This window comes from Mixophyes fleayi, chromosome 3 (genome assembly GCF_038048845.1).
Source record: "Mixophyes fleayi isolate aMixFle1 chromosome 3, aMixFle1.hap1, whole genome shotgun sequence".
In the NCBI taxonomy this organism is placed as follows: domain Eukaryota; kingdom Metazoa; phylum Chordata; class Amphibia; order Anura; family Limnodynastidae; genus Mixophyes; species Mixophyes fleayi.
This window is the reverse complement of record NC_134404.1, coordinates 327,713,233-327,838,618: the sequence shown is the minus strand read 5'-3', so window position 1 is coordinate 327,838,618 and position 125,386 is coordinate 327,713,233. Positions and strand designations below refer to the sequence as shown.

The following is a 125,386-nucleotide window of genomic DNA, read 5'->3' as shown; positions in this document are numbered from 1 at the left end:
ACAGAATTGCCAAACTTGGGTCATCACTCCTGTTGAGGAAGCAACACAATTGGTCTCTGCAATAGTGGTGGCTACAAAATAAGATGGCACGGTCAGAATCTGCATAGACCCAGGCCACCTCATCAAAGCCTTCCTTAGACCCCATCACCCCATAAAAACTATGGAGCAGGTAATTGCTGACATCCCAGATGCAAAAGTATTTAACTTTTGATGAGTCGTCCAAGCTCACAACCTTCAAAACTCCAATAGGAAGATCTGAAGTCCTCCATATGCCTTATGGAATATTTATAGGCAGTGAAGTATTTCAAATATGAATGGAGCAACGCTTCGCTGGCCAGCCATGTAAAATAGTTGTTGATGACCTCCTGATTAAGGGTTAGCTCAATGCAGGAGCACGATAAACGTCTCCACCACATCCTTGATAGGGTGCCGTTAAAGATTCACTAATGAATGTTGGGCACCTAAACATGGACAAGGGCATCAAGCCTGATCCCGAAAAAACAAGAGACATCTGCCAAATGCCGCCACCCGAGGACAAACTTCAGCTCCAGCATTTCCCTAACATGACTAAATACCTTGCAAAGTTCATACAATACTACAGCGAGGAAACAGCTCCGCTACGCCAACTCCTGGACCAAGTCATTGATTGTTGCTGGAGAGTGTCAGAGTACTCTGCTTTGTAAATCTAAAGGAGCTTATGACAAGCCCTCCCGTTCACCAGTATTTCAATGTACACCTTCTGGTAGCACTATCAGCTGATGCCTCCCATCATGGACTCATTACGGCCTCCAGAACAACAAGCTGATGACTTTTGCTTCCAGACCCTAAATGGAAACAGAGTCACGATACACAAAGATTGAAATAGAGGTCCTTTCCCTTGTGTTCGCCTGCCAAAGTTCCATGTCTACATTTTGATATGCAAGCAGGGCAAATAGCTTTACAGGGCTGACATGCTGAAGCTGGTGAGGACTTTGAGGTCATGAATCTCCAGGTGTTGTTGTCCACCCAACTTGATAAATTGAAATGTGAAACTCAGGTGCATTGCCAATGTCTCTTGGAAGTCATCATGCACGTTTTCTTTAATATTTACCTGCGGCCGCATCACAAAACAAGCGATGCGGCCGCGACAGCGCACAGGCGGCCGCATCACATGACAGGCGCCTGTCATGTGATGCGGCTGCCTGTGCGCCCCCCGGGCTGACATTCGCCAGCCTGCGCCTGTACATGGTGCAGACCAAGGAATTGTATTGAACAGGATGAGGAACTGTTCTGCTGGTCACTGTACGTTTCTACATCTCTCCCCTTCATCCAAATACATTAACCCCTCGCTTGCTTGCTTACAAAGAGCTGGAAAGCATTTAATCTTAAGTACATTCAGATTTTAGGATAAATCATGACAACAATAATATTTATTTTTACAAATTACAAATTATTAGGCTATAATCACGAAAGGAATAATCATTCGTATGGGTGGCCCTGCATCTTCTCACTCTCATCTTTCTCCTCTCTAACCAAATGTGCAATAACAAAATAAAGCAATTCTGCAGTATTGAAATATAATTGTACAGACAGAGATGAGCAATGGGTTTTTTTTAGCGCACATATAAGGAGACAACAAGAACAATAATGGTGATTCAATGTGAAGTGAGGCACATAAAGCCAAACGCCCTTAAACTTATCCACATGTTCAAAAGCATAGAACTTACCCATTGAGGGTTAAGTTGTTGGATATCTCCAGCCAATAGAATCCTGTGGGAGTGTTTAGGTTCATAGGCCCATATATTCTCAAGCAAAGCATGCTGGGATCTCTTCCATCGCAGAAATCCCTTCCCACCCGCCCTGTTATGGTTATGATTACAATATTTGTTTAGTCACACAGTGAGTAAGGTTAGGCGGGAGAGCCCTTGCAGTTGGCAACTAGGGCATGCGGTGCTATCGCTGATTGGCTAATGCCACCACATACTTCAAAGCACCCTGGCTCGTGGTTACCCGGTACGGGGACCCGGTGTTCTGCATGGTACGGCAATTCATTCGTGAGCCCTCAAGTGATGTGGTCACTATTACGCCAGATTTAGCACCGGCCAATCGTAAGGGACTAGGTCCCGGTACCAGTGGTAGGCCGGATGGTCGTACACTGTTTGGTTTAGCTTTTATTGGTTAGCTGAAGGCAAGTGCTCTCGCCCCCACCAGGTTTATACATATTAATAAACTGTGACCTATTTAGCCAAAGCTGAAGTTGTCGGTGTCTTTATTTATTAGTTGGTAAGGGATATGGTTATACCTGAGGAGAGGTTTGTGCGTGGAAGAATGAATCCGTGGTATGAAGTTTATTGAGCTGTTTAACTGCTGTTTGTAGCAGGCACTGAATAGAATGTACATAAACCTGTTTTACACAAATATGCCTTTATAAGTATATTAGGTAAATCATATAACTAAAGTTTACAAAATAGGAGCAAATTGCACTTAAACCTGTATCTGTGAAGGTATGGATCCTGCAATCCTTAGGACCAATAGTGCATTCATATATAGGAATCCTGTTGATTGAAGTGCAAGTTAGGTCTTTAAAGGCTAATGTAAGTTCCCAGTTTTCAGCTGTTTATGAGCATGATTCCCTGACTTTTCCAATCGGTGACAAGCAGTACAACAGCTGGAGAGCTACAAGCTCTGTCTCCCTGCAGAGGAGAAATAAGGGAGATTATGTGACAAGATAGCAGTAAGCCAACAACAACAACTCGGACACAGCATCAAAATAACAACAGCACCACTGAGCTGGTAATTTAGAACAGATTTGCAATTCAAGGGAAATATGGGAAAGGGCCACGAAAGTACATGAAAATAATTAATACTGTAATATAAAAGGAATGTTTAATATAAGTGGTATCAAGCTTAATCAAGATATGTTAAAATTGCTCAAATAAAGGATTCAACTGAGATGACCGCGGTCTCTCTGTGTAAGTTCAGACGTTATACATGGTAATACATGGTAATATAAAAAGAGGAAGGGAAAGTAACATATACATCTATCTATATCTATCTATATATATATATATATATATATATATATATATATATATATATAATACTTTCTTAAACTGTGTTTTTAACGTAAATATGTAACATATTTAAATTAATAATGTTTATTTATTTTAGTACTTGTTAATTATATGGATGCTAGTGTAATTCACCAACACGGCGCTGCTTCTTCCACTAGAACAGCTGTTTTCAAATCTGTCTGGCTGACGTGATGGCAGTAGCCGCGGTAACCCCATGCATATATATATATATATACGGCAACAAGAAAATACACATTTTCTCCACCAATAAGGCATTTGATAAAGCAGCCCAATTGTTCTATACCTCATATCTATCTATCTATCTATCTATCTATCTATCCCATATCTATCTATCTATCTATCTATCTATCTATCTATCTATCCCATATCTATCTATCTATCTATCTATCTATCTATCTATCCCATATATATCTATCTATCTAGCTATCTATCCCATATCTATCTATCTATCTATCTATCTATATATCTATCTATCTATCTATCCCATATCTATCTATCTATCTATCTATCTATCTATCTATCTATCTATCTCATATATATGTCTTATCTATCTATCTATCTATCTATTTATTTATTTATCTATCTCATATATATGTCTTATCTATCTATCTAGCTATCTATCTATCTATCTATCCCATATCTATCTATCTATTTAGCTATCTGACTCATATCTATCTATCTATCTATCTATCTATCCCATATCTATCTATCTATCTATCTATCTATCTATCTATCTATCTATCTATCTATCCCAGATCTATCTAGCTATCTAGCTATCTAGGTCATATCTATCTATCTATCTATCTATCTATCTATCTATCTATCTCATATCTATCTATCTATCTATCTATCTATCTATCTATCTATCTATCCCATATCTATCTATCTATCTATCTATCTATCTATCTATCTATCTATCTGTCTGTCTATCCCATATCTATCTATCTATTTATCTATCTCATATCTATCTATCTATCTATCTATCTATCTATCCCATATCTATCTATCTATCTATCTATCTATCTATCTATCTATCTATCTATCTATCCCATATCTATCTATCTATCTATTTATCTATCTATCTCATATCTATCTATCTATCTATCTATATATCTATCTATCTATCTATCTAGCTCATATCTATGTCTTATCTATCTATCTATCTATCTATCTATCTATCTATCTATCTATCTATCTATCTATCTATCTATCTATCTTTCTCATATCTCTCTATCTATCTATCTAGCTCATATATCTATCTATCTATCTAACTATCTATCTCATATCTATCTATCTATCTATCTATCTATCTATCTATCTATCTATCTATCTATCTATATATCTCATACCTATGTCTTATCTATCTATCTATCTATCTATCTATCTATCTATCTATCTATCCCATATCTATCTATCTATCTATCTATCTATTTATCTCATATCTATCTATCTATCTATCTCATATCTATCTATCTATCTATCTAGCTAGCTAGCTTATATCTATGTCTTATCTATCTATCTATCTATCTATCTATCTATCTATCTATCTATCTATCTATCCCATATCTATCTATCTATTTATCTATCTATCTCATATCTATCTATCTATCTATCTATCTATCTCAAATCTATCTATCTATCTATCCCATATCTATCTATCTATCTATCTATCTATCTATCTATCTATCTATCTATCTATCTCATATATATATGTCTTATCTATCTATCTATCTATCTATCTATCTATCTATCTATCTATCTATCTATCTGTCTATCTATCTATCTATCTATCTATCTATCTATCCCATATCTATCTATCTATCTATCTATCTATCTATCTATCTATCTATTTATCTCATATCTATCTATCTATCTATCTATCTATCTATCTATCTATCTATTTATCTCATATCTATCTATCTATCTATCTATCTATCTATCTATCTCATATCCATCTATTTATCTATCTAGCTTGCCAGCTTATATCTATGTCTTATCTATCTATCTATCTATCTATCTATCTATCTATCTATCTATCTATCTATCTATCTATCTATCCCATATCTATCTATCTCATATCTATCTATCTATCTCATATCTATCTATCTATCTATCTAGCTTGCTAGCTTATATCTGTGTCTTATCTATCTATCTATCTATCTATCTATCTATCTATCTATCTATCCCATATCTATCTATATATCTATTTATCTATCTGTCTCATATCTATCTATCTATCTATCTATCTATCTATCTATCTATCTATCTATCTATCTATCTATCTAGCTCATATCTATGTCTTAGCTATCTATCTATCTATCTAGCTAGCTAGCTCATATCTATGTCTTATCTATCTATCTATCTATCTATCTATCTATCTATCTATCTATCTATCTATCTATCTCATACCAATGTTCTATCTATCTATCTATCTATCTATCTATCTATCTATCTATCTATCTATCTATCTATCTATCTATCTCTCTATCTATCTGTCTATCTATCTATCTATCTATCTATCTATCTATCTATCTATCTATCTCATACCAATGTTCTATCTATCTATCTATCTATCTATCTATCTATCTATCTATCTATCTATCTATCTATCTCTCTATCTATCTGTCTATCCATCTATCTATCTATCTATCTATCTCATACCAATGTTCTATCTATCTAAGCTTGTTAGGTGTTTCCGGTGATATAATATATAATTACTATGATTCATTAATACAATGTACACATTTGATCAGCAAAACTGAAGAAGTTTGAAAACTTTAGATCACTCTTGTTCTATATGACTGTCTGTGCTGTTACAGCTTTTCCAATCTTACGTTCATTTCATGTCATTGTGCTATTTATAGAAGAGAATATTTGCCGGGAGACTTTTTTTTCTACTGGCCAGTGACCTGAATTTTTTCCTCGGTTGATTTAACTACAGAACTACATATTAATCTGGTGTCCTGTAAGCACACATTCACACATTACAGCAGAACATGGAAGGAATGTCAGCGGCCTGCAAGTTAACCTATCAAATCTAAGTACAATTTCACGATGGGTATTTTCAATTCAGCGCTCTTTAAAAGACAACTAAAGCCAAAATGTACATTTTCATATGAAGTATGAAGATAAAGTGCGTTGTTCTGTTTCACAATAGCGATAGCTATTTCTTAAAATGGTTCTGGTAGAAAGCAAAAATCCTACATGGCAAAGCATAGCATGCCAGTTATATTTGCTATGCATCCACAGATCTGCTGTCTGTGTGCAGCATCTCCGTTACCTAGAAGAAAGGATAATATGTGGACAGCAATTTTTGTTTAGCTGAAATGTGGCAATTTGGCAAACTTGACATTCATTCAATTCAGATCAAACTCCCATCGAAGGCTCACAGTATGTGATCCTGCATGCACGTACACCTATTATGTTGCGATTGAAGTGCGAGCAAAATTCAACGATGTGTTACTGACCTAACATCCCACCATTTTTGCACCTATATATATGCTTTACCCTATAAACTGCGCTTGTATGAGGCTGATATTGTCCCATGGAAAAGTGTCATTATCAGTACAAATTAAAACAAATAAGTAACAGAAAAGATGAAAGAAGCTATTATCTAGTTGTGTACTCATATGGATAAAAAATAATTTTAAAACCACCTAGTGCTGATTGGAGTAAAATCAGGAGGACTCCATGCGCCCCCCTTGCTCCGATCAGCACTAGGCAGGCAGCACAAGGGTTAATATAATTTGGAAGGGGGGATCCCACACTTTTATTTTTTACTATTTATTTTTTAATATTTAACATCTATTTTTTACAACTGTTTAGTGCTGCCGGATTCGGCGGCACTAATAACACCGGACACGGCGCAAACGCTTAGACTAGACCCCTTGCTGGTGCGGGAGAAATGGGCGAAATCAGTGCACCTTTCAGTGTGATGGAAGCTGACTTGGACGATCCCTGCACAGGATCGCCCTTACTGTACATTGCCTACGTCCATCAGTCCATTCCCCACCCTGCACGCCTCCCTAAAACATGGGCTGCGGTACGCCTTTTTATTTTTTTACACAAAATCAGGCGGTTCTGCGCATGCGCAGAACAATTTTACAGAGGATACACTCAAAACAGGTGGAGACGTGCCTTAATGACTCAGGCCTAGTGACCACTTTATTAGTTACACCTTTGTAGTATTGGGTAGGTCCTCCCTTAGCCCCCAGAACAGTCTGAATTCTTGTGGCATGGATTCAAAAAGGTGCTGGAAGCATTACTTAGAGATTGTCTATAATGACATGATAGTATCACGCAGTTGCTACAGGATTGTTGGCTGCACATTCATACTGCCAATGTCCCGTTCCATCACATCCCGATGTTGCTCTATTGGGTTGAGATCTGGTGACTGTGGAGGCCATTAGAGTGCACTGAACTCATTGGCATGTTCCTGGAATCGGATTGAGATGACGTGTGCTTTGTGTCAAGGTGCATTATCCTGCTGGAAGTAGCCATTAGAAGATGTGTAGCCATAAAGAGATGCATATGGTCAGCACCAATAATAGGATAGACTGTATCATTTAAATAATCCTCAATTGGTATTAAGGATCCTAGCGTATGCAGTGGCGGATTCAGGGGGGGGGGCGACAGTGGCGGATCCAGGGGGGGCAATCGGGGCGTTTGCCCCCCCTATCAGGGGCTTGCTGCCGACAGCTGCACACTGTGCAGGTCCGTTCAGCAGTGACAGTATGCTGCCCGGCTGCTCTGATTGTGTTTTAAACACAATCAGAGCAGCGGGACAGCACACTTTCACTGCTGAACGGACCTGCACATACTGTGCAGCCGACGGCAGCCTTAGAACACAGAAAGGGGGCGGGGCCTAAATCCCCCCCCCTAAAATCGCCTGGGGTAGGACAAATGTCTGGGTCCGCCCCTGGGTGTATGCCAAGAAACCATTTTATCACACCATTACACAACCACCGCCAGCCTGCTCTATTGACACAAGACAGGATTTTTTTTTTTATGTCCACAGATCTGCAGCTCACTGGATATTTTTTGTTTTTCGCACCATTCTCTATAAACTCTAAAGACTGTTGTGCATGAAAATCCCAGGAGATCAGCAGTTTCTGAGATACTCAAACCACTTCGCCTGGCACCACCCCTGTTAAAGTCACTTAGATCACATTTCTCCCCCATTCTGGTATTTGGTCTGAACAACAACTGAACCTCTTGACCATGTCTGCATGCTATCTGCATGCTAATATGCAGGTGTCCAGGTGCAGCTCATAAGGCGGCCACTTGACTGTATAATAAAAACATCTCCAAATTTATTTCTGCAAGATATATTCCTTGAAAATGAGGGAAATATTAAAATAAGAGAGATGTAAAAGGAAAGATTAGAAAAGTGTGGATAAAAACCATCATGCGGGTGTACCATCATCATCATCATTATCATTAACATTTATTTATATAGCGCCAGCAGATTCCGTAGTACTTTACAATTTGGAACAAACAGTATTAAAACAATACTGGGTAATACATACATACAGAGAGGTAAGAGGGCCCTGCTCGCAAGCTTACAATCTATAGGACAATGGTTTGATACACAAGGGTAAGTGCTAAATCATATTGAATATTTGTCCAGCTAGAATGCAAAGGTCACAAAGTATTTAGTGGGCTGTATGTTCAGTCACACAGCTATGTTGGTCAGAGGGTTGTTGTCTTGTGTTAGCTGTGTAGAGTGTGGTAATAGGGTAACCTAGGGAGATTAAGAGGGTGGTAGAGGAATATTATAAGCTTGTCTGAAGAGGTGGTTTTCAGAGAACGCTTGAACGTTTGAAGACTAGAGGAAAGTCTTGTAGTGCGAGGCAGTGAATTCCATAATGTGGGTGTATTACAATAATTTTAATAATATTGTATCCTAAAAAACCTTATGATATTCTAGGGAGAAGGATAATAACTCCAAAAATGCAATTTCCTCTGATCTCTTTTATTAATAAAACTGCAGTAATATGATTGCCAGCCGCAGTTATCAGACAGTGATACAGTGTTTCTAAAATGAAGCTGTATCACAGCGTATTCCAAACTACCACAAAGGATTCCAGTCGTCTGAGTTAAAACAATGTTTCACAGACCAGTTCATCTAGACCTGAGAATTAGGCAGACCGTTATGGTTTCTTTACATTGCTGATAATGCATTTGATAGCAGCTATATTTGGATCTGTCTACATAGATTATTTTTAAGGTTTAACTATTATAGCAGACAATATCATCAGAACCCTAGCTACTAAGCGGAATATTATAGAGATTTATCTCTTTCCATATTTATGTTTTACAAGTAATCTTTTCGCTGTACCGGGATCTGTCTGCATAAGTCACCTGTATTTTCACTCCGTTCCCCTTGTGTAAATCTCACTATGCTACACCTCATACAGACACAACTGACGGCTTCTGTCCTTCTGTCACTGGACTATTATCTAGTATAGATGAATCAGAGGTAAATGATATTGATCTGAGTAGATGTTATGCAGAGGAGGAATGCCCCTAAGTTTGCTCTCAGAGGGCAGCATGAATGACACGCGTTTTGCTACTGCTTTATCCAGGTAATATTTGAGAATTTTCTTTATTTACACTTTTCTAATCTTTCCTTTAAAGTCTTTTTATTTATTTTAATATTTAAATCATTTTCAAGGTATATATCTTGCAGACATAAATCGGGACCTGGTTTCATATAGGTAAATTCTTGCTGCTGTACCCCTTTGCTGGGCCCTTGGACTGGTACCCCTGACCTCTTGCCTTCAGATCAGGGTTGCTGTAAAGGGTTCCCCCTGGCCTCTCCCAATGGACCAGAGCTGCAGGGTACTGGGCAGAATGATGCTAATAGACACTGGGTCCCAAACCTCAGAACAGCCGGATAATAGATTAAAGTGGTTTAATCTGTAGGTCAGAGGAATTACATCAGATGAATAGGCGTCAAAGCAGGATCTTGAAGCAGTGATGTTTACTGCTCAGAAAGGGTCTTTATAAGGACTCTTACACACTAGTTAGAGGTACTAGTGACCATCCAGAAATTCAGATGGTATAACCAGGAAATAAAAAATATAGCTCTTTTTATACAGTTTCTGATACTGATGCGGGCAGGGGTTAATCCAGCCTCCTGCCCATACCTGTTACCACAAAGTCTGAGATATCACATTCAATGTTTAACATCAGGATGCAATATATTCTCTAAACTTGTATTTAACGCAATTTAAACTTAACAAATTGTACATCAATCTGTAATTTCCAAAACTACTTGCCGTTTCCTTATTCAGATAGGCTCCCTAACTCTCTAAAACACAGGATACACAGGATAATGACCCCCTGCTGTGCATTGAGGCTAGAAAAGATGTATTGGTCCCCCCCAGATGAAAAGGCTTAATTAGCATGGGATTTTCTTTCTTAAGAAAAGTTACAGAAACAAGTATCCTCTAAAATGTCATAATAAATCAACACATGAACAATATGAAAATAAATACATTTACACTCCCAGCGTCCAGCCCTGGGACTGAAACCTTTTGACGCTATGCGTCAGTTACTAACATTAGCGCCCATACTTAAGTATATACATTTAAATTAAAAAACATTCCCTTTAATACATTTTTACATCCCCTAGTGCTGGGGTTTAACCCATTCAGCACAGCAGCATCGGGTATTAACCCATTCGATGCTGCGGCAGCTATCTTGACTATGTGAGAGGTGAGGGGGGCCCGGCCACAGAAATCAGATTTTAGCATCTGCCCCCCGTCCGATGCCACAGTGGGCGACCTTGGGCTGGGTCACTGGGCCACCTGCACTATTTTCCTTAAAAATGTTCCTAATAGGCTGCTGAGTCGAATCTTGTCCCCAGGGCTAACATTAGCCAGCCCTCCCCTGCCTTCTATTAAAGGTCTTATTGGATCATTCACGATGTTGTAGACAAGAAGGTAAGGATGCTAAACTAAATTTGAAGTGTAAGGCTGGGAGAAAATGTGAATTTATCATACATTTTTTTACATTTGCATAATAAAGACTCACGCAAGCACTGTTTTCTGAGAGTAAAAATACCTTAATTTATGCCTGTGAATTCCCCAGCTAAGGACTGACTCATATATGGATTAAAATAGCTTTGTTGGAGAGCTATATATCTGCCTGGTAGATGAAGTACCTACGTGTGAGCAAACCAGTAACATCACAATACACAGCATCTTTTGTAGACAGGATATGGAGATTTTCCTGGGAACAAAATCAGTGCCAGTTAGTGACCTTTATACCAATTCCAAAGGGAAAAAAGAGACAGAAATAGAATTTCATCTGTGTTACAAATAAAATGTGCTACACTGTATGTTACCATTTTTCTGACAAGTCAATCAAGATGGCTTGAAAATATATACAAAATGAGCAGTAATAAATAAAATGTACAAAACAGTAGAGAAGAAAATAATATATTTATATATATCATCATCATCAACAGTTATTTATATAGCGCCAGCAAATTCCGTAGCGCTTTACAATTGCGAACAAACATTAATAAGACAATACTGGGTAGTACATACAGACAGAGAGGTAAGAGAACCCTGCTCGCAAGCTTACAATCTATAGAACAATGGGAGTTAGAAACACAAGGACACGTGCTACATCATATTGCACACTGGACCAGCTAGAATGCAAAGGTAAAAGTATTGAGTGGGCTGTGTGCGTAGCAATGTTGGTCAGAGGATTGTTGTCTTGTGTTAGCTGTGTAGAGGGTAGTAATAGGGTAACCTAGGGAGATTAAGATGATGGTTGAGGAATATTATAAGCTTGCCTGAAGAGGTGGATTTTCAGTGAACGTTTGAAGGTTTGGAGACTAGAGGAAAGTCTTACTGTGCGAGGGAGGGAATTCCACAAAGTGGGTGCAGCCCGGAAAAAGTCCTGTAACCGAGAATGGGAGGATGTGATGAAAGTGGAAGAGAGACGCAGATCTTGTGCAGAACGGAGGTGTTGAGTTGGGACATATTTTGAGACAAGTGAGGAAATGTATGTTGGTGCAATTTTGTTGATGGCCTTGTATGTTAGTAGAAGAATTTTATATTTGATTTGTTGAAATACAGGCAACCAATGTAGAGACTGACAGAGTGGCTCAGCAGAGGAAGAACGGTTTGCAAGGAAAATCAATCTAGCCGCTGCGTGCATAATAGATTATAGGGGTTCAAGACTGACTTTGGGAAGACCAGTAAGGAGGGAATTGCAATAGTCGATGCAGGAGATGATGAGTGAATGAATTAAGGTTTTTGCAGTGTCTTGTGCGTATTGTGGAAATGTTCTATAGATATATATATATATATATATATATATATATATCTATATATATATATATAAACAGAGATAGACATCTAAATAAATTCTCTTACGGGAACGGCCAACTTTTTTTTCCCAATTTTTGCCATATTTTTATTGTGACATTGACAATCACAAAAGGGGTGCACTACCGTAAGGCATGGTTAAATACAAAACAGAAATAGTTTCAGTAAAATAACAAATGTTTTCCGGTTAAATAGAGCACATAGGGAAAGTTTAAGTGCAGAATGGAATAGGATATACCGTATTTCCCTATGTATAAGACGCACCTTTTTCCCCCAAATTTTGGGTCTAAAAAAAGGGTGCGTCTTATACACTGCCAGCGCTACTTACCTGAATGAAGAAGATGATCCCTGGTGTGAGGGGATGAGAGAGGAGTCCCCGCTGAACAGATCTGCGCTTGCAGGACCTTCAGGCGCCTCCCACAGTCTCTGATGTCTCGGAGCTGTCAGTCATGTGACCGGCAGCTCCGCTGACCACCGATAATTGAGCCCAGATGACCCCTGTTGTGAGGGTATGAGAGAGGAGTCCCCGCTCAACAGATCTGCCAGTTTCAGGTAAAAAGACCATCAGGTCATTCAGGCGCCTCCCAGTCTCCGCTGACTGCCGATAATTTAGCCCAGCATGTAGTATGGTATGTACAGCGCTGTGCATCAGCACTGCCTTCCTGTAACTGAATGTGGGACTTTATTGTAAATTCTGCTCCTCTAGACCTGATGTGAGATCTCTCACTAAAATCACAACCAGACAAGCCTTCTGCTTCAGTAACTTATTGTAATACATCTTTATTTAAATTTTGGGGCCCAAAATTGAGGTGCGTCTTATACATGGGTGCGTCTTATACATGGGGAAATACGGTATACAATTAAAAAAAAATAAAAAAAAAATATTTAATTAATAAACTTTGACAAAAGGTTAAGGCAGCTGTAAATGGAGGCTGCCAAATTGTCTCCAAAACTTTGAAACCAAAAATTGACCAGAGAATACAGCGCTCTGAAAACTCTAATACAAGGTATCAAAATAACCAGACAGCAGAATGAGAAAGAGCTGCAGACATTACATTGTGATTAATATCAATCCATTAATAAGAATACATTCAACAATACATATAAACCTAAAATAATCAAATGCTATTTATAAAAAAAAAACTATAACTGAATAAAAAATCTAAATAGGATAGCCCAAAATCGATTAATATCGAAGTGCACCTCTTATTAGAAGACCAATATAAACAATAGTTATTGCCAAAAGAATAACTTAATCTCCTACAATAACTCAAATATTCAGGGCAGAACGTTTATCTCTCCCAAAGTGCAGGCAATCTCCTACATAAAGTAAGACTTTCTAATAAACATGATAGGAGATATGGACAGAAAAACAGGATAATATACTTGATGATTTAAAGTGCAGGGTCCGTCCGATTTCAACCATAGCTCTTCAATAATTGGAGAGTAAAACTTGATGATCAGCGATACTGCAGTATTTGTTAAAATAAGCAAACTTGCTGCTACTTATCTGGTTTAGTCCACGGCTTTTAAGTCCTTATGCAATGAATGGGAAAACATAGTACCAATAGAGAACAGCACTGTGGTCTTAAGACAGCACTTGGGACAGCACGGTGGCTCAGTGGTTAGCACTTCTGCCTCACAGCACTGGGGTCATGAGGTCTATTACCGACCATGGCCTTATCTGTGTGGAGTTTGTATGTTCTCCCCATGTTTGCGTGGGTTTCCTACGGGTGCTCCGGTTTCCTCCCACACTCCAAAAACATACTGGTAGGTTAATTGGCTGCCAACAAATTGACCCTAGTCTGTCTGTCTGTGTGTGTGTGTGTGTGTGTTAGGGAATTTAGACTGTAAGCCCCAATGTGGCAGGGACTGATGTGAGTGAGTTCTCTGTACAGCGCTGCGGAATTAGTGGTGCTATATAAATAAATGGTGATGATGACGATGATGATGATTCTTGAGCACCTGTAAAAAAACTGCACATTTCAAAGAGTGAAAGATATCTGCCGCTACCAACCCATTTTAATATATTGTTTTGCAAAATGGAATATCTATTTTTCGTGAGTGCACCCAATCCACGTTTAGCCAAGAATGCCGCAATCCACCCAGCTCTAATAATCAGAAGATACAAGCATTGCACCCCCACAGACACTGCCATTTGCATATGCATGAGCGTCCTTTATAAATGGACGCTGTTGCGCAAACATTAGGACATGACATCTTAAAATGTGCTGCCGGGGAGCATTAACCTATGTTGATAAATGACCCTTTTCTTACCACATACTGACCAACATGATCCATAACCCCACTGCCCCTCTCCCCTCGACCTCCAACACAACTCCCTGCTTCCTTTCATCCTACTTCTATTTGAGCCACAGTTGTCTATGATGATTATGATTGTACGCACTCTCACGCAGGGCGCTCTCTACCCTCTGTCTCACGCCTCCACTTCCTTTGTCTGTCTCATGTTTACGTGCGCTGTTTTTATGTGCGACTTGTATCAACTTTTAGCAGTCTGTTTAAATCAGTTTATTGGAAGCTAATCTCTAATTGCTTGCTATGGGATACAGTACTAATTTGTTAAGTAGTCCCTTATGTATTGCTGCTGAACGGGCAAATCAATACGTCCATAGTTTGCTGCATTTTATTGTTTATTTATATTAAAGATGGCTTGTCTGGTTTGTAAAACAAAAAGCACATATGCCATAGTGATATAAACATTATGTCTCTGATAAATAAAACAATAAAGGCTACCTTTCCTGTGCTTCATCAGCCTGGGCGAGAGCATAACGTACCAGTGTGATGTAAGGTCAGAGTCATATTCAATACTCCAGTGTCACAGCTCCATAGAGCCTAGAGGAACTGTACGAGCCGTCTGGAAATGAGCATGATTCTGACTTTAGCCAGTACACATTAGCCAATAGCGCGCACTCATATATAACGCTCTCTCCTAGGCGGAGTGAGCCAATCCTGGAATTGCAGTAGCTGCAGGGGGCCTGCTCTGCGATTTTCAGAGCAGAGCTGGGGGCCCGGGAGGCAAAATAGCATTGATGGGCCCCTACACAAATTTGGCGAAGCCAGATGCACTGTTCCACCCCTAGAGGAAGCACTGGATGTTTTCATTATTGCACCACTGAAGAGCCATCATCATCATCATCAGTTATTTATATAGCGTCACTAATTCCGCAGCGCTGTACAGAGAACTCATTCACATCAGTCCCTGCCCATTGGAGCTTGCAGTCTAAATCAGGGTTTCCCAAACCCAGTCCTCAGGGCTCCCCAACAGTGCAGGTTTTCTGGATCACATGTGACATAATTAGGACCACCTGTGGATCTGTTACAATGTGTCAGTCAGTAATGATTACACCTGTGCTCCAGCAAGGAGATATGGAAAACATGCCCTGTTGGGGAGCCCTGAGGACTGGGTTTGGGAAACCCTGGTCTAAATTCACTAACACACACACACACACACACACACACACACACACAGACTAGGGTTAATTTTGATAGCAGCCAATTAACCTACCAGTATGTTTTTGGAGTGTGTGAGGAAACCGAAGCACCTGGAGGAAACCTACACAAACACAGGGAGAACATACAAGCACCACACAGATAAGGCCACGGTTGGGAATTGAGCCATGACATAAATCTTACTTTCTGACAAATCTGACAAGTCCTCTTTAAATAAAAAGGAACACACACTGGCTGTATCATGGAGTTAACATCTAATACATGATCCAAACTGGCTGCTTGACCATAATCGACAGATGTCAAATCGGATTTGACCATATATCCGCCAAACAGCCAGATTATACAAGGAACAGTTATCTCAGTTACAGAATGACCACGACGTACAATATCAAATGTGGTCATGGTTCAAGGAAGTTTAACAGACTTCCCAGTTAAAAACGGAATTAAACCTTTTTGAGCCTCAGTTTGTGTCCAGGTGGATTTATAACAACCTAACTGTCTTCTAAAATAGCAGAGTCTACGGTGACCTTAACACTCCCCACTGTCCCTGCAAAAAATGTCAGTATCAAGTGTACAGGCTTGTTTATAAAGATAGGAAACCAATGTAACACTGTGTTATGGGGATACAGCTTAGAGGAGGTGGATAGAAGGTAACTCTAGATAATTAAGCTGATAATTGAGAAAAAGGTCTGGCATCTGTCTAAAGGCTCTTGACAAAGCTAATTAATTATCAACATTCAGTTCTTGTACTGTTAAATAATTCTCTTTCATTCTCTCCAACGTGAGCCTGTTCTTCATGATAGCCTAAATTTAGTATGTTCGACTGAGCCAATTATTTTTAAGTTGTTTTTTTTTTTTGTATTTTAAAGGGTCAGGGTGAATTGGTGGCATTGAATCAGCATTATGGGAGAATTAAGGCAATGCTACATATCAATTTGTTAGTTCATGTTAAATGATGGAAATGTTCACTTCTATTAATACATTGGCTGATCCGCATAGACATCAGAATGATTAATGCAGGAATTGTGTCTGCCAGAGCTGAGTTTGTTTGACTATGGTTTCTGAGCTGTGCAAGGATTTCTATTCTCCTGGAATCTGTCTGAAACGTTTTCTTCTGATAATTGCATAGTTCAACATAAGGGGCCTGATTCATTAAGGATCTTAACTTGAGAAACTTCTTATTTCAGTCTCCTGGACAAAACCATGTTACAATGCAAGGGGTGCAAATTACTATTCTGTTTTGCACATAAGTTAAATACTGCCTGTTTTTTCATGTAGCACACAAATACTTGATAGCTTATTTGTACACTGAAATTTAAAGTTGATATTTGTGTGCTAATGTGATTCATCAAGCCCCGCCCCCACATGCCCACCTCCCCTGGGATCTCCCTGAAGCCAATGAGGAAAAGTTGGCAAGTATGGGGTTGAGACACAAATCAAGGAAAGACAGCTGTATAGAGATCCCCCCCCCCCCCACTCCAGACAGGGAAGGGAACTAGTAAGCTCCAGGTAGTTGTGTAGCTTTAGTAAAAAATAAAAAACAAAGCAAATTGTGTGTACAACATCAGTCATTCTGGAAGTGCTGTTGGGTGCAATGCATTATGATAACTGTACATTTCTATAAATATTAGAGATGGGCGGGTCCGGTTCCCCGAGAACCGAACCCACCCGAACTTTGGGTATCCGAGTACCGAGCTGAGTAGCTCGGTACTCTCCCGCCCGCTCCGAATCCAAATCGAGGCCGAACGTCATTGTGACGTCATCGGATCTCGGGGCTCGGTTCTCACGATACTTCAAGATTATAAATACACGTCCCCACAGTAATCCATCGCCATTTGACAGAGGGAGAGAGCAGGGTGTAGTCACAGGCTGATTAGAGCAGGTACAGAAAATACAATATTCTGATTCCAATTGTTGTAACAAAAATCTTTTTTCAATATTTAGCACTCCCCAGTGCTTTTGGGGTGTCCCCCATAATTGTGCATAAATATTTCTGGCTGTCAAAATTACTATCTGTTAGCAGTATCTACTAAATAATTTTTAGCACTCCCCAGTGCTTTTGGGGTGTCCCCCATAATTGTGCATAAATATTTCTGGCTGTCAAAAGTCATATTTGTCAGCAGTATCTTACCAAATAATTTTTACCACTACAAGTGCTTTGCACTCAGAATGGATTCAAAGCAGTCCACATATGATCAGAATGAGCAACCAGGTTCTGTCACCAGTCCTGATGTTAGTGTTCCCAGTACGTCATCTGGGCAAGGCGATGTCAAACTACACAGTGTTTCGAAATCAGTCCAAAAAACAAAAACCCCCCAAAAATTGACTGTGTTGAAGCGAAAAAGAAGTGCTAATGAGCAAAAGTTAAGTGCCAATAAAAAAAAAATTGCCAACATGCCATTCTACACACGCAGTGGCAAAGAGAGAATGAGGCCATAGATAGCCACCTTTGGCTATTAGTGGCAGATCCCAAAAAGTTACAGAGCCTACAATTGGTGCACAACTACTGTTACGCGTCAAAGCCGAGCTGCAAGATAACAGTAAGGCATTAGAGGATAATGTTTGCTCTGATTCACAAATGACACCAATCCCTGTGGAGAGTCCATCCAACAGTGGTATGTCTAATCGTGAGCATTCTGTTAGTGTAGCCATAAAGAAGGGCCCTTTCAGCAGTTCTGCTGATGTGTACCTGAACAGCCCTAGTGTAGCTGCTGATACACAAATTGAGGATGCCACTTTGGAAATAGAAGAGGATGAGGGGGAGATTTGTGGAGGTGACGAGGGCGCTAATGAGGATGTTGATGATTATGATGCAGACAGATACCAAATTGCCTTTCTCAATTTCTATTTATATTCTAGATTATATAACGGCTGAATAGTTTTCTATTTTACTCCTAGTGGAGAGGGGATCTGATGCAGACAGATACCAAACTGCCTTTGTCCATTTCTTTGTATATTCGAATTTCTAGTTCTACAGTCTATGCAGGCTGCTTTTTTTTCTATTTTACTACAAGTGGATGGGGGGGGGGGTCTGATGCAGACAGATACCAAACTGCCTTTGTCCATTTCTTTGTATATTCGAATTTCTAGTTCCACAGTCTGTGCAGGCTGCTTTTTTTTATATTCAACTACAAGTGGAGGGCGGGGGGGCATAGATAGCCACCAAACTACCGTGGTCCATTTAATTTTACTTTCTAGTTCCACAGTCTGTGCAGGCTGCTTTTTTTATATTCAACTACAAGTGGAGGATGGGGGGAGGGGGGGGCATAGATAGCCACCAAACAACAGTGGTCCATTTAATTTTATCTACCTTTGGCTTGAAAAAGTCTCATGTCTGAGACGAAACGCGTCGCCTGGTTACTTATTCATCTGTTTTTAAACCTTATGATCTGACTACATACCGATCAGATAGTACAGATCTATTGGCGAGGAATTACTTCACACTGCTCTTTATTCCTGCCCGGGCAGGCTGTCTGCATGCACAGTTCTATGTCACATGTTGACAACTATCAAATCACGGGAGAACGGCAGTGAAACACCGCTAGGAGGACTTACGTGCAGGATATTTCCATTATCAGCAGCTGTGAGCTGTAGGAGATTCTGTCCCGGAGAGCCGTATCAAACACCGCATAGAAGAGGACCGTGAGTACTGCTGGTCTAAACTTCTTATACCTTATGCTGGATTGTATAATAGGCTTGTATACCCGGATACCATCGGATACCATCATTCTTACTACCTCCATACTTACTCCCGGAGACATTTGTGACTGTGGACATTTATTGCTAAGAGTCAGTGTGACGAGATATGCCATCTATCTGAAAACGTTATCCATCAACAGTATTACTAATTTTATTTGGTTTTAGGAGTCATATCTCCTTGTTTTACATTGAATGTGATTATATGGTTGTAATAAATTGTTGACTATTTAATCCTGCCTTGGTCTTTGTACCTCCTCCATTGGCTATACCTATATATATTTCTAGCGCTGTTTTTTGTCCTCCAGTATATCCATTTAATTTTACTTTCTAGTTCCACAGTCTGTGCAGGCTGCTTTTTTTATATTCAACTACAAGTGGAGGGCGGGGGGGGGAAGCATAGATAGCCACCAAACTACCTTGGTCCATTTAATTTTACTTTCTAGTTCCACAGTCTGTGCAGGCTGCTTTTTTTATATTCAACTACAAGTGGAGGGCAGGGGGGGGGGAGGAGGGGCATAGATAGCCACCAAACTACCGTGGTCCATTTAATTTTACTTTCTAGTTCCACAGTCTGTGCAGGCTGCTTTTTTTAATATTCAACTACAAGTGTAGGGTGTAATATACACCCAAAGACGATGGCTACCAGGGATTAAGCTGTTTTTTTCATAATTTATTAGCTTTAGAATTACCTCACTTATCTAAGAAACTGGTGGAGCACTAAATTAGATTATTTTAGACCAAAAAAATTGTATTTTTTTCAAAAATAGCAAAACAAAACCAAACAAAACCAAAACCAAAACCAAAACACGCAAGGGCGGTTTTGCAAAACCAAAACCAAAACCAAAACACAAAGGTAATCCAGATCCAAAACCGAATACAAAACCAAAACACGGGGGCCAGTGACCATCTCTAATAAATATTCAGAACGGCATATAAGCACGAATATAGCATGACTGCCCGCTTGTCCAAAGTAAAAAGCAATATCCTTAGGTCACAGTGGAATGGTAGAATACTTGCTTACTTTACACTTTATCCAGTAAGTTGATAGCCAAAGAGCATACATTATTTTCTATCTAATTTATATTTCAGAGTAACGTCCTTTTCAGCTTGTGTTAGTGCACTCTCTGTAGTATAGAAAAAATGGCACATGATAAGAGTAACATGAAATTAGAAATATTACCGTATAGATTTTACAACCCGTGTTAATATCCCTAGCTTAAAGCTTTTGCATTGTCAGATCGTGGTAAGCAGAGATTTTGCTGTTGCTGGGAAAAAAGTCCCCGTTTTCTGCATGTGGTGAAGCGCACTCAATATACTGGATCTATAGAAGCCTCATTAGTGCTTTGCAGTAATACTTCTTTAAACAAATTACAGAGTGCAGTAACATGCTAGCTATCAGTAAAGGTGAATGAGTAATCTCGCCTTGTGCAGACCAGCTGCCTTCCTTATCTAAATGTCAGCGGCCCCTAATTATTACTTAGAAGCTCGGTTTTTGTACTAAATCTCCACATATTTGAAAAATGGATATAGCACTAATTAAATAGCAGTTATAGCTAAAATATAGGTTGTTTCTCTATGAATTTTTTTTTATTGACTGTCACATGGTGAACTTAGGTGTCAAAGTCGTATAATTGAATGAAAGAAAATATATTGATTAATATTATTTTCCTGTGCGATTGCGATCAGTAAGCCACGTGTTACGTGTCATGGCGCAATTGCACGATAAAGCACGCACGAATACACTCACACTTTCACATTCATTTATATATATATATATATATTTCATATTTATCATGGTTCCATTCCACAGTAATTTATGAGCAGATGTTATTTGGTTTATAGTCATATATTATAAGGTTATATGTACACTTTAGTGATATTTTAAGTTCAGGTCACGGGAAGCATGTCATGTTTGGTATCATTCTAATCCCCTATTTATCCGCAGTTGTCCGGTTCATTCGCCAAAGGGATCGCACATTGCGTGCGCTAGTTATCAATGATAGGGTATAAATGTTTAGAATGATATTGTCTGTGTAGTGTAAATAGACTAGTTTAAACTGGATTCTTGGCAGGAAAATCGGAGTGCATCTCCTGGAGAGCTGACTCCCACCTTTGGATGTTTTCGTTTGCATTGGTCTATGACCTGCATTACACTGGACCCTTCTAAATCCTGGACCTATAGATGCAAGCCACATCATCTGTATTGTTTTCTCTGTATCACTAAGTGTATATATACAGCTCCCTGGGATCAGCTAAACAGTCACACTGACTACAGTCTTATGGACTGAAGGACTGTCTAGCTGGATCCAGCAGAGAGCGCTGCTGAGCGCAGCGTATATTTCAGGTATTGACTACTAAACTTTTGCTTTTGCTAAATAAATTGCTTGTGCTTTGGAACCACACAAATCGCATAGACAATACTTATTGGAAAACGATGAAATTACTTTAATATAGGTTTGACATAATAAAAAGCAGGGGTCAATTCAGACCTCCAAATAGGTCATCTTCATTGCTGCCTTATTTAAAGCTGCCATACCACCTAGTAAGAGGCAGTAGCGTAGAGGCAAAACCCTCCCAGCCAAAGCTCTGGGGGTTGCTACATGTAACGTTTCCCAGGGGGCTGTTGGATCTGCAATACAAAACCAGCAAATTAACGTTGGCAGTCATCAGTGGAGGGGTTGTGTGAGCAGGGGGGCCAATCACAAGCCACAATATCTTGATTGTGACTTGCGATTGGTCATTCCGCCCTTCCAACCCTCCTCTTGTTTTCTGGGCGAAGCTGTAAGTGTAACGCAGGGGCCCTGGTAAAAATGCTGCACAGAGCAGAACCCTGCACACCACTCTTTTATTAGATGCAGCTTTAAGGTCCCTGTGGAATGATATGATCCCACAACCTAATTCTGTGACCAGTTATATTTCCGAAGTGGAAAATGTCCACCAGGCAGTGCAAAAGCAGATTTGGACCCTCTGTGCACCTCAATTTGCAATAAGTACTCCTAGGTTTATGCCGCGGTATATGGGCTTACAGAGCTAGAAATTAACAGCAAAGTACGGAGCAGGCACATTGCTGCGCATTGTTCTGCAGTGCAGAGCACAAGTAAGAGATTACTGAGATAAAAGGTTGGAGAAAGTGCATTTTAGGGGTTTCCCTTGCTGTAAATTAACAGCCAGTACTTTGGTGTAGTCCTGGTGGAAGATATTCCTGTCTTAAAACTTATTATAAATCAACTGTGAAGTGGACCAATAGTCATAAGTTTTAATTTTGGTATTAACAATGCATGGATAGACTTTTGAACTTGATTCACAATACTGTAAAATGGATGTAGAAGGAAAGATAAAGATAATACCAAGTGAGCAGTCTCAGTGTGACCTAGTGTTGAGAGTAGAAGTTCTGTCTTCCAAGTAGTCTCCAGTAAGAAAGTCAAATAAATTTTCAGTAGGAACAAAAAAAAACTAGACAATATCTTTTATGATGTTCAAATGTTGATGGGGTGTCAGATGTCCAAACCGCTTCAGTATTTTAATGTAGTTCTGTAATCCCTTTAAATTTATTACGTGGTTCAAAGTGGAGTGGAGTGGTGTGATCACGGACAGGTGTCCCAGAATTTTTGGGAGACTACTGAATTCCGGTTAGTTCTCCCAGACTCCTGGCAGAGCAGGCAATTCTCCCGCTTACGGTCGAGGGTCAAGTCAATCTTGTCAAAATGATCCTGCAGCCGAAGTTCTTATATGTTCTGTAGCAGACACCAGTTTATGTCCCGCAATCTGTCTTTTAGATAAAAGATCATTACATTTCGTCACATCTCTGGGCAGACAAGCGGGTTTAGCACTTTAGGAAGATCTAGGAGAACAGGAGGACTTGCTCCGCCGAACATCCAGCTGTATTTTTATGCCTCACAGTTGGCGGGTATTAAAATACAAGTTAACCCGTGCATGATACTCATGCATTCTAGTCAAATCAAGCTACTTAAGGTGTTAAAAAGGTTCTTGTCATGCATTTGGGCCTAGCCCAGGCCTCCTCAGGGGAAGAGCGTTACTTCCCGACGTAAGCGCCCTTATTTAACGTGGTTTTGTCCACATGTCACCACCTCATCATTCTTCTCCATCACCTCATCCTTCATTTTCATCGCCACATCTATCCAGATGTCTATCCAAACACAGGGATCTCTCTCAGCGGTCCTGAGTATCACACTCCTCTCGCTCTGTCACCCCCGGCAACCACCAACCACTCCCCACTGTCACCCCCGGCAACCACCAACCACTCCCAACTGTCACTTCTCCTTCAAGAAATATACATTTATTTATTTTTTAAATCTTTATAAACACTTTTAACAATTAACAAATTAAATTAACAAATTAAAAACATCTTAGTATACCAAATATCAGCCCTTTCAGATTTTTTTTTCCCACGCACACTAAGAATTTAGTAGGTCAGTGTATAACTCCGCCCAGCAGGTGGCGCTGCAGCTTGGTTTTATTTTTTACACACACACACACAGACAGACTAACACACGCCACTAAGCATTTATATTATAGATGGTTGATGTCCCGGGATCGTATTGACCTTCATGAGTATTTGGTTACTGAGACGCACTCCCTGTACTCACGGGCACAATTTCTCCTGACTGGTAGACTTACCGTGTGGGATCCCCCTTTGATGTCCCAGGCAGTTAAAGTGTGGTATCTCTTATTTAAATTCACTGCTAACTTTTTTTTGCGGTCCTTTGAACAACTTAGAGCGCTCTATGGTGTTCCCAGGGGATATGCTCTGCATCTACTCGATGATCCCTTGAGATTCATGTTGATAAACCTCTGCCTTTGACATCATATCTCGTCCATTTACTCAATCCTTCTGGAGGGGCTGAGTGGTGGTGGCCTCACTGCACTGCAAGTCACCTGGGAATCTGATTTGGGTCCGGTTAAAGACTGGGGTTAGATACTTAACAGCACATATAAGGTCACTGCAACTGCAAGATTTAGTGAAATTCAAGTCTTTCTTCTTTAGGCAAATTCAAGTCTTTAGAGAGCTTTAATAACAACTATTATGTACTTTGTTTATGTTGGCCAGAAAGTGGATGGAGCCTGAGTAGGCAATTGTAAGTGACTGGATCAGCCTGGTTAATGACAATCTCAGCCATAAAAGATTCATGTATATGAGCCATAACTTGGATAAATATGAAAAAAATGGTACAGGTGGGAGCATCCCTTGTCCTGATTTGTACTGGGCGGAAAGTGCTGGTACTAAGAAGGAGAAGAGTGCTGGCAGTGGGGAGGAGAGTGCAGGTCCTGGGGAAGAGAGTGCAGGTACTGGGGTGGAGAGTACAGGTACAAGGTAGAAGAATTTAACTACTGGAGTGGAAAATGTAGTTACAAGGTAGAAGAGTACAGGTAGCGGGTAAGGAAAGTGCATGTAGTGTGAGTATGAATAGTATGAGCATGAGAGTGCAGGTACTGAGGAGGACAGTGTAGGTACTGGGGTAGAAAGTGCAGGTACTAGCAAGGAGAGTGCAGGTACTGGGGTGGAAAGAGCAGGTACTGGGATGGAAAGTGCTGGTACTAAGAAGGAGATTGTAGGTACTGGAGAGGAGAATGTAGGTACAAGGTAGAAGAGTGCAGGTAGCGGGAAGGAGAGTGAGGGTAGTGAGTATGAGAGTGCAGGTCCTGGAGAAGAGAGTGTTGGTACTGGGGTGGAGAGTGCATGTACTAGGAAGAAGAGTGCTGATAGTGGGGAGGAGAGTACAGGTACTGGGGTAGAAAGTGCAGGTACAAGGGAGAAGAGTGCAGGTACTGTAGAGGAGACTGTAGGTACAAGGTAGAAGAGTACAGGTAGCGGGAAGGAGAGTGCAGATCTTGGGGAAGACAGTGCAGGGAGTGCAGATCTTGGGGAAGACAGTGCAGGGAGTGCAGATCTTGGGGAAGACAGTGCAGGGAGTGCAGATCTTGGGGAAGACAGTGCAGGTCCTGGGGAAGACAGTGCAGGTCCTGGGGAAGCGAGTGCTGGTACTGGGAAGGAGAATGTGGGTACAAGGTAGAAAAGTACAGGTAGTGGAGAGTGCAGGTAGTGAAAATATGTATTTTGACAATAGTGGGTAAGGGGCCTTATTATTGTCTTCAAATAATCATCATTATCATTTATATGGCGCCAGCAAAATTCCGTAGCGCTATACAATTAGAAACAAGCACAGTTATAAAACAATTCTGGGTAATACAGACAGAGAAGTAAGAGGGTCCTGCTCACAAGCTTACAATCTATATTTGCAGGTACTGTTAGATGCCTTATCCTAGCAAACTGACATTATATCTTATGTGTGAACAGTAAAATGCAACAAATATAACTTCCTCTTTGTTATCATCATCCCTTTATGTTTTGTACTAAAGTCCTTTGGCAAAGTGAAATAAATGACATTAATTATGGCCTATTTTACTGCACTGAGTGTCTTGTTTATGACCCACCATGGTATTATCTTAACATATGTCTCTGTCATTCCATGGGGAAGGTTGTAAAGCTGATTTTCGGGTTTGGTGAGAATTTTTATTTTGTACTGATATGGAGAAGAGCGACACACTGGGCCTGATTCATTAAGGAAAGTAAGGCAAAATAATAATAAAAACAGTCAATTTAAAGTCCCGCCCACTGTCACTTAAGGACGTGTGGAGGACTTACCTGGCCGGGGCCGTCGTCGTCCCTCGGGCGGCGGTTCCCTCCGTTCAGCCGGGACGGTGAGCCAATCAGGGCTCACCTCCCGGCCATTTCAAAAAGAAAAATGGCGACGGACCAATCCGGGCCCGCCATGTCATCACGTGGCGTCGCGTCGACGCCACGTGATGACGTTAGCGCGGCGCCGACTATTTAAGTCAGCGCGCGCGCCGCCATGGGCAGTTCGTCGGCGGAGAGATCCAGAAGAGGACGTGTCGCGGAGAGCTGCGGGATCAAGACCAGAAGAGAAGCCAGCGGAGACCAGCAGCGGCGGCAGAGAGCCCTTGTTAGGGCTAAGAGCGCCTCTGCTGCCTGAAGACCGGCGGGATCAAGAACAGAAGCCGGCGGCAGAGCAGAGAAGCAGCGGCAGGCGGGGAAGGAGTCCATGAGAAGCTCCCCGAAGACAGCCCCAGGTAAGGCCTTGCCAGGCAACTCCTATCCCGGGCCCACGCCCGCAGTACACGGAATAAAGTCGGGCACAAGGCCCGTGGCACACTAAAGTAGGGGCACAAGGCCCAGGGACCTGGGCACTAGGCCCCAACGAGTTAGTGGGCCAGTAGGCCATATACATATGATAAAGGGGACAAGCCCCTGTTAGTTAGTGAGGGGGACTCTGAGCCCCAGGTATACAAGGGCACAAGGCCCTTAGGTAGTGAGTGGCCTAGAGGCCATAGGAAGGCCAGAGGGCCTGGTTAGAGGCTGGTAGCCTGTAGGCTATTAAGGGCACAAGGCCCTCAGTTAGTTAGGGAGGCCACAGGCCTCAGGTAGGGGCTAGGACCCCCTAGGTAGTAGGGCATAAGGCCCTAGTGAGTGGGCTCAGAGCCCTGAGGTAGAGAGGGGGCTGAGGCCCATTAATCAGAGCACAAGGCTCTGTGTGTAGCTGGGCAGAGACCCATGGTGTGTAGGGCATAAGGCCCTGGTGGTGTGTGGTAGAGGCGTGGGAGCCTCGTGAGAGTAGGCGCGGTCCTGTGTGAGGTGAGCACACGTGGTTAGGAGGTACGGTCGAGCGTAGGCTCCTGTGGTGCTGTAGCAACCTGCTGGTTGGCTAATAGCGGTGTGTTCGGGTAAGTAGCGGGCAAGGTACTGTATACTGTATTTATTTATTCTGTCTGTGTGGCGAGTGTAGTTTACATTACAGTATTTTGGTGTGCTATATAACTGTGTCCAGGGGCAAGACGTCAGGCCCCCATTAAAGGTAGGCTCTTGTTTCCTGTGGTCTTCCTGTGCTAACCCGTGCTGTGGGGACAAGTGTAAGTACCAGCATACACATAGTCAGGGGAGAACACACGTAGTTTTCCTGTCCCTTAGGTCCCCGGGGTCACACTGGTACCCAGAGGGGGTGGCTGAGTGAGTTGGTGGCAGTGCAGCACACCTTGAGGCAGTTCCAGGGGCGGCCGTGGTTCTGATCAAGGGTCCTCAAGGCCGGTTCCGTGCAGGTGGACCTGTGGTTCCGGACGTAGGGACACGTGTGAGATACCCGAGTACAGTCAGTCGGGCGGTTCAGTTCGATCGGCTGTTCCGTGCGGCAGTCGGCCCGCGGGTTAGTGTGCTGTTCTACTGAGCCTCAGCCGGGCTTAAAGAACCCGTACTTAGGGCCTGTGTGTGACTCCATAGCAAGAAGGCAGCTTCTTGGTGCGACCTGGGTGAGGGGGTTAGAAACCGCCCTCCGGTTTAGGCTGTGAACACCGGCTGGTGTTCCCCGTAGCGTGTAACTGAGTAGTTCCGTTAGTGCACCACACCTAGTTAGTCATAGTGGTTGACTTAGTTGCGTTGCCGACCATTAGAACGTTGTTAGGGTCGGGTCGCCGTTGTAGTTAGTCCAGTTTTGTGGGTGCCATCTTAGTTTCACGGAGAGCGTAGAGGGAGGCTGTGTGTTCTTGTCATCCGCAGGAGTCGGGAAGGTGCAGGAGAACCAGATCGGAAGTGGGAGTGTCCCGGTGAGTATCACGCTCGATTCCCCCTTTCGGTTAGGCCCTCACCGGCAGGTGTGTGAGGTACTTGAGGCGGGATTAGTCCTCGGATTAGTCTTGGCCTTCAGTGCCTGTAGTCCCCCGCGTCTTGGCAAGAACAAAGTGGGGAGGCGGCAAGGAGCTTGGACTGACCGTGTCCTTGTCCTTTGCCGTAGTCTCGGACAGCCCTTACTTGGTAGACTCGGTTTAATTGTGTTTTTCCCTCTTAGGTGTTACTTGCGGGCGTCCGGAGAAAACCCAATCCGGGACCGAGGTGGGATCCAGTCATCCACGCGGATCGTGGTAAATTCGGAGGTATTAGGAGTTAGTCGCCCTGTGAGGCACATCTCCGATAGGGACCTTACAGACGCCCCCTTCATTAATTTCAACTTTTTCATCTTTTCATCTTTCTCTTCAAATACTGCTTGTTCCGGTCTCATTTATTTGTTAAGAAGGGACATCTGGGCTATATGTATGACATGTGTTAGTGTTACTTTTTGTGTATTTGAGGATTTTTACCACCTGGGTATTATTTGGTGTGACAGGCCAAGCAAAATGGTCGCTGAACTCCATTTTATTGTAATTTTATTGTGTATGTTATGAAATGCTGAAGTAATCAAAGCATAGTCAGAACATGTCAAATTATATATATACAGTGCTTTTTTTGTAAGAAAAAAGGTGCTGGAACTCACCTCTTTCTGCCCCCCTCGTTTTTCTGTAGCCCTCTCTTTCTGTCCCCTCATTTTTCTGTAGCCCTCTCTTTCTGCCCCTTTGTTTTTCTGTAGCCCTCTCTTTCTGTCCCCTCATTTTTCTGTAGCCCTGTTTCTGCCCCCTTCGTTTTTCTGTAGCCCTCTCTTTCTGTTCCCTCATTTTTCTGTAGCCCTCTCTCTGCCCCCTTCGTTTTTCTGTAGCCCTCTCTTTCTGCCCCCTCATTTTTCTGTAGCCCTCTCTTTCTGCCCCCTTCATTTTTCTGTAGCCCTCTTTCTGCCCCTCATTTTTCTGTAGCCCTCTCTTTCTGCGCCCCTCCCCCACTTTCTGTAGTCTGTACTTACCTTCTATGCTTCTTTTCTCGCTTCTCTGCTTGATAGCGGCTCCTCTCACTGGCAGCGTCGTGACGTCACAACGCTGCCAGAGGCAGAAGTATGACACACACTAAGATGTGGTGCTGCACTGTAGCAGCACTACAGAAAAAAAAATGTTAAAAAGTTGATTAAAATTTGAAAACCCATGGTAAAAAGGTGCCGAAACGCCGTTCTGAGTGTTCTATGAGAAACAAGCCCTGTATATATATATATATATATATATATATATATATATATATATATATATATATATGTATATATATATATATATGTATATATATATGTATATATATATATATATATATATATATATATATATGTATATATATATGTATATATATATATGCTAGGCGTTGTCCCAGTGCTTACTGCGCATATGCAAAATATTGGAAAGTCCCGTATAACTTCAATGCTAAGCTAAATAGGCGTACATGTTAGTGTCAGAGTATATTATAATTATAGAGTATATTGTTATTATTATTATTATTATTATTATGAGCCTCAAACAATATTCCTGTAATAACACATGTAATGGTCGAAGAGGGCCGCTATACAACAGTTTGACATACCGAGCACTTCCTTCTCTTAAGTCTAACCCACCACTTGCTGACCAATCATATTTGTCTCCAATGCATAAGCCATAGTGGGAGAGCTATTTACATAGCTTTAAGTTCATTTTGGGCTACAGAAAAATGGCGGTAGCAGGTATAACTTAATCAATAATAAAGACAAAACTTTATTTATAAAATTCCCCTCAGTGGAATGATCAGACCAAGAGTTCTACTATTTTTTTTCCTCATCGTGCAGCATCTATGTCAGGACACAGGCAGGTCTATGTGTGTTTCTGTGTGTTCGTGTGTCCCATGTGTGTGTCTGTGTGTCCCATGTGTGGGAGGAGAGTACAGGTAGTGAGAAGGAGGGTGCATGTATGTAAGTATATATCCAAAAGATCAGGCAAAAGCAAAGATATTTAAGATGTAATTAAGATAAAACAGTAAAACTCATGGAGGTCTGCATAGAACATATGTGGTTACCCGCGCTCTGGCCATGTACGGAACTATTTCATGCAAGATACGTTATGCAAACTGACGTATGTCCCATTGTGTATAAGCCCCATAATGTCTTTTGTGCTGATGCTTTTTCACAGAGCACAGAACTCGTATTTTAACTGTTTCATCTATGACTAAGAACTGTGGCTCTATGAGAAAGCAGTTTAAGACTTTCACAAAATACATTATGGGTCTGATTCATTAAGGAATGTAAATGCCGATACGGGCCGTATTTTGTATTACTCTGCGCATGGCCAGAACAGGACCATACGCCAATGAACGCAGCAACATCCAATTGATCTTTGAGCGCAAAGACCCTCACAACGGTCTACAATTTCTTTGAATAAACATTTATTATTGAATTTTACAAGAGTAAATACAGCATAACTGGACACAGAGGGCTAGATTTACTAAACGGCGGGTTTGAAAAGATGTTGCCTATAACAACCAATCAGATTCTAGCTGTCATTTATTTAGTGCATTCTACAAAATGACAGCTAGAATCTGATTGGTTGCCATAGGCAACATCTCCACTTTTTGAAACCCGCAGTTTAGTAAATGTACCCCAGAGTGTTCGGTGCAGCCAGGCAGACAATAGAAAGTTACACTTAAGGAAATATAAATAAGAAAATATACATATATGCAAGGCATTGAGAGGTGCAAACCGTAGCTATGCATAAACAACATTATAAATGAAGAAAGTGATAGGGGGAGGGAAGAAAGAATAGAGAGATAAAGGGAAGAAAAGAAAAAAGGGAGCGGAAGTCACTGTTCATTGTGATGGGTACAGGTAGGAGTGAGCGGTATAAATGTTGCACTGGCCATGAAGCGGGCTAAAGATCAAAACGCCAAGGGGGGGGGGGGGTGATATTCGGTCCAGGGATTCCAGTCTCGAGTGAAGGGAACAGGAGTGTGTCGTAGGATGCTTGTGTTGTATTCCTTGTGGTATACCTGCCAGATGCAATTGATAATGGAGGGAAGAGAAGGGGGTTCAGGATTTTTCCAAAATAGGGCAAGCTGACATTTTACTGCACTGAGTGCATGTGCATGTGTGCTTTTGTGTATGTTTAGGAACATCGGGCAGGGAACGAGGTAGTAAGGAATAGGAGAGAGAAGCAGGAAGCGAAACTTGAGTAATGTTGGAGATAAAGCAATGGATAGATGCCCAAAAGGGGAGTAATTTTGGACAATGCCATCAGCCTACAATTTCATGGGCAGAACGGGGAGGGGAAAGAGCGTATGCACGTAGTCAATGTACAGTAAGGTCATGCCAAGATGGAGCACATATAGCAATGTCCGATTCAAGCTCTGGGCATCTCTAAGGTACGTGATTTTCTGCATGACCACTTGCACCAGTTATAGGTCAGGTGTAAGTGCTGAGTGAAGTCACTTGGAAAGGGTGTTATTGCTTGTTCTAAATAATTATATCCACCATTAATAATCAGGTAATATTATTATATATTCACATTTCCCCCATAACATAATGCTATAATAGTGTACCCCTTAAAAAATCTTTTACAAAAATCCCCCATAAGTCATTTTTAAATTAATTTTGCCCCTTAGTCGATAAATTATGATTGCCCCAATTATTTAAATGTGAATGGTGCTTCCTCTTATGTTCTGAATGGCAGAATAGCTCAAGCAGCAGCAGTTTGAGCAATCTCTCCACTCACAACCACCTCTTTTATTTTGTCCGTTTGGATGGCGGTTTTTGCTGCGGTTGCTTAGTAAATCCAGCGGTTTGTATGTTCATCATTGTTAAAATTGGGAATGGAGATTTGTAAAGTGGTGGTTATGTAAAATGTCAATTCTGGCTGTTTTAATGGTAGTTTGGGCTTCAGTAAATCCGCCAAAAACGTCAAAAACCTGCGGTTTCACCAAACCGGCCTTTAGCAATCTAGCCCCTAGTGCTTTCAGCATGGGGCTGGTTACACCTAGTGGAGAGGAGAGTCTGTATTTTTACATGCGGACCCGATCTCCCTAGGGAATCCAGCCTGGATCTGGTTTGGCATTATGGCAGATGGACCTCACACCGATAGTTTCCCTGCTATAGTACCATCAGCCCTGGCTGGCAAAGCCTAATGCTGGTTATAGTAAAACGCTGTATGTCCCCCCAAATTTGCTAGTACTTCAGTTTTTTGGGTTTTTACTGTATTGCCAGAGATATTGCTGGTTTAAATGTAATTCTTTATGTCGACAACGTAACTGTCGACTTTACAACCTGGCGACATTCACAATGTCGACATTTTAAACCTATCGACCAAATGAACATGTCGACATTCTGACTATGTCCTTGTTAAAGAGTTGCTTTTAACATAGATATGAGTAAACACTGAGTTTTGAATATACTGAAATGATTATCCCATAAGCAGGTTGAAGGTAGGGGGATAATTTCACCCCCATCTACTCTCCGCACCTTTAAAGATAGAAACCCCACAATCACACAATAAATAATGAGAGACCTTCATAATAAAATCCTTCAATTCTTGCAAGTTGTTGTCCGAATACAATGAACAAACATCTACCTTGACACAGGTAAAAATGTCATCCTAACTCAAATTATCTATATAAGAACATATTTATTGTCCCTAATAAATCCAGGTAATCTCACCACTAAAGATGATAAAAAAAATAGTCATTAGCTGATATGTTTGTCAAGTGAACTGATCCCAGACAGACTGGCACAGTCTTTAGGAGAAGTAATAGATTTATGTACCTTTGATCAATGACGAAATGTGTGTAACCCGGAGAAGTAACCTGAAAATACTTAACTTACTTATTTTAAAAATAACCCAGAGAACCCTCCCTTAGTGGTGGAAGTGCCACTAAGTTGGCACAAGGCTTCCTTTTTAAGTCTAAAACACAATCACTTTTATCAGACAATCATCATCATCATCATTTATTTATATAGCGCCACTAATTCCGCAGCGCTGTACAGAGAACTCATTCACATCAGTCCCTGCCCCATTGGAGCTTACAGTCTAAATTCCCTAATATAGACACACACTCACACACAGACAGGGAGAGACTAGGGTCAATTTTGATAGCAGCCAATTAATCTACCAGTATGTTTTTGGAGTGTGGGAGGAAACCAGAGCACCCGGAGGAAACCCACGCAAGCACAGGGAGAACATACAAACTCCACACAGATAAGACCATGGTCGGGAATCGAACTCATGACCCCAGTGCTGTGAGGCAGACGTGCTAACCACTAGGCCACTGTGCCATTTTCCCTCAACGTTAAGATAGCCATACACTCACTTGGGATTATGTTAGAAATGGATTTGACTTTGGTTAAATTCTTTTGGCCAAAGAAACCAATTCCTGTTTAATGAGATCCTGTAGAATTGCAGATTTTGTAACATTTCGGGGTAAATGTATTAACCTCCGATTTCTTCAACTCCTGCGAGTTCGGCGTCTTCCGCGCTTAAATTTAAAGCGGCGCTGCCTTGTAGAGGGAAAACTCGCGGGAGTTGAAGAAACCGGAGGTTAATACATTTACCCCTTGGAGACCTAAAGGATACACTTGGGACCATCATCATGGACTTCTGCTTTCTCCTATTTAGCAGATACTCAGGGGAGCCTATTGAAGAGATCCTTCATCCTGTTCTAATGTTAATTCTACGTTTCTCCCTTTTCAGGGACTTTTTATATTAATCCACACTACAGGTCCACACCTGGAATTGAAAACATTAAGACTGGAACTTCAGCCAACTATGCGCCTCGATTCTCGATTGACAATAATTTGTAGAAACAGACTAAGCCCGATTAATGTTGCATGTCCTACAATAAGGGGAGGGCTGACAAATTTTAGCCTGGGGGGCAAGACTTGACTCAGCAGCCTATTAGGAACATTTTAAAGGAAAAAATGCAGGTGGCCCAGTGACCCAGCCCAAGGTAGCTCACTATGGGACCGGCCTGGGAGGTAGATGCCCCCCCAGCCCATCCTTCCCCTGCCTACAATCATCTTTTTTGACATCCCTATTTGGTGCTTTATGGTATTCACTGGTATTTCATATAATCAATGTTTCTGATCTATTGTTACTTTTACTAACCTACAAGGCCATCAACAAAGCTGCACCAACAGACATCTCCTCTCTTGTCTCAAAATATCTCCTAACTCGGCAACTCCGTTCTGCACAAGATCTGCGTCTCTCATCCACCCTCATTACATCCGCCCATTCCCGATTACGGGACTTTTTCCGGGCTGCACCCACTCTATGGAATTCTCTCCCTCACACAATAAGACTCTCCTCTGTTCTACAAGCTTTCAAGCGTTCTCTGAAAACCCACCGCTTCAGACAAGCTTATAATATTCCTCAACCACCCTCTTAACCTCACTACATTATCCTATTACCACCCGTTATACAACTACCCCTTGACCAACATTGTTGTGTGACAGGATCATTTAGCTTATGAGTCACTTTTACCTTTGCAGTCTGGCTGGGCCGACTGCAAATGTAGACTTAACCTCATGTGTCAAACTTCCATTGTCCCATAGATTGTAAGCTTGTGAGCAGGGCCTTCTCACCTCTTTGTCTGTTTTATCCAGTTTGTTTATTAGTTTACTATGTTTGTCTCCAATTGTAAAGTGCTACGGAATATGTTGGCGCTATATAAATAAATGATTATCATGATGATCTATTGCTCCCTCATTCCCTGGCTTTTACCCCCTGTTGTTTCAGCCATCATTCCTTTGATTTGCTGTGGGTAAGATGCTCTCCCAAGTAAAGACACGTTCTGCCAACATAAATGTCTTCTAAACTGTACAAGATGTTTTTGCATCTTTGCCACTGATGCCCTATATGTAGGGTACTGACTGTCACATAATGTGAAATTTTTGAATTCAATAAGAAAAAGCTGCATGGTCCTTAATGGTTCTGAAAAATACACTCCTAAAATAATTTATTTTCAGGATATGCATTTCTTCACTTAATCAACACTGAAATACGTCCATAACAAAACTATTCTGTCACATCGCATCCACACCCATGATGTTATTATTCTTTCACAATTTACTTTGTGGGTACTGATGTGATATCTGAAAAACTGGACTGTTTCCTACTCCTGGCTGGTACATGGTACAGGCAACATTTAAGTGTCGTCAACTCTTATTAATCTATAGATACAAATGTTGGAATGCCGTTGTCTAGATATGTATCCTCACTCACCTTCTCCTACCTGGGGGTAAATGTATCAAGCTGAGAGTTTTCCGGTGGGTTTGAAAAACCATTTAGATTCTAGCTATAATTTATTTAGTACATTCTACAAAATGATAGCTACAATCTGGTTGCTATAGGCAACATCTCCACTTTTCAAACCCGCCAGAAAACGCTCAGCTTGATACATTTACCCCCTGATATAGTTTAGGGATTTAAATATGGTATTACATCCCAACTTTGCTATAGTTCACCCTTCAACCATGATGGGTATAACTAGCAATTCTGCTGCCTAAGGAGTCAATTTAAACGATACCACTCTTATACCATATACAATTTACCAAAAACATTTCCATAGAAGTTGTGTGCATTTTAAAAGAGAGATTCGGTAATTTTTAAGCATTTATAGACCTATTACCTAGCTCAATACTACCAATTTAACATCAAGAACATTGTAAGTTTGAAAATCATGGAGGGAAATTCAATTGGCCACGTTACTCTTGAAAGTAGTACAGCTTGCGCACTATTACCGTTACTACGGTGGATCACTCGGCTCACGCGGCGACGATGAACGCAGTTCACGATTAACGCGCAAAATTGAATTCCACCTATTGTGTTTATTTTGCTGTTCCTCCAATCTTGCTGTCCTGGTTGCCTCATTATGCGCACACCCTGGGGCACCGAGAGAGGGGCCCATTGGATGGTGGTGGCTCTTTTTGGGGTGGCTGTGGAACTGGTTATCCTCAGCACAATAGGGATTCTTCTGATTCCATCCTGGCAATCTGGACGCTCCTCCCCTCCTTCCACCAGTTCAACATTTGTGCGCATGCGTAGCCGAATTGGCACGCATGCGCAGAGAGTAGACCAGGACAGAACCCAGAAAAACACTCTTTTGCCGCTACGATCAGCAGCTAGAGAGTACATTTCACTGTTCGCAATAGACGCTTCAGTTAATTATTAAATTGCTCCATTACTTCATCTTTTATCACTGAATACCAGAGATAAGAGATTTTAGTTAAGGGGCAAAATTTTCAAAGGGTCTTAAATAGTAAATAAATAATCTACTTCTAAGATCTCATTTTATGGAGGTAGGTTTGTGATAACGTTCAATTAATATTTTGTCAATATTTGTCATCATGTCAGCTCTACAAACATCCTACTATGATTCCAAGCCTCATATTTGTAAAATGTCTCTGGGCTTTACTTTATTCAGTAATATTTTTGGGGGGCTTTTTAAAAATATTATTGGGATGCCCTTTATTTCCACAATTATTTAACTGAACCCATAATAGTCAATATCAGTCCTAACCCTGAAATTACTGGAGTCCATCTCAGTTGCCTGGATTTTAAATTGTGTTTTTTTTCTGATAAACTTTTCTCATCCCCTTACCAGCCTTCTATTCTATTTATGAATCGTATGTGCTCCTTGCATGAATTTGGGTGTTTCTCATCTAAAAGTCAATATCGGTAAATCTTATGATTTCAATGTCCCTTCACATTCCATTTTATCATATTTCCTACATTTTAGTTTTAGGAATTGGTTCTACCGCCTCCTATAATTCCCTATTCAAACGGATTTACCAGCCTCTGTCTGAATAGTTTTGGCAAATATCCACCACAGTGATGCCCAAAAACTTCTTGAGTAGGTCAATATAATATTTCTTTAAGGGTTTGGATTTATCAATAAATAACACATCATCAACAAGGAGATGTAAACATCACATATCGTTAGGGGAGGGCTGGAAAATTTTAGCCCGGGAGGCAAGACACCATTTAGTAGCCTGTGTTAAAGGTGAAAAAAATTCAGGTGGCCCGGTGACCCAGCCCCCTGGTCCGGTCCCATACTGGGCTGTCTTGGGCTGGGACTCTGGGCCATCCGCATTTTTTTCATAAATGACAATCAGATAAACTCCCTGGATCAATCACTCCCATACGCTCTAGCTTCTGCAAGCTATGAGCGTATTAGCCTAGGGCAGCCTGAACCCTAAATCAGGGCCTGCGAAAAAGCCTATGGCTGTACCAACTCTAAACACATCATCACCATCATCATTTATTTATATAGCGCCACTAATTGCGCAGCGCTGTACAGAGAACTCACTCACATCAGTCCCTGCCCCATTGGGGCTTACAGTTTAAATTCCCTAACATAGACAGAGACAGACATAAACAGACAGACACACTAGGGTCAATTTGTTAGCAGCCAATTAACCTACCAGTATGTTTTTGGAGTGTGGGAGGAAACCGGAGCATCCGGAGGAAACCCACGCAAACACAGGGAGAACATACAAACTCCACACAGATAAGGCCATGGTCGGGAATTGAACTCATGACCCCAGTGCTGTGAGGAAGAAGTGCTAACCACTAAGCCACTGTGGTGCCCTGATGGCAGAAGAATGGTATGGTCAGGGCCACCATCAGTGGTTGAATAGGGAGTACATCAGTATGGGGCCCAACAGCAGAGTGGGACCCCACGAGCCCTGGGCCCAAACAAATTTATTAGGGGATGGGGCCTCCACAATGGATTAAGGGAGGGCGCAGGCGCCATTTCTAGGCAGCAGCTTCTCCTGAGAGGTGGTGTGGGGAGAGATGAGGATGCGGCAGCGGGCCCCCTTGTAGGCAGCATGTCTCCCTCCACTCCCAAGATGTCGGGGCCCCACAGTTGCCACCATTTGCTCCACTCCCAGCCCCCCAGCTGCTTGGGCAGCGGGCTGCGACAAAGTACAAAGACTCCCTGTAGCATCGCTGAGGACATCTAATTAATAACGTCACAGCGCTGTCAATAGAAGGAAGCCAAAAGGAGACAGCAAGAAGACGCAGAGAGGTAAGTAAGCTACTGCGGGGATTAGATGGAACCGGGGATGGGGGGTGACTTTAGAGAATGGGGGGGGCAAACGTTGTGTTGAGAATAATTCAAAAATGAGGGTAGAGTGAGAGAAAGAAGAGGGGGCCCTGCCTGTTACAGTTATACCGGGCCCCACCATTTCTGGTGGCAGCCCTGAGTATGGTCCACCCCTGTCTGAACCATTCTACATTTACTACTGCATGAAACAATTGATAGGAAAATGTTACTGCTCATGTGTTCTGTTTTTCCCCTTTAACGTATCCGGAAATAACTTATTTGAAATATTCACTTAAGAAAGACACCCATAAAACAGCCAGTAGTTTATAATACTGTTTTAATGAATACATTTCTCTCTATATATTTATATAAACTTTCTCCAGGTCTCACATAATCAGAGAATGTCACTTGGCATTTATATGTCTGCTGAATGTCTGCACATGGCTTGTTAACCTGGAACTAAACACAAGGTCGGCAGATTTAATCTCCCCAGAGATGAGTAATAGAAGTCGGCGCTCAGAACAAACATTCAAACACGTTTCTCCACTATCCCCGGCCGTCAGAGATCTCATGGGAACAGGCTAGCAAATATCTCAGCTTTATCGCATTGTCATCTTCTAAGAGCTAACACAAGCGTTTACAGGACTGCGTTCCCGAGATAGGAAACATTTTCATCAGAATGTTAATCAAATAAATACAATGAGTATGTGGTTTCAAAATACTAAGATGATCTAAAAACTTCATAAGAAACATTATGAGCAGAAAAGGAATATTAGGACCAACCAAAATATACCCTTGAGCAGGGGGCGGTCAGGTGTAATATGAGGCTCTTTGAGTCTTGATTGCCACCTTACCTGCCGCTTCGCCAGAAGCCCTGCATAGGAGGGGTGTAAATGCAATATAATGTCTGTTTTGTTTGCATGCAATGAATATATTGGCAGCTTTTGTTTGTAGCACACAAATACTGGGCAGCGTTATTTATACTCTAACACTTAGAGGTGAGCTACTCCCAACTCTAAATCTGTCCGCATATTCGGCTTTGGGTTCAATGTTGCAAATGTGGACATTATCTTTGTCCATCATATTGACCAAGAGAAGTTATGTATACCAATGTGACCTGTGATTCAATCGCTTATTCTACACAAAACACAAAATTCAGCTTTGGGTGGAATTACATAAGTTAAACATTAAGGACCTCATTTAGAGTCGGACGCAAAGTCCGTTTTAGGCGCATCCAACAAAAAAACACTACCACGCATGTGCAGCAAGCACCAAATCCGCCTGCATCTTGGACGCAATTAACACTTGCGACAGCTTGCGCCTCGCTAAGAGAGAATGGGAGGAACACAGAATTGTGAAGGCGTGACCATGTAAATGCATCCTAGTCGCAGTGAGGCGCAGACGCAACAAATGTTAAAGCAGGGCTAAAGCTGTGCGGCAGGAATTAGGTGGCGGAAGCGTTAGCTAGCTGCAGGAACTGCTCGCAGCTCGATAGGGTATTAAGAGTGGGACGCAACTGGGGTTGCATGCCACTCGTAATACCCTACCAAGCTGCCGCACACTCCCACTCCTACACTTAATAAACGGACTTTGTGTCCGACTCTAAATGAGGTCCTAAATCTATAACATTAATTACCGGCGGTGCGGTGTTCCACCTGATCTAGGGGTCCGGTGATGCTCTCCCCAGTCTCACAGATACTGATATTTCTTTACTGACAGAAGCCAGGAGAGCATCACAGGGACGAAGCAGACATTGGGGGACGAGCTGTGTTGAGTGGCGTGCCGGACCTCAGATAAATGATATACTGGATTTTGTAATTAAAAATGAATCGTCAGTACTATCTATGTTTGACAACTGGAGTTTACATAAATAATGATTTATATAGTATGTAGAATAAGAACAGATATTGGTAATTGTAACCAAATGCTGCAATTCGCTGTCCTTGCTGCTATGCACCCCTAAAACATGAATGTCCGTCTCTAAAACACTAAATTCTGACACTAAGCTTTTTGGCTGCAAAAATCAGGACTGTCACATCTAAATCAGGACTGTTGGTGGGTATGAGATATGGGGGTATATTTACTAAACTGCGGGTTTGAAAAATTGAGATGTTGCCTATAGCAACCAATCAGATTATAGCTGCCATTTTGTAGAATGCACTAAATAAATGAAAGCTAGAATCTGATTGGTTGCCATAGGCAACATCTCCATTTTTTCAAACCCGCAGTTTAGTAAATCTAGCCCATTGTGTTGATAGCACACAGAAGTTGAGAAGCCATAAAAATGCAAATCTTACACCATTACAAATTGTGAGTTGTGTAATATAGGTCAGGCCTGTTTGTGGGCCCCGCGGTTCCAGACAACATTGTAGGACATAACTTTGTATCTGTCCATCAGCAGAGTTTACAGTTTACATTCCCTAACACACACAAACTAGTGTTAATTCTGTCCCCAGCCAATTAACCTATCGGTTTGTTTTTGGAGTGTGGGAGGAAACCAGAGCACCCAGAGGAAACCCTCGCAGACTCCACACAGATCAGGCCCTGGTTGGGAATCAAACTCATGACCCCAGCGCTGTAAATCAGGAGTGCTAACCACTGAGCCACCCACCGAATCTCAGAGTCTTGTGGATTACTTCTACATTGCTGGAGATTTCAGCCGTCTTATATGGAGAACTAGACAGAATTCCTAAAACTAAAACAGAAAACTTATAATAATAATAATAATAATAATAATAATAATAATAAAAGTCAAATTGTATCTAGTCCTTTCTGATAGACAAATTACTAAAATGTTTCCAGTAGGATCAATAAGAATGTTAATGATGGCAATAGAAGTTCTTGTTTTATAAATAACTGGGCATGTAATATAAATCATTGTTAGTTTATAAAAGTGATTTATAGACAGCCATAATTATTCTTTACAGTTCTCCTTTTCATGTACATTGATTGGTATGTGGAATACACAGCCCAGAACATGGTGACGGGAGGGTTTGGGTCAAATACGTGACAAGTTCAGACTTGCCCGTGGGTGTTAGCTTTTGTCCAGGGAACAGGAAGCATTGTTAGTAACCTCTGGCATCTCTGGTTGTGAAGGAGAAAAATCAGTGTTGTGGCAGTCATATAATAACCAATGTACATTATAGATGAGGAATGCAGACCTCTCAGGGGAGGACTGTCATGTAATCACTCAGTATCGCTGGGTTTGAGTCGCTGATATAATCTGTCACTAATGACATCTTTGTCGGGTTCCTTTTGTCATTTGTAGAATTGGCACCAGTCTAATTTGCACTCACGTGACTATAGAAATTATACTTTGTAGACAAGAGAGAAGATTCCCTGCAGCTCAATGGCTTATAGTTTCTTGTTGGTAGACATTCCCATGGAAATGCAGCACTGGCTTCCACAATGACATTGCTAAAAATTATGCAGCCATCTGTGTATAAGATCTAGTGACAATGAGGCCAGTGTTGACCATTAGACCATGCTGCATTGGCTGTTTTCAGATAGTTTGCTGAAAACGCTGCACTGCTAGTGGCGACATTGATTGGTGCATTGTTTCAGGTGCTGCATCAGGGGTGTAGTGCAGGGGGAAGTTAGTCTGATCTCTGTTCTTCAGCCGGGTGCAGTTGATATCACCAACATTGGTATCACCTCGGGACACAATAGGAAAGACAAAAAGTATTCTTGACGTTGGCAGGAGGCTCCAGTGCCATTACTTTCTTCTTGCAGCAGATTGCATGTCTCATGGTAAACAGAACAGCCATGTTTCCTGCAGCAAGCACATGGCACACAACCCCTCCCGCCAACACTAAAATGTGCTGTGCAAAACCAGAAGAGGGGGCACAACAAGAGGAGGAGGTGTAGCCAGCATGAGAGGTCATGTTGAACTGGAGGGTCTCTGCATGACCAGCTATTATCACCAGCCTCTAGGAAGACCTTTTTTTTTTCAATTCAGCTCATGGTTAGAGAAATTGTGGCCCTGTTGGGGGAACACATCTCCCAGCATACCCTACCAGCGTTACGGTGACGTCGTTCCACAACAGCTGAAGAGCCAAAGATTGGCGCTCTCTGCTTTAGCCCTATCAGCTGTATAGCTGACTGTTTTTTCTTCAACTTTTATTCAAAGGTTGTTAACTATGTGACCACTTGCAATTCAATCCAGCCTCTGAGAGTAACCTGCAGTGCCAGGCTGTGGGCAACACTGCTATGTACCACCACCCTCGTATATTCTATCAGTCCACTGGATTGTAGGTTCATCCTTTAGGCCCTGGAGCTCATCCAACACTACTGACTGTAGTCCTTCGTGGGGGCTCCCTACTCCTTAGAAGGCAATGCAGTTGGGTTTAAGCCTGGATGTGTTCGCTTTTCTGCCCCACAGATGAAGGGGTGACCCGGCTTTACAGCTGCAGCATCCACAGAACCCAGGGGTCCACCGTCCCACTGGAAGGGCGTGGATATTGCCACTAATCATTGACTAATCCACATAATCCACACAACCTCCATCGTTAACTCTTTCATCATCCGTCAGTGAGTAACCCCTCATTCTCCATCATCCACCATTAACCCCTCATTCTCCATTATTCATCATTAAAACCTCATCATCAGTTCCACTCTGAGTAAGCTTAAATTTGGCGCTCCTGAGTACCAGGCCATGCATTCAGTTAGATGCCAGTGTTTGTGGTTGAAGTCTATGCTGCTGGGTGCACCAAGCTTTGTCCTCCATTAGCTGCATGATACCGGCTCTCAATTTATTTAAAAACAAAGCTTAAGAGAAAGGCATTAAGCGTTTGAGAACCCTTAGTAGCTGGTCTTATGTGGAAGTGACAGAAGTTGAGGTGCTCTGGGTTTGTCCACCAACTCTGACACTCCTCGATGCCAGGCTCCCAGTTAGTTTGCTGTGATACCCCACAGGGCTTATGATGCCCGGGGCACAGGCTCCCCCGACTTCGCTCTTGCACACACCTGGGCATAACCCACCATACTTTTGCTCAATACTCAGATTCCTGTATTTAAGAAAAGACCCCTTACTGCCTGAAATGGACAAGCAGCGTGAACACACGATATGCGCTGCCACTTACCTGAGCTATAAGTCAGGGGCGAACGCAGGATTTAGAAGGGTGAGTTTACTCCCCCCCCCCCCGGGAAAAAAAATAATATTGCGAGAGGGAGCTGCTGCGCATGCGCAGCATCTCCATTTCGGTCAGTCTGAATTCTACAGCAGCCGCGGCGCTGTCAAGCAGCATCCGCGGCAGTGCTGTATTATACTACAATACAGCACTGCCGCGGACGCTTCTTTGACAGCGCCGCGGCTGCTGTACAGTACCATTGGTTCGGGGAGGGGTTTCTGGAGAACCATAAACCCCCCCTGCATGCGCCACTGTAAGTGGTTACTAGCCCATCATGCTCGTAGCCAAATACAGTGCAGGTGAGTGACAGCATTGCATATTTTGTCCAAGGTTTTATGACTATAATTGAGATGCAAACATGATACTGACTTCATCTTTGGCAGGTGTAATGAATGGGGCATTATATCCCAGTAGTGAACATTAATCCTATAAGCAGTGAATGGAGCAGATCTGTGTGCTGCTGCTTCTGTGTTGTGAAGAGTCTTTTCTGATCTTGGTTTACTGTGGCTTTTCCCAGGTCGAGGTGTGGTGCTGCAATTGAAACTGTTGTAAAGCCGCTCAGTGTGTGGTTACAGACATATACTTTTGGTTTATTAGGTGATAGAAAACAATCTTCAAACGTGGCTTGTTACTTTCTATCATTGTTCATTGGATTGTTAATCTTCTAGTGGTGAGAATCCACAATCTTTTATTTTTTTTTTAACAAAGTCTGTAACACATTGAATAGGCAATTAATCTTTTCATAATCCAGGGGACCTTCTAACATAGCGTAACACTATAGTCAGCTCATATCAGAGGAAGAACTCGGGGAACAATGACTGGGTGTCGGGGGGACAGGGGGAATGGAGGAGACTCTATTGACCTCCTTGCATTCATGCCTACTCCTGACCATAGATGTGAGTGGGTATGGGGTCATTGAAACCAGTAGTATACAGCCCCATGTATATGTGTACAGTCTTTAAAAACACTAGTAAAAGCTTGACTTTAACGCCAGCTGGTAATTGGCCTACGGATAAACTGTCTGCAGAAAGCACATGTCTGAATTTAGCTGGCTCTTGGTGGAATCTAGACAGAAAGGATAGCAGCGGCATTGGAGGATAGGGATGAAGGGTTTCCCTGTTACGAACTTGCCCATAGAATATCCCTCATTCAAGATGGCCGGGACTGTTTCATGAAGATTCCATCTTGGATCTCTGTTATGAACTTGCCCTTAGAATAAACCTTATCCAAGATGGCCAGGAGTGTGTCATGAATATTCTATCTTGGCTATCATTTCCTGCTTGGGCCTATAAAAGACACTTCCTGTTTGAAGTCTTTGCTTGTGTATTGTGTTTAAATCTGAACTAGATGCTTTCACAGAACCTTGCTCCCTTTGGTGATTTGGGTTGCAATTGCTTGATAATTCCACCAGACCTTTCTGTGCCTTGGGATTATTGTCTTTACTTGTTAGATACTTTAGATTTCTATATTAAAATAAATCTTGTTTACCTTAAATTTGTGTGGCTATTGGACTTTCATCTGTGATAACAGAAGTGTGACAGTCTCAGATCAGAGGACAGGAGAATAGGGTAAACCAGGAGGATATCAAAACAAGCCACAAGTCAGAATCAGGGACATAGAGGTAGGGGAAAGTCCACTAATGGGAAACCACAAGAATAGTGGATGAACCAATGTCAGGAACAAGGTCACAACAGGCCATGGTCAATAATCGGTGTCACATAGATGCTGACTGATGGTAAGCAGGAATGGATCCCAGTAGCTGGACGGAGAAGGACAATCCAAAAGCTTAACCGAAGATGTAGCCAATAAGTCAGACACGGATCGGTTAGTCGTATATGCTGGGGAAGCCAGAACTTGGAAGATTGTCATTCCAAAGCCCCAGGAGCTCAAGTAGACAGAAATTCGGGAACACTGGATTAAGCCACAATAATCTGGCAATTTGTGATTGGCTGCCAGATTCATATACCTCCAGACTGCAGGGGATTACAGACAGAAAGTAAGCAGAAACCTGAGCTGTACATGCATTGGGCACAAGGTATAAGTTCTCCGTAATAAGAGAAGAGATAAACAACTGTCACACTGCCTCACAAGAAAGCACCACGCTCTCCAATCCCGCAAGCCCTGGGATCAACTCCTGCTGAGTCTGTTTGTATTTTTCTTTTGCGCATGCACAATTTTTTTATTTACAGGTGTCTGCACCCGTATGGTGATTGTCTGAGAACATCTGGGAGACTTCTGAAATATGGGTAGGTCTTCCGGACTCCTGGGAGAGCGGGGCATTCTCCCGCATATGTCTATTTCCTAGTGGAGTGGGCATATTTGAAGCCTCAATGATCCGATTAGCCTGAAATCATTTTGGCCAGCCCCCCATGGTAAAATGACGTGTTTGCGTCATTGCATCACGTATTTGCCTAGCTCCGCCCCTGCATGCCCAACCTCCACCCAGATCTCCCGCAGACCAACTTTAAAAAGTTGGTAAGTATGGTCTGTTTGTTCTCAAGGAATAGGCCCAGCCCACTTGTGTCACATGACTCACTGTGAACATTTCCACAATGGATTGTGTGACTGATAGTGAAAACAACACACCTGGACTTATGGAACCCTTATAGTCACAGCTGATCTTGGTTTGATTTGTATTCAGCCATAACAGGAACTGCAGTGTCCTCCGAGCCATTTGATTAATTCAAAAGACAAAGCAGGGGCAGCATTATCACATAGTTTTATCAAGCTGCTGAAATAAATGTTATTCTAAGCAGCCCATTAATCCACATGTGTCATCACTTTGATAAGTGCGATCTGGAGAATAGCGAGATTTCGAGAGATGTTTAAAGTGTTCCTGGCCCATTTATCAACACAGTAACAACATACTTTTACTTAGTCTGCCTTGCAATGCGTGCACATAATTCATAAGTCACAGTCATATTTTGTCAGCAGTATATAATGCATATATTTTACTGGGGTAGGCGCACTTAGGATTTATTATCTTCCCCAACAATCATAATTATATCATAAATAATGTATTCTTTGTCTTTCTCTTTCCTGTTAGCTGTCTCATTTTTTACATAAAAATACATTCATTATCATTTATATTGCTAAAAAAAACTATTTTCTGTTCTAATAAAACAAAGTAATGTGACTTTGTGTTGTAATGTTCACATCTCATATTCTTATACCCGGTGGTTGAAGTGGGGGTGTATACAGTGGTATGCCATCCCGCCACTTCTCCTACTGACTTAATTGTAAAACTATAAAATTCCATTCACTTACATTCACATTACAATTTCATACCACCACTTCTAAATTTCCACTTCAACCACTGCTGTCTATTTATATGTCTATGTATATGTCTATCTCATATCCATGTATGTATCTCTATCTATCTATCTATCTATCTATCTATCTATCTATCTATCTATCTATCTATCTATCTATCTATCTATGTCCTATCTATCTATCTATCTATCTATCTATCTATGTCCTATATCTATCTATCTATCCATGTCCTATCTATCTATGTCCTATCTATCTATCTATCTATGTTCTATCTATCTATCTATCTATCTATCTATCTATCTATCTATGTTCTATCTATCTATCTATCTATCTATCTATATATCTATCTATCTATCTATCCATGTCCTATCTATCTATCTATCTATCTATCTATCTATCTATCTATCTATCTATGTCCTATATCTATCTATCTATCTATCTATCTATCTATCTATTTATCTATCTATCTATCTATCTATCTATGTCCTATCTATTTATCTATCTATCTATGTTCTATCTATCTATCTATCTATGTCCTATCTATCTATCTATCTATCTATCTATCTATCTATCTATCTATCTATCTATGTCCTATCTATCTATCTATCTATGTTCTTTCTATCTATCTATCTATCTATCTATCTATCTTTGTTCTATCTATCTATCTATCTATGTCCTATCTATCTATCTATCTATCTATCTATCTATCTATCTATCTATCTATCTATCTATCTATGTCCTATCTATCTATCGATCTATGTCCTATCTATCTATCTATTTATCTATCTTTGTTCTATCTATCTATCTCTCTATCTATCTATCTATCTATCTATCTATCTATCTATCTATCCATGTCCTATCTATCTATCTATCTATCTATGTCCTATCTATCTATCTATCTATCTATCTATCTATCTATCTATCTATCTATGTTCTATCTATCTATCTATCTATCTATCTATCTATCTATCTATCTATCTATTTTTCTTTGTACTAACTATCTATGTCCTATCTATCTATCTATCTATCTATCTATCTATCTATCTATCTATCTATCTTCGTCCTATCTATCTATCTATCTATCATTTTTTTTAAATTATTTAAAGGAACACTATTATGAAAACAGATTTCAATGTTTTAGACTTTTAAATATAGGGCACTGTAATTATAACATTACACCAATACATTTTCAAATGAATGTTTCTCATAGTGCAAAACAATAATAACACCATTGAAACAATATGAAAACAACATCTGCAGCTCTAACACTAAAACAGTATTCATCATTTATAAAAGAATGAGCAATACCAGAACTATTATATTAATACCACGACCAGAGATTTATAGGGAAATTCTTCTTGATAACATTTCCAAATTGTACCATGATGTAAGCTGGAAATCCTTTATAATGAGGTATTTTGTATGTCCACATAATGTATTTTTTTATGGTGAGTAAGTATTAAAGAATGTTCCTGTCAATGTTTCCTTGTAATTGCTTGTTTCTATCCAGTCCATATGGAATAAGTATGACAGTGGGCTGAGCATCAGAATTAGGGATGGATTTATCAAACCGTCTAAAAAGGAAAAGTAAGGTCTTGCCCATAGCAACCAATCAGATTCTAACTATCATTTATGTAGTACATGTAAGAAAAAGATAGCTTGAATATGATTGGTTGGTTTTTCTTTTTGAAGGTCTCATACATAGTAGTGGAGAGTCTAGCAAGAGCCACAGAGATAAAATCGACTTATTACCTTACTCTCCGGAGAATGGCCATTGCAGCTCTTGTTTAAATTTATTAGAGATTTCTCCTGCTTTACCCTATTTTATGCTGGTTACTGTTGTCTCCACTAGTCTTCTATGTAACATTTAGGGGGAGATTAAATTTAGCGCAAGGTGCCACCAAACATCGCCTCAATGTTCTTATGCTGCACCCACTCTATAGACTTCACTCCCTCGCACAATAAGACTCTCTTCTGGTCTACAAACTTTCAAGCGTTCTCTGAAAACCCACCTCTTCAGATAAGCTTATAATATTACTCAACCACCCTCTTAACCTCACTAGATTACCCTATTACCACCCATTACACAATTTCACACAAGACAACTACCCCCTGACCAACATTGTTGTGTGACAAGATGATTTAGCTTACGAATCACTTTTATCTTTGCAGTCTGGCTGAACCGAAATACAAAATGTAGATTTAACCTCATGTATCAAACTCCCATTGTCCCATAGATTGTAAGCTTGCAAGAAGGGTCTGTCCTCATTGGCCCGTCTGGATATAAATCCCCCTTCCTGCTGATCTCCTGTGCTGGTGATTCTGCATGAGCTAGTGAGCTGCTTGAATTCTGATCTGATTTTACTTGTTGTGAATTGTACCTTGGATTTTGCTGTTTTCTCCTACCTCTGGCCATTCCCCGTTTGTGGATCTATTAACCTCTTCCTGCTCTGACCTTGGCCTGCGCTACCAATTTATTCTATTGAACGCAGCCAACTGAGTACTTTGGAACAAATTACACTCCTTGGATAAGGGGGCTGCTATAGGCAAAGACCGCGTGAAGTGATTCTAGTCATGTATGTGCTCTTATGCATTATTGTAGTGTTCTATCTGTTATGTTAGCTTTTTGTTTTCTTGTATGTTTTATCTCAAAGATTACTGTCCTGCGTTATGGAATCTGTGGTGCTCTATTAATAAACGTTGATGATGATGATCCCTAGCCATCTCATCATTCACAATTTTTCACAAGTAGTATTCCACAATTTCAAAACTGGAAACATCTTGTATCATTCATGCGTAGATGCCACTTATACAATCGAAACTGAAGCTCCCCTCTCGCTACTCTTTGTCTCTACCTTTAATTGCTAATCTAGGTTCTCAACACATCCAGAATTTTTTTCAATTTTGGAAAGATGCAAATACATTTCAAACTTTTAATTATGAATTAAATTCCCCAACATATCAATACTATTTTTAATAGTATTATTAAACTAATATTATTTTCATACCTCCAGGCAACAGGTTAAATAAATAAAATCACATACAACCAGTTTATTTTAGATGGTGCACAGCAACCTTGAAATCTAAATATATCATTGGCCTCTCAATTATATTTACACACTAGGGCAGTGTTGGCTAACCTGTGGCACTCCAGGTGTTGTGAAACTACAAGTCCCAGCATACCCTTCCAGCAATAAGCTGCTATATATTGGCAAAGCATGCTGGGACTTGTAGTTTCACAACACCTGGAGTGTCACAGGTTAGCCAACACTGCACTAGGGGCCTGATTCATTAAGGATCTTAACTTGAGAAACTTCTTATTTCAGTCTCCTGGACAAAACCATGTTACAATGCAAGGGGTGCAAATTAGTATTCTGTTTTGCACATAAGTTAAATTCTGACTGTGAATAGGAATATATAGAGGATATATTATAGGTCGACACCTTGCACCTTCACATATATATATTTGTGGATGTTACTGGTGACTTTTTCATGTAACCATTTTTATAACATCTACTCGTCCTTTAAACACCTTAAGCCATGAGCTAACTCCTTAGTAATTGTATTACACTGTACAGTAGGTAATCGAGGAGACGGCTGTTAGTCTTGTATGGCGCAGTCGATGATGGAGTTAAAATGTGAGGACCTGAGATGATTTCATTCGAGGTTAGTCCCATCTGTGATCTGGGGAAGTAAATGAGTGTGCCACTGACCTGTCAAAAACAAGATGACAGATTGAATTAATCTCCCTTCCACTTGGTAAACTGAAGATAAAATTGTTTCTTTCTGTGTCAGGAGATAAGGGCACAACAGAGATAATTATGTTTACATAGATTGCTGACAATCATTGTAAAATAGCCGTAGCTAGAAGGTCATATAAATAGCTACATTCCTCATTGACGTTTCGTGTACACTAAATGTTCTATAGAAATAAGCTTGTGCACCGATATAATGATGTGTGGTGCCTTTTATTAGTTCTCTTGATGCACTATAAATCATTTATTCACATTGTTTTCAGTAGTCCGTTTGCTGCTGGGAAGGTGCATTTGGTGTTGGGGCTCCCATTTTTATGGTGTGCCAGTTTTGAAGTGGGCTGGGATAAAACAGCCTGTAGCCAATCAGAGCTCACAATAGCCTATAATATTTCAGGAGATGAATGCGCTGATCTTATGGGAGGCAGTCACCTCTCCACTCATGCGGTTATATAAGAAGGAGGAGGGTGGAAACCAATGGAAAGCCACAGACCGTGATTTTATATAGTAGAAGGAGCAGAGTCCTCCAACAGTACAAAGTAGTGAGATGAGGCTTCTATCAAATTGATGCTGGAAGATTATAGTTCAAACGCAGCTTTATATGGAACACTGCTCATAAATCTTTCTTGTTTTGATAGAAAACCTGGGACATCCCTGTGTTGTGACATGTTTTCACAGGCTATAAGTTTTCATTCTGATTGCAAAACACAATAAAATTCTTATCTGTATTGATTAACTGTCATTCTGTTAATATAGGTAGGTGTGCAAGGCATTCCGCTTTTGGGATATGCACAGAATTCAAGTAGAAAAACAAAACAGGGCGGGACACTGGCGCACTGCACCCAGCAGGGTCAAACAGGCTTGCACCAGACAACAAATTGAATGCGGCCACAGAGACCCCCTCCGCGATAATCTTCACTGCATTAAGTTACAGACGAACACATTAAAAACTCACAAAGCGGCCTAGACGCGGAGCAGAATCTTTTTTGCCTATGCGGTACACCCGAGTTGCACAAGTGTGCATCTAGTGCATCATTTTACAGAGGAAGATGAGCAGCAATTGCAGAGGAGTTTCACTTTGCACTGGCCAATGGCAGGGGTTATGCGGAGTGAGAGTGCTCCTTGCAAATTACAGCTGGTGGGCAACTGGAGGCCCTCCGGGGCTTCGCTTGCGGCCCCCCAGCTGGCTGTTCCCGATCTTGTCAAAATGGTGGCAGCCGACTTAAGGTCACATGACCTCCTCTGCACAGTGTGCAGGAAGGTCACATGGCATACCTGGAGGTTGCTGGAGTGCACTGTTCCTCAGTGTAGCCCCTTTGAAGGCTGAAGGGCCGTAAAGAGGAAGGAGGGAGAGCACAGTTGCCTATCACTGGCGTACTGTAGGTGCACAGTGTCAGTGTCGGACTGGGACATGAAGGGCCCACCGGGGGATACAATGGTAGGGGCCCACCAGAGGGGGTATGGCCAGCCACTAGATAGGCGTAACCAAACTACTAGAGGGGGTGTGGCAAGCACATGAAGGACAGCTAGCACCGTAGTGTAGTATATAAAGAGTGTATATATAAAGAGTACACAGTATTGGCCTGCCCCTTAGATTGTGCAGAACAGTCACCAAAAATCGGGATTGTCCCACTAGACTCAGAACAGTTGGCAGACTGCTCTCTCCTACTTGTTCTTGTCACTTTCAAAAAATGGGCACATTTAGAAAATGTGTGTGTGATGGCACATGGTGCTTGTGACAATGTAGTGTGAAGTAGGTGGTGGCTAATTACTTGGTGCTCTTTTGTTTGTGGGGTAATGGTGGGCAATTTAATTTTATAGTGGGGACTATTAATTTAAAATGGGGTGGTTTGGAGGCTATTAATTGAATATCGGGCATGACGTCATCACATCACGCCCGACATTCAATGCGAACGGAACAGGGAGGAGGAAGGAGGGGCCCCGGTGTCGCGATGAGGTAAATATTTTTTTTTTAAAGTACCTGCTCCCCCCAACTAAGGGGGCGGAGCCGTCAGACGTCATGGCCTAACGGGGAATACCCTGGCTCCCCGGTAGGCCAGTCCGACCCTGACAAGTGTTCTTAGTTTTGCAAAGCAAGAATATTCCAATGATATGAAGGGGTGTAGAGCATGCATTTATAGGGGTGTTCCTTGCTGTGTTGAGGGCTTGGCAATGATTTCTATTCCACAAATTTACTTGTTTCCCCGACTACGAAACAGTGGAGATCGTGTCTCGTCTTATATTGTTTATGGGACGCATATTGCATCTTCCAAATGGGCATTGCTGGGCCCACTTTGGCCAATGCAAAAAAAAACTTCAAACACACAAATGTGCCACATGTAGTAAAGAAAGTCCTGGGGGTGAATGTATCAAGCTGAGAGTTTTCCGGCGGGTTTGACAAGTGGAGATGTTTCCTATAGCAACCAAGCAAATTCTAGCTGTCATTTTGTAGAATATACTAAATAAATGTTAGCTAGAATCTGATTGGTTTTTCAAACTCACCAGAAAACTCTCAGCTTGATACATTTACCCCCTGATGTCCCCTTACACCTGTGTTTAATTTAATCCACAAATGAAACTAAATTGAGTAGTATTTTAGAATAAAAACATAAAAATGTTATTCAATGACAGGCGTGGTACTAAAGAGGTAGGAGGGTGGACTTTGATGGAAAGGTCAAACTTCTGCACAGTGCAGCTCTTTTCTCCATGTCTCCGCCAGGGGCGAACCTAGACTTAGCATATCCACGTCCCTCCTTCACTTTGATTGGTGGGCTCCGTCCCCTTATTCATTTTGATTGGACCTCTTTGACACATAGGGCTAGATTTACTAAGCTGCGGGTTTGAAAAAGTGGGGATGTTGCCTATAGCAACCAATCAGATTCTAGCTTTCAGTTATTTAGTACTTTCTACAAAATGACAGCTAGAATCTGATTGGTTGCTATAGGCAACATCCCCACTTTTTCAAACCCGCAGCTTAGTAAATCTAGCCCATAGTGTGCTGCTAGGGTCGCCTACAGCACAAACACTGGGCTGGGTCCACAACACACACTGGGACAGGTACACAGCACAAGTACTGGGAAGGGCGCACAGCACAAATACTGGGACAGGTACACAGCACAAACACTGGGACGGGCGCACAGCACAAGCACAGGGACAGGCGCACAGCACAAGCACAGGGACGTGCGCACAGCACAAACACTGGGATGGCCGCACAGTGCAAGCCCTGGGACAGGCGCACAGCACAACCACTGGGACAGGTACACTAAGCAGGACAAGAGCAGAGAAGTACTCTGCAGGGATGTCAGAGGTGCATTGACTTAAATATTTTTTGAAGATTTAAAGATTTGCTTTCCACTAAAAATGTATTCTCTCTTTATTACAGGGGCGGGGTGTGTATTACAGAGTGGTGTCGCTGTCTTTGATTAGATGTATTGTATTCATCTACTGAGATTAAGGAAAATGTGAGGCCCCTTTGAAGGTTAGGGGGTCCCACCTGAGGCCCTTGAATTCCATCAGATTGCCCATCAACCTATCTAGACGCAGCGGCGCAAATCCAAAGCAAGGTGCTCTGCACAGCCAGTGATGCCCAGACACAGCACTAGAACACAAACACGCGCAGATGACAATGGTTTATTCTTTGAATTACACAATAACATTGGCCCGACGACAAGTTGCTTTGGCTAGTAGCAAGAACATATTTGCCAATGCAGAACAATGAGAGTGAAAGTGCTCATTCATAGAGGCACATGGAGCCAGAATGGAACTGGAATACCAGCACAGGCGTAAGTTGTAAAAGTTGCACGCAGGTGTATTCATATGTACGCCGTATCCAGAGCGGAAGACGCGTCCAGGTCTGATCAAGTAGCAGATACTTCCGCTTAACAACACACAAAAAAACTTTTATTTTATATGATACAAACACAATAGCTATGCAGCATCATCTAAACTTGAATAACCTAGCTAATACAGCAGTAACAACCTCCCGACATGCGTACAACACTTTTTTCTTTGCTACATGGCCGAGCGACTACTAAAGTCTCAGTAAGAGGCTGAAAATCATTCTCCAAAGTAAAAAAAAAATAGATAGCTGCAGTTGCGTACCTTCACTTACTGAAACTGCGTAGTACAAAATAATATACGCTGCGCAAACGGGCGCACGCCTCTCTCTGAATCAGGCCCGTGGACTATGGACTTTATGCAGGGTGAAAAGGTCTCCGGGGAAATATGTCGGATACTGAGCTGCTGCGTGAGTCACCTGGCACTAGTGATAGACGTCTTCCCATACGGAGAATGCTGCCAGCTCCGACAAGTCACGACAGCTGTCACTGCAGTGCTGAAAACGAATAAAGTCATAGCAGGAATCCATTCATGTAAATTACATGTGTAGTAAGGACTCATTGTCCCTGCTGGTGCATTGTAGAGGACTACGGTGTGGGAAGGAATGCTTCAACGTCTCTACAACCTTTGAAAGGAAAATAAACATGAGACACAAATGGCTTCTAAAGGCTTTCTTAATTTCCATAAATAAGTTATTTTACAGCAATTTAGCTCACACAGCTGAACAGTAACGCATATGTGAATTAAAGCAGATCTCCAGTGGAGATAGGTATTCCAATAAATACTCTATTACTGCAATGTTCTTATTTATAAATCTGTACATATTCCTGATTTTAGATTTGCCACCGATTAAGTTCCCATTCTTAGACTTAGATTGGTGACTTGGAAAAGTTTTATGGAAAAGTATATACTGTTCCATCTTCACAGGTTTTCCTGTATCTGCAAATATTCCACATCACTATCCAGGCCTTCAGATTGGCTTTCTAAGTGGAAGAGATCTCTTTAGAAAATAAAGCAATGTCAAACCCTGCAGGTTAAGTGTTTAAACACTTAACCAAACATTGCCGCTTTAAACTAAAAGGGATACAAGTCGCGCTGACGTTAAACTCTCCTGCCGGACACCTCAGTAGTCGCCGTCACTTGCGGTCAGTATCCTGCGTCGATCGGACATCTCCATCGTCGATATGCAGGGAAGTCTGCTTCTCTGTACATGTTTTTTTTTACACAGTCGCATTTTTATTGGAGGAATCCTCGGTGTCGATATGGTGGTAATCGTAAAAACGATTTCCACCGTTTGATACGAGAGCATCAATATTGGGGCATTTTGATGTCAGAGCAATTTGAATAGAGTCTTCAGCGTCCAATCGGTTTCTCTGCTTTGTTTTTATATTCGTTAGGAGTGGAAAATCCTTATTTGCAAAGGTAGGTTGTTTCAAAAGGCAGCAACTTTTTGATTGCCTCCTCATGTGCAATTTTGATGCCTTTACAGCTGTTGACATCCAAAAATATGACAGCTCTGCTTTGTTTTCAAATGCAATACGTGCTTCATTATTGTATCGAAGCTCAAGAAGTGCCTCTGCCAACCCTTGAGGCTCTACAGGTACAACAGCAATTTCTCTTTAAAGGGGTCTACAATCCAACTGACAGCATGTGAATCAGCAGCATTACCCCCCAGGAATTTAATTTTTACCCCATTTGGGGTAATTTACTTTTGTTCCCTGACCACTGCAGTAGAGGAAGGAATTATATAAGATTGACCAATACTCATCCAACTTATCAACTCATTTAGATCCAGTAACATCACTCTGAATGCTGATACTGGCTTATAGTGAATCGATAGGCTGCCTTCACTGTATGTAAGTGCTAAGTACACTTTAAATATATATAACGTATATATAAAAATAACTAAATATTGGTATAACCATTAGCAGCCGGTAGTACAATATTGAGTGATAAATTGTCTAAACTTTATTGATTGCTAATGCCAAGGCAGCAGGTTGCTGTCCCAGTTTCAACTAGAACTCTGCAGTTAGAACTTATAGATATTTAGTTTTGTTATTAAACAGTTATCAGCATGACAGATCCCAGTAGTAGATTAACATATGCCAATAATTAAAGCCTCTGTATCGTGAGCAAACACCGTTTAAGAAACAATAAAAATGAACCATGCTTATGCATCTTATTACTAGGGTCTGTTTTGCCTTTTAGATATTTTTATTTATATATCAATGACAAAAATATGTGCTTTATGCAGAACACTTAATTATTTATATATTTGAAAAAAAGTTTAGTTAGAAATGAAAACACTTGCTATAAAGTCTGTCGCTGGATGGTGTTCACATTGCAAATTCACATTTTAGTACTATTAAAACCCCCTTCAGCCCTGAATATATGACATAGCAAAGTGTTTACTTCCAAGAAATAATTAGCTGCTTCTTGGAATTCATCACTGCCCACAGCAGAGCTTTCTATTGTATTGTCTAGATAGAACAACTTATTTAAATTAAATGCAAAGTAAAAATGCTCTGAAGATAACATTTTAATAATGCATACGTTACGGCCATGTATTTTAGTGGCAATGAGTTTTTTGATTTGGGAAGCGTCTATATAGTAAAGCGGCGATACCCAAACAGTGAGTCATGACACGCCACAGGACTAAGGTGGGTACACGCTACAGGTTTTCCAGCCAATTATTGTGCCAATCACACGATAAACGACTGTTAGGTCCCATATCGCATTAATGTGTACGCTCAGACTATCATGTTTTATCGTTCCAAAGCTCATCATATCGTTTCATCTGATTTTACAAACGGACTAAAAAGCTTTATAAACGATGTCGGGCAAATCCTGCAGTGTGTACGCACTCACGCCCGGCAGTGTCCATAGATCTCCATAGAGTTTACAGAGTCACGATCTTTTCAGCCAATGGTTATGACAGATGAAGAGCACAGATCTGAAGGTAAAATGTGTAGTGTGTGTACACATGAATCAGTACAGTTAAACTCCCTTTCCCTAAAGAGAATACAAACAAACTCCTTGACTTGTCCTTAAAATTTCCCTAATGTTAGATCTCAATAGTTTGTTCTCTGTATTGGCTACTGCAGATAGGTCTTTTAAATACCATTCCCAGTAGTCCAAGCTCGGTAGAATTTGTATGGAAGTTAAACTGATATCTTCCATTTCTTCAGGGCATGGTTTTATCCTCTGTCCAGTGATTGTCCCAAAAATCTCTATTTCCTCTTTATAGAGAACACACTAAACCTGTTCCATTTTAGACCAGAGTCCCTAATTATGGTGATTTTTGCAAGTGTGGCATTGTGATTTTCCAGTGTTCCTGAGATTAGGAGATTAACATCCCTGCAAACAATGAATTGCTTTTCGCTTAAAAACAAATTTCTAGAGCACTAAAGATTCCAAAAGGAGAATCTCCAATTAACAGATAATCTCCAATAACACAGTATCCCAAATGATGTAATAAATGTAGCGAGTTTGGAACTCTGCTTCATTGCAGGAATTCATCAGATCTACATGATGAATCCAGTTTTAAAAGTAGTTGCTTCTAGCACTGTAGGAGGAAAGTCCACCAATATTGCACGTGTGAACTTTTCCCTTACTACTGCTATAATTAACTTAATATTGATACATCTATGGATATCTTCAGCTATTTATATAGCGCCACTAATTCCGCAGCGCTGTAGAGGAACTCACATCAGTCCCTGCCCCATTGGAGCTTACAGTCTAAATTCCCTAACACACACAAAGACTAAGATAGACTAAGATGATGATGATATCTTCATTATTCCAGAGAGCAGAGGGACCAGTAATATACACCAAGTAGTTGACAGTATTGGACCAGAATGTAACTCTATTTTCACTCAAGTCTATTATGTGATCTCTGTGGCAAAATCTTACTATTGCCAATTAGGGTTCTTTGTGAAACCATGTTAACGTTTTTTGCTGTAGTGATTGTAGTTTCTCTGAAATGCAGACCCATTTCAGGTAAATGTTCTTCTGGTCAGGACATTACTGTAATGTTGGTAACTAGAGGTGAGCTCTATGTGTATTTTGTGTGTTTGGTACCACTTATACATGTTAGGCTAAGTTGTATTGGCGACGTGTCAGCTAGTTGGAGTCCGATCCATTAGACTTCCCTTTCGTGGGGAAGATGAACCGATTTGTTGATGACATCCTCTTTGGTGTGCTGACATTCACTGACACCGTTACTGTGGTTCCATTCTCTATCCTGCTCCGACCAACCAACACTCCTATTCTCTAAAGGGCTGGATAGGATGCTGGCGCTGTAGAAGTGTAAATTAATCGTGCGCTGAAAATGGTTATCGTTTACTTTGATAATTAGGATCCAGAATGTTTTATTAGGAAGATGGTTGCCATGGATTGTCACTCGCTGAGAGTTCCCATTCTCAACTCCACAACCAACCTCCACCTGGCCTTTAAGTCACCGTCCACAGCCATAAAATCTCCCCCACCCCCATCTAGGTACCACCACTAAATACTTTCCTGCATCTTCATTAACTACAGCACTTTCTTACACTCACCCTATGCTACTGCTAACTAAATCCTCCTTGTGTCCCCTCCTTCTGCACTCAGGTGTCTTCTGTATTATACAGGACAGGCTGCTGCACTGGGGGCTTGGAGGTGGAGGCTGTCTTGGGGTCATGCCCCTGCTACCCTGCTACAGCATCTACAATCTGGACCTCAGCACTACTGTAGGCTACACTCCATTAACGACACCTACCCATCACTGGAACTGGGCCTATTACTGCTGAAGCCTACTCTCCAACACATTGACCTTGCCGAGCGCGAGAGAGCACAATGACCAATTCACATCCACATGCTCTCGCACCCCTCTGCTCTTATTATTTGTTCTATATCATGCATGTCTTATTCTGTAGGTATAAAGTGGGGGGAACAAAAAGTAACATACTATAAGCTCTAGAGAGAAAAGTACTATATAAATATTATTTATCTGGTATTGTTCTTTCTTGACAGTAAATCATTGGTAATGGATTTATGAGAACCAGCTGGTTTTGCTTTTAGTACTTTTGAATTTCTCTCTGCACTTATTTTCTAATTAGCTCTGCTCCTTGATTTCTGTTTTAATCACTTACAAGGCAACTTACCAGTTGCATTAGTTAAAATCAGATAGCAGTGCTTCTTACAAAGCACTGTGTGGTTGATCCAGGCTGTGGAGACACGGGATCTCTGATAAAGCACATTCTTTTGGGTATGAAAAGTGTGCAAACATAACTACTTTAGTGAAGGACTTATAGCTATGATCGGCCTCTTGCCACATAACGGTGAACTTGTTTGCCCCAAAACTTCCTTTTTATGTAACTTAGCAGCCATATGAGACCAGCCAAATGTCTCCATTCCATTCATACAGAAGGGTTACAGACAATACAAGATTTCCTGTCCCAGAAATTGTGTCACTGTATTTGTGTTTGCTTGGTTCTGTGTCTATAAGTGACACCATCGCATATAGAGGCAGGACTCTTGACTGTTTTCATTAGGTAGACATGTTTATTAACACACCTAATAGAGCTATACATATGTAACAGCACCTTGCAAAGTCCTCTCACCACCAACGAAATAGACCTGGGAACAGGAGAGAAACAATGACATCTCTACTGAAAGGTGAGCTCTGCAGCAGATTTACGAAGCTTTATCATACAAACTGGGTTTACAACAACAAAAAAAACCTATAGCAATTATATTTGTATACATTAACTTAACATACAATAGACAAATACAAATAATGGGTTTTAGAGGGCCTTAAATGAAGCCCCTTTAAATAGTTATCCGTAGCACCGAAATGGAATATTGGAACCTCTGATGTGGCAGCGGAACCGGTTTTGTGGTTCAGATGTCAATGATGGCGGTCTCCTAGAGACAGTAGGATAAAGAATGGGTAATCCATGAACACGCCATCAGAAGAATTTCTTTTTTTTTTTTTAAAAAAAAACCCAAAAACAAACCAAAAACATTTTTAATATAATCAGCTGAATGTCTCGCTAGGTCAGGATCACAGGAATGATGAGTTCTTTATCTTGCAAACATCAGGCTAAACTGGTTTCTCATTGAAGCAATCAAACGATCAGCTTCTGTAATCACAATTCTAATCTCATTTCTATAGCAATGATTAACCCCTTCCCTGCCAACACCTAGCAGGAATTGTCCTGTTCACGCTCCTACTAAAGACTACGCGCAAGTAAGAAAAGTTTATAGCAGACACAAGTACAATGATGGCGCATATGAAATGCATATTTATAGAGTGCAAGAGTTTGTCCATTTACAACTTAATGTAAGAGAACGTCTGTCAGACATGTTCTATGATTGGTGTGTCCGGTGCCTGAACTATTTACAATAGCATTGGAGCAATAATTTGTTAAAATCTGCTCAGTGGTTACAAATACTGTTAATTAACTGGGCTCAGAAAAATTGACATTTCTGCCCTGCCCCCCCCCCCCCGGGACCTAATGACGTGAATACGTCACTTTACAGCGGGGCCAAATGCTGCGATCCTCAAGAAATCGCTGCATTTTGGATTTAATTCTGGCCACTGCGGGAGGATGCCAGGAGTCTGGGAGACCCACCCGGAAGTCGGGAGAGTTGGCAAGCATGATTTACTAAATGATGTTAAACTTATGGGCAAAGAATCACAATATATACAATGGCAGAATAAATATATGTTTCTGTGCCAAACATCTAAAATGTACTAAAACCTTTGTAACAAGTTTTGATGAAGACATTTATGATATTTCCATTCATGTAATCTGGAGAATTATTACGGCATTTAAAAACATAAATGCAAATACACTAAGAGGCTATTTTAGTGACAATTAACCTATGTGAAGGTGGTTAAGCAAGTCTTCAGTGGGGAACACACTAATAGGCTTCTTATAAATAGATTAAGCTCTCCACTTAAGCAATGGCTGCAGCCATTTTGTGGACAGACCCAATTTTCATTAGTAGCCAATCAAATTACTAGAAGCTACTGACAGGAAGGCATGTGATACTCACCTCAGTGATGTCACTAGCTCCTAATGACTTGATTGGCTGCATTCACACATTGGGTCTGTTCACAAAATGGCTGCCTCTAACATGCAATATATTAGCAAAAGGTGTCACAAATTAAAATCACCTAAAGAACGCCTTAAGCTCAAATTATCAACAAAACACAGTACATAACATTTTACAAGTTCATTCAATATGTGTATAACAATTGTATTTATAATCATTAATATATAACTGGGCAATAGAAAATATCTTGTATATCTACAGACTAATATAAACAATCTTAGCATACATGTAAAATTCAACAGTAAAAACAAGAACAGTTCTAAAAACAGGAAAACTATCCATGCATCAAACTTCATTTAGAAAACACAACAATACAATTGGGGTAAATGGAGATATTGCAACACTATGGAGGAGATTTAATTCAGCGCGATGTAGCTCCAGAACAGACGTGATGTTGAGAATGGAAATCTTTGCTGATTTTTTTCTCGTGCATATCGGTGCGCAGAGAATTAAACACAGATTTCTTGCCGCAATAGGCGAAAATGTGCGCATCTGAACATCAAGGCGATGTTCGGTGGCAACTTGCTCCTAACTGGCTCTCCCTCTATGTGTACTATTACTTGTAGCAGTGTTGGCTAACCTGTGACACTCCAGGTGTTGTGAAACTACAAGTCCCAGCATACCCTTCCAGCAATAAGCTGCTATATATTGGCAAAGCATGCTGGGACTTGTAGTTTCACAACACCTGGAGTGTCACAGGTTAGCCAACACTGACTTATAGCCTGGTTACAAAATGGCTGAACACAAGTCATTACTTCATATTAGTGTTCTATTTAAAAAGTGCTATATTTTAAAGGAAACTCCAGTTTAACGAGAATTATAAAAAGGGTTTCAAAATGGCTGCCATGTATTTTCTAACTTTATTACTGTGTTCTTGTAAGAAGGATAAATATGAAACTCGCGAGGTAAAATACAGAGGACCGATGTGTCTTGATAGATGTGTTCAACAATCAATTCTCGATACTTAAAATTTAAGTAAAATGATGCAAAAATATAGATCTGGCTCCAGAGAGGAATGGTGCATGGAGGATGCTGGGTAGATCTAACGGCACATTTTAAAAGGAGCAAATACATTCATCAACGTCCTAGGCTCCATGTGCCCAGACTTCAAATCAGGTAACTACCCTTATTACAAGCAACACCTACTGCCCATAACGAACAGCAAAACGTTGTTACAGGAAGAGAAATGCGTTGGGTTGGATTTATCTAGATGAGGGAAGAAAATTTTTGCTTCCATCTAGTTGGTTACACCGGAGACTTTTTGTGAAAGTACATGGAGATTTTCCTGGCAGAACTTGGCTTTGCTGCAACCTGTGGGGGGAAAAAAAGGAAATCATTGATATCGGATAACATAATGCGTTTAAGATTAGAACGTCAGTTCAGTAAACATAATCCCTGACCATTCATCAAGAAATGAAGATAATCAACAGATTCCATTAATGTCAAGATTGTGGACTGTGTGAGCAGGATATGCTTCAGTATAGTTTATATTTATTCTCCTTTGTTGTTACACTCATTGGGTAACATGACAAAACTTGAACGAGGTCAAAAGGCCACATCACTCAAACAAGCTCTACGAGGAAAATACTACACAAGTAAAGTTGCTCCGTTATGTCTGAAATATGTATTTGCAAATGTATGCAGCCAAGACTTCTGCTTTTATTGCTATTTTAGAAGCAGGTCTCAACATTAAATTTAGTCTTTTTTTGTTGCGTTTCTGCTAGGACAAGAGACCATGGGAGACAAACGTACAGCTAAATGCAAAGTTGAAAAGCAGACCAAATAAATAATAGGTTTGTAAAAATATGCCACACCACTTCTGCAGAACAAACGTTTGTGGCAGTCTTTTGAATTGCCTGCTGAGCTGTCAGAACATGTCATTGGTCAGTACCCAGACTGCTGAATGCTTGTAACTTACTGGAAGATTTAACAAAGGGTGATCAAAGGTTTTGTTTTCCCCCCCACTTCCCCTATATAGGGGGAAGCCTATTTATAAAGTATCAAGTATACATTTTTGCTGCCTTTATTTCATGGAACAGAAAGTCAACGTGCATATCCCAAGACTGAACGGAGAAGTGGAACCTTAATCCTTTGCGCTCCTTGACAGGATCGCTGTGGTAGCAGAGTATGATTCCGCAACCCGGTTAATCTTTTATCGATAAATTGCAGTAGTTATAACGGATTTTATCACTGCAATACAAATACCCTGATCACCAATTGCCACATTTACGGTAATAATTGGAAAAGTTGAGGCTTTAATGCAGCTCCCTGGGACAAATATGTAAATAAACCAGGTCATTTCTGAAGCGAGCTTCTGGGTATACCACCTATAGGTGCTCCAGAAATAGAGCTTACTTGTCCCTATGAAGTTTCTTTAAAGTGATTTTTTTTTTATTTCTTGTTTGTGGTGGAAAAAAAAAAAAGTTTTAAACTTTATAAACAAGTTAGGTGAGGAATAAACGTGCAGCTGTCCATGGAAAGAGCATTAGAAAGCTCAACTTTCCACAAAGGCAGAATAATCTAATAAAGGGTAGATTTTATTCAAAGAGGTTTCACTTGAGCTGAAATCAGACCAATTAGCAGATCTGGCAAGTATGGTCTTGCCTCTGTGTGGGCTTGTCTGATAGAAGAACCCAGCTGCACATTCCCCACAAGCATGGCTGGCTGTGACTGATTCCACGTGTTTCATACCGACTGTGCTCATAGTAAGCAACAGAGATATTACCACAATCAGAATAATTCCACAAAAATAGGTCAGATTAGCCGCACACCGAATACAAACGATAGCCGTAATTTTCAGGAATAGAAGAGATTTGTTTTTGAGACCCATAAAGCTTTGGTCTAGCGGCAGACTCAAAACCTAAGACTTAGGGGAAGGGGGGGGAAGACACCATTAGCCTTGACGTCCGGATGAGCACAGTGCCGACTAATGCGGTACAGAAATATCCGCTCAATTCCCCTCATCTCTATGGGACGAGAAGGAAAATGAGCCGAGATTTCTGTAAAAACCTGCAGAGTGTTACAGAGACACTCATATCTCCTCGTGCGGATTCTGTTTCTGTCCCCCAAGTCCGATGCCTTGGGGTCATCCTTGATTCCTCCCTCTCATTCAAGCCTCACATTCTGTCCCTCTCAAAATCCTGCTACTTCCACTTTTGGAATATATCTAAGATACATCTCTTTCTCACCACAGAAGCCACGAAAACCCTTGTTCACTCGCTTATTATCTCTCGCCTTGACTACTGTAACCTTCTCTCTGGCCTACCTGATTCTCGCCTTGACCCTCTTAAGTCTATCCTCAATGCTGCTGCCCGCCTCATTTTTCTCTCCCGCCGCTCTGTATCTTCTGTCTCCCTCCAACAGTCACTACATTGGCTCCCGATACCCTACAGAATTAAATTAAAACTCCTCACCCTCACCTTTAAAGCTCTTAGTCAATCTTCCCCTCCCTACATCTCCAATCTCATTTCTACCTACACTCCTACCCACCCCCTCCGCTCTGCCCGTGACCGCCGCCTCACAACTTCACTGATCACCTCCTCTTACTCCCGTCTCCAGGACTTTTCCCGGGCTGCTCCCCTGCTGTGGAACGATCTTCCACGTTCCATCATGTTAGCATCTACTCTCAAAGGCTTCAAGCGTGCCCTTAAGACTCATTTCTTTATTCAAGTCTATCAGTCCTCCTCCTAACTTCTTTGTCCGTGCTCTCCCCCCCAATTAGTACCACCCTTTTTATGTCTCCCCCTTCTCTTTAGGATGTTAGCTCTCATGAGCAGGGCCCTCTTCCCTTGTGTGCTCCTTCAACTATTCCATCACCCTCTGTACCTCTTGGCCTGCTTCCCTAGCCCTGTTTTCCATGTTTTCTTAAGCTTGGCCTTCTTCTCGCTGATTTCTACCATCCCTTTCACTACCTGTCCTAGGGTTAATCTGATTTTGCTTTACCCTGTCACCTGTGTTTGTATATATTTTTGTATCATGTTGTGTCTTGGTTCTGTTTTCTGTATATGTAATGTAAGGCGCTGCGGACCCTTTGTGGCGCCTTATAAGTCAAAGATAATAATAATAATAATAATAATAATAATAATTCTGCCCCAATGAAAAAAAAAAAAAAAAAAAAAAAAAAGGTGCATTTTTCACATAATACAGAAACCCTCAAGCAATTGACATTTAAACTATATGCAATAACCTAGAAGATGCTAGACAGCTGCTGCACAAACAAATCTCATCCTGCAAGTCTTTCTGGCAAGGTTTTGGCAGCAACGGCCCTGACGTTTTACAGCTGGTTGTAAACCACAAGAGGTAATTGTATAATACATTCTAGTAAGCATAGTGCAACAATATCACCACCAATTTTATATTAGCAACACCGAGAACTCAATTATTATAATCTACGATGGGCTTTAAGTCCCTGTAAATACATAATACAACCTTAATGCTGTAAATCAGTATAAGTGCATTTATACCATCGCAGAACTCCTTTTAATTCTGGATTAAATCCTTTACAGTACATTTGTTACACATACAGACAAAGTTATAATAAACTCTAATGCTTTAGATCTGGATGTGATCGGACACAAGACTACCAGATACTCACAGATACCGGTGAATTGGTTATACTTCTCGCCGGAGTCTTTTTCGCACTTCCACTCCGCGATGATGGGCTACTGCCGACTTTGGATTGCGCTGAAGGTTTGTCAGACTTTAGTTTGCTGCCCAATGCAGACAACCAGTTCTTTTCGGGGGTACGGTTCTCCTTGTCCTGCTGTTCAGAGCTTACGTGACAGGGTGTGGTAACGGGATTTGCAGACATTTCTATGGATGGGCTGGAAGTGGGTCGCTGTTCACGGCCCTTGGACAGATCGGAAAGACTCAGACACGCGGGGTCCACATTTCCGTCATCCCTTACAAAGGAGCACAGGTCCAGCTTTGCCTTCTTCAGTCCAGGCTCCAGCTCCGCCACACAGTTGCAGCGACTGACGCATTCATGTTCCACAATGTCACTACTGGTCTCCAGACGCCTCTTCGCCCTCTTCTCATAGGGAGGTGGTGTTCTAGAACTAGAGGCTGAGGGGTACTGCTCAACGGGTGTAAAGGCTTTCCGGGGCGATGGGGTTTTTGTATCGGCCACCGGGGTGGATGACCGGGGAGTGCGGGTGACCCAGTCTTTGATGGACATTTTTGAAGCGGACGGCTGTTTTGGAGACACGCTGGAGGTCTCTGCCTTTTGCCTCGTGGGAGTCTGTAGCTTATGATCTGGCATAAAAGGGGATGTTGGGGTGGCAGAGGACATTGGGAGGTCCCCAGAGTGACTCGGAGCACAGGTGGCTGGAATAGGGGAGGACATGAATTGGATGCTTTGTACCGTGACAGATTTAGCAGGTGTGCAAATTCTTGAAGCTGTTAATAAGACAGTCGTTTATAGTTTTACACCGAAATTACACAAAGCTTCACATACTATTCTAGCATTTCTTTATGTCAACCCTGCTGGAACGACATAGAACATTGGTTCTACTTAATGTTTATTGCTATGAAGTGTTAACATTTTCTTTCATATGGGAGCAACATCTATTTAGGTTAAGCTGCCCATAAATGGATACAGCTAGCGACCCAATGTCACTACTTTAAAAATATCTGGCCATTTGACACTACAAAATAGGTGTTATGGGTGACAATTAGCGCAGTTGGACAATGACTATATGCACAATCATTCTATAGATGCCAATCAGGTTATCCCAGGTACTGTAGGACATGGCAGTAGGGGACGGCTACTAGCGGATGGACGATGTGTCATGTGCACGACATTTGGGGCTCCTTACCTGCAGCTGTATAGTCCCTTTTCTGACGAGTCCATCCTACACAATTCGTTTTGTCCTCTTCGGTCCCCTCATTGTCGCCACCTCTCTTCAGCCGCCAAATCCTTACAGTGTTATCATCAGAACATGTGGCAATCTGCACAATGTACAGAGAACAATGGTTTAAATAAAAAATAAAAAAAAAAAACACAAAAACAAACAGAAAAAAAACACAAAACAAAAAAAAACAAAAACACAAAACACTTCCGTAAGGTGCAATAACACGTCAATCGTATTAACACACTATATGGGCTTATTTAATAATCAGTTGCTGGCTTTAATTATTCTAGAGCAAGACCTATCCAATCATATTTTGACAGCCAATGTCAAACACTGCTAGAATTTGAATTATCCCACAGTTACACTTGGTACATACACAAAGTGCCTGCCTGTGGGGGGGCGTAATGACAGTGGGAAACTTGTGGATTTACTAGTCCTGGGGAGATGTATTGTGGGGTAAGGAGACAAAAGGGAATTACAACAAGCCAGCAGGAAACCCTGTTTTTATACTATGGTTTTCCAGATGGGGTACTCTAGAAATTGCCTGACCAATTCTTCCTTTTCAATCACCAGTGCAATAAATCTGAAAGGGGATCTTAGGTTTTTGGTTAGGAACCAAGACATGATTAATGCCACTTAGAGGCTGGGTGGAATCGCCACGATCCTCTTTGCAAATATTTGTGTACTATCCAAAATTAATGATTAAACGCGGTTTAATATTAAGTCGCCAAATTCTATTGTTTAAGAAGTGCATCCTTTGTGCACAGCAGGAAAGCTGGTGAAAGGAAGGTTCATCATGTGTTAAACAGAATTGGGGTCAAGCAGGCAATTCATCAGCAATTTTTGCTCTGGGTAAAGAAATTTAAGAACCCTCTATAGAACAGCAAGTTGTTTCAGCAAATGAAGTTAGAGACTACCTCAAGCCTGATGAGAAAACAGATTTCCAGTTGCAAGATAAAAAACAAAACAAAAAAAAACAAGAAAATATGGATGCACAACGTTAAATATTTTCTGTATACTCTATTACCAAAGATGACAACGCTCATAATATGGTAATGGCTAAAAGTTTTGAGAATGACACAAGTATTGGTTTTCACAAAGTTTGCTGCTTCAGTGTTTTTAGACCTTTTTGTCAGATGTTGCTATGGTATACTGATATAAAATTACAATCATTCCATGAGTGTCAAAGGCTTTTATTGACAATTACATTAAGTTTATGCAAAGAGTCAATATTTGCATTCTTGAGCCTTCATTTTGAAGACCTCTGCAATTCGCCCTGACAAGCTGTCAATCAACTTCTGGGCCACATACTGATTGATGGTCGCCCATTCTTGCCTAATCAATGTTTGGAGTTTGTCAGAATTTGTGGGTTTTTGTTTGTCCTCCCACCTCTTGAGGATTGTCCACAAGTTCTCAATGGGATTAAGGTCTGGGGAGTTTCCTGGTCATGGACCCAAAATTTAGATGTTTGAAACTCCGACTCACTTATCACTTTTGCCTTATGGCAAGGTGTCCATCATGCTGGAAAAGGCATTGTTCATCACCAAACTGTTCTTGGATGGTTGGGAGAAGTTGCTCTTGGAGGATGTTTTGGTACCATTCTTTATTCATGGCTGTGTTCTTAGGCAAAATAGTGAGTGAGGCCACTCCCTTGGCTGAGAAGCAGCCCCACACATGAATGGTCTCAGGATGCTTTGCTGTTGGCATGACACAGGACTGATGGTAGCGCTCACCTTTCCTTCTCCGTACAAGCGTTTTTCCAGATGCCCCAAACAATCTGAAATGGGATTCATCAGAGAAAATGACTTTACCCCAGTCCTCAGCAGTCCAATCCCTGTACCTTTATTAGAATATCAGTCTGTCCCTGATGTTTTTCCTGTAGAGAAGTGGCTTCTTTGCTGTCCTTCTTGACACCAGGGAATCCTCCAAAAGTCTTTGTCTCACTGTACTTGCAGATGCACTCACACCTACCTGCTGCCATTCCTGAGCAAGCTCTGTGCTGGTGGTGCCCCGATCCCGCAGCTGAATAAACTTAAGGAAGGGCCGGATTAACCCTAGGGCTACAGCCCAGGGGCCTCGGGCATCCAGGGGGCCCTTGAAACTGCTCAGCAGCAGTATTGATCGGTCGGGGGCGCCCCCGGCGCGATCAGTGCTGCTGATCACTGCAGTCCTTACCCGGCGCACTGTAGTCTCCTTACTGAGGAGATCTCACGAGTCTTCCTCTCACAAGATCTCCTCAGTAAAGAGCGTACAGCGCGCCGGGGAAGGAGGAGAAGGAGGTAAGTGCTGGGGGGGGGGGGGGTTTCGGCTCATGGGGGAGGGCGGCTCGGATCATGGGGGGGCCCTCACGGGGGAATGGAGGCCCCCTTAGCCCAGGGGCCTCCATTCCCTTAATCCGGCCCTGACTTTAGGAGACAGTCCTGGCGCTTGCTGGACGTTCTTTCTTGGGCGCCCTGAAGCCTTCTTTATAACTACTGAACCTCTCTCCTTGAAGTTCTTGATGAGCCGATAAGTGGTTGATTTAGGTGCAATCTTACTAGCAGCAATATCCTTGCCTGTAAAGCCTTTTTTGTGCAAACCAATGATGACTACACGTTTCCTTGCAGAAAACTATTGTTAAGAGAAAGAATAATTTCAAGCACCACCCCTCCCCCTTTTAAAGATTCCAGTCTGTAATTCTAATTCAATCAGCATAACAGAGTGATCTCCAGCCTTGTCCTCATCAACACTCTCACCTGTGTTAACGAGAGAATCACTGACCTGATGTCAGCTGGTCCTTTTGTGGCAGGGCTGAAATGCAGTGGGAATGTTTTGGGGGTAAAGTTCACTGTCATGGTAAAGAGGGACTTTGAAATGAATTGCAATTCATCTGATCACTCTTCATGACATTCTGGAGTATATGCAAATTGCCACCATAAAAACTGAGGCAGAAGACTTTGTGGGAAATATTTGTGTCATTCTTAAAACTTTTGGCCGTGACTGTACTAAATCACAAATCAAACATAAAACCGCAAATCTGACCTTGGTAAAGTCAGATGGGCACCAAGTGACGGAGGTGACTTCTTGACTGTGTCCCTGAAGCACCATGGGGGGAGCTTGTGCATCCGACACCTGAAATACAATAGAAAGACCATAAGCATCAGTCCCCACTCGGTGATCTGCAAAAAGCGTCAGAGGCAGCTGGAACAGAACAGATACAATCTTAATTCCGCAGAAACAGTTCCGATCACACGCTGGAATATATGTATGGTATTTACTGCGCAACAAATCACTAATAGGTGCTGGTGAGTAACTGTAGTCACTTAATGCAGCTTTACTGCATCATTCAGACAGAGCATTTTGGACAGTGATTGCAAGTTGTATTTAGTAGAATAATGATGCTTATATGAACCTGTGCTGTTATATGGCAGAATGAGACTGTCAGTGAACTTGGAGACGTGATGAAACTTCAACATCAAACGATTCCCCTGCAGGAAGATTGCCAGAGCCCACATAGATCATGACAATGATAAGGTGGTTACAGATGCAAATGCAAACTGCTCAGCTTAGCCACAATCCTGTAACTACAATACAAACAGGAAGCTTCACTGCACAGCACAAAGCTAAACAAACAATATGCAATTCACCAGCACTGTACTCATGCGTTATACTAAATGGCCATTGTGTATGTGATCACCTGAGGACCAGCTAGATTACATAGGAGCTTCAATTCCCAAGACTGTCAGGTTGGCTATCTTAGTGAACCCACCTGGAGAAGTCTCAGTGCAATGAATCTTCTACCCTTAAGCCTGTATCACATTACTCAGCAGTGTTACAGTTCATGTAAATTCAACACAAAGACAAAAGTATTGCATTATATCGCTTCTCTACCCCGGCATCGCTTGGCCAACACAGGGAGATCTGCAGAACCTTTCTTAAAGTTACAGAAATACTTTGTTCCTCAGTGAGGAAAACGGCTGCCGTATTCTGTGTGTATTGGCGACTTACTTGTACTGCTCAAAGAAGAATTAACGTTCAAGCAGGTTCCTCAGTATAAAACATTATGAGCAACAAATAATCCTGGCACAATGTATGGTGGATAAGTTAGTCGCTGCGCAATGTTGTCACCACGACTAATTCTAGTCTTGGCATTAAATGTTTTAACAAGGACCTGATAGAATAATAAGTCTTCACCTATATGATGCAAATTAAAGTTTAATACAGTGACAACAGTAAAACAGTTGCCAAGACACAGACAATTTACCAAAACACACTGCTGTAGAAACCACTTATAAGTTACATAAAACATGTACCAGCAATCACAAATATCAATGTAAGAGTTCCTATACCTTGACTTAGCGGACAACATTTTCACATTTGCAGTTACGTACAAGCTACAAGGTCATTACAGACACAGGGTATCGGCAGTGATCGCTGGAACAACAGGGAGTGCATGATGTACGTGACAAAGTATCTTAAATAACGAATTGGCTCATGAAACACTTTGACTTCTTAGTAGCTCTTACGTAAGAACATCTGTATTTTAGGTTCCTTTAAGTTAAACTAGTCACTATAAATGGCCATTTCCCAGACTGGGGAAACAGTTACTATATAATTAACAAGCAGAGAAGGAGACTCCACCTGTTTCACAGCTGACACAGTCACTTACACGGAGTGCTAACCGAGCGAGAGGGGGAGGTAATCGTTACTGACAGCTGCCCTGAGTCACACACATCCATTCATGACATAACCTGCATCATACTGGGAATGTAAGCGCAGGGAGACCTCCAGACTTTACGGTTTAGCAGACAGGTTCTCGAACCTTTCAAGTGCCGAACTCCCCTGCTTGGTCACAGACAAGACCTGAGCCTGGCAACAAAGAACAGTGGAGAGCTGCTGCGAAATCACAGCAGCAAACCGACAGCCAACCAACCACCTGCATGTGGCGGCTCTAATACCGCGGTGGGCCCTTAGCCGGAGGACTTACACCTGCAGTCCCCAAGACCTATGCCCGCGGTCTGACTTATAAAGCAGAGATTAAGACTGAGTGGGAGCAGCCGGCTTCTGCATTATGTCACCTCCGCACAACCAGAGGATAAGGGAGTGTATTCTGCACCACGTGATCTCCTTCCGCTATGGGCCCGGACTGAGACAGGAGCCTTAAAGTATAAAGCACCTTTACACAGTAACTCCAATGTTAGCGTCCTGCTGGAATAACTCCTGACATAACAGCTAGTTCTGGGGACGGCACAAGTGTCCTCCCACCATCTGACTAGTGCTCTGCCTATCCACACTTTATACAGCTATAGGAGCAGTCAGAAGGGGCCAATAATCGGGTGACTGATGACACTTGGCAGTGTTAGTTTACCGTTACCATGTTACATTGATCTACGGGAAGTGACTGCTCTCCAGCAACAGTCTCATGTAACACATCAACCAAGCTTGTTCTGTCGTCTCAGACATCTTGCTCTGTATTGATCCAAAAGATCAGAGAATAATAAAGCCGTTGACTGACTGAACAAATGTGTTGCTACATGTGATTACTGGATGAAGTTACAAACATTTTGTTAAGATTAAAGTACACTTATACTCCTAGTAAGCTAGAATAGACCTCAGACAGTGACAGAGGGTGACCATCACTTTCTGTCTGTCTACACTGTCCACCTCCCCCCCATACCTGTTTAATTGTACCCCAAATTATGTTTATGCCACCATATTTATTTTCTTCAATCTACAGAAATGGGCAATATATGTCACATTTACGGACATTGCAAAAAAATAAATTGCATCTGTCTTCAATTACACATAGCGGGGTCAGATTGTGGGGACCTTACCAATGTTTGGAAGAAAGCCGCAAACAGATTCAACAGATTCATCAAGAACCATTGACTTCAATGAGGCACTTTGTGAAGCAACAGGTTAGATGCTCTTTTAACCAACAAAAGAAGCAGCTTTTTATTCACTCAGAAGCTTTACAATCCTTATTATCTCAATCCAACACAATGGGGGGTATTCAATAGACGGCGGGATCGGCGAAAATCCCGCGCTCGGAAATTATTATTATTACGGTAATCCTGTGCGGGAAAACCGTTAATACGGTAATTCACTCGCTGGATTTCAGCTCAGGGAGCTGCGAGCTGAAATCCAGCGAGATATTACCGTATTAACGGTAATATTTTTCGACCGTGGGATTTTCGGCAATCCCGCCGTCGATTGAATATGCCCCAATGTTTTGGCTCTACTCCTATTCAACAGATCTCACGATTAAATTACGAATACACAGGCAGATTACTAGGGAGTTTCAGCTCTTCCCAACACAGACTCTGAGATTAGACCAGCAGGGGGCAGCGTTTTCTTCCACACGCGTGGATCCAAGTCTGTGCTGCACTTTAGCAGCATCGATCCAAACCGTTACCGTACTCGTCAGACTCACCTGCCAGATATAAGCACTGTGGTCACTAGAGCCGCTGAGCAGGAACTGGCCGTCAGGACTAAGACTGGACTTTATGTAGAAGGTGGAATTCTGGTGTCCGCTGAACACAGACACTGATCGTAGGGCGAAGAGTAAATAAAAAAAAAAAGCAAACAAAAAATTTAAACCGTTAAGTCATAAAATAAACAGATTGTAAATGCCCAACATGCAGTTATAAAGATATAGTTGTAAATGTCCCATAGATTGGGAGCTCGCAAGTAGGGCCCTCTTACCTCTGTATGTATGTATGTATTACCCAGTGTTTTATTACTGTTTGTTCAAAATTGTAAAGCGCTACGGAATCTGTCGGCGCTATATAAATAAATGACGAAATGTCCACTTTTATATTAAGATTTTATTTTAGCAGTCACATACTCCTCTGTTGAATCATGGCAGATGTTATGCAGTAAATTATTTTTGCAGTTATGGTAACTGGAAGCATTAGAGTATGTGTGTTTACATAAACATAAAGCAGTTGAAGATTACTGCCTGCTCCTTCACAACTGAATTTACAATCTAAAAATAAGCTGGTAACCAGGGCACCCTGCGCTCGCTCCCAAGAGAAGGAATTTCTGTAATGTAAAGTCTTCCACTGTGTCCACTTCTACATAGAACACCGAAGCTATGAATCCCATTCAAACCGCATTGACTAGCTGGGCCAGGACTTGCGAAACTTGCAGATTTTCTGTGCACAAACAGCTCAACAACATTTAGCAAAGGTTAGACTGCCCCCTGCTGTTCATGTTGGTAAACTACTTGCAGGCCTGATTCTGATAAGCAGCTACAATGACTGATAAGGAATAGGCGTGAAATCCAGGTAATGTTTAAAATATCGCCATTAAATGGGGGATTCCAGACCAGCCATGTGTTAGTCAATAAAACATGATCAATGCCTCAAACATTTAAAGGATAACCAGTGTTGAAGCCGGGGATAGTTTAAGGTTCTTCCTCTGCTGAGCCACTCTGTCAGTCTCTACATTGGTTGCCTGTATTTCAACAAATCCAATATAAAATTCTTCTACTAACCTGCAAGGCCGTCAACAAAATTGCACTGACATCTCCTCACTTGTCTCAAACTATCTCCCTACTCGACACCTCCGTTCTGCGTCTCTCTTCCACTCTCATTACATCTTCCCATTCCCAGTTACAGGACTTTTTTCGGGCTGCACCCACTTTGTGGAATTCCTTGCCTCGCACAGCAAGACTTTCCTCTAGTCTCCAAACCTTCAAGCGTTCTCTGAAAACCCACCTCTTCAGACAAGCTTATGATATTCCTCAACCACCATCTTAATCTCCCTAGGTTACCCTATTACCACTCTCTCTACACAGCTAACACAAGACAACAACCCTCTGACCAACATTGCCACACACACAGCCCACTCAATACTTTTACCTTTGCATTCTAGCTGGTCCAGTGTACAATATGATGTAGCACATGCCCTTGTGTTTTAAACTCTCATTGTCATATAGATTGTAAGCTTGCGAGCAGGGTTCTCTTACCTCTCTGTCTGTATGTATTACCCAGTATTGTCTTATTAATGTTTGTTCCCAATTATAAAGCGCTACGGAATTTACTGGCGCTATATAAATAAATGTTGATGAAGGTTAGGATCTCTAACCAACAGAAGCTTAAATTTACAGAAACAAATTAATGAAACACCGCCCTGCCTCAAAAAGCAACAAGACAGGTCACCTACATGGGAAGGGGTCAGTTATTTAATGATGGCGAAAATTATCTAGTTGACGTTAACCATGGATTTAGGTATAAAAGTGTTAAAATCCCTCTCTGCAAACCAAGATTTGAAGCCATGTTTGAAAATAATAAAATAACAAGATGCTACTATATTCTAGAAATCTTGTGTAAATACCAAGAAAGTGCTTATAGCAAACCAGTCACCAGGTTAGGGCCGGTGGGACATTGTACTGAATATTTTTACTGAAAGTTACACGTTGCTATATCTCAATGTTTATGTATTGTATTATATGTTAATTAGATGACTTGCATTGGAATCCAAACATTATTTCATCACACTTTGGAATGCGAGCAATATCATCTATAATTAATGACCATTTGAAGAAACAAGAGAGATACAAAGTAGGGTTGTTATTTGCACTTACCAGGATCACACCTTAGCCCGGCTATGTTAAACATATAGATATCATCATCGGTGCAGCCGGCAAACAGGCTGGTGCCCGTGGCATCTAAAACCAGGCTGGAATAACCTAAGGGGAAACAGGTGAGGAATGTGAATATTTACACATCAATGGACAGACTGGGCAATAACACCCCCCCCCCCCCCCCCAATATGTTAGGTCATTTACGAGGCAGCGGCAGCAGAGCGCTGTGCCCACACAGGCGGCAGCAGAGCGCTGTGCCCACACAGGCGGCAGCAGAGCGCTGTGCCCACACAGGCGGCAGCAGAGCGCTGTGCCCACAGAGAATCTACATTCTTAGGCATCCTAAAGTGATCACTACCCATCGGGTATACACAGGAGATAATTACTTGTTGAACTACACAATAATAAGTACCAAGTTTTCGTGCGCTACTCCCAGGATAAGGAAAGGATTTTGCAGGCATTGGATCCTGACGGTAAGCAGTATAATTCTTCCTCAAGTCCCATATTTTGATCACACTGGAAGAGAAGATTCAAGGAGATTACATAAAAAATATGAACTTGTAGTTTTAGAAAGCTTGAAGATGAAGCATACTGTACAGTCACCATCACATATAGATGCAGCTTTGTAACAGTAAAGGCTGATGGGATGAGTCCTCTCTTTTACAACCATTACTTAATCCTACACATGGGTCAATGACTAAGATGTACATCAGGGAGAGGGATAAATACTGCAAAATTGTCCATTGTCAACATATTTAACAACCCCTTCAAAAGAAAAAAAAAAAAGAAAAAAAAATGACTAGAAATTGTTTTCTTGAGATATCTTCTCATGATAAGCTATGGCAAGCCTAAACGTTATATCCCTTATAAAATGAAAGTGCTAAATACCCCTGAGAACCGGCCCACTGTACTGAAATCCCTCCATACGTAGAAGGCGCAGGTAGTCTTACAGGAAAGACCCTATACTCCTAATCGTATTACCCATGTCTGTACACAGGATCCTGACAGAGCAAGACCAGTGCAAGGACAGTCGGAGGGGATATTGACAGACACCATACATAATTGTGAATATCCATCAACCTAACATAGAACAAACAGCCCTTCTTGACTCCCTTTCAACTGAATTTTCCATCTCCTTTCTCAAGTAGATTGTAAGCTTGTGAGCAGGGCCCTCTTACCTCTCTGTATGTATTACCCAGTGTTTTATTAGTTTGTTCCCAATTGTAAAGTGCTACGGAATTTGCCAACGTTATATAAATGTTGATAATACTCGTCTGATTTGTTATGAGAGATCATCATCATCATCATCGTTTATATAGCGCCAGCAAATTCCGTAGCGCTTTACAATTGGGAACAAACATTAAGACAATACTGAGTAATACATACAGAGAGGTAAAAGAACCCTGCTCGCAAGCTTACAATCTATAGGATCTTTAGTCGATGTAAAAACACACAAATAAGGAAATCCTGTAAACATGTGAGTTTGAGGGTAATTGAGGAAGGAGATGAAAAATACAGATCCAAACTAATGCTAGGACATACGTGCCACGATACCAGGCAACTGGCCAGACAGTGCTGCCTGCACGCTACAAACCACAAATGCCTGTTGACCATCAACAGTCTACATCAGGCCTGTCCAACCTGCGGCCCTCCAGATGTTGTGAAGCTACAAGTCCCAGCATGCCCTTCCAGCTATCAGCAGGTTGTCTACTGGCAAAGCATGCTGGGGCTTGTAGTTTCACAACACCTGGAGGGCCACAGGTTGGACAGGCCTGGTCTACATCTTGCAGTCACCTTCTGACCATACTAACTGGCAGCCAAAACCAATCTAGATTGCTTGTATCCAAACTCCTGCATTACATCCAGTATCAACATGTAGCTATACCAGATGAGCCGTCACTCAGCTCTTGGGCCAAGTGCCAGGATCAGTCCCACGTGTAGCTACCCTCACAAAGACTTACCCATCCACAGCTCCTGCAGAGATTATTGTGTGTTCATCCTGAAAGACCACCACGGTCACACTCTGCTGGGAATCCTACAGAAAATGGGGGAACATCAGTAAGACAAGGTTGTACTAGGAAACAGAACCGCAACATCGCAAACAATCACTAAGAGTTAAACAATCTGGGTTACCATTAGGTGAGAGTAGTAAATAAAATAGAATTCCAAATATAGAAAAGTAAAAATGCTAAAACCACTGCAATTGTATAGTTTACATTAGGGGCGGGCTGGGCCAGGGGGGGGGGGGGGGGGGATCGGTCCCCCAGTCCGCTCAGTCTGACCCCTGTTCGGGTCGGCCCTATCCCCCCCCCCCCCCCCCGTGAACATGCACGTTTTCGGCGGCCGCATCACAAGACACACAATGCGGCCACGTCAGCGCACAGGCGCCCGCATCACACGACACGCATCGCGGCAGCGTCATTGATAACGCGGCCGCATCGTGTGTCATGTTATGCAGCCGTCTGTGCGCCCCCCGGGCTGAGATTTGCCAGCCCACGCCTGGTTTACATTATACAGCAGCATCAGGAGATAGAAGTCAGTAGAAGTACATTGTGATAGAGACTGACCACGGATGGGGCGAGACCTCGGACAGTCGGCTTTCGCTTCTTCATTTTCAGTGGGGTTTGTTTATCCGATGCATTGTGAGCTCCCGTCACCTGGTTCACTTGCCTATAGAAACCATCTAAAACAACATGGAGGGGTGTCACACTACAGGGTTAACTCACACAAAGCCAATATTTCCAACATGACAGTAATATTCTGACACATGGTACAGTCTTAATTGGATCTAGCTGGCTATAAACTGCCCATTTATTTATATACCTCCGGGATACTCCCGAGTGCTTACTGGGGAGGGTGGAAGAGTTATAAAAGGACGTGTACTTACCTTTCTTGTTGCATCGCATATCCCAGACCATGATGTTACCATCTCTCCCTCCAGTACTGAATACAGCTGCACAGGGGGGGGGGGGGGGGGGGGGGGAAACAAAATAAATGTAAAAAAAAATTAGCAATGGAGGTGTGTGAAAAATAAAATTTAGGAATTGAAAAAAAAACACTGAACAGAGAAATAATGAGAAACTCCAGCACAAAATATTCTTTTTGGGTTAACAGTGAATCCAAACCAGGAACACATTTGGCTTTATTTATCAACAGATCTAAAGAACATTTTTCTTTTATAGCGATGACCAAAAACACTAAAGCAAATGGAAAAATCTGAAAACTTTAATGCTGTTTTTTCCAAAATGCTTTAGGTTTTATTCTGTATACTCTCGTTACCCCAATGGGGCAAGATGGCAGAAATGTTTTCCCTGCACTATATGGTCCCGCTTCCGTCAGTCCTCATCATCCCCCCACCACTTCTCGCTGTCACCACTGTGTCAGAGGGAGTAAATGCAATATATGTACACTTGCTCTGCAGAAGGCCTATCCCAGCCTGTTCCTCCCAGAACCAGGCCACCACCTGTCCCAAACACCTCCAAGTAGTGTCATACACTGGGCATGAATTGTTGTACATTTTTTGTCTTGTGGGGGGGAAATGCAAAATTCTAAAAGCAATTAAACGTACTCTCCGCTACTATCCATTTTTACAATTTTTTTTTTTAGAACCATTGAACAGTTAAATTTAGTTAATCGACATATGATCTTCTGTAGAGTGGTGGGCAGACTGCTTTAGTAGGATTAAGAGTTGGATAGGACATGCATCTTCATGGACATCAAGCTCTAAAACACAAGAAATAAAATACCCTTTTGAAACTTTGAGAAAGCGACAGACTTCAGGCTACACTGATGGCCTCGGCACTCTCCCATAAGGTCCCCGGACTTCACATCAAAGATCTTTGCTGTCTGGTCGCCAGAAGCTGTAACCTGAATACAGATTATATGTACACATGCTTCACTAGCATAAATATCAATACATATAAATATAATAAATGTTGTTGTGCACTATTCTCCCTTGTTATAATAGCAGCTCTGCATTGTAACAAATCATTTCTATAAGTAAAACGGAGGCGCGTCGCACACAAGTGCGCTTATTATTTTGATCAAAAATGCTCTCTAAGACCCGTTTCGGCAATAAAAATATAACATAAGTAGTAAAGCCATATTAAGTTGCAGATGCATATACATACATAACTTTGGATCTATAGGGCTCCAAACACTTCCACAAGTATAGTGAAAAATAAGCTCAGAGTTTACTTACCAGTTTGTGCTCTCCTGGCACCCAGGCAAGGTCAAAGACTGCATTAGTGTGAGCCTGCCAGTCTAAAATAAGAAGTGCAATGGTTGTAGACTGATTACTTTACAAAAGACTTGCCAATAATTATCAAATTATTTATATAGCGCCACTAATTCCGCAGCGCTGTACAGAGAACTCACTCATATCAGTCGAGAGAGAGAGAGACAGAGAGGGAGAGACTAGGGTCAATTTTGATAGCAGCCAATTAACATACTAGTATGTTTTTGGAGTGTGGGGGGAAACCAGAGCACCCGGAGGAAACCCACACAAACACGGGGAGATAAGACCACACAGATAAGACCATGGTTGGGAATCAAACTCATGATTCCAGTGCTGTGAGGCAGAAGTGCTAACCACTAAGCTATCGTTTATGCTCCGATTCTGAACCTCACCTTTCATGATGTGTCTTTCCACGTCCCGGCATTCTGTGTCGTAGAGTCTGACGATACCTTCCTCATTGGCCACTGCCAGCACCTGAGGCATATCTGCCACTGAAAAGCAAACACCTTGACTCAATATACTTTTAAATCTATGAACACCAAGACCCCATGTAAAGGGTATTACAGGTAGCAAGAAAGCAAAGCTGCCAAGTTACCTTATCATATCCAGTCTGACTGTAGCACAGTAGTAATCACTGGATTCCAAAGAGAACCAGGAGGGAATATGCGATGTATTTTCATGTCACAGGTTTAGGGATGGTACCAGTGTTGCACACAAGGGTACCCAACAACCTGGTAGACCCTATATCTGTCTTCTTGCCCGCTAGTGTGGCAGCTATATGAAAATAGTGGGTACAGTAATAGACAAAGGGGTAAATGTATTAAAGTCTGTTTTTTTTCAACTCGCTGGGAATCGGCGAGTTGACACCTAAAATTCAAAGCGGCGCTGGCTTGTAAAGGCAGCGCTTGCCTTTACAAGCCAGCGGCGCTTTAAATTTTAGCTGTCAACTTACCGATTCCCGGCGAGTTGAAAAAAAACGGGGTATGATACATTTACCCCAAAGTGGGATATAGTTGTTTCCCAGATAAGACTACAAGCCATAGCATAATCCATAGAAGATATTGCCAGCTTTGTGCAGTTTAGCAGCCTCCATAAACCTTAAGTGTGGAAAGAAGACAAGTATAGCTACACAACTTGCTAGGATCATGTCTGCACCTGTAAAGGTTATCAAAAGCAGTACATAGCATTTTTCTATCAAATAATACTATTCCTGTCCCGGCACTAGAGATTGTTATCCCCTTACGGTGTTCCTTCCTTTGAAGAATTAGATGTTGACACCAGGTAAAGCTAGCCACTCATGCAGCAATATTGGCAAGCTGGAAGAAGATCAACAAGAATGACCCCCCAAAAAGTTTAACATGACTAATGCATGTTTTGGGCATCTTAACTAATTCCAAAGGGCCAATTATGTTACACAAGTGCTCTTTTAAAAGAGTTTTTTAATTAGACATTGTAATAGAAGAAAACTTAACTATTTCTGTTTTTAGTTTTTCTTTATTTAGAGACAACCTCATCTTTAAACCTAGAATGACAACATTCCAATGTCACAAGAAGAAGCATTATTGGGGAGAAACCGGTAAATAATGATTGCATGAAGAAAACTAATGCTGTATATCACTTCTGCTGGTGTTCAAATTCAGATACCCAGCTGTTGTAAACGCAGCTTATAGCAGTCACTAGTTACGAAACACAAGAAGTTAATATCTCACATATGCAAGATTATGTAGGTGAAGGTTGGGTATAGTTCGTTTTTAGGGATTTGTGGAAAATACAGAACCGGTCTTACCTGTACTGAATGAGCACCCAAAGGGGGGCACTGGCATGCCAGAGTCACCATACGAAATGTGCTCATCCCTTCTGACACAGTGGAAGTTCTGCAGCAGGCTCTGGAGGGGGAACGTACGAGACCCTGTATTTTGAGACAATGACGTGTTGTAAATATGTTTTTATTTATATATTTTTTAATAAACTTAAACACCTAACAACTGAATGCTTTAATTACAAGGATCCTAAAGGTGTGTGCACAGAATAACACAATGAGGAGCAATAGTCAGCCCCAAAAAAATAGAACTTGAGATTTGACATACAATGAATGACATTTGTCACAAGGTGCGTTGGCAGCGAGGGTGGTTAGTGGATTTACAGGAGCTTGGAAATCATTCTCACAAGATGTTAACGGGTAATGAATAAAAACAAACCTTGAAGCAACACTTATAAGCACAAGGCTGCGATCAGAGGCTGGGTAGAAGGAGGGGCACTTGCCCCCCCGGGCCGACCCCATAGTGGGCTACCTTGGGCTGGGTCATCTACATTATTTTTCCTTTAATATGTTCTTAATAGGCTGCTGAGCCCAGTCTTGCCTCCCCCAGGCTAAAATTTGCCACCCAGTCCCTGTGAACATGTTTACAGTTATATTGTGTTTTACTTTTCTTTTTAATAAAACGACAATGCCTGCATGTTAGGGAGTAAACTAAAACATGAATGAGATTAAGGAAGGCATACATTATCTGCAGGGTTCACACACATGAATGCAAAAGGAATCACAGGGAACCCAGATATTCACAGGAAGCTGTAAATTTGTTATAAGGTCACTAATTTGCTAAACCATTCCTCCTAAACAAAATGCCTAAATGTCTGGCTCTGCACCATATTACACAGAGGACAATAGTAAAAGATCATCATGTGATTCCATATAGCAGTGAAGTCTAACTATACAAACAACATCAGGGAGACCAGTTAGAACTCTCCTCCCACACCCATCATAGCATAACACTGCAATGCAGAATAGCCACAAACTGCTGTCTATAGTCAGGTCTACAGTCACACACAGAAGCCTTAGGCCATCGTCAAAACCTAAACTATTCTACTGTAGCAGTAAGATTGCTAGACGTACATTGGTTAAAATATCCTCAACTTAGTTTTCAAGATACCACAGAATGATAAGAGGTTTTATTTTCACCTTTTAAAAAAAATTGCAGTTCTTGGATCATATAAAGGCAATGCAAAAATCCAGTAACAATATTATTTAATACATTTGATTTCTTTTAATAGAAAATTTCTGAATTTACAGATGGTCAGAAACTTTTCAGTAACACAGATATGCTATCCTCCCATCTAGTAATGATCATAATTGAGACAAGTGTCCCATATATATATATATATTTGATGTGTGTGTGGTTTTATATATTTTTCCCACAGATTCTGAGGTTTTAACTTTTTTCTTTACAATCTAAAGTAATAGACAAAGACTTGGTCTATAAAGTAATAGACAAAGTAATTACAATCTGCTAGTAATAGACAGTACTACATAATAACTATAATACTAACTAACCCCATTGTACCTGGAACGGGTCTAGTCCAGTTTGTGCCACTTATATTTCAAATAAATTAATCTGGGACTTAATAGTAACCTTATAAAACCATTTACCATTAATTACTCAGCCCAGGTTGCATTACATTCAGTTTGGAAATTCAAACACGGAATAGGCACACAGAGCATATGTTGTAAGGAAAATGAATCATGCTGCAGGCACAGATTATGGAAGGAATAATTGGGAGACATCTTAGGCAGCATGTACACATCCTCCATGTCTGGCATGTATGTATATACTTTTAAACTTCCCTGTGTTAGTTTATTTATATACTGTATTTAGATCAATTACACCATAAATACACAACTGGAGCATAAGTATAGGAAATATGGGATATAGCAAATAGTGGGCTTCCCAGATGCAGTAGAACTACAAGTCGAAGCATGCCAGCTGGGGGCAGAGAGATCAGCATGCCCCCCAGCACTATATAACTCACCATGCCAGCTGGGGGCAGAGAGATCAGCATGCCCCCCAGCACTATATAACTCACCATGCCGGCTGCAGTGAGGCTTCCTCAGCACACTATGGAACAGTGACATGTCTGGGGTGAGGCGGGATCCGGGTGTCAGGGCGCCGTACAACCTGCTCTCTCACCCGCTGTAACAATCAGACGAAAACTCCCGCGAACTCGGTGGCGCCAGCACAAGAATCTCCCGCGAGCCGCTGTCACGGTTCCTGATTGGCCAGAGCGTCGTCCAATCCCGGGAGATACTGGGGGATGGGCGTGCCCCCTAGACGACCTCCGGCCAATCAGATCCGCCCGCAGAGATGGCGCAGGCGCGGTGAAGGTGTCATGGCGGCTGCACAGTGTTGACGGGGCTTGGAGTGTGTACAGAGCTCCTGGGGAGAGCCGGGTCAGCATGGCGGCGGCCGGGGGTGGCTCCAGGTCGTTCCTGGCGGATGCTGGGCATGGGGAGCAGGAGCTGGATGCTAACTCGGCTCTTATGGAGTTAGATAAAGGTAGAGGAGTAGCTGGGGGGTCCTAAGAGAGGGTGCAGTCACCCCAACCACTGTCTGTCATCACCCACCACCATGTAGGAATCTGCTGTCCAATTGATGTGTGCTTATAAGTCTCCATACCTCTTAGATTGTAAACTCATTAGGACAGGGTCAGCTTTACATTCTCTTTGAGGTCAATGTAGGATATTTGTTTCTATCATGATACCTTGATTGTACACCGCTACAGAATATGTTGATGCTTTATAAATAAATTATAATATGAGTCAATGCAAGCCATGGGTATACCTGGGATCTGCCCGTCCAAGGAATCATCACCATCATCATTTATTTATATAGCGCCAGCAAATTCTCTAGCGCTTTACATTTGGGAACAAACATTTATAAGACAATACTGGGTAATACATACAGATGGAGAGGTAAGAGGGCCCTGCTCGCCAGCTTACAATCTATGGGACAATGGGAGCTTGACACACAGGGGTATGTGCTACATTATATTGCACATTGGACCAGCTAGAATGCAAAGGTAAAAAGTATTCAGTGGACTGTGGGCAGTCACACAGCAATGTTGGTCAGAAGGTTGGTGTCTTGTGTTAGCTGTGTAGAGGGTGTGTAATGGGGTAACCTAGGGAGATTAAGATGCTGGTTGAGGAATATTATAAGTTTCTCTGAAGAGGTGGGTTTTCAGAGAAGGTTTGAAGACTAGAGGAAAGTCTTATTGAGCGAGGGAGGGAATTTCACAAAGTGGGTGCAGCCTAAAAAAGGCCTGTAACCGAGAATGGGAGCATGTGTTGAGAGATGCAGAACGGAGGTGTCGAGTCAGAAGATATTTTGAGACAAGTGAGGAGATGTCGGTGCAATTTTGTTGACGGCCTTGTATGTTGTTAGAAGAATTTTATATTGAATTCCTTGAAATACAGGCAACCAATGTAGCGACTGACAGAGTGGCTCAGCAGAAGAAGAATGGTTTGCAAGGAAAATCAATCTAGCCGCTGCGTGCAAAATGGATTGTAGGGGTTCAAATATGATTTTGGGAGACCAGTAAGGAGGGAATTGCAATAGTCGATGCGGGAGATGAGTGTATGAATTAAGATTTTTGAAGTGTCTTGTGTGAGATATGTGCATATTCTGGAAATGTTCTTTAGATGTATGTAACATGATTTAGATATAGAGTCGATTTGGGGAATAAATGATAGTCGTAAGTCAAGGATTACACCTAGGCAGCGAGCTTGTGGGGTGGTATTTATGGTATTTATTTATATAGCGCCACTAATTCCTCAGCGCTGCACAGAAAACTCCTTCACATCAGTCCCTGCCCCATTGGAGCTTACAATCTAAATTCCCTAACACACACACAAAGACTAATGGCAATTTAATACTAACCTACTAGTATGTTTTTGGAGTGTGGGAGGAAACCGGAGCACCCGGAGGAAACCCACGCAAACACGGGGAGAACATACAAACTCCACACAGATAAGGTCATGGTCGGCAATCAAACTCATGACCCCAGTGCTGTGAAGCAGAGGTGCTAACCACTAAGTCACTGTCCTGAACTACAATGAACATTTAAAGCAGCATTACTAACTAGGAAAATATCTTCATGTGCTTTGTTCCTTTGAAAGGCCCTGCCAAAAAACGACCACATACCCCCTCTGTGGCCATTTAATGTTGGTCAACAACATTAAATTGCCAGTTTGCGTGGGTCTTTGCTGTTGGGCTATCATAGGCAAAAAAAAAAAAAATCGTAAGTGGTAATGCAGCTTTACAATGTATTTAATGTAATAAAGCACATGATGGGAGATGGGCTTACACATGACTGTGCTGTAGTTGATCCTGATGATAATGTATTGCCCCTAAATGGCCACAGTAATTCACTGCCAAACCCTCTCTTGAGCGATACCCAGGGATGCCCATCAATGACCCTGAGTGATCAAAGTAATTAAGACATTTCAAGCTAAGAAACAATATAGATTTCAATTGCAATAAGTATTCCACTCTATCATTGGTATTTGAATTATTTAGGACTCTAAACAATATGGTCACTCTGTTTAGAACCTATTGCTGTTTAATTGCTATGTGTTACTATATTTTTCTAACAATTTTGGTTATTATCTCTGAGCCCTGCTGCCGCTAGCTTGGAAATAAAGACACACAAACTGCTGCATTGTAGATTGTTCGTGTGTAGGACTACCTAGTAACAGCTGCATCAGGGATGTGCAGGATAGTGACTTTTCTCATGACACTATAACGAATGTTGTCTTTACAAGCCAATACTTATTTCAGGTGCTTTAAAATATTTATTTAAGCAAATTTCTTGTTTGTTTTAGTGCAGTCATGCAATGCTCATTATTTATAACTACAGGTATATAGTATTTCTTTTTCTGGTAAACACATTAATATCACAATCTTTCTTTTTCATCTGTGTCTTTTAGGGTTAAGATCCGGTAAACTTGGGGAGCAGTGTGAAGCCGTCGTCCGTTTTCCAAGACTGTTTAAAAAATATCCGTTTCCAATTCTCATTAACTCTGCATTTCTCAAACTGGCCGATGTGTTCAGAGTTGGGTAGGTGGAATCTTCCAATATTTGTAGATTCATTCCTCTGGATGTACATCTGTATCATAATTGAGGAGCTCTGAGCAGACTACTATTTGCTTTTTGCTGTTCTTTTAGTGCTGTATAATATATATGTAAAGGTCACAGGTGGATTCCCAGTATTGCACAGTATTATTATAAGTGCTTTAGGAGTGCTTTCACTTTATTGGTGTGACTGTTGGTCGGTTATTTAGTCGTTAACACGTAGGGGGAGATTCAATTGTGCGTGATGTGCCGACTCGTATATTATTCACACTGAATGCCATCAGGCAAATTCAATTCCGGGACCCATAATGTTCGTCACTCCTTGGCGTGAGCAGAAAAGAGCATAATTGAGCCCAATTCCCGATGCGAGGTCCCAGAATTGAATTGCTCCTGTGGCGTTCGGCTCAGATAATACACAAGTCTGCACATCGCGCACAATTGGATCTCCCCCCATATAGTCCACATTGATTCTTATGAGAGGCAAAGAGTGAAATGTGTGGAATGTTTTTATTTGGAATACAAAACCTGCATGAAAAAGCAAAACTTCTTTCTAGACGGGCAGCCAAGTTCAAGACATAGGTGATACGTGTACACCACATGTTGCTTGTATGTAGCTTACCCACAACCAAGCCACTAATGTCTGTATTTTTTTGACAAATAATAATTTCCTGCTGGCTATAATGATGCTGTCTTACGACTTGTCCTAAGGAAGATGTTTCTGTTTCAGCAATAATTTTCTTCGGCTGTGTGTGCTGAAAGTGACGCAGCAGAGTGAGAAACATCTGGAGAAGATCCTGAATGTGGATGAGTTTGTGAAGAGGATCTTCTCCGTTATTCATAGCAATGACCCAGTTGCTCGCGCTATTACTCTCCGGTAAGAAATTGAATTGCAGTATCTTCTGTTAGTCTCTCTTTGCCATGTAATCCAGGGATACAGATATAGCTGTGAAATGTCTCATCAGAGACCTTGGACAAATCAGCTTGTCCAACACCCCAAAATCTAGGTTGCAGTCTCTTTTTGGGCAAAGATTTCCCTCAAAAAAGTTATATAGCAATGCATAAAACTTAATGTAATTGATTTTATTGGTAAATCACTAAATCATGTCCATTTACATTTCTGAACGTATGAAGAATTTGCACAATGTTAGAAGTATTGAAATGACACCTCGCTGTTCACCAGATATAATTGTTCTTTTAGTTGGTAGAGAACTAGACTTGGACCGCTCTGTGTCAATGTGTAAAGGTTTAAAAACAGTTTTAAATGTATATCCTAAGTTTGTGTTCTGCTTTGGAAAATGACAGATACTTTATGAGAATTGTTAGATTATATAGTTCCTCCAATGTTCGCCTTTAACAAGTGAAATAGTTTGTGACAATATTGTTTTTCAGTTCTTACTCCACAAGAGAAAATGTATTTCCAGTTCACACGTCTAATCTTTTGCAGGACGCTAGGCAGCATGGCCTCTATCATCCCTGACCGGAAAAACGCCCATCACAGTATACGCCAATGCCTGGATTCTCACGACAATGTGGAGGTTGAAGCAGCTATATTTGCTGCAGCTCGCTTCTCTGCACAGTCCAAGTAAGGCTTTAGCTGTGAGCCAATAGTAAATACAGATGGTACAATAGACAACCTATGGTGCTTTGGGCTCCTTTAAGGCAAACTACTACCTTTTGACAAAGGGAAAAGCTTGCTTTATGAACCATGCAGCTGCTGGGCCCAGCTGTGAAGAGAGCCACACATTTGCTTGCATGGTCCAAGTGATTTGGCTGTAATGGTGAAGTGTAAGCTAGAGAAAAGTTTATTAAACCAACTTTCCCTAATGTTTTCATTCTTCATTATCAATGGTCTTAATAATAACTGTATCACTCAGATTTTGACCTCCTTAGCATCAGCTCTAATGGCAAAACTCTAGGGGGTATATTTAATAAACTGCATGTTTGAAAAAGTGGAGATGTTGCCTATAGCAACCATCAGATTCTAGCTGTCATTTATTTAGTTAATTCTACAAAATGACAGCAAGAATCTGATTGGTTGCTATAAGTAACATCTCCACTTTTCAAACCCACAGCTTGATAAATTTACCCCTAGGTGTCTCTAGTTGGCATCAGATATAATTGTAAGTATTCTTTTTTGCAAGCTTTACTGCTCACTCTCCTGGGCATCTTAAAGGAAAAGTCCAATTATGTTTACAAAGCAGATATTGGACTATTTCTCGTCGTTTAGTAGATACTCTAACAGAGTGTATCTAGCACTTACCTTTCCTACAGTCTCACCTTCTTAGCCCATCTGCATTTCACATACATGAAGTCATTGGGTTTGAATGGAGTTACTTCTCCCACTTCTGAGCAACCAACACACTGCCACGCGATACTACGTAAGGGTGATGTCGGCCTACCGTCCAAGCTCTGGATGCGATCCTATACGTGCTTTTCTACTCGAGAATCCTATATGACTACCTCACAGGGAGGTTGTTTCCCTTATGTGGATGGTGGATCAGACCCAACTAATGACAGGGAGACCTTTACCAGTTAGCGGTGTGGTAAGTAGTCACTGTAGAAGCCAGTCTGAGAAGTGGTTTTCCTAATTCACCACCCCCAGGGTACGTGGTCTACTCAGGAATCCATCCTACCAATCGGTCCTGGAGCACTGCCACTTGCCAGACAGAAAATGGGTCCTGACAGAAAATGCCACATTGTTGGCTTACGTGAACCATCATGGCCGCACCAGAAGGAATTCTGCAGTGAATAGAGTACTTTTTCCGACCATCTATGATTTCTACATTTTGGTTTGGACCCCGAGAGGTGGATTTCCTGAGCCACTATCGCCTTGACCCAGGCACATGAACTCTTCATCCATAGATGATCCAGAGTTTCCTTTAAATAGGTCTATTGGCATCGCAAATAAATCACAATCCTATTTATGCACACCATGTGAGCCACCTCGTAATTCAATATGGCATCAAGGATGGAGACTCATGCCAACAGTTTGGCTTTCCTGACATTACATGTGATTTGTCACTGGTTGTCTGCCATTTAATAGTATAACTGTCTAAATCTTAGGGGTACTTTATCAATTTCTGTTACTTGAAAAGTAAAGGAATTAGATTTTCCATTAGAAAAAAAAAAGTAGGTTACGTTATAGGAAATAATATTTTGGAGTTTAGTGGAAAATGTATTTTAAATAAGCCTGTTTAATCACAAGCTGTCAGATCTGCTCAGTAAGTACTAGGTGGACTGATTAAAGTAAATGCGTACTATGGCTTACAGAATTAATGCAGCATGTTGCTGCTTCCATTTATTACAGAGTATGTATATTGTGTCTGGTAAATCTGACCATTAACATTGGGTAATATTTTTCTTCAGAGATTTTGCTACTGGAATCTGCAACAAAATCGGAGAAATGATTCAAGGTATGTGTTGGTGTTACAGCTTACTAGTTTATCTGCTTCAAGGTAATACTTCAGTATTGCTTCTTTTATATTTTGCATTTACTACTGCTTAATCGCGTAGACTCAGACTAACTCGATGAGGTAGCAAGTTCTCTTATCATCCTTAATCTCTAGGACAAGTCAATAAGCCCCTTGTAGTTAGTGAGAGATTTACAGAAGACCTCCACATTTATTTGCATAACTGATAGATTGGGACACTGAGCTGTTTTTATAGGACCACATTAGATACTTGTTGGTTTTATTAGGTAAATGAATAGTGTGTAATTGGGCTATATAGGGTGTCGAATCTATATCAGATTGTTCACCTGTAAGTGTCAGTTTATCAGTTATGAGCTCATCAGCTGGAGAGAATTAAACACACTGCATGGTTTGAGTGTACAATAAACTCTGCTTTATTAGTTACAAGTCCCTATCTATATAGCAAAAATCACGTATTACTGAAAACTGCGCCCCAAAAGGGCTTGTTAATACAGTCTCTCATTATCACACAGGAAAACTCCCCAGGGGGGGTTGGCTTACCTCCTGTCTGCTATGTCCAAGGGTATAAGCATAGCCTTGCAAATAATGAATTACTCCTACAAAACAGGTGCATCTAATTTGTATTTAAGCTATAACAGAACAAAATGGCTATAAGGCAACAAGATGGCGTCAGATTAGCAAAATCACATTTCTCAAGGGCATATAATAGGTAAAATGTAAGTGAGAGTGAGCTTTTAGCACCTTCTCTGGTGGCGCCATGACAAACACAGCAATCATGTTGTGTATTTGCTAAATGTAAATATATTAAATAAATGTGTAATACTTTATTATAACAGCCTTAGGATTCAGAAAGTAATTCTCATAGAAGCCTCTAAGTCAGGGGTGTCCAACCTTTTAGCTTCCCTGGGCCACATTGGAAGACGACAAGTTGGTTTGGGCCGCACATACAATACACTAACACTAATGATAGCTGATCATCCCAAAAAACATAGAAAACATAATTAACATATTAAACTTACTTGGAAATGAAGTTAGTAAGAGTTAGGAAAATTGTTGCAGAATCATGATTAAAGCAGTAGTCCCATTACTAGCTGCAATTTAAGTTACCTGCAACTGCCCCTTAGTGGGGTTCGGGGAATTAAATGCCCAAAACTTTTTTTCCTCTCTTTCTGCACCCATGAATCTTTTTTTTTTATTGACCAGTTTGAAATGGTCACCGATATAGGTAGCATCAGGAGGACTAATAGAAATCTACAGAGATTTAATGATAGGGTGGCGGGAAAAATGGCTCATGGAGCAGCCTCCGATGAGGGTAACAGTGGGTGATAATTTCACCCTACTCAGCACTGCACATTTAAAATGGTTTAAAAATATTAAAAATACAATCATCTCTTAATATTTATATTAGATACATACAGAGAACACAGCTAGTTCATAATTGCATGGTGCAGAAAGTCCAAATTCAGAGTAACAACAATAAGATACTGGATAATCTTTCGCTGCTGCTGATAGTTCGCGCAGGTGACTCCTCTGTGCTGCGCTACGCAATGGATGTCGGGTGTGATGACGTCACCCCATTGACATTCACTGCAAGCGCTGCACGGAGGAGGAGACCAAGGAGGGAGCCGGAGCGCCAGCTGACGTGACCGCAAGGTAAGGATATTTTTTTCAATAACAGCGCTGCCCCCTTGCCACAACCGCTGGGCCACATTTACAGGCGGGCCGGGCCGCGGGTTGGACAACCCTGCTCTAAGTGATGGATTTCACAAGCTTTCTCCCTCTAGTAGTTTGTGAATTAAAACTCCTTTACATCTTGTTATATGTAAATATTCACAGATATGATCATCCTAGAGGGATTATGAAGAGTAATTATTAGTGAAACTTCTTATTATAACATGATCATTATAGGTGTATTATAGTCTGTTTTGGTATTTCTGTTGGATTGACATTGGCTTTGTGTTGAGTCGTCTCCCCCGCTTTGTCCTAGGCTTGGCCACACCCATCGATTTAAAGTTGAAACTCATTCCCATTCTCCAACACATGCACCACGATGCCATCTTAGCCTCCAACAGCCGGCAGCTCCTTCAGCAGCTTGTGGCCTCGTACCCTTCTACCAAGATGCTTATAGTCACGCTGCACACCTTCACTTTGCTGGCCGCCTCTTCCTTAGTGGACATTCCCAAGCAGGTACTGTGACCTCACAAGTGGGGGGGAGGGGGTTTACTAACCCTACATGAACATAGCAAATTTTACTTGTCTCTATGTAGAGTACTCCCTGTGAGTCATTTCATATGAATACATCTGTTGTAGCATAAAACCCTAATACCTGACAAATACATACATATTGTATTTCTATTTTATTCCTGCATGTGCTCAGATTTATCGTTTGTGACAAATTGGGAATATGTCTCACCCACTTTCTATGCTGTCAGTCACTTCCTGGCTCTGGATAATGTAGGCATTATTGTTAAACTTTGGGTTGTGATTCAAATTGTGGGTTTAATGCCGTATAGAATGGGTCACTGTGATCTTCCAACTTACTATATACTACGAACTAATAGACTAATTGTGAATCATGGTTTACTAATACCATGTACCTCCTCAGTTTCCTTTTTATTATTATATGTTTAACAAGTTCATACTTCACTTGTAGAACGTTTGGGGGGGGCAGGTTTTTGGAGAGCTATCCAAAATTCATGAGTCTCCCGGCCTTTCTAGGGGAATAAGTAGGAGTAAAAGGAAATGCGTTCTTTAAAGATTGAACTATTTGTCACAAAGCTGATTTACAGATATCATTTAGGTCCCTAGTGGAAACGGTTGTGAATATCCCCTGTTAGACCATTCCCCTCCTGCAAATAGATCTGTTACAGAAAGGCCCAGCATCCTCCACAGTCCTGTTTTTATTTGTTTAAGAATGTTATTGTCGTTGCGTTGGAAGATAAGGATTTCATCTTACAGCTGAGAGGAGCACATGTGAGGAAAAGGAACATAATGACGGCTGATTTCTTGGGAAACTAAACATGACTTATGTAAATATTGTGCATCTCTGGAGCTGTAATGGTCTGTAGTGGTAGTCGGTGGTCCTGATTGGGGGCTTCACCTGCTCTACCGGCACAGGGGCTGCTAATAATGCTTATTTCTTATAAAAATGTTGCTGTTATTGCCTAGTTTGCAGTTGAAGTTTAATAAAAAAAAAAGTCCTGATTGGAATCATTGGTTTCAGAGAATTACTTGGCCCCTGTGCGGTTACAGTTGCTGGTGGCCAATTTGGTAGTTTGGTGCCTTCCTCTGGATTTTCCTAATTCAGTGCTGTTAGAATTTAGAAAAGGTTAAACTCAATGGATTTCTCCTAACGTTTCCTCCCCCTCCCCCCTAGATTCAGCTATTGCTGCAGTACCTGAAGAATGACCCCAGAAAAGCGGTAAAAAGACTGGCTATTCAGGACCTGAAGTTTCTGGCCAACAAAACCCCTCATACATGGAGCAGAGACAATATCCAGGTGTGTGGCTGAGCTTCCTTCTGTCATCCTATAGGGGGCACTGTGGTATAGAATGTGGTGCTAGGAGCTTGAGCACTTTACTAAAGCTCAAGGGGGTCACATTATTAAGGAATAGAATAACATTTGGGGCTAAAATAAATTAATTGTTTAGAGGACTAGACAATGTAAAGGGTGGTTCTTGTAAAAAGATCACAAGGTTAAAGTCTCATTACAGAATGGTTAACTCCAGCACCCTACTTGTGTTAAATGAGAATGAGAGTTCTGTGGTACACACTGGAGGAAAGGGGCCCTCTGGTGGCTGCATGTGCCTGTACACTCTATCCTTATTGCATGTAAGGATCTCTTGCATTGAGTCTCTTCTCACCCAGGCTTTATGTGAATGCGCTCTGCAAACACCGTACGACAGCCTGAAACTGGGAATGGTCTCTGTCCTCTCAACGCTGTCTGGCAGCATCTCCATCAAACAGTACTTCCATACTGCTCCAGGTATAATGTCAGCCATCCACCAAACAGAGTAATGTCACAGCAAGCGTTAAATGTTGTTGTAGTATGCTAAGACTCATGGAAAAAACATAGTGACCATATAGTAAAAGTTGAGTCGTTTGATTTTGTTAAAACTATTTTAGCATAACTTCATCTGCATATAGTCTGCTATAACTGTCAAATTTGTAATTTAATTAGCCAATATTTTCTTATGAAGGAGAGATGTTCTTCCGCTAAACTTTGGACAAATAATCACCCTTACAGCTATGATTTTTATGTTCCACTCAAATGTGCCTCTGATGTTAATACTGTATAAAAATGAGTTGTGAATTTATGAGCAACCTCCCTCCCCCCCAACATCACCAGCAACGGCAATTACAACGTGAGGCCTATTGTAGCCACAATTATTTCTGGGCTCTGTGGCTGTCGGGGTTAAATGAATATATGGTTATAAAGGGAAAAAAAAGTCAATTGGCGGTATAATCTTCAGGGGAGAACTTTGTGGTCAGGTTGTATCACTTGTAAACCTCTTTGATAACAGAATGGGCCCACACAGTTCCCAAAAGGCAGATCCTAAAATATTGTTTATGCTTGCATGGTCCTTAAGGGCTGTATCAAGGCTTCACCAAAGTTTAGGCTGAACTTCGTTAAAGGGCCCCTCAGTGTTTTGCTTTCAGGGAGAGAGTGAGATGTAAAAATCATGGCATTTAAGCATCTTTAAAACAAACAAACAAAAAAAAAAACGCATGACATCAAGTTGCTTCAAACTTGTATTTAAAGGTATATTTTTTTTCTAGGGACCAAAGCTGGTACAGCCAGGTACACCGATCTGGTTAAGCTGGCACAGGAGTGCAGCTACCATAGTAACCGTGGCATTGCTGCTCACGGCGTTACAGTTCTTACCAATATTGTATCTTCTTGTCAGGATATAGGTGAGTGTATATCTTATTCTGTACATCCTCTTTCCAATTTACACTTTGTAAGGTTGTGTTGTGTGACTAAATCTTTTTGCAATTGTTAAAGTCAATAAACCATTTGCCACGTGTAAAATCCCATCTAATTCAGGTGTACAGTGCGCACTGGAGAATTGATCTCACACACACACAGTTGTCTGGAATAATCAGTTCTGTTTTACTGAAACTGGTATACTAATATTTATACAGAAAACATAGCATACCCTCTTGTGGTTACATAGTATAATTAGCACAATCCTTTACATTGTACTTATGACCATCAATCAGTTGTACAAAGACATCTGTAAATCTTTCTCTCCAGAATGTCTCATGTTTTTGTCTCTCTCTATATATGTTATTTCTATACATGAGTTAATTCTAGTGGTTTCGGAGGTAAACCCTCTCACCCTTGACACATAATTGGAACTCCTTTAGCTATGAAGGTCTGTACGTTAATCATTTTTAACTAACTGGCTTCTACATTAACTATTTCTATGAAAGCTATACATTGCTTAATTAAAAGATCATAACTTCTTTTGCTCAATACAATGTATTATTGTATTATTTTATACGTCTCCCGTTCTCACTTTTACGTATATATTTGCTGGGGACAGAGTTAGTTTTGCTTTTACTCTATAACACTATAGGCAACATCTCCACTCTTTCAAACCTGAAGTTTAATAAATATACCCTTTAGTGTACAAATAATATATATATTTTCGGTCTGATCAGAAAGAACAACCTGTAGCCCCGGCTTGGCCAACCTATGGCTCACCAGGTGTTGTGAAACTACAAGCTCCAGCATACTTTGCCAGTAGATGGCTGTCAGGGTGTGCTGGGGATAGTAGTTTTACCACACCCGGAGATCCACAGATTGGGCACGCCTGCCAATCGGATCATCAAAATGCTCACAGCTGTGGGAGATGGGTGCAGGGCAAGAAATTGTAGTGTCCTCAAGGTTTACATTGTATTGTATTTTCCAGCCTCTCACTCTTGCTCATCTTGTGGGAGGCAGTGACCTGTCCACTTGTGTGACTGTGTAAGCCAGGGCAGGGCTGCATGTGACAGGGGCACAGTCATCATGTGAAGAGGGTAATAGGGACAGGCAAGATGACGGACTGGGAGTTAGATAGTGGAAGAGCAGGGTCCCCCAGCAGCACATAGTAATGTCACACTGATGCAGGAAGGTGATGATGTCAAACAGAGCTCTGTATGATGGTCAGCTCATAGAGCTTATACAATGTGTTATCTAACAGTATGTGTTACATATATGTCACCATACTGTGAGAGTGTTTGTTCCTAAGTATACAACTACTATAATGTGCTCACTTACACATTGTGGATACAGCCATTGTATAAGCTGAACCCATAGTTGTATGAATGTAACCTGTCAATTAGGAACCAGTCACATGACTGAGACTTGAGTCTGTGCTATTTTCAACATAAACCAGAAACATTTTTACACTTGAAATACTTGTAATACAGTTTCTGTACCTGCTGATTGCAGATCACTTGTCTCTGGAGAAGGATGCAGTGTTTGGCCTGGAATCTCTGCTTGTCCTGTGCAGTCAGGATAGCAGTACTGGAGCCCAGCTAACATTAAAGGTAAGATTCCTATAAGGGATTCCAAAGCCCACACAGAGCCATTAGCCAATGACTTTATTTTGCAAAAATACTAGTTTTCTTCAGCTTTTAATTATTAAAGTAGAAAGTGAATTCTGGACATACTTACTACCTTACGGTGTTTGCTTTTCTTAGACCGCTCTGTCCTGCATGGTGAAGCTGGCAAAGTGCCGTCCGTATCTGAGCCAGTCTGTGGTGGAGGCTCTCCTGACACAGCTGCACAGTGCGCAGGACTCTGCCAGGGTCTACCTCTGCCATTGTCTGGCCTCGGTTGCCATGCAGCTGCCAGTGTTGGGGGACGGAATGTTGGGGGACCTGGTAGAACTGTACAAAGTTATCGGGAGATCAGCCACAGACAAACAGCAGGAGCTTCTGGTAAGTGAGCATGGATCCCTGGTTCTTCTCAGTCCTAACAGCCATATACTGTATGTCATTACCCTTAATCTCAGTGATAAGGTAAAACAATACATTTAATCAAAGAAAGAGACACTTATCTGTAATAACATATCAGCAGGCATTTTACACAAGTATTACAGCTATAACAAATTTTACAGTTAAGCAGGAAGCACCTGGGGGCAACAGGCGAAGACTGCGAGGGGCCACCTGTTAGCCATCACTGCTCTAATGCAGGGGATTAAAAATGGAATCACTTTGGTGAATGAGGGACACCAAGCATATCGAAAGCAAGGGGTTTCACACAGATGTGGCTCACATGTTCGTTAAGCAAATAACATTCCAACATGATCAGATGTATAAAAATGCTGAACTCGCGTGGTTGCCTATAATTATGGCTTGCGTGGCCTGCACAGGAGGCCTTAATGACTTTGAAATAGAAGTGATATTCAGACAGGGTCATAGAACAGGTTGAAGAGGCCGTATCATGCACTATCTATGTCTCCCATATAGAAACTGTGGTCCAGCATGCACAGTAGTTCCAAATCAATAAACAAAGAGAAAAGCCTTAGTTGGCCATTTTATTTTTGTAACATTGAAAGACTTTACTCTGTATTTAAATTAAATGCGCCCCTTTTTTGAAAAAAAAATTACTTCATCATTGTAACCATTTTTATTGACTTGCACTTACCTGCAAACACATAATTAGGTCCCAGCAGTTCATGATGCTTTGTAACAAGTAGGGGTCTTGTCTGAAAGCTCTTTATTTGTATTCATGAATGCAGACCCCTATGGTTAGATGCCCCCACCCTCCGCTATAGCGTGCCGTGTAATAGTACTGCTTTATATACGCTCACTGCTAGTCTGATGGTAGGGATGTATCTTCTCAGGTCGCCCTCGCTACTGTTATTTTTGTAGCAAGCCAGAAAGCCCTGTCACCCGAGGTGAAGACCGTCATAAAACAGCAGCTTGAGAACGTGTCTAATGGTTGGACTGTGTATAGGATCGCCAGACAAGCCTCCCGCATGGTAAGAGCCAGGAATGTCATGGTTATGTCTACCTGTCGGTCACATAGCGCTGACTGTCTGTGGGAGAATCTGGCCGAGTTACAGGTTTGGCTCAGTAAGAGAAATCTACATGATGCACATTATTGACTAGTCTTTCTGTGCACCAGGGGAACCACGACATGGGCCGAGAGCTGTACCAGAGCCTTCTGACCCACGTGGCCTCGGAGCATTTCTACTTCTGGCTGAACAGTCTGAAGGAGTTCTCCCTGGCGGAGCAGTGCCTGACTCTGCTGCAGGAAGATGATATCGGCTCTGCCCTGACATCCATAGCCGACTCCCTGAAATCCTACCACAAAGGCATCGCTTCCCTTACGGTCAGTATGTTCCTGCTGTGCTCGTTGGGTGCAAAGTGTACAGATTGTTCATTGCTTCCTGCTGCTTTATTTGTCTTACATTGGTAGATCTTGTTTAGTCGTTTGAAACATGTTCGTTTTATTTTTTTACATAGTTTTTTGTTTGTTTGTGTAACCTGGCCTGGATTTTGGTAATAAGCTTGTATGCCAAGAACACTTGACAATTAACAGGACGTTAAGCCCTGTAGCTGTTTTTAAACCTTTGGTAATTTTTAGCTCGGAAGTCTCTGCACCCTGAGGGCACGTTCTACTCCTACAATGTCTCGCCTTCTTAACAAGAACTGGGATTATGTTCTGAGAAGGGAGTAATATGAAATTTGTATCTTTCATTCTGTTTGACCTTTCAGCCAGGGTTTGAAAGAGTCACATTGCACAGATAAGCTACTTTTATTACAAATTGGGAGTCTAAGGGCTAGATTTACTAAACTGCGGGTTTGAAAAAGTAGAGAGGTTGCCTATAGCAACCAATCAGATTCTAGTTATCATTTTGTAGAATGTAATAAATGACAGCTAGAATCTGATTGGTTGCTATAGGAAACATTTCCACTTTTTCAAACCCGCAGTTTAGTAAATATACCACCGAGTGTCTATTTCCATGCAAGTAGCCTGTTTCAGGCTGATCGAGGATCCATAGCATTCATAGGCCAGAACTTACGACCTAAGTATTTCCCACTAAGTTAGTAAACATGGTGCTACTGCTTCTTGCATGGAATGTGCAGAGCTCCTTAGGGTGTTAGTATTTTATAGTGAACAGATAATATATTGGAGTATTTTCTGCACTATAACATGTAACTTCTCTCCTCCAGGCTGCCAGCACACCCATGAGTCCTCTCAGCTTCCAGTGTGAGTTTGTGAAGCTGAGGATCGATCTCCTCCAAGCGTTCTCTCAGCTGATCTGCACATGTAACAGTCTGAAGACCAGCCCCCCTCCGGCCATCGCCTCCACTATAGCCATGACCTCCGGGAATGACCTCCAGCGATGTGGCCGCATTTCCACCCAGGTACTACGAGCAGTGCCCCTAACCCGTTTCATTTGTGTGTGTGTGTGTGTGTGTGTGTGTGTGTATATTTATTATATAATTATTATATATATATATATATATATATATATATATATATATATATATATATATATATATATATATATATATATATTGTTATGTTTATTACTGTAAACAGTGATCAAGACTGTACTTACATCTTGACAACTTGGCTGTCTTGCAGATGAAACAGTCTATGGAAGAGTTCAAGAACCTGGCCACGCGTTACGGAGACCTGTATCAGTCGTCTTTTGATGCTGATTCTGCGACACTGAGAAACATTGAGTTGTATCCAATAAATGTGTATAGTGTATTTTTGACGCACACACTTGTTTTAGATCTTGAAGTAGCTCAATAAACTCATAGCTGAGAAACCCTTAAGTTCATGCAGCAATATAGACCGCTGGTCTGGATGTTTTAGACCAGAGATGTCCAAACCCAGTCTTCAAGAGCTACCAACAGGACATGTTTTCAGGGTTTCCGTTTGTAGAAACAGGTGGGATAATTACTGGTCCAGGAAAATAGACTAACTCAAGAAATTCAGAAAACGTGACCTGTAGATAGCACTTGAGGACTGATTTTTGGACACTTCTGTTTTAAACCAAACTGACCCCAAATAACTGCATGTGTGGGCCCAAAAACAACAGCCAATACCAGTCAATGTCTGCCCAGGATTGGCGGAAATGCTAGTTGCCCAATGACTGTGTTCATTCACCATCTCTATTGTGTGGGCTTCATAGAATCTACACGTGTGGCCAATTTGGAGAATGATCTGGGAGCTCAGGGACCTGATCCAGCTTTAAATGGGCAACGACCTAATGGTCAATAATGTAAGGTTTTTATTGTCAATGATATTTTACAATATGTGGCTCATTGTTTACATCTTTTGCAATTGTAATGTGGAGTTGCTTTAAAAATGGTGTATACAATATGGGTGTATGTATATTGAATATATCTATATGGGATGTCTATTTATATGGAAGATAGTGTTTACCTACCTTAATTCTCCACTTACACCAGACAACAGCAGAGTTGCCTTTTAATATCTCATACCATTGAAGCTCTCATCTTGGATCCGGATTCTTGCAGGTACATAAAGAAGTAATTTTGTTCTCTGCAATTCTTCCCTTTTATGTCACCATGGTATATAGGGTGACCTTTGATAACATAAAATATATGGATTGTCTGTGACAATTAGGGTCGTATGTGAACCAGCAGGGACTCATTGGAAAAGGCCTAGAAGTCCCTTTGTGTCGTCATGAAACTTTATGCTCACTGTGCAACTATATAGTTTTAATGTACTGTCTAATGGTTTTCCCGGCAAGATGTTGTTCATTGAGGAATAAGCCAATCCTGTAAGATCATGAAAGGACTTGGACATAAGTGGACAGTTACCGATGGGGGTGAGAAGTAATAGGCACAGTGACCATTTCAACAAAGTCTATTGCTAATCTACGCACTTCATATAGGAAGATAAATCATGAATTGCTTAACAAGGGGATACACTAGTGTTACTCTACAATGCTGAGCTGATGAGTGACCAGCTCAAGTCCTGCTTGTGCCCGCTGATTACGTATTCTGTCTGAGTTATCGTCTGTTATATTGCTTTAACCTCCAGTTTTCAGGAATGCGGTTTCAGTGGATCCATACAAGCAGATAGCGAGTATGAGCGCAGGATGATGTCCGTCTTCAATCAGGTTCTGGAGGAAGTGGAGCTGTTGGGCAGAAAGAATCCACCGGTTTCTTACCTGGTAAGAGAGGCGCGTGTGTCCCTTTAACGGGAACGGTTAGGTCATGTGATGTACTGTTGACCCTACTATTGGCTGTGTGAACATATGTAACGGGTTGTAAAGGCTTCCTAGTGGTGGTGGTATTCTGCAGATGCCGTACAGGTTATATGGGTGTAGGCGGTGTTTGTACTTGGGGGTTTCTGGCCAGACCATCCTGATCTGGAACGCTGTTGCCCACCGATGTTTTATGGTGTCATCCTTGAGCAAAATAGGCCAATGTCTTTGGAGAACCTTTTCGATCATTTTTAAAGGACAGTAGAATTGGGTGATAAATATAACATTTCTGTCGTCTTGGGAGGAAATATTTACCTGAGACACAGGCATTTCTGTAACATTGTGTGTCCTCTTCAAGGGCCCTGATTTGTTCTATATAGTAGACTTAATGTAAAGCATTTGTTTTGATTCTATTCAACTGGCCACCGGGAATGTTCTTCAGTTATGGTTATCATTGGCTTAGGACATAGTTATTAGAGTGAACCAGTTTGTTATAGGTCTGAGTACTGATTATTTTGCTTTGTATGACAAATGCTAGACCCAGGAACACCACTTTTCCTCGTTCCTCTGTAAATTCTAGATTCAGATTGTTGGTTGTCAGTGTAGCTAATAAATATTTTTCAAGTCTCTGCCTGCTGCCAAATTGAGGCGGTCGTCTACATCTGGATGCCAAAGTATTAGATCCACGTGAAAATAATGTTCCAAATTGTGTTACCCTCACATTTGGCTGTGAATAGATTTGCGTGACTTGGCATATTTGTCGCTTCCATTGCTGTCCCCCGCATTTATTTGAGGGATCTACTTCGAACCAAAAATAGTTTTGATGAAATATTTTATCATTTGAATCAAGAAGTCAACCTGTGTTGTACTATGTCTTGTATCGGTTTAGAAATCCAGGATCACAGCCTGATGACTGAGCAATGTAGGCGGTGAAAAGTAATTTAATATCGTATATGGCTAGATCAGCGGTTCCCAAAGTATGCGCTGTGGCTCCTGGGGTGCCACGCCACTGTCTCAGGATGCCACGGCAAACAAAAATACTTGCCAATCTGGCGGCACCTGTGATCCAGCATTCTCCTTACTCCTCCTTGTTCCCTTCTCAATGAATGTCGGATGTGACATCATCACATCTGACATATTCAGTGAGGAGCTGTGCAGAGAGGACACAGAAGAAAGAAGATAGAAGAAAAAGAAGCAAGAGGGCCAATTAAGGTAAGTAAAGGAACGGAGAGGAAATACTGATGAGAAACAGCGATGGAGGGACAAAAGAAAGCGGCAAGGCGCAGTGTAATGAGGAAGGGGCGGGGTTTGAGCATGCAGGGGGCGCGGTGATGATTATTGTACATATTGATGTTTTATTTTGTTTGATCTTAGTCCTCTTTGTGACAGCTGTAAATTCTTCTTTGACAGAGATATAATTTAAAAAAAAAAAAAAATAGAAATATTCTTTTTCCTAGGATTATTTTTGCAAACAACTTATTATGTCTGTCTTGACCTAAATACTTTGTTATTTTGACCAAACTACTTATAAAACGGTACTGCTCGGTAATTATTTCGGAGGGGTGCCCCATTGGTGCCGCGAACTGAAAAATTTTGGAAAACGCTGGGCTAGAGTGTATTTTTGTTGCCAATGGATCTAACGCCATATGTAAATCCTGTGTAGTGTCACCAAATATAGTCTAAATATCCTGACCGTTTAGTTGTGAGATTGATGCCTCTTTTTTGATGAATCTTTGGGTTGAAAAATATAATTAACTGGAATCCTGAGATCTTTCTCTGCACACAATGTGTGTTCTTTCTATAGAGGATTGTAATGCCGTAGCCTTTGTTGAGATGCTCCATTAATTTATTATGATATTCCTGTGTAGGATCTGCTCTGAATGGTTTATTGGGTAAGTGGATATGACAGTTACCTAGTTGTTTCTGACATGTAATCTGTCCAACTAAGGATTACAGTCCCAAAGGGATTACGATTTCTGTGCCATAAGGTTGAATGTGATTTTCTGTTTATATGGATATGGCAGTCAGGTCTTCTTCAATTAACCTCTCAAACCTTTCTAAATGTCCTTTTACATGGCTCGTGTACAGATTTGATTTAACTTTTAAACCAGTATAGCTATGTAAGTAGTATTGAGTTTCACTGAACTTTTATTGAGTATATCATATGGGTAAAATACCGACTAAGTGCAATGTGTTAGTAGAAGGAAGCAGCCAAGATCAGTTTTGTTTTGTTTTTTCCTACTTTTATTTTTATATTTTGTTTTAGCTGTACATCATTGACAATAATAATAATATTATTATCGTAGATTTGTAAGGCACCACAGTGCTCTGCAGCGCTGTACAGTAGGAAAAACGGGGACATACATAAAACAGGGACATACAAGGCAGACAATATAAATGTAGATATGAAAACAAATATGAGTTGTTTTGTTACTTTCAGAAGTTTGAACAGGAGTCTTCACAAACATTCCTTAAAATATATGGAATATATACAGAACGTGGATTTGCTCAAAGCCTTGAAACGAAGTAGTTATTTCTACCCAACTTTGGCCTGTTTGAGGGGTCATGTGCAAAGCTGAAATTTTCCATTTAATTAGCGATTAAGCTGATCAAGAAGGTGACAATAGACCGGTATTATGGGGTAACCCATAGTCAGCTTTTCTAAATCACGTGTGGGGTGGGGGTTGTCCTTGACAACGCTGCTTGAAATGTCACAAAAGCCGTTCCCATATGACATGTTTACCATCTCCCCTATTTCCAACCGAAATTAAAGTTGTAGTTTATTGTGTCGTCTTATATGGAACATAATAATGTATGTGTTACCTGCAGCTAACCATCAGTGGAACTAAGAGTCTACAATACTTTACCAGCCATCCACAGAGCCTACCTGTAATATATCAGAATTAATTACACACTGCTCCCATGGAGATTCACAGAACAAGATTTGTCAGGCCTAATCCTGGTAATTGGGTAAATTATAGAGGCACAATTCAGTATTAATGATGTCAGACTCCGGGTTTTTTTTAACCTCATTTTGAGCATATGCTGAACCTCTGAGGTTATATAACATGCTGAATGGTAAAAGTAATTAGTAAATATATTCTTATGGTTGTATAAATTATAAAGCATCTGCTCTGCCATTGTGCAAAGTGAATAATTCAGCTTCGCCCCAAAACGGTTGGACATCACTAAGAACATAAAGTTTGGTTCGGTATGACTCTGATTGGATTCCCCCGTAGACTTGACACAGGTCCCGCTGCTCTGTGTATTTCTGTTTTTCTCGTCTTTAGAATTGGGATAACGGGAGAAGCCCATTGTTAAAGTTAAACATTATTTAGCGGCGCCTGTTAGAGAATGAAAAATAAACATACATTTATAAATCATTTATAGCAGAATCCTATGAATATCATTAGGATTACAGCTGTGATTTATTCATTTACCAAAAATTGAAGTGGAGAAATATTGCCTGAATCATCAGAAATATGTAAACTCATCAAAAGAAATCTCTAATAGAGGTAAAGAAAAGGTGTAAGATATGCGCTTGTTTTGTTGCTTACAATGCAAATCCTTGTTCTCTAAACATTGCAAATTATCGGCCTTATCCGTCTGCATATTTATTCATAATGAGATAACGAGTTCTTGGAGGAGATATTACTGCAATGCTTAAAGGGAAAACAGAACCTAGGAACTCCCCAATATGTGATCGCAGGACAGATGTGTACAGGCTAGGTCACCTGGTAGGCTGTAGACAGATGATATTATATGCTGGGAGCCTATGCATTATTTGCAATGTATAATCTGTTTTAGTCTATATTATAACATCATGTTTCATGTTACTGTCCAGTTTTTATTTTAACATGTTTTGCTCGTACTATATTAAGCTGGGTACACACTACAGAAATTTCTACCAACTATTTATGCCAATTTTACATGCGATCAATGATCCGATCGCTCGGTCCACGGACTGCATACACACTAGCCTTGTTTAGGACGATAAAAAGAAGAGCGGACGTCCCTTTAGCGACTTTTTACAGCCATGTTGTCGTGAGCAATGACTGTAATTTCGTACACAGTGCAGCGACATTTGCGGGAAATGCAACGAGATACCAAATACATTAGCATAAAGGGGCAAAGCTTTCGCTATAGTTAACACCCAAAGCTGCATAAAAAGAGAAGGCTACACTGTCCATTCATTCATATAAAATAGAAGTTTAGTAACATACATAAAATTTAGAAAAACATTAAATTGCTAAAGTGCAATGCAATGAATATTCCCTAATAATAAAAACCCTTCGTATGTAATGGAATGCTCCATTCTCGGCGGACATCAACGCTGATTAGTCCACAGCAGAAACGAACGCCCATGTCTGAGTGTATAAAATGAGGTTGTTATAAAGGTTAAAGTTTATAAAGAGTAAATATGAATACATTGCCAACATAGATGCAAAGGGTAATAGCACACGTGCTTTATACAAGTGTAATGGTCTGCAGCCAGACAGGTGCAATATACATCGATACAAAACACAAGTCAGTGATGTGCAGATTCCGCACCACGTGGGACTGGGACAGACATCAAAAAATTTACATACACACGCCCCCCAGGTCGAGGAAGTATTGGAGGATTGTCGTGGATCAGTCGGAAGTTTATACACACTGCACAACGGAAACGAGATTGGAACGAAAATATTAAACGGTACGACCAACCAAATGAGGCGACAATCGTCCATTTGGGCAGACTTTTGACCATCGTGTCACTGCACACACTGACCCGACTTTTGAACGAGCGGTCGTATGTCTGCTGATTGAGCCGATTATTTGACGAAAACCGTGTAGTGTGTACCCAGCTTTAGTCTCCATGCAACCAGACCTATTTACTGTATGTAGATTGAAACCTGAAGAATTGTCTATTGTCCCTTCAGTATATCTTTCCCCCCTCCTTGTGTGATAAATAGGGGCGTAATTCCCACACATCCTGGTGCTGGCATCCGGAAGAAACGTGTGCAGTGAGCCCGTCATGGATTAGAGCTGTATCTGCCAACTAACCTTAAATGCTGGTAGTGACAGGACAGGCTTGCTTTGCCACAATGTTAAGAGATTCCAGACTGTCCTGGGGTTTCACTTACCATCAGCAACCTGCCGTTACTGACCCCTCCGGCTGGTACTGCCTTGCCACCAAACACTCGCCAACTGCAGGTGTCAACTGCGCACCGCTGTGATGCCCTAAGTTGTAGAAGAACAGTCGCTGCCACCACCAGGCTCCTTCACTGACACCAGGAGCTGCTTGTTTCTGGGTGGTGTGTAGCTGCTGCAGCACCTCTTTGCTGGTTACTCTGTGTTTAACACAGGACAGCCAGCAGGTGGAATCTAGTGTTAGCTCTTATCTATAGGTCACAGTAATACTGCAGCTATAGACGTCTTGCAGGAATAGAGAGTGATCTTTAGTAATAGTGGTTTAATGCTCAATGTTGGCTCCAAAATGAACTTGTTGCACACACAGACACCACATCAGGGGTAGGCAACCTGTGGCTCTCCAGGTGTTGTGAACCTACAAATCCCAGCATGCCTTGCCACCTATCTGCTGGTTATCTACTGGCAAAGCAGGCTGGGACTTGTAGTTTCACAACACCTGGAGAGCCGCAGGTTGCCTACCCCTGCACCACATCATAGTGTTCCTTATATGAAGCCAAAAGCAGTTTAAATAGTCATTTAAATACTTGACTAATCCTAGAGGGCGATGTGAGCACAGGGACAGTAATCTGAGCACTGAGCGACCCAGTGAAAACTTGAATGGCCACCGCTTGTGTGTGCTTCATTTATCCTCAAACCCGGCTAGAGTACACAGCCATCCACATGGAATCCTTTCTTCTTCCAACGAAGTGACACAACATACTAATGGTTGCCATTGGGGTTTAGCACTGGACACAGGGAACACAGGGTGTGTATCGATGCATACGTAGGAGCAAAGCCCGTAAAGTCACAGCAGCTCAACTGACTGTAGCCTCAGCTTTTTTGCCTGATTAAGGGGCTTCAGCTGTCTGTAATGGAATTAGCAGGTTATATTCATTATCAGAGCTGCAGGCAATGTCCGGTTGACGTTGAACAATGTATTTTATGGTTCATATCTGAAAATATCTTTTGAACGTTAATAGACCTTTTAATGCAGGAGTTATAAAAAAAAAAATTCATATAATTTTGCTTATTGCTGCCAATCTGATGGATTATCAATTGTGTGAAATATCTATTTTGCAGCATACCTCCTGCCTGTGCAACGCTGCCATCAGCCTCCTGAAAGTGCCCCTCTCTTTTCAGAGGTATTTTTTCCAGAAGCTGCAATCTACAAGTATCAAGGTAAGCCGCCTGCCGGTGTTCTGTGCGCTGTACAGAGCCTGCGCTGGACCACTGTGCAGAACTGAAGCCTTAGAAAGTTCTATATATATGTTAATGTGTCGAGTCGAGCTGCATATTTTACAGGAGAGATAAAAAGCAATTCTCTCAGCAGTAGCAGCATGGAGATGGAGAGCAGTGATATTGATCAAAAGCCTCTACAGGCCCAGCATTAAATGTAGAGTTTGGGTAGCTTCTAATATTAGAAGCATTGCAAAATTATTTCGCTGCCTGAATAATGCCAAAACTAGAGAGGAATTCTTCATCCCCCCAGGCCATGAAACATGGTCTTACCTTTAATATATAATGCAGGGAATAATTGCTAATAACTTTTATAGTGATATATAAATAGCTATTTCTAAAGGGCGCCCAAATTATTAAAAAGGGGTTTCCGTGTATGTTACGGACGGAGAGGGAGCGCGTCCAAATCGAATAGATTCTGATTTACTACCTACACTTAGCGAAGTTCCCCAAGGTTCCTATTAGTAGTTCCCTGGTGACCATTCGACCAGCGTAACTTTCACGAATTGGAAGGGAACCTATTGGGTTCCCTCCCTCGTGTTCAATATGGTTTAACAGCAGAATTGTTTAATGTGTTCCCCCCCACTATGTACCCCTTCAACCCTTCCCCCTTTTATTTTTGTGTCCTTTCCTTACCCCACATCCCTTTCTACTTTCTGTAACCCATAATTTTTGAAAAATTAATAATAAAAATACTATTGAAGTTTAAAAGGGGGTTTCCACCTTCTGATCACTATTAGTGTGGTTAGTAAGTGTTGCAGTAGGGTTTTGTGCAATCCCATAAAGTCTTTTTAAGATGGGAAATCACTTTAATCGCTTCACTTTCATTAAGGGGAGGATTTAATTCAGAGATGTGCCGCCAGACATCACAGCAAAGACCGGCAGCGCATAGTATCGCTTATTGCGGGAAGGTATCTCCACTCATTTTCCTGCGCACGTCTGTGGGGTGTGAGGAAAAAACAAGCGGAGATTCACCGCCATGAAGCGCCTTATAGACCATTTCAGGGACACCCCGAGCACATCGCTTCGAATTGAATTCACCTCTAAGATTTAGCAATTATTTTTATCCGTTTATTGTAAAGTAAATGAAAACAGATGTCTGGCTGTAGAAATATTGCACCTAAATGAAATGTTCCTAAATAAAGAACAAACAACAACTAGTCTCTCGGGATTTCGATCAGGTGCTAATGAATGGAAAATATCAAAACAATTCAAAAAATACTTAAAAAATAGGGAAATGGATCCTTCGAGTGTCCTATTATTGGATTTTTGTGAACAATTCTCAATTTATACAAATATGTATCAAAAAAGACAAATTACATATATAGATAACTATCCCATATCTACTTATCTATCTATCTCTAGGGATAGATAGATAGATAGATATCTATATAGATATAGATCTAGATAGATAGATATATATGTATACATATACAAGCATAAAAGTTATCACCACCATCCAAAACAGTACATAGTAAAAAAAAAAACTATTTTTTTAAAACAGATGTTACATTGTCGAAATAGCATTTAGCTAAATAAAGTCCTATTGAGTTGTCCAAAAGCAGCAGTTCAGAAACCTAGGGTGAAAAGCGACTGTAGGTGTAACTATACACGATATGTGTTAATATAATGAATTGGTGCAGTACACTTTACAGCCTCCCTGTCTCATGGTGGCGCTGTTGTGCCACATTTGTCTGTGATTGCAGCTTGGCTACGACACATTGTCTCAAAAATATAGTATTGTGTGTTTCCCAATTAACATGACTTCTCATAACAAATATAATTGTAGCTGTAGTAATTAATGACTGCTACTTTTTATGTGTTGTCCTTTGACAGCCCATAGGTTCACTGCAGCACGTACCTCTTTAGAAACTTGGTTTGTTAACAAGCTCTATGAAATAAAGAGAGAGAACATGAAAGCGGGTTCCTAGCTGGGTCATCTCTTTTCATCAGCTGAATTTGAAATGTTTGAAGTTAAAATATCCTGACTGCTGAGAAACATGACCACCAGCTAGTTCCCCAGCAGTGCGGAGCCTGAGCAGCTGTCTGTCAGGTCACATAGTGGCCTATATTACTCCGCTGTACCCTGATGCTGGATGTGTGTATGGCATCACAATGCTCATCCGTTCCACTGGTGCTGGATCTCAGTATTGTGCTCTCACCACATTAAGGACATTTTACATTTAAGATCTGGGGGTAGGTTTTTCAAACTTTCCAAAAAGGAAAAGTGGAGGTGTTGCCCATAGCAACCTAACGGATTATATTATCATTTTCTAAAATGTACTAGATACATTATAGCTGAAATCTGGTTGCTATGGGCAACATCTCCACTTTGCCATTTGTTTCTATTTAATTTCCTTCCAGTACACACACTATTCCTTCTGTTTTTAATATTTTTTGTTTACACTCAAGCCAACATATGAAATTTTTTGCTCACCGTACAAAACTGACTGCATTAACCACTGTTTTTTTCGGGTGTATGTTGTGGTTTTGTTTGGGTTTTTTAAAAAAAAATTCAGCCCAAAGAGGCACCAATGTTCACGAGATTGTACAAAGTGCACTTAATGAAGTCACTAGTGCTTGGAGTATTGGTAGGCTGCTTTGTCATATGTATTGTTTCAGCTAAAATAACTGCCTTTGCTGTTTGCAGGCAACAGGGGCACTTAAATAGATAACAAATAAAAAGCGTAGTAGTATAATATGTTCTACAATGGACATAGTGTGTTATAATTATGTGTTTAGGATTTTGTTTGTTGCTGTTGTGCTTCTGTCAATGACTGTGTTTATCTGGTACACATAACGTAATAGAGGGGGCAGAACAAAGAACTAAATGTGGCAGCGATTACGTTGTTTTTATGCAACACTCTAAAATAATGTGTCCTTGTAATATAATACATTGCATGTTTAATACTGTGCAGAAAACTAACTTGCAGCTTCTTTGTCCTGGTATAGCTGGCGCTTTCTCCATCGCCCCGTAATCCCAGCGAGCCCATAGCCGTACAGAGTAACCAGCAGATGGCGCTGAAGGTGGAAGGAGTAGTTCAGCACGGCTCCAAACCAGGACTGTTCCGTAAAATCCAGTCCGTCTGCCTCAATGTCTCCTCCACTCTGCAGATCAAAGCTGGGCAGGACTATAAAGTAAGTGTAAGCTAGAGCTGGGATGTGCAGTGCACTAAGCAGAATAGTAACTGATATGGTAATCATTTTATTGCATCAGACTTTGATCCATTATTCTTTTTTCACAAAAAAATAACTTATCGTCCATTAAAGAGTTTTTATAATTTGCAAATTATAAAAGAAACCAGCTACTTATTCTTCTTGGATGATGGTCAGGAGATTACTATTGCAGCAGTTACTGTACCTGAACAGGACAGATCTCTGTTTATGATTGGCATTTACTTTCTCAGCTCTGTTGCTCATTGGATGTTCCATGGCATATTCAAATGAATGGAGCAGAGAGATTGAAGCTGTAACAATCGTTCCTGTGTTGTAACTATAGACCTTGATAAAAAGTTACTGGATATAAAATCGACTGACAGTGTTATAATCCTTCTATCAATGACAGTGTAGTTTCTCTGTCCCAGCTGCAATCCTTAAAAACAGGGTGATGTCTGTATGAGGATTAGGAGGTCCTATTCGACAGATCTCTCATTAGGGCAAAATTTGATTGCAGAATCTAAGATTCGTTAAATGAAGTGCTAATTGTACTAATCCTCGCGGTCACGATGCTGCACTCTAAGCCTGCACTACCTAATCTATAATATAATTTGGGAAAGCCACCTCTTAAAATCTATACATAATCAGAGAAGATAACACATTAGGCGTACACGCCAAAACGCGTTTCGTAGTGGATTCACTTGTCAAGGCATATAGTGGGTGTCTGCATACAGGTGCCCTTTCATTGTATTACATTGCCGACACAAGATAATATCTACTCCTTATCCCCCTGGCTTTGTGGCATGATAAGGGGTTAACTGATTCATTTTTAAAGCCAGTTTTAAAAGCAAAGTAAAACAAACTTCCTTTTTTTTTTTTTACCTTCCTGTTGAATCATTTACAAACACTGGTTAAAGTCCAGACACGTTTTACATGCTCTCTTGTGTTGCGTTATCTTAGACTGATCAGACCAGCGTGTTCTTTTGTTTGGAGCCTGGATTTATACTGTAACTACGTAGGCATGGCCCATTAATAACCGTGTACCGTAGCGGCAGGGTGCCTCTGTCATCCTTTGTTCAGGTGTTTGACTAAAGCTGGTCAAGTTTTTTTTGTCTTTGTTTACGAACAAACTAAATGATCAAATATATAAATGAGGCAACTGTTGCGATCCTTCTGGTTTTAGCCCATTAATTAATTTATAAAGTGATTCTTTCTCTCACACACCGTTTTGATGTGAAAGAGCAGAAAGACATTTGCAGTAAATGTAGGATGGCGGCCTGTAATGCATAGGTCACACATTAGCTTCAGTCCAATACACATAGGGTTCAATGAGCGGATTATAATGTATGTGACCATCTGAAAACACATCTACTGCTCTGTCCGGTGGATGATAAGTGTGCCGTTTGCATGAACATACTGAGAATGATCATTTATCCCCTATCATGGTACTAAAGTACCGTGTGTATCTCTGTACATGTTGTAGGATCTCCGTAGTTACAGCGCAGGTCTCGGAGATGACAGCTGGCACCACTACCAATCACTTATTTATGGCAGTGGTTAGATCAGCGGATGTTCTGAGGAACGGCCCGGCTAGTCTGCACACTTCATGGTTTTCCACAAAATAAAACCCCCACCCAAAAAATCCAACACTAATAAATGCAGGAATGACAGAAACCTTTATTATAATAAAAGTTAGAGGCACATAACCATTAAATATGTTTTGCATTTGAATTTCCCTTCTATATCTGCCAGTCTGTAATCTTTATAATCCAAACTTTTATATAGGACTATTTCTTACATACACATCGTAAGCAGTCACTGATCTCAGAGTTATTTATGTGTTTAGTGGGGATATTATTGCACCACTAACATATATTCTCTTGCATTAATAATAAAATAATGTGGTTATATGGGGTAATACAGATGCCAAAGGTCCAGAGTGCTCTGCTCACAAGAGCTTACAATCTAAAGGGGAAAGAGGCACACAGACGGGGATTGGCAGCTGCACAGTGGAGTCCCAGTGCTTCTGGAGGTGTGGGAAAGGTGTAGTTTGCATAGATTAAGTCTGGTTAGATGAATCAGTACTGAGGATGGGAATTAATGTGTTTGGAGAGCTCGTGGCTCTGGCTCCGGTGTGACTACTGCAGCGGTCACAGTGCTCTTTAAACACCCAAGGAGCCAGCTATGTGCTTCAACAAGAAGGCCTCACCTTATGGGTTAGGTGTTTTAGAAATTCAGATTTATTTCAGGGCACTTTCTGCTTTAGCCACTTATTAGGTGCATAAGAGATGTGAGGACGTTGGTACTGGCTGTGTCACGTGTGGGGAACAGATTCCTGGCCAGAGAGGACTGTGATAGAACCATATGGAAAGCCTGCAGCAAGGCATATTCTAATGGCCCAACTGTCGTCTTCACTTACTGACCTCTATTGCTGCGCTCCGGGCCACGGAGAGGAGTGAGGAAGTGCCCTTTATAAATGCCAAAAACTACTATCATCAGAACTGTATAATGCATATTTATTTATACATAGATTTAAGTCTCAGCATGTCATTCATAGTTTGTAAACATTACACAGTAATATCTGTACATCTAGAGCTGTCCTCACATCTTGTGCTGCCTGCAGATAACATAGGCTAATTACAGGGGATAATAGGAGTTTATTAGAAACTTTTTAAAATACGAGTTTAACAGCAACTGATTTAACAAAACTATCGGATCACCTTTTCTTTCACTTTATTGCACTAAACTATCCAATTTTAACAATACATACAAATTAAAAATAGCAGGATAGTACTAGCACCCCCATTTATAACCAAGGATAGTACTAGCATCCCCATTTATAACCAGGGATAGCAGGATAGTACTAGCACCCCCATTTATAACCAGGGATATCAGGATAGTACTAGCACCCCCATTTATAACCAGGGATAGCAGGATAGTACTAGCACCCTCATTTATAACCAGGGATAGCAGGATAGTACTAGCATCCCCATTTATAACCTAGGATAGCAGGATAGTACTAGCACCCCCATTTATAACCAGGGATAGCAGGATAGTACTAGCACCCCCATTTATAACCTAGGATAGCAGGATAGTACTAGCACCCCCATTTATAACCAGGGATAGCAGGATAGTACTAGCACCCCCATTTATAACCAGGGATAGCAGGATAGTACTAGCACCCCCATTTATAACCAGGGATAGCAGGATAGTACTAGCACCCCCATTTATAACCAGGGAAAGCAGGATAGTACTAGCACCCCCATTTATAACCAGGGATATCAGGATAGTACTAGCATCCCCATTTATAACCAGGGATATCAGGATAGTACTAGCACCCTCATTTATAACCAGGGATAGCAGGATAGTACTAGCACCCCCATTTATAACCTAGGATAGCAGGATAGTACTAGCACCCCCATTTATAACCAGGAATAGCAGGATAGTACTAGCACCCCATTTATAACCAAGGATAGTACTAGCATTCCCATTTATAACCAGGAATAGCAGGATAGTACTAGCACCCCCATTTATAACCTAGGATAGCAGGATAGTACTAGCACCCCCATTTATAACCAGTAATAGCAGGATAGTACTAGCACTTCCATTTATAACCAGGGATAGCAGGATAGTACTAGCACCCCCATTTATAACCTAGGATAGCAGGATAGTACTAGCACCCCCATTTATAACCAGGAATAGCAGGATAGTACTAGCACCCCCATTTATAACCAGGAATAGCAGGATAGTACTAGCACCCCCATTTATAACCTAGGATAGCAGGATAGTACTAGCACCCCCATTTATAACCTAGGATAGCAGGATAGTACTAGCACCCACATTTATAACCAGGAATAGCAGGATAGTACTAGCACCCCCATTTATAACCAGGAATAGCAGGATAGTACTAGCACCCCCATTTATAACCTAGGATAGCAGGATAGTACAAGCACCCCCATTTATAACCTAGGATAGTACTAGCACCCCCATTTATAACCAGGGATAGCAGGATAGTACTAGCACCCCTATTTATAACCAGGGATATCAGGATAGTACTAGCACCCCTATTTATAACCAGGGATTGCAGGATAGTACTAGCACCCCCATTTATAACCAGGGATAGCAGGATAGTACTAGCACCCCCATTTATAACCTAGGATAGTACTAGCACCCCCATTTATAACCTAGGATAGTACTAGCACCCCCATTTATAACCAGGAATAGCAGGATAGTACTAGCACCCCCATTTATAACCAGGAATAGCAGGATAGTACTAGCACCCCCATTTATAACCTAGGATAGCAGGATAGTACTAGCACCCCCATTTATAACCAGGGATAGCAGGATAGTACTAGCACCCCCATTTATAAGCAGGGATAGCAGGATAGTACTAGCACCCCATTTATAACCAGGGATAGCAGGATAGTACTAGCACCCCCATTTATAACCAGGAATAGCAGGATAGTACTAGCACCCCCATTTATAACCAGGGATAGCAGGATAGTACTAGCACTCCCATTTATAACCAGGGATAGCAGGATAGTACTAGCACTCCCATTTATAACCAGGGATAGCAGGATAGTACTAGCACCCCCATTTATAACCAGGGATAGCAGGATAGTACTAGCACCCCCATTTATAACCTAGGATAGCAGGATAGTACAAGCACCCCCATTTATAACCTAGGATAGTACTAGCACCCCCATTTATAACCAGGGATAGCAGGATAGTACTAGCACCCCTATTTATAACCAGGGATAGCAGGATAGTACTAGCACCCCTATTTATAACCAGGGATTGCAGGATAGTACTAGCACCCCCATTTATAACCTAGGATAGCAGGATAGTACTAGCACCCCCATTTATAACCAGGAATAGCAGGATAGTACTAGCACCCCCATTTATAACCAGGAATAGCAGGATAGTACTAGCACCCCCATTTATAACCTAGGATAGCAGGATAGTACTAGCACCCCCATTTATAACCTAGGATAGCAGGATAGTACTAGCACCCACATTTATAACCAGGAATAGCAGGATAGTACTAGCACCCCCATTTATAACCAGGAATAGCAGGATAGTACTAGCACCCCCATTTATAACCTAGGATAGCAGGATAGTACAAGCACCCCCATTTATAACCTAGGATAGTACTAGCACCCCCATTTATAACCAGGGATAGCAGGATAGTACTAGCAACCCCATTTATAACCAGGGATAGCAGGATAGTACTAGCACCCCCATTTATAACCTAGGATAGCAGGATAGTACTAGCACCCCCATTTATAACCTAGGATAGTACTAGCACCCCCATTTATAACCAGGGATAGCAGGATAGTACTAGCACCCCCATTTATAACCTAGGATAGCAGGATAGTACTAGCACCCCCATTTATAACCTAGGATAGTACTAGCACCCCCATTTATAACCAGGAATAGCAGGATAGTACTAGCACCCCCATTTATAACCAGGAATAGCAGGATAGTACTAGCACCCCCATTTATAACCTAGGATAGCAGGATAGTACTAGCACCCCCATTTATAAGCAGGGATAGCAGGATAGTACTAGCACCCCCATTTATAAGCAGGGATAGCAGGATAGTACTAGCACCCCATTTATAACCAGGGATAGCAGGATAGTACTAGCACCCCCATTTATAACCAGGAATAGCAGGATAGTACTAGCACCCCCATTTATAACCAGGGATAGCAGGATAGTACTAGCACTCCCATTTATAACCAGGGATAGCAGGATAGTACTAGCACCCCCATTTATAACCAGGGATAGCAGGATAGTACTAGCACCCCCATTTATAACCAGGGATATCAGGATAGTACTAGCACCCCTATTTATAACCAGGGATTGCAGGATAGTACTAGCACCCCCATTTATAACCAGGGATAGCAGGATAGTACTAGCACCCCCATTTATAACCAGGGATAGCAGGATAGTACTAGCACCCCCATTTATAACCAGGGATAGCAGGATAGTACTAGCACCCCCATTTATAACCAGGAATAGCAGGATAGTACTAGCACCCCCATTTATAACCAGGAATAGCAGGATAGTACTAGCACCCCCATTTATAACCAGGCATAGCAGGATAGTACAAGCACCCCCATTTATAACCAGGGACAGCAGGATAGTACTAGCACCCCCATTTATAACCAGGGACAGCAGGATAGTACTAGCACCCCCATTTATAACCAGGAATAGCAGGATAATACTAGCACCCCCATTTATAACCAGGAATAACAGGATAGTACTAGCACCCCCATTTATAACCAGGAATAGCAGGATAGTACTAGCACCCCCATTTATAACCAGGGATAGCAGGATAGTACTAGCACCCCATTTATAACCAAGGATAGTACTAGCATCCCCATTTATAACCAGGAATAGCAGGATAGTACTAGCACCCCCATTTATAACCAGGAATAGCAGGATAGTACTAGCACCCCCATTTATAACCTAGGATAGCAGGATAGTACTAGCACCCCCATTTATAACCTAGGATAGTACTAGCACCCCCATTTATAACCAGGAATAGCAGGATAGTACTAGCACCCCCATTTATAACCAGGAATAGCAGGATAGTACTAGCACCCCCATTTATAACCTAGGATAGCAGGATAGTACTAGCACCCCCATTTATAACCAGGGATAGCAGGATAGTACTAGCACCCCCATTTATAAGCAGGGATAGCAGGATAGTACTAGCACCCCATTTATAACCAGGGATAGCAGGATAGTACTAGCACCCCCATTTATAACCAGGAATAGCAGGATAGTACTAGCACCCCCATTTATAACCAGGGATAGCAGGATAGTACTAGCACCCCCATTTATAACCAGGGATAGCAGGATAGTACTAGCACCCCCATTTATAAACAGGAATAGCAGGATAGTACTAGCACCCCCATTTATAACCTAGGATAGCAGGATAGTACTAGCACCCCCATTTATAACCTAGGATAGTACTAGCACCCCCATTTATAACCAGGAATAGCAGGATAGTACTAGCACCCCCATTTATAACCAGGAATAGCAGGATAGTACTAGCACCCCCATTTATAACCTAGGATAGCAGGATAGTACTAGCACCCCCATTTAAAACCAGGGATAGCAGGATAGTACTAGCACCCCCATTTATAACCAGGAATAGCAGGATAGTACTAGCACCCCCATTTATAACCAGGGATAGCAGGATAGTACTAGCACCCCCATTTATAACCAGGGATAGCAGGATAGTACTAGCACCCCCATTTATAACCAGGGATAGCAGGATAGTACTAGCACCCCCATTTATAACCAGGGATAGCAGGATAGTACTAGCACCCCCATTTATAACCAGGGATATCAGGATAGTACTAGCACCCCTATTTATAACCAGGGATAGCAGGATAGTACTAGCACCCCCATTTATAACCAGGAATAGCAGGATAGTACTAGCACCCCCATTTATACCAGGAATAGGAGGATAGTACTAGCACCCCCATTTATAACCAGGGATAGCAGGATAGTACTATCACCCCCATTTATAACCAGGGATAGCAGGATAGTACTAGCACCCCCATTTATAACCAGGAATAGCAGGATAGTACTAGCATCCCCATTTATAACCAGGAATAGCAGGATAGTACTAGCACCCCCATTTATAACCAGGAATAGCAGGATAGTACTAGCACCCCCATTTATAACCAGGCATAGCAGGATAGTACAAGCACCCCCATTTATAACCAGGGACAGCAGGATAGTACAAGCACCCCCATTTATAACCAGGGACAGCAGGATAGTACTAGCACCCCCATTTATAACCTAGGATAGCAGGATAGTACTAGCACCCCCATTTATAACCTAGGATAGCAGAATAGTACTAGCACCCCCATTTATAACCAGGGATATCAGGATAGTACTAGCACCCCCATTTATAACCTAGGATAGTAGTAACACCCCCATTTATAACCAGGGATAGCAGGATAGTACTAGCACCCCCATTTATAACCAGGGATAGCAGGATAGTACTAGCACCCCCAGTTATAACCAGGGATAGCAGGATAGTACTAGCACCCCCATTTATATGAATTGGCAGCATACTGGATACAGAGTTCAATTCCATTCTAGCGCGGATAAAACAAACACTGTAGTATACCCAGGTCTATGGGAGTATAAGGAACATGACAACTCTCCAGCTGGAACCTGACTGCTGTGAGACCCCAATAATTATGCAACCGAGAAAAAAAATTAACTTGAAATTTCTGTTAAGGCAGAATGACACTAAAATATAACCTGTCCCCTCCCCCACCAACACCCTCATGGATGTAGTTTAACTGCAAAGGTCCCATGTGCACAAACTCACTTTTCTTAGGTATTGGGGGTGATGTTTTGTTTTATTGATCTATTCTAGAATGACAATATTGAAATGTTAGTGTTCCATTGTTTATCTCACCAGTCTGTTCTTTGTTTCCTCTTTCACTCTTTATTTTTAACATTATTTTGAGCCACAATCTGTTTTCTGCATTATCTCAGCATTAGTCAATTAAAAGACTTAAAAATGTCTCTCTACTGTGTGCAAATAACAGGTACTTATTACCGGCACCTTATGTTTCAGGTGATTTATTAACCTGCTCAGTAAATATTATAAGTATCACAAGAAATATCTGCTTTTTTTATTTATTTATTTTCTGTGGCAAAAACATTTCAGTTCATTTCTAAATTCTAATAAGTCTCCAGTCTACAAGTGCACTAATGCTGAGAAGCCTCATTTCACTTTCATATATTTAAAGGTCACAGATGAATTCCTTTTGTAGACGCCTTGGAGCGAGACCTTGTTAGAGAGCGTAGTGTAAGGAGGCACAGTGCCGCAGACACCTAGCTGGGAGCTGTAGTAATGGGTAATGTGTTGGTACAGCCGTCGCAGATTGTCATCCTGACGCTGTGTCTACATTTTTATTACATTCTTTACTGAGTTTTAACAATCACTATTCTAGCAGTACAAGGATCGGACGTAGAACCAGACACTACACAACATCACAGCAATGACTCTTCCTGTGGGTTAGTCAGTGTGGGCACACTTTACCCTGCAGTTCTCTATATTGCTAAATGTATCAGGGCACCACCAGATCAGTGGTGAGGACCATGATTCTGGAGTCTAACCAACCAAACACTGCATATTACCTCTGTACATCATTGAAACATATGACCGCACACCTCATCCGTTTACACTGTAATGCGTGCTTGTGTCCAGCACCTGCAGCTTTAACTAAATGTAGTGTGTAGACCAAAGAGGTGCGTTACCTTATATTTCTGCTGCAGTCTCAGGGCACAGCTTGTGTCAATGCAAATACAGTATGTTGGACACATTTTTAAGCAAACAACCCCCCCCCCTCTCCCCCAGCAGTATGGGTGCAAGGCTGGTTAGTCAAGCTGGAGAAAGTTTGCATCCAATCACACACTAACCTGCTACATATACTGTGTGACTGCACTGTGCTCACTGTGTGACATCACCATCCAATCACACACTAACCTGCTACATAGACTGTGTGACTGCACTGTGCTCACTGTGTGACATCACCATCCAATCACACACTAACCTGCTACATAGACTGTGTGACTGTACTGTGCTCACTGTGTGACATCACCATCCAATCACACACTAACCTGCTACATAGACTGTGTGACTGCACTGTGCTCACTGTGTGACATCACCATCCAATCACACACTAACCTGCTACATAGACTGTGTGACTGCACTGTGCTCACTGTGTGACATCACCATCCAATCACACACTAACCTGCTACATAGACTGTGTGACTGCACTGCGCTCACTGTGTGACATCACCATCCAATCACACACTAACCTGCTACATAGACTGTGTGACTGCACTGTGCTCACTGTGTGACATCACCATCCAATCACACACTAACCTGCTACATAGACTGTGTGACTGCACTGTGCTCACTGTGTGACATCACCATCCAATCACACACTAACCTGCTACATAGACTGTGTGACTGTACTGTGCTCACTGTGTGACATCACCATCCAATCACACACTAACCTGCTACATAGACTGTGTGACTGCACTGCGCTCACTGTGTGACATCACCATCCAATCACACACTAACCTGCTACATAGACTGTGTGACTGCACTGCGCTCACTGTGTGACATCACCATCCAATCACACACTAACCTGTTACATAGACTGTGTGACTGCACTGTGCTCACTGTGTGACATCACCATCCAATCACACACTAACCTGCTACATAGACTGTGTGACTGCACTGTGCTCACTGTGTGACATCACCATCCAATCACACACTAACCTGCTACATAGACTATGTGACTGCACTGTGCTCACTGTGTGACATCACCATCCAATCACACACTAACCTGCTACATAGACTGTGTGACTGCACTGTGCTCACTGTGTGACATCACCATCCAATCACACACTAACCTGCTACATAGACTGTGACTGCACTGTGCTCACTGTGTGACATCACCATCCAATCACACACTAACCTGCTACATAGACTGTGTGACTGTACTGTGCTCACTGTGTGACATCACCATCCAATCACACACTAACCTGCTATATAGACTGTGACATCACCATACAGTCTGATATATAGACATGGGGGACCAATGAGGGTTACCCTGGGGAGGAGTTCAGCACGTGACCCCTGAGGGCTAATAGCCCATCACTACCTTAAATGTCAGTTTCATTAGGATTTCAGCCCAGTGGGTACCTGGAATCAGAAATATATCTAAAGCTCAAAAGTGTTGGTAGATATGAGGACAAAACTAAAGACTTAGGAGGGCCTAGAAAGACTCTATAAAGGAATTTTAATCTGAATTTATCCGTTTCGGCAACAAGTGGACATAACTGGTGTGAAATGTCTCTCATTACTCATCTCATGAGTCCAGAATAGGTGACTTGGGCACCTTACATGTCTGTAACCACTAGAGATTACAGCTTTTAATGCCCCTTTCAGAACGCTCATAGCAGATAGTTACCTATCCATCCAGTATTGTACGTTACACTGGGTACACAAGTCATCCATAGGAAATACTCAATTGAGGGCTGTGTTGTTTCTTCCTATGAAGGTTGTATTGTTGCTGTCTAGAAGGTTGTATTGTGACCTGTTATCTGAACGTGTTTTATGATTATATTAATGAACTGAGCATATTGATCCAAATAACTTCTCTGAGCACACAGTAAAAGGTTTAATGAGGTGTTTAATATATAATAATAATAATGTGCTTTTAACAGTGTCTTGTCTGATTAAAAAAAAAAAAAAATACTCAATCATTAAACTTTTTTTTAAAATTTTATTACTATAAAGGTTTTTTCAGACACTTTCTCCTCCCCATTCTTCGTAATAATATTTGTGTCCATTTTATCGAGGGCCACATGTGGGAAAATGTTTTGAGTCTTGATTGCTTGAGGAGAAAAGTCACTTACCTGTAATTAATAACTCTGCCTTCAATGATGACATGAATGATTGAATCCCTTTAAGAATCATAAGTAATGTCTCTGACAGCTGTAAACCTGCAATAAAAATCTAATTTAGCTGACAGTAAATGCAGGCACGAGTTCTCAAGAAGCTATAAATAATATTGTTTCTGGACTTCCTTGTAGAAGTCTGTTTGCGTCTTGTAGTTAAATAAGTTGTAGGTTTTTTTGTTGGGGATTCACTACAAAATGTATTTTTTTTAAAAAGTTTTCAGCTAAAACTTGTGGCTGTTTCTTTGTAGATTCCCTCGGAGTCTGTGAGGAGCGAGATGGAGCAACGAGTTGAACCTCACAATGATTACTTCAGCACTCAGTTCCTGTTGAACCTCACTGTCCTTGGAACCCACCAAATCACCGTTGAATCTTCCGTTGTGGACTCCAACGGCATACTGTGGAAGACTGGCCCGAAGACAACCATCTTCGTCAAGTCTCTGGAAGACCCATACACTCAACAAGTGCGGCTCCAGCAACAGCAGCCGCCTCAGCAGCAGCAACGAAACGCGTACTCGCGATTTTAACATGGTCAGTGGCAGGAAAAATTCATCTAAGGTCAAATTCGTTATCTCAGATCCATCTGGTTTCCATGTTTTGTTTTGTTTTTCTCTAAACTTTGGAATTTTTATATAAAACATCTGTATAATATACATCAGTGTTGTGTTGTTCTTTTTTCATTCAGGGTATAGCTAAGGAATGTCCTCCAGCTCCAGCATTACACGGACAATACTGAATGGTCATTTTAGTATCTGTCACAAATATAATTGTTTCACCGTGGTTTCCAAAACAAAATTGTTGAAAGCATCAAATATAATACATAATTTATTCAACTTTCAAGCAAGCCCAGTTCTGCATTAATACTTTTTTCTTATTTTGTTTTGGGATTTTTTGTTTTTACAAATTTGTGTTTAGGGGCAATTTTAAGCTTAGTGTAGTTAGTGTAGTTTATTAACGTCCGAAAATGTATTTGGCCTCCTGGGTGCAAAAAAGACGGAGGTGTTAAAATAAATAATTAATTTCAACATTTATTTCTATAGCGCCAGCAAATTCCTTAGCTCTTTACAATTTGGAACAAACACAGTAATGAAACAATACTGGGTAATACAGACAGAGAGGTAAGAAGGTAATGGCGCATAGCTTACAATCTATCGGACAATGGGAATTTGATGCACGAGGGTACGTGCTACATACTGCATATTGGTCCAGCCAAATTCCAAAGGTAAAAAGCACTTAGTGATGGATATGATCCAGTCACACAGTAATGTTGGTCAGGGGGTCAGAGGGTTGTTGTCATATGTGAACTGTGTAAAGGGTGGTAATAGGGTAACCTAGGGAGGTTAATATGATGGTTGAGGAATATTATAAGCTTGTCTGAAGAGGTGGGTTTTCAGAGAACACTTGAAGGTTTGAAGACTATAGGAACGTCTTATTTTGCGAGGGAGAGATTTCCACAAAGTGGGTGCAGCCTGAACAAAGTCCTGTAACCGGGAATGGGAGGAGATAATTAGTGGATGAGAGACGCAGATTTTGTGTAGAACAGAGGTGTTGAGTTGGGAGATATTTTGAGACAAGTGAGGAGATGTATGTTGGTGCAGTTTTGTTGATGGCCTTTTAAGTTCAAAGTATTTTATATTGGATTCAGTGAAAAACAGGCAACCGATGTAGAGACTGACAGTGACTCAGCAGTGAAATGTTTGCAAGGAAAATCAAGTCTAGTTATCTTTTGGAGCAGTGACATAAGCCCCAGGAACCTGCTGCTTGTCCAGGATCCTGCTGGTGCTTACACTGCCTATGTCTATACATAGGCTGTGAATGCACCAGATTCCTGGCACACAGTTACTGCCATGCTCTATGAAAGCTGCCAGCGGTGTGCAGAGGTGATCAGCGTGAACTAGGCGTTTATACTGTGTTATATGTACCCAAGTACATATAATAAGTACCAAATAGCCAGGCCTGGTCTACATGTTCATTAGGTCAACGCAGTTAAAATGTTTACAGGTTATAAAGTTGACAGTCAAAATGTAGACGTAACTTACTATAATTAAAACAGCAATACGGGGGGAAAAAGGAACTAAATGTAATAAAAAAAAACACTGCAAGACTAGCTCTAAAGAGCTCCCAGCGCAAAATAATGTCTTACGGCACTAGTCATATTTATAATATGGGGACTTGAACTGGAAGCCTTGGGTTTTTTTGTTTATATTTAGTTCCTTTTTTTTTTTCTCTCCTGTATTGTGTTTTTAAAAATATTGATTTATGTCGACCTTTTCACTTGACTTTTCAACTACATCCCGTTGTCTTCACTGAGCTCCAGAAGATCAGTGCTGGACAGAAAAGTGACCACGATCAGCCTGTTCTATTGCTTAAATGTCTTGCACTAAACTTTAACTGCTGCAGTTCAGTGGAAAAAGAGGAGCAGCTATTAACAGCCAATAGCAGAGACTGGTAGCTGCTCACAAACCCAGTGGGGGCACGGAGGTAAATTTCCACTAGTTACCTGAATGTGCGCTGTGTGTATTACACTGCTCATCATATAATATAATCTGTACTGCCCACCAACCACTAGAGATACGGTCTGCATCATGCCGTCATTGTACCGGAATATTGTGTGAGATTGCCGTCCTGGCCCACATGTGGGAGTCACTCATGGTATAATTAG

At 41.4% G+C, this 125,386-nt stretch overlaps 2 protein-coding genes across 4 annotated transcripts; one reads left to right on the top strand and one right to left on the bottom strand.

Annotated features, from left to right (window-relative positions):
• Positions 1-60,344: 60,344 nt before the first annotated feature.
• DTL (denticleless E3 ubiquitin protein ligase adapter) lies at positions 60,345-84,170 on the bottom strand. 2 transcript variants are annotated; one of them, XM_075204220.1, is made up of 15 exons: positions 83,978-84,170; positions 81,903-82,025; positions 80,509-80,607; positions 80,081-80,142; positions 79,626-79,746; positions 78,767-78,832; positions 78,447-78,562; positions 77,841-77,914; positions 76,292-76,395; positions 75,880-75,984; positions 73,723-73,835; positions 70,332-70,421; positions 67,275-67,407; positions 66,053-66,783; positions 60,345-62,769 (listed from the first exon to the last, which is right to left on the bottom strand). In XM_075204220.1, the coding sequence occupies exons 1-15, from the start codon at positions 84,024-84,026 to the stop codon at positions 62,704-62,706; spliced, it is 2,052 nt and encodes a 683-aa protein (XP_075060321.1). In that variant the 5' UTR covers positions 84,027-84,170; the 3' UTR covers positions 60,345-62,703. The 2 variants fall into 2 exon arrangements, with proteins under 2 accessions (XP_075060321.1, XP_075060320.1); XM_075204219.1 differs by having other exon boundaries at positions 66,053-66,855; positions 83,978-84,169.
• Positions 84,171-84,252: 82 nt separating this feature from the next.
• INTS7 (integrator complex subunit 7) lies at positions 84,253-123,377 on the top strand. Of its 2 annotated transcripts, XM_075204218.1 has the most exons (20): positions 84,253-84,447; positions 86,877-87,006; positions 87,749-87,895; positions 88,466-88,603; positions 90,388-90,434; positions 92,440-92,639; positions 93,829-93,951; positions 94,320-94,437; positions 95,232-95,366; positions 96,895-96,992; positions 97,146-97,385; positions 98,294-98,431; positions 98,578-98,784; positions 99,630-99,824; positions 100,048-100,151; positions 100,884-100,952; positions 101,482-101,614; positions 107,897-107,995; positions 111,005-111,190; positions 122,976-123,377. In XM_075204218.1, the coding sequence occupies exons 1-20, from the start codon at positions 84,348-84,350 to the stop codon at positions 123,249-123,251; spliced, it is 2,883 nt and encodes a 960-aa protein (XP_075060319.1). In that variant the 5' UTR covers positions 84,253-84,347; the 3' UTR covers positions 123,252-123,377. The 2 variants fall into 2 exon arrangements, 1 of the variants encoding a protein (XP_075060319.1); XR_012689797.1 differs by lacking the exons at positions 111,005-111,190; positions 122,976-123,377 and adding an exon at positions 104,477-104,617 and having other exon boundaries at positions 84,260-84,447; positions 107,897-107,972.
• Positions 123,378-125,386: the final 2,009 nt, after the last annotated feature.

What these genes read in the sequence shown, in the direction of transcription:
- INTS7 (XM_075204218.1), top strand. Translation starts at nt 84,348, where the DNA reads ATGGCGGCGGCCGGGGGTGGCTCCAGGTCGTTCCTGGCGGATGCTGGG. An exon ending in GTGGCCGCATTTCCACCCAG is followed by an intron (nt 99,825 to 100,047) that starts GTACTACGAGCA and finishes GCTGTCTTGCAG; the next exon opens with ATGAAACAGTCTATGGAAGA. An exon ending in ATCCACCGGTTTCTTACCTG is followed by an intron (nt 101,615 to 107,896) that starts GTAAGAGAGGCG and finishes TCTATTTTGCAG; the next exon opens with CATACCTCCTGCCTGTGCAA.
- DTL (XM_075204219.1), bottom strand. Translation starts at nt 84,026, where the DNA reads ATGTCACTGTTCCATAGTGTGCTGAGGAAGCCTCACTGCAGCCGGCAT. An exon ending in GAGGTCTCGCCCCATCCGTG is followed by an intron (nt 77,915 to 78,446) that starts GTCAGTCTCTAT and finishes CATTTTCTGTAG; the next exon opens with GATTCCCAGCAGAGTGTGAC. An exon ending in AAGGGACTATACAGCTGCAG is followed by an intron (nt 66,856 to 67,274) that starts GTAAGGAGCCCC and finishes TCTTATTAACAG; the next exon opens with CTTCAAGAATTTGCACACCT.